Source organism: Ochotona princeps, chromosome 1 (assembly GCF_030435755.1).
Source record: "Ochotona princeps isolate mOchPri1 chromosome 1, mOchPri1.hap1, whole genome shotgun sequence".
Taxonomy (NCBI): Eukaryota; Metazoa; Chordata; class Mammalia; order Lagomorpha; family Ochotonidae; genus Ochotona; species Ochotona princeps.
The window spans coordinates 144,978,917-145,121,736 of NC_080832.1; positions in this window are offsets into that span (position 1 = coordinate 144,978,917).

The window sequence follows — 142,820 nt, forward strand, 5'->3', positions numbered from 1 at the left end:
CTAGGTGTCATATCCACTTTCAGACATATGTGCTGCCAGTGTACATGATTTCCATGGCAGCGGGAAATGGTTTGGGCACTGAACTTGTCTTTGGCCGTGGAGTTTTGATTCCTTTAGTGAGGAGCTCCATGTTCATTTTGTGTGGGTGCTCAAGCTGCTTGATTGCATCCCACTGGGCTCAATGGGCATGGGACCGGAAGTGACCCAACAGGGTTTCCTAGATAGCTGCCAGGACAGCTGATGGTATGTGAAGTTCATGAGGCTGGTGGAGTTGTTTTGGCAGTGGAAGAGCTGTGCTGCTGCTTCGGGCAGTTGCCATTCACCAACACACTCCCTTCCCTAGGTGTCATATCCACTTTCAGACATATGTGCTGCCAGGGCACTTGGTTTCCATGGCAGCGGGAAATGGCTTGGGGACTGAACTTTTCTTTTGCCGTGGAGTTTTGAGCGCCTTGAGTGAGGAGCTCCATGTTCGTTTTGTGTGGGTGCTGAAGCTGCTTGATTCCATCCCACTGGGCTCAATGGGCATGGGACCGGAAGTGACCCAACAGGGTTTCCTACATAGCTGCCAGGACAGCTGATGGTATGTGAAGTTCATGAGGCAAGTGGAGTTGTTTTGACAGTGGAATAGCTGTGCTACTGCTTCGGGCAGTTGCCATTCACCAGCACACTCCCTTCCCTAGGTGTCATATCCACTTTCAAACATATGTGCTGCCAGAGCATTTGGTTTGCTTGGCAGCGGGAAATGGCTTGGGCAACTTTTCTTTGGCCATGAAGTTTTGAGCGCCTTGAGTGAGGAGCTCCATGTTGGTTTTGTGTGGGTGCTCAAGCTGCTTGATTCCATCCCACTGGGCTCAATGGGCATGGGACCGGAAGTGACCCAACAGGGTTTCCTAGATAGCTGCCAGGACAGCTGATGTATGTGAAGTTCATGAGGCAGGTGGAGTTGTTTTGGCAGTGGAAGAGCTGTGCTGCTGCTTCGGGCAGTTGCCATTCACCACCAGACTCCCTTCCCTAGGTGTCATATCCACTTTCAGACATATGTGCTGCCAGAGCACTTGGTTTCCATGGCAGCGGGAAATGGTTTGGGCACTGAACTTGTCTTTGGCTGTGGAGTTTTGAGCGCCTTGAGTGAGGAGCTCCATGTTCGTTTTGTGTGGGTGCTCAAGCTGCTTGATTCCATCCCACTGGGCTCAATGGGCATGGGACCGGAAGTGACCCAACAAGGTTTTTTAGATAGCTGCCAGGACAGCTGATGGTATGTGAAGTTCATGAGGAAGGTGGAGTTGTATTGGCAGTGGAAGAGCTGTGCTGCTGCTTCGGGCAGTTGCCATTCACCAGCACACTCCCTTCCCTAGGTGTCATATCCACTTTCAGACATATGTGCTGCCAGAGCACTTGGTTTCCATGGCAGCGGGAAATGGCTTGGGCACTGAACTTGTCTTTGGCTGTGGAGTATTGAGCGTCTTGAGTGAGGAGCTCCATGTTCGTTTTGTGTGGTTGTTGAAGCTGCTTGATTCCATCCCACTGGGCTCAATGGGCATGGGACCGGAAGTGACCCAACAGGGTTTCCTAGATAGCTGCCAGGACAGCTGATGGTATGTGAAGTTCATGAGGCAGGTGGAGTTGTTTTGGCACTGGAAGAGCTGTGCTGCTGCTTCGGGCAGTTGCCATTCACCAGCACACTCCCTTCCCTAGGTGTCATATCCACTTTCAGACATATGTGCTGCCAGAGCACTTGGTTTCCATGGCAGCGGGAAATGGCTTGGGCACTGAACTTGTCTTTCGCCAAGTAGTTTTGAGCGCCTTGAGTGAGGAGCTCCATGTTCGTTTTGTGTGGGTGCTCAAGCTGCTTGATTCCATCCCACTGGGCTCAATGGGCATGGGACCGGAAGTGACCCAACAGGGTTTCCTAGATAGCTGCCAGGACAGCTGATGATATGTGAAGTTCATGAGGCAGGTGGAGTTGTTTTGGCACTGGAAGAGCTGTGCTGCTGCTTCGGGCAGTTACCATTCACCAGCACACTCCCTTCCCTAGGTGTCATATCCACTTTCAGACATATGTGCTGCCAGAGCACTTGGTTTCCATGGCAGCGGGAAATGGCTTGGGCACTGAACTTGTCTTTCGCCATGTAGTTTTGAGCGCCTTGAGTGAGGAGCTCCATGTTCGTTTTGTGTGGGTGATGAAGCTGCTTGATTAGATCCTCATGGGCTCAATGGGCATGGGACCGGAAGTGACCCAACAGGGTTTCCTAGATAGCTGCCAGGACAGCTGATGGTATGTGAAGTTCATGAGGCAGTTGGAGTTGTTTTGGCAGTGGAAGAGCTTTGCTGCTGCTTCGGGCAGTTGCCATTCACCAGCACACTCCCTTCCCTAGGTGTCATATCCACTTTCAGACATATGTGCTGCCAGAGCACTTGGTTTCCATGGCAGCGGGAAATGGCTTGGGCACTGAACTTGTCTTTGGCCGTGGAGTTTGGAGCGCCTTGAGTGAGGAGCTCCATGTTCGTTTTGTGTGGTTGCTGAAGCTGCTTGATTGCATCCCATGGGGCTCAATGGGCATGGGACCGGAAGTGACCCAACAGGGTTTCCTAGATAGCTGCCAGGACAGCTGATGGTATGTGAAGTTCATGAGGCAGGTGGAGTTGTTTTGCAGTGGAAGAGCTGTGCTGCTGCTTCGGGCAGTTGCCATTCACCAACACACTCCCTTCCCTAGCTGTCATATCTAATTTCAGACATATGTGCTGCCACAGCACTTGGTTTCCATGGCAGCGGGAAATGGCTTGGGCACTGAACTTGTCTTTCGCCATGTAGTTTTGAGCGTCTTGAGTGAGGAGCTCCATGTTCGTTTTGTGTGGGTGCTGAAGCTGCTTGATTCCATCCCACTGGGCTCAATGGGCATGGGACCGGAAGTGACCCAACAGGGTTTCCTAGATAGCTGCCAGGACAGTTGATGGCATGTGAAGTTAATGAGGCAGGTGGAGTTGTTTTGGCAGTGGAAGAGCTGTGCTGCTGCTTCGGGCAGTTGCCATTCACCAGCACAATCCCTTCCCTAGGTGTCATATCCACTTTCAGACATATGTGCTGCCAGAGCACTTGGTTTCCATGGCAGCGGGAAATGGCTTAGGCACTGAATTTGTCTTTGGCCGTGGAGTTTTGATTGCCTTGAGTGAGGAGCTCCATGTTAGTTTTGTGTGGGTGTTGAAGCTGCTTGATTCCATCCCACTGGGCTGAATGGGCATGGGACCGGAAATGACCCAACAGGGTTTCCTAGATAGCTGCCAGGACAGCTGATGGTATGTGAAGTTCATGAGGCATGCGGAGTTGTTTTGGCACTGGAAGAGCTGTGCTGCTGCTTCGGGCAGTTGCCATTCACCAACACACTCCCTTCCCTAGGTGTCATATCCACTTTCAGACATATGTGCTGCCAGAGCACTTGGTTTCCATGGCAGCGGGAAATGGCTTGGGCACTGAACTTATCTTTGGCCGTGGACTTTTGTGTGCCTTGAGTGAGGAGCTCCATGTTCGTTTTGTGTGGGTGCTCAATCTGCTTGATTGCATCCCACTGGGCTCAATGGGCATGGGACCGGAAGTGACCCAACAGGGTTTCCTAGATAGCTGCCAGGACAGCTGATGGTATGTGAAATTCATGAGGCAGAAGGTGTTGTTTTGGCAGTGGAAGAGCTGTGCTGCTGCTTCGGGCAGTTGCCATTCACCACCACACTCCCTTCCCTAGGTGTCATATCCACTTTCAGACATATGTGCTGCCAGAGCACTTGGTTTCCATGGCAGCGGGAAATGGTTTGGGCAGTGAACTTGTCTTTGGCTGTGGAGTTTTGAGCGCCTTGAGTGAGGAGCTCCATGTTCGTTTTGTGTGGGTGCTCAAGCTGCTTGATTCCATCCCACTGGGCTCAATGGGCATGGGACCGGAAGTGACCCAACAAGGTTTCTTAGATAGCTGCCAGGACAGCTGATGGTATGTGAAGTTCATGAGGAAGGTGGAGTTGTATTGGCAGTGGAAGAGCTGTGCTGCTGCTTCGGGCAGCTGCCATTCACCAGCACACTCCAGTCCCTAGGTGTCATATCCACTTTCAGGCATATGTGCTGCCAGAGCACTTGGTTTCCATGGCAGCGGGAAATGGCTTGGGCACTGAACTTGTCTTTGGTTGTGGAGTTTTTCGCGTCTTGAGTGAGGAGCTCCATGTTCGTTTTGTGTGGGTGCTCAAGCTGCTTGATTCCATCCCACTGGGTTCAATGGGCATGGGACCGGAAGTGACCCAACAGGGTTTCCTAGATAGCTGCCAGGACAGCTGATGGTATGTGAAGTTCATGAGGCAGGTGGAGTTGTTTTGGCACTGGAAGAGCTGTGCTGCTGCTTCGGGCAGTTGCCATTCACCAGCACACTCCTTGCCTAGGTGTCATATCCACTTTCAGACATATGTGTTGCCAGAGCACTTGGTTTCCATGGCAGAGGGAAATGGCTTGGGCACTGAACTTGTCTTTGGCTGTGCAGTTTGGAGCGCCTTGAGTGAGGAGCTCCATGTTCGTTTTGTGTGGGTGCTGAAGCTGCTTGATTCCATCCCACTGGGCTCAATGGGCATGGGACCGGAAGTGACCCAACAGGGTTTCCTAGATAGCTGCCAGGACAGCAGATGATATGTGAAGTTCATGAGGCAGGTGGAGTTGTTTTGGCAGTGGAAGAGCTGTGCTGCTGCTTCGGGCAGTTACCATTCACCAGCACACTCCCTTCCCTAGGTGTCATATCCACTTTCAGACATATGTGCTGCCAGAGCACTTGGTTTCCATGGCAGCGGGAAATGGCTTGGGCACTGAACTTGTCTTTCGCCATGTAGTTTTGAGCGCCTTGAGTGAGGAGCTCCATGTTCGTTTTGTGTGGGTGATGAAGCTGCTTGATTCCATCCCACTGGGCTCAATGGGCATGGGACCGGAAGTGACCCAACAGGGTTTCCTAGATAGCTGCCAGGACAGCTGATGGTATGTGAAGATCATGAGGCAGTTGGAGTTGTTTTGGCACTGGAAGAGCTGTGCTGCTGCTTCGGGCAGTTGCCATTCACCAGCACACTCCCTTCCCTAGGTGTCATATCCACTTTCAGACATATGTGCTGCCAGAGCACTTGGTTTCCATGGCAGCGGGAAATGGCTTGGGCACTGAACTTGTCTTTGGCCGTGGAGTTTGGAGCGCCTTGAGTGAGGAGCTCCATGTTCGTTTTGTGTGGTTGCTGAAGCTGCTTGATTGCATCCCACTGGGCTCAATGGGCATGGGACCGGTAGTGACCCAACAGGGTTTCCTAGATAGCTGCCAGGACAGCTGATGGTATGTGAAGTTCATGAGGCTGGTGGAGTTGTTTTGGCAGTGGAAGAGCTGTGCTGCTGCTTCGGGCAGTTGCCATTCACCAACACACTCCCTTCCCTAGGTGTCATATCCACTTTCAGACATATGTGCTGCCAGAGCACTTGGTTTCCATGGCAGCGGGAAATGGCTTGGGGACTGAACTTTTCTTTGGCCGTGGAGTTTTTCGCGCCTTGAGTGAGGAGCTCCATGTTAGTTTTGTGTGGGTGCTGAAGCTGCTTGATTCCATCCCACTGGGCTCAATGGGCATGGGACCGGAAGTGACGCAACAGGGTTTCCTACATAGCTGCCAGGACAGCTGATGGTATGTGAAGTTCATGAGGCAAGTGGAGTTGTTTTGGCACTGGAAGAGCTGTGCTACTGCTTCGGGCAGTTGCCATTCACCAGCACACTCCCTTCCCTAGGTGTCATATCCACTTTCAGACATATGTGCTGCCAGAGCACTTGGTTTGCTTGGCAGCGGGAAATCGCTTGGGCAACTTTTCTTTGGCCATGAGGTTTTGAGCGCCTTGAGTGAAGAGCTCCATGTTCGTTTTGTGTGGGTGCTCAAGCTGCTTGATTCCATCCCACTGGGCTCAATGGGCATGGGACCGGAAGTGACCCAACAGGGTTTCCTAGGTAGCTGCCAGGACAGCTGATGGTATGTGAAGTTCATGAGGCAGGTGGAGTTGTTTTGGCACTGGAAGAGCTGTGCTGCTGCTTCGGGCAGTTGCCATTCACTAGCACACTCCCTTCCCTAGGTGTCATATCCACATTCAGACATATGTGCTTAGAGTGCACATGATTTCGACAACAGTGGGAAATGGCTTGGGCACTGAACTTGTCTTTGGCTGTGGAGATTTGAGCGCCTTGAGTGAGGAGCTCCATGTTAGATCTGTGTGGGTGCTGAAGCTGCTTGATTCCATCCCACTGGGCTTAAAGGGCATGGGACCGGAAGTGACCCAACAGGGTTTCCTAGATAGCTGCCAGGACAGCTGATGGTATGTGAAGTTCATGAGGCAGGTGGAGTTGTTTTGGCACTGGAAGAGCTGTGCTGCTGCTTCGGGCAGTTGCCATTCACCAGCACAGTCCCTTCCCTAGGTGTCATATCCACTTTCAGACATATGTGCTGCCAGAGCACTTGGTTTCCATGGCAGCGGGAAATGGCTTGGGCACTGAACTTGTCTTTGGCCGTGGAGATTTGAGCGCCTTGAGTGAGGAGCTCCATGTTCGTTTTGTGTGGGTGCTGAAGCTGCTTGATTCCATCCCACTGGGCTCAATGGGCATGGGACCGGAAGTGACCCAACAGGGTTTCCTAGATAGCTGCCAGGACAGCTGATGGTATGTGAAGTTCATGAGGCAGGTGGAGTTGTTTTGGTACTGAAAGAGCTGTGCTACTGCTTCAGGCAGTTGCCATTCACCAGCACACTCCCTTCCCTAGGTGTCATATCCACTTTCAGACATATGTGTTGCCAGAGCACTTGGTTTCCAAGGCAGCGGGAAATGGCTTGGGCACTGAATTTGTCTTTGACTGTGGAGTTTTGAGCGCCTTGAGTGAGGAGCTCCATGTTGGTTTTGTGTGGGTGCTCAAGCTGCTTGATTCCATCCCACTGGGCTGAATGGGCATGGGACCGGTAGTGACCCAACAGGGTTTCCTAGATAGCTGCCAGGACAGCTGATGGTATGTGACGTTCATGAGGCAGGTGGAGTTGTTTTGGCACTGGAAGAGCTGTGCTGCTGCTTCGGGCAGTTGCCATTCACCACCAGACTCCCTTCCCTAGGTGTCATATCCACTTTCAGACATATGTGCTGCCAGAGCACTTGGTTTCCATGGCAGCGGGAAATGGCTTTTGCACTGAACTTGTCTTTGGCCGTGGAGTATTGAGCGCCTTGAGTGAGGAGCTCCATGTTCGTTTTGTGTGGGTGTTCAAGCTGCTTGATTCCATCCCACTGTGCTCAATGGGCATGGGACCGGAAGTGACCCAACAGGGTTTCCTAGATAGCTGCCAGGACAGCTGATGGTATGTGAAGTTCATGAGGCAGGTGGAGATGTTTTGGCACTGGAAGAGCTGTGCTGCTGCTTCTGGCAGTTGCCATTCACCAGCACACTCCCTTCCCTAGGTGTCATATCCACTTTCAGACATATGTGCTGCCAGAGCACTTGGTTTCCATGGCAGCGGGAAATGGCTTGGGCACTGAACTTGTCTTTGGTCGTGCAGTTTTGAGCGCCTTGAGTGAGGAGCTCCATGTTCGTTTTGTGTGGGTGCTCAAGCTGCTTGATTCCATCCCACTGGGCTTAATGGGCATGGGACCGGAAGTGACCCAACAGGGTTTCCTAGATAGCTGCCAGGACAGCTGATGGTATGTGAAGTTCATGAGGCAGGTGGAGTTGTTTTGGCACTGGAAGAGCTGTGCTGCTACTTCAGGCAGTTGCCATTCACCACCACACTCCTTTCCCTAGGTGTCATATCCACTTTCAGACATATGTGCTGCCAGTGTAGATGATTTCCATGGCAGCGGGAAATGGTTTGGGCACTGAACTTGTCTTTGGCTGTGGAGTTTGGAGCGCCTTGAGTGAGGAGCTCCATGTTCGTTTTGTGTGGGTGCTCAAGCTGCTTGATTCCATCCCACTGGGCTCAATGGGCATGGGACCGGAAGTGACCCAACAGGGTTTCCTAGATAGCTGTCAGGACAGCTGATGGTATGTGACGTTCATGAGGCAGGTGGAGTTGTTTTCCAGTGGAAGAGCTGTGCTGCTGCTTCGGGCAGTTGCCATTCACCAGCACACTCCCTTGCCTAGGTGTCATATCCACTTTCAGACATATGTGCTGCCAGAGCACTTGGTTTGCTTGGTAGCGGGAAATCGCTTGGGCAACTTGTCTTTGGCTGTGGAGATTTGAGCGCCTTGTGTGAGGAGCTCCATGTTCGTTTTGTGTGGGTGCTCAAGCTGCTTGATTCCATCCCACTGGGCTCCATGGGCATGGGACCGGAAGGGACCCAACAGGGTTTACTAGATAGCTGCCAGGAAAGCAGATGGTATGTGAAGTTCATGAGGCAGGTGGAGTTGTTTTGGCACTGGAATAGCTGTGCTGCTGCTTCAGGCAATTGCCATTCACCACCACACTCCTTTCCCTAGGTGTCATATCCACTTTCAGACATATGTGCTGCCAGTGTACATGATTTCCATGGCAGCGGGAAATGGTTTGGGCACTGAACTTGTCTTTGGCTGTGGAGTTTGGAGCGCCTTGAGTGAGGAGCTCCATGTTCGTTTTGTGTGGGTGCTCAAGCTGCTTGATTCCATCCCACTGGGCTCAATGGGCATGGGACCGGAAGTGACCCAACAGGGTTTCCTAGATAGCTGCCAGGACAGCTGATGGTATGTGACGTTCATGAGGCAGGTGGAGTTGTTTTCCAGTGGAAGAGCTGTGCTGCTGCTTCGGGCAGTTGCCATTCACCAGCACACTCCCTTCCCTAGGTGTCATATCCACTTTCAGACATATGTGCTGCCAGTGTACATGATTTCCATGGCAGCGGGAAATGGCTTGGGCACTGAACTTGTCTATCGCCATGTAGTTTTGAGCGCCTTGAGTGAGGAGCTCCATGTTCGTTTTGTGTGGGTGCTGAAGCTGCTTGATTCCATCCCACTGGCCTAATGGGCATGGGAACGGAAGTGACCCAACAGGGTTTCCTAGATAGCTGCCAGGACAGCTGATGGTATGTGAAGTTCATGAGGCAGGTGGAGTTGTTTTGGCACTGGAAGAGCTGTGCTGCTGCTTCAGGCAGTTGCCATTCACCACCAGACTCCCTTCCCTAGGTGTCATATCCACTTTCAAACATATGTGCTGCCAGAGCACTTGGTTTATATGGCAGCGGGAAATGGTTTGGGCACTGAACTTGTCTTTGGCTGTGGAGTTTTGAGCGCCTTGAGTGAGGAGCTCCATGTTCGTTTTGTGTGGGTGCTGAAGCTGCTTGATTCCATCCCACTGGGCTCAATGGGCATGGACCGGAAGTGACTCAACAGGGTTTCCTAGATAGCTGCCAGGACAGCTGATAGTATGTGAAGTTCATGAGGCAGGTGGAGTTTTTTGGCACTGGAAGAGCTGTGCTGCTGCTTCAGGCAGTTGCCATTCACCAGCACACTCCCTTCCCTAGGTGTCATATCCACTTTCAGACATATGTGCTACCAGAGCACTTGGTTTCCATGGCAGCGGGAAATGCTTGGGCACTGAACTTGATATCGCCATGTAGTTTTGAGCGCCTTGAGTGAGGAGCTCCATGCTGGTTTTGTGTGGGTGCTGAAGCTGCTTGATTCCATCCTACTGGGCTCCATGGGCATGGGACCGGAAGGGACCCAGCAGGGTTTCCTAGATAGCTGCCAGGAAAGCAGATGGTATGTGAAGTTCATGAGGCAGGTGGAGTTGTTGTGGCAGTGGTAGAGCTGTGCTGCTGCTTCAGGCAGTTGCCATTCACCAGCACACTCCCTTGCCTAGGTGTCATATCCACTTTCAGACATATGTGCTGCCAGAGCACTTGGTTTGCTTGGCAGCGGGAAATGGCTTGGGCATTGAATTTGTCTTTGGCAGTGGAGTTTTGAGCATCTTGAGTGAGGAGCTCCATGTTCGTTTTTTGTGTGGGTGCTGAAGCTGCTTGATTCCATCCTACTGGGCTCCATGGGCATGGGACCGGAAGGGACCCAGCAGGGTTTCCTAGATAGCTGCCAGGAAAGCAGATGGTATGTGAAGTTCATGAGGCAGGTGGAGTTGTATTGGCAGTGGAAGAGCTTTGCTGCTCCTTCAGGATGTTGCCATTCACCAACACACTCCCTTCCCTAGGTGTCATATCCACTTTCAGACATATGTGCTGCCAGAGCACTTGGTTTCCATGGCAGCGGGAAATGGCTTTTGCACTGAACTTGTCTTTCGACATGTAGTTTTGAGCGTCTTGAGTGAGGAGCTCCATGTTCGTTTTGTGTGGGTGCTGAAGCTGCTTGATTCCATCCCACTGGGCTCAATGGGCATGGGACCGGAAGTGACCCAACAGGGTTTCCTAGATAGCTGCCAGGACAGCTGATGGTATGTGAAGTTCATGAGGCAGTTGGAGTTGTTTTGGCAGTGGAAGAGCTTTGCTGCTGCTTCGGGCAGTTGCCATTCACCAACACAATCCCTTCCCTAGGTGTCATATCCACTTTCAGACATATGTGCTGCCAGAGCACTTGGTTTCCAGGGCAGAGGGAAATGGCTTGGGCACTGAACTTGTCTTTGGCTGTGAAGTTTTGGGCACCTTGAGTGAGGAGCTCCATGTTCGTTTTGTGTGGTTGCTGAAGCTGCTTGATTGCATCCCACTGGGCTCAATGGGCATGGGACCGTAAGTGACCCAACAGGGTTTCCTAGATAGCTGCCAGGACAGCTGATGGTATGTGAAGTTCATGAGGCTGGTGGAGTTGTTTTGGTAGTGGAAGAGCTGTGCTGCTGCTTCGGGCAGTTGCCATTCACCAGCACACTCCCTTCCCTAGGTGTCATATCCACTTTCAGACATATGTGCTGCCAGAGCACTTGGTTTTCATGGCAGCGGGAAATGGCTTTTGCACTGAACTTGTCTTTGGCCGTGGAGTTTTGAGCGCCTTGAGTGAGGAGCTCCATGTTCGTTTTGTGTGGGTGCTGAAGCTGCTTGATTCCATCCCACTGGGCTCAATGGGCATGGGACCGGAAGTGAGCCAACAGGGTTTCCTAGATAGCTGCCAGGACAGCTGATGGTATGTGAAGTTCATGAGGCAGGTGGAGTTGTTTTGGCAGTGGATGAGCTGTCCTGCTGCTTCGGGCAGTTGCCATTCACCAGCACACTCCCTTCCCTAGGTGTCATATCCACTTTCAGACATATGTGCTGCCAGTGTACATGATTTCCATGGCAGCGGGAAATGGTTTGGGCACTGAACTTGTCTTTGGCCGTGATGTTTTGATTCCTTTAGTGAGGAGCTCCATGTTCATTTTGTGTGGGTGCTCAAGCTGCTTGATTCCATCCCACTGGGCTCAATGGGCATGGGACCGGAAGTGATCCAACAGGGTTTCCTAGATAGCTGCCAGGACAGCTGATGGTATGTGAAGTTCATGAGGCTGGTGGAGTTGTTTTGGCAGTGGAAGAGCTGTGCTGCTGCTTCGGGCAGTTGCCATTCACCAACACACTCCCTTCCCTAGGTGTCATATCCACTTTCAGACATATGTGCTGCCAGGGCACTTGGTTTCCATGGCAGCGGGAAATGGCTTGGGGACTGAACTTTTCTTTGGCCGTGGAGTTTTGAGCGCCTTGAGTGAGGAGCTCCATGTTCGTTTTGTGTGGGTGCTGAAGCTGCTTGATTCCATCCCACTGGGCTCAATGGGCATGGGACCGGAAGTGACCCAACAGGGTTTCCTACATAGCTGCCAGAACAGCTGATGGTATGTGAAGTTCATGAGGCAAGTGGAGTTGTTTTGACAGTGGAATAGCTGTGCTACTGCTTCGGGCAGTTGCCATTCACCAGCACACTCCCTTCCCTAGGTGTCATATCCACTTTCAAACATATGTGCTGCCAGAGCATTTGGTTTGCTTGGCAGCGGGAAATGGCTTGGGCAACTTTTCTTTGGCCATGAAGTTTTGAGCGCCTTGAGTGAAGAGCTCCATGTTCGTTTTGTGTGGGTGCTGAAGCTGCTTGATTCCATCCCACTGGGCTCAATGGGCATGGGACCGGAAGTGACCCAACAGGGTTTCCTAGGTAGCTGCCAGGACAGCTGATGGTATGTGAAGTTCATGAGGCAGGTGGAGTTGTTTTGGCACTGGAAGAGCTGTGCTGCTGCTTCTGGCAGTTGCCATTCAATAGCACACTCCCTTCCCTAGGTGTCATATCCACATTCAGACATATGTGCTTAGAGTGCACATGATTTCGACAACAGTGGGAAATGGCTTAGGCACTGAACTTGTCTTTGGCTGTGGAGATTTGAGCGCCTTGAGTGAGGAGCTCCATGTTAGATCTGTGTGGGTGCTGAAGCTGCTTGATTCCATCCCACTGAGCTTAAAGGGCATGGGACCGGAAGTGACCCAACAGGGTTTCCTAGATAGCTGCCAGGACAGCTGATGGTATGTGAAGTTCATGAGGCAGGTGGAGATGTTTTTGCACTGGAAGAGCTGTGCTGCTGCTTCAGGCAGTTGCCATTCAGCACCAGACTCCCTTCCCTAGGTGTCATATCCACTTTCAGACATATGTGCTGCCAGAGCACTTGGTTTCCATGGCAGCGGGAAATGGCTTGGGCACTGAACTTGTCTTTGGCTGTGGAGTTTTGAGCGCCTTGAGTGAGGAGCTCCATGTTCGTTTTGTGTGGGTGCTGAAGCTGCTTGATTCCATCCCACTGGGCTCAATGGGCATGGGACCGGAAGTGACCCAACAGGGTTTCCTAGATAGCTGCCAGGACAGCTGATGTATGTGAAGTTCATGAGGCAGGTGGAGTTGTTTTGGTACTGAAAGAGCTGTGCTGCTGCTTCAGGCAGTTGCCATTCACCAGCACACTCCCTTCCCTAGGTGTCATATCCACTTTCAGACATATTTGTTGCCAGAGCACTTGGTTTCCATGGCAGCGGGAAATGGCTTGGGCACTGAACTTGTCTTTCGCCAACTAGTTTTGAGCGCCTTGAGTGAGGAGCTCCATGTTGGTTTTGTGTGGGTGCTCAAGCTGCTTGATTCCATCCCACTGGGCTCAATGGGCATGGGACCGGTAGTGACACCACAGGGTTTCCTAGATAGCTGCCAGGACAGCTGATGGTATGTGACGTTCATGAGGCAGGTGAAGTTGTTTTGGCACTGGAAGAGCTGTGCTGCTGCTTCAGGCAGTTGCCATTCACCACCAGACTCCCTTCCCTAGGTGTCATATCCACTTTCAGACATATGTGCTGCCAGAGCACTTGGTTTCCATGGCAGCGGGAAATGGCTTTTGCACTGAACTTGTCTTTGGCCGTGGAGTATTGAGCGCCTTGAGTGAGGAGCTCCATGTTAGTTTTGTGTGGGTGTTCAAGCTGCTTGATTCCATCCCACTGTGCTCAATGGGCATGGGACCGGAAGTGACCCAACAGGGTTTCCTAGATAGCTGCCAGGACAGCTGATGGTATGTGAAGTTCATGAGGCAGGTGGAGATGTTTTGGCAGTGGAAGAGCTGTGCTGCTGCTTCTGGCAGTTGCCATTCACCAGCACACTCCCTTCCCTAGGTGTCATATCCACTTTCAGACATATGTGCTGCCAGAGCACTTGGTTTCCATGGCAGCGGGAAATGGTTTGGGCACTGAACTTGTCTTTGGTCGTGCAGTTTTGAGCGCCTTGAGTGAGGAGCTCCATGTTCGTTTTGTGTGGGTGCTCAAGCTGCTTGATTCCATCCCACTGGGCTTAATGGGCATGGGACCGGAAGTGACCCAACAGGGTTTCCTAGATAGCTGCCAGGACAGCTGATGGTATGTGAAGTTCATGAGGCAGGTGGAGTTGTTTTGGCACTGGAATAGCTGTGCTGCTGCTTCAGGCAGTTGCCATTCACCACCACACTCCCTTCCCTAGGTGTCATATCCACTTTCAGACATATGTGCTGCCAGAGCACTTGGTTTCCATGGCAGCGGGAAATGGCTTGGGCACTGAACTTAAATTTAGCTGTGGAGTTTTTACGCCTTGAGTGAGGACCTCCATGTTAGATTTGTGTGGGTGCTGAAGCTGCTTGATTCCATCCCACTGGGCTCAATGGGCATGGGACCGGAAGTGACCCAACAGGGTTTCCTAGATAGCTGCCAGGACAGCTGATGGTATGTGAAGTTCATGAGGCAGGTGGAGTTGTTTTGGCACTGGAAGAGCTGTGCTGCAGCTTCAGGCAGTTGCCATTCACCACCACACCCCCTTCCCTAGGTGTCATATCCACTTTCAAACATATGTGCTGCCAGAGCACTTGGTTTCCATGGCAGCGGGAAATGGTTTGGGCACTGAACTTGTCTTTGGCCGTGGAGTTTTGAGCGCCTTGAGTGAGGAGCTCCATGTTGGTTTTGTGTGGGTGCTCAAGCTGCTTGATTCCATCCCACTGGGCTCAATGGGCATGGGACCGGAAGTGACCCAACAGGGTTTCCTAGATAGCTGCCAGGACAGCTGATGGTATGTGAAGTTCATGAGGCAGGTGGAGTTTTATTGGCACTGGAAGAGCTGTGCTGCTGCTTCAGGCAGTTGCCATTCACCAGCACACTCCCTTCCCTAGGTGTCATATCCACTTTCAGACATATGTGCTGCCAGAGCACTTGGTTTCCATGGCAGCGGGAAATGCTTGGGCACTGAACTTGTCTTTGGCTGTGGAGTTTTGAGCGCCTTGAGTGAGGAGCTCCATGCTGGTTTTGTGTGGGTGCTGAAGCTGCTTGATTCCATCCCACTGGGCTCAATGGTCATGGGACCGGAAGTGACCCAACAGGGTTTCCTAGATAGCTGCCAGGACAGCTGATGGTATGTGAAGTTCATGAGGCAGGTGGAGTTGTTTTGGCACTGGAAGAGCTGTGCTGCTGCTTCGGGCAGTTGCCATTCACCACCAGACTCCCTTCCCTAGGTGTCATATCCAGTTTCAGACATATGTGCTGCCAGAGTAGTTGGTTTCCATGGCAGCGGGAAATGGCTTGGGCACTGAACTTGTCTTTGGCCGTGGAGTATTAGGCACCTTGAGTGAGGAGCTCCATGTTCGTTTTGTGTGGGTGCTCAAGCTCCTTGATTCCATCCCACTGGGCTCCATGGGCATGGGACCGGAAGTGACCCAACAGGGTTTCCTAGATAGCTGCCAGGACAGCTGATGGTATGTGAAGTTCATGAGGCAGGTGGAGTTGTTTTGGCAGTGGAAGAGCTGTGCTGCTGCTTCAGGCAGTTGCCATTCACCACCACACTCCCTTCCCTAGGTGTCATATCCACTTTCAGACATATGTGCTGCCAGAGCACTTGGTTTCCATGGCAGCGGGAAATGCTTGGGCACTGAACTAGTCTATCGCCATGTAGTTTTGAGCGCCTTGAGTGAGGAGCTCCATGTTAGTTTTGTGTGGGTGCTCAAGCTGCTTGATTCCATCCCACTGGGCTCAATGGGCATGGGACCGGAAGTGACCCAACAGGGTTTCCTAGATAGCTGCCAGGACAGCTGATGGTATGTGAAGTTCATGAGGCAGGTGGAGTTGTTTTGGCACTGGAAGAGCTGTGCTGCTGCTTCGGGCAGTTGCCATTCACCACCAGACTCCCTTCCCTAGGTGTCATATCCAGTTTCAGACATATGTGCTGCCAGAGTAGTTGGTTTCCATGGCAGCGGGAAATGGCTTCGGCACTGAACTTGTCTTTGGCCGTGGAGTATTGAGCGCCTTGAGTGAGGAGCTCCATGTTCGTTTTGTGTGGGTGCTCAAGCTCCTTGATTCCATCCCACTGGGCTCAATGGTCATCGGACCGGAAGTGACCCAACAGGGTTTCCTAGATAGCTGCCAGGACAGCTGATGGTATGTGAAGTTCATGAGGCAGGTGGAGATGTTTTGGCACTGGAAGAGCTGTGCTGCTGCTTCAGGCAGTTGCCATTCACCAGCACACTCCCTTCCCTAGGTGTCATATCCAATTTCAGACATATGTGCTGCCAGAGCACTTGGTTTCCATGGGAGCGGGAAATGGGTTCGGCACTGAACTTGTCTTTGGTCGTGCAGTTTTGAGCGCCTTGAGTGAGGAGCTCCATGTTCGTTTTGTGTGGGTGCTGAAGCTGCTTGATTCCATCCCACTGGGCTCAATGGGCATGGGACCGGAAGTGACCCAACAGGGTTTCCTAGATAGCTGTCAGGACAGCTGATGGTATGTGACGTTCATGAGGCAGGTGGAGTTGTTTTGGCACTGGAAGAGCTGTGCTGCTGCTTCGGGCAGTTGCCATTCACCAGCACACTCCCTTGCCTAGGTGTCATATCCACTTTCAGACATATGTGCTGCCAGAGCACTTGGTTTGCTTGGCAGCGGGAAATCGCTTGGGCAACTTGTCTTTGGCTGTGGAGATTTGAGCGCCTTGTGTGAGGAGCTCCATGTTCGTTTTGTGTGGGTGCTCAAGCTGCTTGATTCCATCCCACTGGGCTCAATGGGCATGGGACCGGAAGTGACCCAACAGGGTTTCCTAGATAGCTGCCAGGACAGCTGATAGTATGTGAAGCTCATGAGGCAGGTGGAGTTGTTTTGGCAGTGGAAGAGCTGTGCTGCTGCTTTGGGCAGTTGCCATTCACCAGCACACTCCCTTCCCTAGGTGTCATATCCACTTTCAAACATATGTGCTGCGAGAGCACTTGGTTTATATGGCAGCGGGAAATGGTTTGGGCACTGAACTTGTCTTTGGCTGTGGAGTTTTGAGCGCCTTGAGTGAGGAGCTCCATGTTGGTTTTGTGTGGGTGCTCAAGCTGCTTGATTCCATCCACCTGGGCTCAATGGGCATGGGACCGGAAGTGACCCAACAGGGTTTCCTAGATAGCTGCCAGGACAGCTGATGGTATGTGAAGTTCATGAGGCAGGTGGAGTTGTTTTTGCAGTGGAAGAGCTGTGCTGCTGCTTCAGGCAGTTACCATTCACCAGCACACTCCCTTCCCTAGGTGTCATATCCACTTTCAGACATATGTGCTACCAGAGCACTTGGTTTCCATGGCAGCGGGAAATGCTTGGGCACTGAACTTGTCTATCGCCATGTAGTTTTGAGCGCCTTGAGTGAGGAGCTCCATGCTGGTTTTGTGTGGTTGTTGAAGCTGCTTGATTCCATCCCACTGGGCTCAATGGGCATGGGACCGGAAGTGACCCAACAGGGTTTCCTAGATAGCTGCCAGGACAGCTGATGGCATGTGAAGTTCATGAGGCAGGTGGAGTTGTTTTGGCAGTGGAAGAGCTGTGCTGCTGCTTCGGGCAGTTGACATTCACCACCAGACTCCCTTCCCTAGGTGTCATATCCACTTTCAGACATATGTGCTGCCAGAGCACTTGGTTTCCATGGCAGCGGGAAATGGCTTGGGCACTGAAATTGTCTTTAGCCGTGGAGTATTGAGCACCTTGAGTGAGGAGCTCCATGTTCGTTTTGTGTGGGTGCTCAAGCTCCTTGATTCCATCCCACTGGGCTCCATGGGCATGGGACCGGAAGAGACCCAACAGGGTTTCCTAGATAGCTGCCAGGACAGCTGATGGTATGTGAAGTTCATGAGGCAGGTGGAGTTGTTTTGGCACTGGAAGAGCTGTGCTGCTGCTTCGGGCAGTTGCCATTCACCAGCACACTCCCTTCCCTAGGTGTCATATCCACTTTCAGACATATGTGCTGCCAGAGCACTTGGTTTCCATGGCAGCAGGAAATGGCTTGGGCACTGAACTTGTCTTTGGCTGTGGAGATTTGAGCGCCTTGAGTGAGGAGCTCCATGTTCGTTTTGTGTGGGTGCTGAAGCTGCTTGATTCCATCCCACTGGGCTCAATGGGCATGGGACCGGAAGTGACCCAACAGGGTTTCCTAGATAGCTACCAGGACAGCTGATGGTATGTGAAGTTCATGAGGCAGGTGGAGTTGTTTTGGCAGTGGAAGAGTTGTGCTGCTGCTTCGGGCAGTTGCCATTCACCAACATACTCCCTTCCCTAGGTGTCATATCCACTTTCAGACATATGTGCTGCCAGAGCACTTGGTTTCCATGGCAGCGGGAAATGGCTTGGGCACTGAACTTGTCTTTCGCCATGTAATTTTGATTGCCTTGAGTGAGGAGCTCTATGTTCGTTTTGTGTGGATTCTGAAGCTGCTTGATTCCATCCCAGTGGGCTCAATGGGCATGGGACCGGAAGTGACCCAACAGGGTTTCCTAGATAGCTGCCAGGACAGCTGATGGTATGTGAAGTTCATGAGGCAGGTGGAGTTGTTTTGGCAGTGGAAGAGCTGTGCTGCTGCTCCGGGCAATTGCCATTCACCACCACACTCCCTTCACTAGGTGTCATATCCACTTTCAGACATATGTGCTGCCAGAGCACTTGGTTTCCATGGCAGCGGGAAATGGCTTGGGCACTGAACTTGTCTTTGGCCGTGGAGGTTTGAGCGCCTTGAGTGAGGAGCTCCATGTTCGTTTTGTGTGGGTTCTCAAGCTGCTTGATTCCATCCCTCTGGGCTCAATGGGCATGGGACCGGAAGTGACCCAACAGGGTTTCCTAGATAGCTGCCAGGACAGCTGATGGTATGTGAAGTTCATGAGGAAGGCGGAAGTATTTTGACACTGGAAGAGCTGTGCTGCTGTTTCGGACAGTTCCCATTCACCAGCAGACGCCCTTCCCTAGGTGTCATATCCACTTTCAGACATATGTGCTGCCAGAGCACTTGGTTTCCATGGCAGCAGGAAATGGCTTGGGCACTGAACTTGTCTTTCGCGAACTAGTTTTGAGCGCCTTGAGTGAGGAGCTCCATGTTAGTTTTGTGTGGGTGCTGAAGCTGCTTGATTCCATCCCACTGGGCTCAATGGGCATGGGACCGGAAGTGACCCAACAGGGTTTCCTAGATAGCTGCCAGGACAGCTGATGGTATGTGAAGTTCATGAGGCAGGTGGAGTTGTTTTGTCAGTGGAAGAGCTGTGCTGCTGCTTCGGGCAGTTGCCATTCACCACCACACTCCCTTCCCTAGGTGTCATATCCACTTTCAGACATATGTGCTCCCAGAGCACTTGGTTTCCATGGCAGCGGGAAATGGCTTGGGCACTGAACTTGTCTTTGGCCGTGGAGTTTGGAGCGCCTTGAGTGAGGAGCTCCATGTTCGTTTTGTGTGGTTGCTGAAGCTGCTTGATTGCATCCCACTTGGCTCAATGGGCATGGGACCGCAAGTGACCCAACAGGGTTTCCTAGATAGCTGCCAGGACAGCTGATGGTATGTGAAGTTCATGAGGCAGGTGGAGTTGTTTTGCAGTGGAAGAGCTGTGCTGCTGCTTCGGGCAGTTGCCATTCACCACCAGACTCCCTTCCCTAGGTGTCATATCCACTTTCAGACATATGTGCTGCCAGAGCACTTGGTTTCCATGGCAGCGGGAAATGGTTTGGGCACTGAACTTGTCTTTGGCTGTGGAGTTTTGAACGCCTTGAGTGAGGAGCTCCATGTTCGTTTTGTGTGGGTGCTCAAGCTGCTTGATTCCATCCCACTGGGCTCAATGGGCATGGGACCGGAAGTGACCCAACAAGGTTTCTTAGATAGCTGCCAGGACAGCTGATGGTATGTGAAGTTCATGAGGAAGGTGGAGTTGTATTGGCAGTGGAAGAGCTGTGCTGCTGCTTCGGGCAGTTGCCATTCACCACCACACTCCCGTCCCTAGGTGTCATATCCACTTTCAGACATATGTGCTGCCAGAGCACTTGGTTTTCATGGCAGCGGGAAATGGCTTGGGCACTGAACTTGTCTTTGATTGTGGAGTTTTTCGCGTCTTGAGTGAGGAGCTCCATGTTCGTTTTGTGTGGTTGTTGAAGCTGCTTGATTGCATCCCACTGGGCTCAATGGGCATGGGACCGGAAGTGACCCAACAGGGTTTCCTAGATAGCTGCCAGGACAGCTGATGGTATGTGAAGTTCATGAGGCAGGTGGAGTTGTTTTGGCACTGGAAGAGCTGTGCTGCTGCTTCGGGCAGTTGCCATTCACCAGCACACTCCCTTCCTAGGTGTCATATCCACTTTCAGACATATGTGCTGCCAGAGCACTTGGTTTCCATGGCAGCGGGAAATGGCTTGGGCACTGAACTTGTCTTTCGCCAAGTAGTTTTGAGCGCCTTGAGTGAGGAGCTCCATGTTCGTTTTGTGTGGGTGCTGAAGCTGCTTGATTCCATCCCACTTGGCTCAATGGGCATGGGACCGGAAGTGACCCAACAGGGTTTCCTAGATAGCTGCCAGGACAGTTGATGGCATGTGAAGTTAATGAGGCAGGTGGAGTTGTTTTGGCAGTGGAAGAGCTGTGCTGCTGCTTCGGGCAGTTGCCATTCACCAGCACAATCCCTTCCCTAGGTGTCATATCCACTTTCAGACATATGTGCTGCCAGAGCACTTGGTTTCCATGGCAGCGGGAAATGGCTTAGGCACTGAATTTGTCTTTGGCCGTGGAGTTTTGATTGCCTTGAGTGAGGAGCTCCATGTTAGTTTTGTGTGGGTGCTGAAGCTGCTTGATTCCATCCCACTGGGCTCAATGGGCATGGGACCGGAAGTGACCCAACAGGGTTTCCTAGATAGCTGCCAGGACAGCTGATGGTATGTGAAGTCATGAGGCATGCGGAGTTGTTTTGGCAGTTGAAGAGCTGTGCTGCTGCTTCGGGCAGTTGCCATTCACCAACACACTCCCTTCCCTAGTGTCATATCCACTTTCAGACATATGTGCTGCCAGAGCACTTGCTTTGCTTGGCAGCGGGAAATGGCTTGGGCACTGAACTTATCTTTGGCCGTGGACTTTTGTGTGCCTTGAGTGAGGAGCTCCATGTTCGTTTTGTGTGGGTGCTCAATCTGCTTGATTGCATCCCACTGGGCTCAATGGGCATGGGACCGGAAGTGACCCAACAGGGTTTCCTAGATAGCTGCCAGGACAGCTGATGGTATGTGAAATTCATGAGGCAGGTGGTGTTGTTTTGGCAGTGGAAGAGCTGTGCTGCTGCTTCGGGCAGTTGCCATTCACCACCAGACTCCCTTCCCTAGGTGTCATATCCACTTTCAGACATATGTGCTGCCAGAGCACTTGGTTTCCATGGCAGCGGGAAATGGTTTGGGCACTGAACTTGTCTTTGGCTGTGGAGTTTTGAGCGCCTTGAGTGAGGAGCTCCATGTTCGTTTTGTGTTGTTGCTCAAGCTGCTTGATTCCATCCCACTGGGCTCAATGGGCATGGGACCGGAAGTGACCCAACAGGGTTTCCTAGATAGCTGCCAGGACAGCTGATGGTATGTGAAATTCATGAGGCAGGTGGTGTTGTTTTGGCAGTGGAAGAGCTGTGCTGCTGCTTCGGGCAGTTGCCATTCACCACCAGACTCCCTTCCCTAGGTGTCATATCCACTTTCAGACATATGTGCTGCCAGAGCACTTGGTTTCCATGGCAGCGGGAAATGGTTTGGGCACTGAACTTGTCTTTGGTTGTGGAGTTTTACGCGTCTTGAGTGAGGAGCTCCATGTTCGTTTTGTGTGGTTGTTGAAGCTGCTTGATTGCATCCCACAGGGCTCAATGGGCATGGGACCGGAAGTGACCCAACAGGGTTTCCTAGATAGCTGCCAGGACAGCTGATGGTATGTGAAGTTCATGAGGCAGGTGGAGTTGTTCTGGCACTGGAAGAGCTGTGCTGCTGCTTCTGGCAGTTGCCATTCACCAGCACACTCCCTTCCCTAGGTGTCATATCCACTTTCAGACATATGTGCTGCCAGAGCACTTGGTTTCCATGGCAGCGGGAAATGGCTTGGGCACTGAACTTGTCTTTGGCCGTGGAGTTTTGAGCGCCTTGAGTGAGGAGCTCCATGTTCGTTTTGTGTGGGTGCTCAAGCTGCTTGATTCCATCCCACTGGGCTCAATGGGCATGGGACCGGAAGTGACCCAACAGGGTTTCCTAGATAGCTGCCAGGACAGCTGATGATATGTGAAGTTCATGAGGCAGGTGGAGTTGTTTTGGCAGTGGAAGAGCTGTGCTGCTGCTTCGGGCAGTTACCATTCACCAGCACACTCCCTTCCCTAGGTGTCATATCCACTTTCAGACATATGTGCTGCCAGAGCACTTGGTTTCCATGGCAGCGGGAAATGGCTTGGGCACTGAACTTGTCTTTGGCTGTGGAGTTTTGAGCGTCTTGAGTGAGGAGCTGCATGTTCGTTTTGTGTGGGTGATGAAGCTGCTTGATTAGATCCTCGTGGGCTCAATGGGCATGGGACCGGAAGTGACCCAACAGGGTTTCCTAGATAGCTGCCAGGACAGCTGATGGTATGTGAAGTTCATGAGGCAGTTGGAGTTGTTTTGGCAGTGGAAGAGCTTTGCTGCTGCTTCGGGCAGTTGCCATTCACCAGCACACTCCCTTCCCTAGGTGTCATATCCACTTTCAGACATATGTGCTGCCAGAGCACTTGGTTTCCATGGCAGCGGGAAATGGCTTGGGCACTGAACTTGTCTTTGGCCGTGGAGTTTGGAGCGCCTTGAGTGAGGAGCTCCATGTTCGTTTTGTGTGGTTGCTGAAGCTGCTTGATTGCATCCCACTTGGCTCAATGGGCATGGGACCGCAAGTGACCCAACAGGGTTTCCTAGATAGCTGCCAGGACAGCTGATGGTATGTGAAGTTCATGAGGCAGGTGGAGTTGTTTTGCAGTGGAAGAGCTGTGCTGCTGCTTCGGGCAGTTGCCATTCACCACCACACTCCCTTCCCTAGGTGTCATATCCACTTTCAGACATATGTGCTGCCAGAGCACTTGGTTTCCATGGCAGCGGGAAATGGTTTGGGCACTGAACTTGTCTTTGGCTGTGGAGTTTTGAGCGCCTTGAGTGAGGAGCTCCATGTTCGTTTTGTGTGGGTGCTCAAGCTGCTTGATTCCATCCCACTGGGCTCAATGGGCATGGGACCGGAAGTGACCCAACAAGGTTTCTTAGATAGCTGCCAGGACAGCTGATGGTATGTGAAGTTCATGAGGCAGGTGGAGTTGTTCTGGCACTGGAAGAGCTGTGCTGCTGCTTCGGGCAGTTGCCATTCACCAGCACACTCCCGTCCCTAGGTGTCATATCCACTTTCAGACATATGTGCTGCCAGAGCACTTGGTTTCCATGGCAGCGGGAAATGGCTTGGGCACTGAACTTGTCTTTGGTTGTGGAGTTTTACGCGTCTTGAGTGAGGAGCTCCATGTTCGTTTTGTGTGGTTGTTGAAGCTGCTTGATTGCATCCCACAGGGCTCAATGGGCATGGGACCGGAAGTGACCCAACAGGGTTTCCTAGATAGCTGCCAGGACAGCTGATGGTATGTGAAGTTCATGAGGCAGGTGGAGTTGTTCTGGCACTGGAAGAGCTGTGCTGCTGCTTCTGGCAGTTGCCATTCACCAGCACACTCCCTTCCCTAGGTGTCATATCCACTTTCAGACATATGTGCTGCCAGAGCACTTGGTTTCCATGGCAGCGGGAAATGGCTTGGGCACTGAACTTGTCTTTGGCCGTGGAGTTTTGAGCGCCTTGAGTGAGGAGCTCCATGTTCGTTTTGTGTGGGTGCTCAAGCTGCTTGATTCCATCCCACTGGGCTCAATGGGCATGGGACCGGAAGTGACCCAACAGGGTTTCCTAGATAGCTGCCAGGACAGCTGATGATATGTGAAGTTCATGAGGCAGGTGGAGTTGTTTTGGCAGTGGAAGAGCTGTGCTGCTGCTTCGGGCAGTTACCATTCACCAGCACACTCCCTTCCCTAGGTGTCATATCCACTTTCAGACATATGTGCTGCCAGAGCACTTGGTTTCCATGGCAGCGGGAAATGGCTTGGGCACTGAACTTGTCTTTGGCTGTGGAGTTTTGAGCGTCTTGAGTGAGGAGCTCCATGTTCGTTTTGTGTGGGTGATGAAGCTGCTTGATTAGATCCCACTGGGCTCAATGGGCATGGGACCGGAAGTGACCCAACAGGGTTTCCTAGATAGCTGCCAGGACAGCTGATGGTATGTGAAGTTCATGAGGCAGTTGGAGTTGTTTTGGCAGTGGAAGAACTTTGCTGCTGCTTCGGGCAGTTGCCATTCACCAGCACACTCCCTTCCCTAGGTGTCATATCCACTTTCAGACATATGTGCTGCCAGAGCACTTGGTTTCCATGGCAGCGGGAAATGGCTTGGGCACTGAACTTGTCTTTGGCCGTGGAGTTTGGAGCGCCTTGAGTGAGGAGCTCCATGTTCGTTTTGTGTGGTTGCTGAAGCTGCTTGATTGCATCCCACTTGGCTCAATGGGCATGGGACCGCAAGTGACCCAACAGGGTTTCCTAGATAGCTGCCAGGACAGCTGATGGTATGTGAAGTTCATGAGGCAGGTGGAGTTGTTTTGCAGTGGAAGAGCTGTGCTGCTGCTTCGGGCAGTTGCCATTCACCACCACACTCCCTTCCCTAGGTGTCATATCCACTTTCAGACATATGTGCTGCCAGAGCACTTGGTTTCCATGGCAGCGGGAAATGGTTTGGGCACTGAACTTGTCTTTGGCTGTGGAGTTTTGAGCGCCTTGAGTGAGGAGCTCCATGTTCGTTTTGTGTGGGTGCTCAAGCTGCTTGATTCCATCCCACTGGGCTCAATGGGCATGGGACCGGAAGTGACCCAACAAGGTTTCTTAGATAGCTGCCAGGACAGCTGATGGTATGTGAAGTTCATGAGGAAGGTGGAGTTGTATTGGCAGTGGAAGAGCTGTGCTGCTGCTTCGGGCAGTTGCCATTCACCAGCACACTCCCTTCCCTAGGTGTCATATCCACTTTCAGACATATGTGCTGCCAGAGCACTTGGTTTCCATGGCAGCGGGAAATGGCTTGGGCACTGAACTTGTCTTTGGTTGTGGAGTTTTTCGCGTCTTGAGTGAGGAGCTCCATGTTCGTTTTGTGTGGTTGTTGAAGCTGCTTGATTGCATCCCACTGGGCTCAATGGGCATGGGACCGGAAGTGACCCAACAGGGTTTCCTAGATAGCTGCCAGGACAGCTGATGGTATGTGAAGTTCATGAGGCAGGTGGAGTTGTTTTGGCACTGGAAGAGCTGTGCTGCTGCTTCGGGCAGTTGCCATTCACCAGCACACTCCCTTCCCTAGGTGTCATATCCACTTTCAGACATATGTGCTGCCAGAGCACTTGGTTTCCATGGCAGCGGGAAATGGCTTGGGCACTGAACTTGTCTTTCGCCAAGTAGTTTTGAGCGCCTTGAGTGAGGAGCTCCATGTTAGTTTTGTGTGGGTGTTCAAGCTGCTTGATTCCATCCCACTGTGCTCAATGGGCATGGGACCGGAAGTGACCCAAAAGGGTTTCCTAGATAGCTGCCAGGACAGCTGATGGTATGTGAAGTTCATGAGGCAGGTGGAGATGTTTTGGCACTGGAAGAGCTGTGCTGCTGCTTCTGGCAGTTGCCATTCACCAGCACACTCCCTTCCCTAGGTGTCATATCCACTTTCAGACATATGTGCTGCCAGAGCACTTGGTTTCCATGGCAGCGGGAAATGGTTTGGGCACTGAACTTGTCTTTGGTCGTGCAGTTTTGAGCGCCTTGAGTGAGGAGCTCCATGTTCGTTTTGTGTGGGTGCTCAAGCTGCTTGATTCCATCCCACTGGGCTTAATGGGCATGGGACCGGAAGTGACCCAACAGGGTTTCCTAGATAGCTGCCATGACAGCTGATGGTATGTGAAGTTCATGAGGCAGGTGGAGTTGTTTTGGCACTGGAAGAGCTGTGCTGCTGCTTCAGGCAGTTGCCATTCACCACCACACTCCTTTCCCTAGGTGTCATATCCACTTTCAGACATATGTGCTGCCAGTGTAGATGATTTCCATGGCAGCGGGAAATGGTTTGGGCACTGAACTTGTCTTTGGCTGTGGAGTTTGGAGCGCCTTGAGTGAGGAGCTCCATGTTCGTTTTGTGTGGGTGCTCAAGCTGCTTGATTCCATCCCACTGGGCTCAATGGGCATGGGACCGGAAGTGACCCAACAGGGTTTCCTAGATAGCTGTCAGGACAGCTGATGGTATGTGACGTTCATGAGGCAGGTGGAGTTGTTTTCCAGTGGAAGAGCTGTGCTGCTGCTTCGGGCAGTTGCCATTCACCACCACACTCCCTTCCCTAGGTGTCATATCCACTTTCAGACATATGTGCTGCCAGAGCACTTGGTTTGCTTGGTAGCGGGAAATCGCTTGGGCAACTTGTCTTTGGCTGTGGAGATTTGAGCGCCTTGAGTGAGGAGCTCCATGTTCGTTTTGTGTGGGTGCTCAAGCTGCTTGATTCCATCCCACTGGGCTCCATGGGCATGGGACCGGAAGGGACCCAACAGGGTTTACTAGATAGCTGCCAGGAAAGCAGATGGTATGTGAAGTTCATGAGGCAGGTGGAGTTGTTTTGGCACTGGAATAGCTGTGCTGCTGCTTCAGGCAATTGCCATTCACCACCACACTCCTTTCCCTAGGTGTCATATCCACTTTCAGACATATGTGCTGCCAGTGTAGATGATTTCCATGGCAGCGGGAAATGGTTTGGGCACTGAACTTGTCTTTGGCTGTGGAGTTTGGAGCGCCTTGAGTGAGGAGCTCCATGTTCGTTTTGTGTGGGTGCTCAAGCTGCTTGATTCCATCCCACTGGGCTCAATGGGCATGGGACCGGAAGTGACCCAACAGGGTTTCCTAGATAGCTGCCAGGACAGCTGATGGTATGTGACGTTCATGAGGCAGGTGGAGTTGTTTTCCAGTGGAAGAGCTGTGCTGCTGCTTCGGGCAGTTGCCATTCACCAGCACACTCCCTTCCCTAGGTGTCATATCCACTTTCAGACATATGTGCTGCCAGTGTACATGATTTCCATGGCAGCGGGAAATGGCTTGGGCACTGAACTTGTCTATCGCCATGTAGTTTTGAGCGCCTTGAGTGAGGAGCTCCATGTTCGTTTTGTGTGGGTGCTGAAGCTGCTTGATTCCATCCCACTGGGCTCAATGGGCATGGGACCGGAAGTGACCCAACAGGGTTTCCTAGATAGCTGCCAGGACAGCTGATGGTATGTGAAGTTCATGAGGCAGGTGGAGTTGTTTTGGCACTGGAAGAGCTGTGCTGCTGCTTCAGGCAGTTGCCATTCACCACCAGACTCCCTTCCCTAGGTGTCATATCCACTTTCAAACATATGTGCTGCCAGAGCACTTGGTTTATATGGCAGCGGGAAATGGTTTGGGCACCGAACTTGTCTTTGGCTGTGGAGTTCTGAGCGCCTTGAGTGAGGAGCTCCATGTTGGTTTTGTGTGGGTGCTCAAGCTGCTTGATTCCATCCCACTGGGCTCAATGGGCATGGGACCGGAAGTGACCCAACAGGGTTTCCTAGATAGCTGCCAGGACAGCTGATGGTATGTGAAGTTCATGAGGCAGGTGGAGTTTTTTGGCACTGGAAGAGCTGTGCTGCTGCTTCAGGCAGTTGCCATTCACCAGCACACTCCCTTCCCTAGGTGTCATATCCACTTTCAGACATATGTGCTACCAGAGCACTTGGTTTCCATGGCAGCGGGAAATGCTTGGGCACTGAACTTGATATCGCCATGTAGTTTTGAGCGCCTTGAGTGAGGAGCTCCATGCTGGTTTTGTGTGGGTGCTGAAGCTGCTTGATTCCATCCTACTGGGCTCCATGGGCATGGGACCGGAAGGGACCCAGCAGGGTTTCCTAGATAGCTGCCAGGAAAGCAGATCGTATGTGAAATTCATGAGGCAGGTGGAGTTGTTGTGGCAGTGGTAGAGCTGTGCTGCTGCTTCAGGCAGTTGCCATTCACCACCAGACTCCCTTGCCTAGGTGTCATATCCACTTTCAGACATATGTGCTGCCAGAGCACTTGGTTTGCTTGGCAGCGGGAAATGGCTTGGGCATTGAATTTGTCTTTGGCAGTGGAGTTTTGAGCATCTTGAGTGAGGAGCTCCATGTTCGTTTTTTGTGTGGGTGCTGAAGCTGCTTGATTCCATCCTACTGGGCTCCATGGGCATGGGAACGGAAGGGACCCAGCAGGGTTTCCTAGATAGCTGCCAGGAAAGCAGATGGTATGTGAAGTTCATGAGGCAGGTGGAGTTGTTGTGGCAGTGGAAGAGCTGTGCTGCTGCTTCGGGCAGTTGCCATTCACCAGCACACTCCCTTCCCTAGGTGTCATATCCACTTTCAGACATATGTGTTGCCAGAGCACTTGGTTTCCATGACAGCGGGAAATGGCTTGGGCACTGAACTTTTCTTTGGCCGTGAAATTTTGAGTGCCTTGAGTGAGGAGCTCCATGTTCGTTTTGTGTGGGTGCTGAAGCCGCTTGATTCCATCCCATGGTGCTCAATGGGCATGGGACCGGAAGTGACCCAACAGGGTTTCCTAGATAGCTGCCAGGACAGCTGATTGTATGTCAAGTTCATGAGGCAGGTGGAGTTGTTTTGGTACTGGAAGAGCTGTGCTGCTGCTTCGGGCAGTTGCCATTCACCAGCACACTCCCTTAACTAGGTGTCATATCCACTTTCAGACATATGTGCTGCCAGAGCACTTGGTTTCCATGGCAGCGGGAAATGGCTGCGCACTGAACTTGTCTTTCGCCATGTAGTTTTGAGCGCCTTGAGTGAGGAGCTCCATGTTCGTTTTGTGTGGGTGCTGAAGCTGCTTGATTCCATCCTCGTGGGCTCCATGGGCATGGGACCGGAAGGGACCAAAAAGGGTTTCCTAGATAGCTGCCAGGACAGCTGATGGTATGTGAAGTTCATGAGGCAGGTGGAGTTGTATTGGCAGTGGAAGAGCTTTGCTGCTCCTTCAGGATGTTGCCATTCACCAACACACTCCCTTCCCTAGGTGTCATATCCACTTTCAGACATATGTGCTGCCAGAGCACTTGGTTTCCATGGCAGCGGGAAATGGCTTGGGCACTGAACTTGTCTTTCGCCATGTAGTTTTGAGCGCCTTGAGTGAGGAGCTCCATGTTCGTTTTGTGTGGGTGCTGAAGCTGCTTGATTCCATCCCACTGGGCTCAATGGGCATGGGACCGGAAGTGACCCAACAGGGTTTCCTAGATAGCTGCCAGGACAGCTGATGGTATGTGAAGTTCATGAGGCAGTTGGAGTTGTTTTGGCAGTGGAAGAGCTTTGCTGCTGCTTCGGGCAGTTGCCATTCACCAACACAATCCCTTCCCTAGGTGTCATATCCACTTTCAGACATATGTGCTGCCAGAGCACTTGGTTTCCAGGGCAGAGGGAAATGGCTTGGGCACTGAACTTGTCTTTGGCTGTGAAGTTTTGGGCACCTTGAGTGAGGAGCTCCATGTTCGTTTTGTGTGGGTGCTGAAGCTGCTTGATTGCATCCCACTGGGCTCAATGGGCATGGGACCGTAAGTGACCCAACAGGGTTTCCTAGATAGCTGCCAGGACAGCTGATGGTATGTGAAGTTCATGAGGCTGGTGGAGTTGTTTTGGTAGTGGAAGAGCTGTGCTGCTGCTTCGGGCAGTTGCCATTCACCACCACACTCCCTTCCCTAGGTGTCATATCCACTTTCAGACATATGTGCTGCCAGAGCACTTGGTTTTCATGGCAGCGGGAAATGACTTCGGCACTGAACTTGTCTTTGGCCGTGGAGTTTTGAGCGCCTTGAGTGAGGAGCTCCATGTTCGTTTTGTGTGGGTGCTGAAGCTGCTTGATTCCATCCCACTGGGCTCAATGGGCATGGGACCGGAAGTGAGCCAACAGGGTTTCCTAGATAGCTGCCAGGACAGCTGATGGTATGTGAAGTTCATGAGGCAGGTGGAGTTGTTTTGGCAGTGGATGAGCTGTCCTGCTGCTTCGGGCAGTTGCCATTCACCAGCACACTCCCTTCCCTAGGTGTCATATCCACTTTCAGACATATGTGCTGCCAGTGTACATGATTTCCATGGCAGCGGGAAATGGTTTGGGCACTGAACTTGTCTTTGGCCGTGATGTTTTGATTCCTTGAGTGAGGAGCTCCATGTTCATTTTGTGTGGGTGCTCAAGCTGCTTGATTGCATCCCACTGGGCTCAATGGGCATGGGACCGGAAGTGACCCAACAGGGTTTGCTAGATAGCTGCCAGGACAGCTGATGGTATGTGAAGTTCATGAGGCTGGTGGAGTTGTTTTATTGGCACTGGAAGAGCTGTGCTGCTGCTTCGGGCAGTTGCCATTCACCAACACACTCCCTTCCCTAGGTGTCATATCCACTTTCAGACATATGTGCTGCCAGGGCACTTGGTTTCCATGGCAGCGGGAAATGGCTTGGGGACTGAACTTTTCTTTGGCCGTGAAGTTTTGAGCGCCTTGAGTGAGGAGCTCCATGTTCATTTTGTGTGGGTGCTGAAGCTGCTTGATTCCATCCCACTGGGCTCAATGGGCATGGGACCGGAAGTGACCCAACAGGGTTTCCTACATAGCTGCCAGGACAGCTGATGGTATGTGAAGTTCATGAGGCAAGTGGAGTTGTTTTGACAGTGGAATAGCTGTGCTACTGCTTCGGGCAGTTGCCATTCACCAGCACACTCCCTTCCCTAGGTGTCATATCCACTTTCAAACATATGTGCTGCCAGAGCATTTGGTTTGCTTGGCAGCGGGAAATGGCTTGGGCAACTTTTCTTTGGCCATGAAGTTTTGAGCGCCTTGAGTGAAGAGCTCCATGTTCGTTTTGTGTGGGTGCTGAAGCTGCTTGATTCCATCCCACTGGGCTCAATGGGCATGGGACCGGAAGTGACCCAACAGGGTTTCCTAGGTAGCTGCCAGGACAGCTGATGGTATGTGAAGTTCATGAGGCAGGTGGAGTTGTTTTGGCACTGGAAGAGCTGTGCTGCTGCTTCTGGCAGTTGCCATTCACTAGCACACTCCCTTCCCTAGGTGTCATATCCACATTCAGACATATGTGCTTAGAGTGCACATGATTTCGACAACAGTGGGAAATGGCTTGGGCACTGAACTTGTCTTTGGCTGTGGAGATTTGAGCGCCTTGAGTGAGGAGCTCCATGTTAGATCTGTGTGGGTGCTGAAGCTGCTTGATTCCATCCCACTGAGCTTAAAGGGCATGGGACCGGAAGTGACCCAACAGGGTTTCCTAGATAGCTGCCAGGACAGCTGATGGTATGTGAAGTTCATGAGGCAGGTGGAGATGTTTTTGCACTGGAAGAGCTGTGCTGCTGCTTCAGGCAGTTGCCATTCAGCACCAGACTCCCTTCCCTAGGTGTCATATCCACTTTCAGACATATGTGCTGCCAGAGCACTTGGTTTCCATGGCAGTGGGAAATGGCTTGGGCACTGAACTTGTCTTTCGCCATGAAGTTTTGAGCGCCTTGAGTGAGGAGCTCCATGTTCGTTTTGTGTGGGTGCTCAAGCTGCTTGATTCCATCCCACTGGGCTCAATGGGCATGGGACCGGAAGTGACCCAACAGGGTTTCCTAGATAGCTGCCAGGACAGCTGATGGTATGTGAAGTTCATGAGGCAGGTGGAGTTGTTTTGGCAGTGGAAGAGCTGTGCTGCTGCTTCGGGCAGTTGCCATTCACTAGCACACTCCCTTCCCTAGGTGTCATATCCACTTTCAGACATATGTGCTGCCAGAGCACTTGGTTTCCATGCCAGCGGGAAATGGCTTGGGCACTGAACTTGTCTTTGGCTGTGGAGATTTGAGCGCCTTGAGTGAGGAGCTCCATGTTCGTTTTGTGTGGGTGCTGAAGCTGCTTGATTCCATCCCACTGGGCTCAATGGGCATGGGACCGGAAGTGACCCAACAGGGTTTCCTAGATAGCTGCCAGGACAGCTGATGTATGTGAAGTTCATGAGGCAGGTGGAGTTGTTTTGGTACTGAAAGAGCTGTGCTACTGCTTCATTCAGTTGCCATTCACCAGCACACTCCCTTCCCTAGGTGTCATATCCACTTTCAGACATATGTGTTGCCAGAGCACTTGGTTTCCATGGCAGCTTGAAATGGCTTGGGCACTGAACTTGTCTTTCGCCAACTAGTTTTGAGCGCCTTGAGTGAGGAGCTCCATGTTGGTTTTGTGTGGGTGCTCAAGCTGCTTGATTCCATCCCACTGGGCTCAATGGGCATGGGACCGGTAGTGACCCAACAGGGTTTCCTAGATAGCTGCCAGGACAGCTGATGGTATGTGAAGTTCATGAGGCAGGTGGAGTTGTTTTGGCACTGGAAGAGCTGTGCTGCTGCTTCAGGCAGTTGCCATTCACCACCAGACTCCCTTCCCTAGGTGTCATATCCACTTTCAGACATATGTGCTGCCAGAGTAGTTGGTTTCCATGGCAGCGGGAAATGGCTTTTGCACTGAACTTGTCTTTGGCCGTGGAGTATTGAGCGCCTTGAGTGAGGAGCTCCATGTTAGTTTTGTGTGGGTGTTCAAGCTGCTTGATTCCATCCCACTGTGCTCAATGGGCATGGGACCGGAAGTGACCCAACAGGGTTTCCTAGATAGCTGCCAGGACAGCTGATGGTATGTGAAGTTCATGAGGCAGGTGGAGATGTTTTGGCAGTGGAAGAGCTGTGCTGCTGCTTCTGGCAGTTGCCATTCACCAGCACACTCCCTTCCCTAGGTGTCATATCCACTTTCAGACATATGTGCTGCCAGAGCACTTGGTTTCCATGGCAGCGGGAAATGGTTTGGGCACTGAACTTGTCTTTGGTCGTGCAGTTTTGAGCGCCTTGAGTGAGGAGCTCCATGTTCGTTTTGTGTGGGTGCTCAAGCTGCTTGATTCCATCCCACTGGGCTTAATGGGCATGGGACCGGAAGTGACCCAACAGGGTTTCCTAGATAGCTGCCAGGACAGCTGATGGTATGTGAAGTTCATGAGGCAGGTGGAGTTGTTTTGGCACTGGAATAGCTGTGCTGCTGCTTCAGGCAGTTGCCATTCACCACCACACTCCCTTCCTTAGGTGTCATATCCACTTTCAGACATATGTGCCTCAGTGTAGATGATTTCCATGGCAGCGGGAAATGGTTTGGGCACTGAACTTGTCTTTGGCTGTGGAGTTTGGAGCGCCTTGAGTGAGGAGCTCCATGTTCGTTTTGTGTGGGTGCTCAAGCTGCTTGATTCCATCCCACTGGGCTCAATGGGCATGGGACCGGAAGTGACCCAACAGGGTTTCCTAGATAGCTGCCAGGACAGCTGATGGTATGTGACGTTCATGAGGCAGGTGGAGTTGTTTTCCAGTGGAAGAGCTGTGCTGCTGCTTCGGGCAGTTGCCATTCACCAGCACACTCCCTTCCCTAGGTGTCATATCCACTTTCAGACATATGTGCTGCCAGTGTACATGATTTCCATGGCAGAGGGAAATGGCTTGGGCACTGAACTTGTCTATCGCCATGTAGTTTTGAGCGCCTTGAGTGAGGAGCTCCATGTTCGTTTTGTGTGGGTGCTGAAGCTGCTTGATTCCATCCCACTGGGCTCAATGGGCATGGGACCGGAAGTGACCCAACAGGGTTTCCTAGATAGCTGCCAGGACAGCTGATGGTATGTGAAGTTCATGAGGCAGGTGGAGTTGTTTTGGCACTGGAAGAGCTGTGCTGCAGCTTCAGGCAGTTGCCATTCACCACCAGACTCCCTTCCCTAGGTGTCATATCCACTTTCAAACATATGTGTTGCCAGAGCACTTGGTTTATATGGCAGCGGGAAATGGTTTGGGCACTGAACTTGTCTTTGGCCGTGGAGTTTTGAGCGCCTTGAGTGAGGAGCTCCATGTTGGTTTTGTGTGGGTGCTCAAGCTGCTTGATTCCATCCCACTGGGCTCAATGGGCATGGGACCGGAAGTGACCCAACAGGGTTTCCTAGATAGCTGCCAGGACAGCTGATGGTATGTGAAGTTCATGAGGCAGGTGGAGTTTTATTGGCACTGGAAGAGCTGTGCTGCTGCTTCAGGCAGTTGCCATTCACCAGCACACTCCCTTCCCTAGGTGTCATATCCACTTTCAGACATATGTGCTGCCAGAGCACTTGGTTTCCATGGCAGCGGGAAATGCTAGGGCACTGAACTTGTCTTTGGCTGTGGAGTTTTGAGCGCCTTGAGTGAGGAGCTCCATGCTGGTTTTGTGTGGGTGCTGAAGCTGCTTGATTCCATCCCACTGGGCTCAATGGGCATGGGACCGGAAGTGACCCAACAGGGTTTCCTAGATAGCTGCCAGGACAGCTGATGGTATGTGAAGTTCATGAGGCAGGTGGAGTTGTTTTGGCAGTGGAAGAGCTGTGCTGCTGCTTCGGGCAGTTGCCATTCACCACCAGACTCCCTTCCCTAGGTGTCATATCCAGTTTCAGACATATGTGCTGCCAGAGTAGTTGGTTTCCATGGCAGCGGGAAATGGCTTGGGCACTGAACTTGTCTTTGGCCGTGGAGTATTGAGCACCTTGAGTGAGGAGCTCCATGTTCGTTTTGTGTGGGTGCTCAAGCTCCTTGATTCCATCCCACTGGGCTCAATGGGCATGGGACCTGAAGTGACCCAACAGGGTTTCCTAGATAGCTGCCAGGACAGCTGATGGTATGTGAAGTTCATGAGGCAGGTGGAGTTGTTTTGGCACTGGAAGAGCTGTGCTGCAGCTTCGGGCAGTTGCCATTCACCAGCACACTCCCTTCCCTAGGTGTCATATCCACTTTCAGACATATGTGCTGCCAGAGCACTTGGTTTCCATGGCAGCGGGAAATGCTTGGGCACTGAACTAGTCTATCGCCATGTAGTTTTGAGCGCCTTGAGTGAGGAGCTCCATGTTAGTTTTGTGTGGGTGCTCAAGCTGCTTGATTCCATCCCACTGGGCTCAATGGGCATGGGACTGGAAGTGACCCAACAGGGTTTCCTAGATAGCTGCCAGGACAGCTGATGGTATGTGAAGTTCATGAGGCAGGTGGAGTTGTTTTGGCACTGGAAGAGCTGTGCTGCTGCTTCGGGCAGTTGCCATTCACCACCAGACTCCCTTCCCTAGGTGTCATATCCAGTTTCAGACATATGTGCTGCCAGAGTAGCTGGTTTCCATGGCAGCGGGAAATGGCTTGGGCACTGAACTTGTCTTTGGCCGTGGAGTATTGAGCGCCTTGAGTGAGGAGCTCCATGTTCGTTTTGTGTGGGTGCTCAAGCTCCTTGATTCCATCCCACTGGGCTCAATGGTCATCGGACCGGAAGTGACCCAACAGGGTTTCCTAGATAGCTGCCAGGACAGCTGATGGTATGTGAAGTTCATGAGGCAGGTGGAGATGTTTTGGCACTGGAAGAGCTGTGCTGCTGCTTCAGGCAGTTGCCATTCACCAGCACACTCCCTTCCCTAGGTGTCATATCCACTTTCAGACATATGTGCTGCCAGAGCACTTGGTTTCCATGGGAGCGGGAAATGGCTTCGGCACTGAACTTGTCTTTGGTCGTGCAGTTTTGAGCGCCTTGAGTGAGGAGCTCCATGTTCGTTTTGTGTGGGTGCTGAAGCTGCTTGATTCCATCCCACTGGGCTCAATGGGCATGGGACCGGAAGTGACCCAACAGGGTTTCCTAGATAGCTGTCAGGACAGCTGATGGTATGTGACGTTCATGAGGCAGGTGGAGTTGTTTTCCAGTGGAAGAGCTGTGCTGCTGCTTCGGGCAGTTGCCATTCACCAGCACACTCCCTTGCCTAGGTGTCATATCCACTTTCAGACATATGTGCTGCCAGAGCACTTGGTTTCCATGGCAGCGGGAAATCGCTTGGGCAACTTGTCTTTGGCTGTGGAGATTTGAGCGCCTTGAGTGAGGAGTTCCATGATCGTTTTTTGTGGGTGCTCAAGCTGCTTGATTCCATCCCACTGGGCTCCATGGACATGGGACCGGAAGGGACCCAGCAGGGTTTACTAGATAGCTGCCAGGAAAGCAGATTGTATGTGAAGTTCATGAGGCAGGTGGAGTTGTTTTGGCACTGGAAGAGCTGTGCTGCTGCTGCAGTTGCCATTCACCAGCACACTCCCTTGCCTAGGTGTCATATCCACTTTCAGACATATGTGCTGCCAGAGCACTTGGTTTGCATGGCAGCGGGAAATGGCTTGGGCATTGAATTTGTCTTTGGATGTGGAGTTTTGAGCATCTTGAGTGAGGAGCTCCATGTTCGTTTTTTGTGTGGGTCCTGAAGCTGCTTGATTCCCTCCTACTGGGCTCCATGGGCATGGGACCGGAAGGGACCCAGCAGGGTTTCCTAGATAGCTGCCAGGAAAGCAGATGGTATGTGAAGTTCATGAGGCAGGTGGAGTTGTTGTGGCACTGGAAGAGCTGTGCTGCTGCTTCGGGCAGTTGCCATTCACCAGCACACTCCCTTCCCTAGGTGTCATATCCACTTTCAGACATATGTATTGCCAGAGCACTTGGTTTCCATGACAGCGGGAAATGGCTTGGGCACTGAACTTTTCTTTGGCCGTAAAATTTTGAGTGCCTTGAGTGAGGAGCTCCATGTTCGTTTTGTGTGGGTGCTCAAGCTGCTTGATTCCATCCCACTGGGCTGAATGGGCATGGGACCGGAAGTGACCCAACAGGGTTTCCTAGATAGCTGCCAGGACAGCAGATGGTATGTGAAGTTCATGTTGCAGGTGGAGTTGTTTTGGCACAGGAAGAGCTGTGCTGCTGCTTGGGGCAGTTGCCATTCACCAACACACTCCCTTCCCTAGGTGTCATATCCACTTTCAGACATATGTGCTGCCAGAGCACTTGGTTTCCATGGCAGCGGGAAATGGCTTGGGCACTGAACTTGTCTTTGGCTGTGGAGTTTTGAGCGCCTTGAGTGAGGAGCTGCATGTTCGTTTTGTGTGGGTGTTCAAGCTACTTGATTCCATCCCACTGCGCTCAATGGGCATGGGACCGGAAGTGACCCATCAGGGTTTCCTAGATAGCTGCCAGGACAGCTGATGGTATGTGACGTTCATGAGGCAGGTGGAGTTGTTTTCCAGTGGAAGAGCTGTGCTGCTGCTTCGGGCAGTTGCCATTCACCACCACACTCCCTTCCCTAGGTGTCATATCCTCTTTCAGACATATGTGCTGCCAGTGTACATGATTTCCATGGCAGAGGGAAATGGTTTGGGCACTGAACTTGTCTTTAGCTGTGGAGATTTGAGCGCCTTGAGTGAGGAGCTCCATGTTCGTTTTGTGTGGGTGCTCAAGCTGCTTGATTCCATCCCACTGGGCTCAATGGGCATGGGACCTGAAGTGACCCAACAGGGTTTCCTAGATAGCTGCCAGGACAGCTGATGGTATGTGAAGTTCATGAGGCAGGTGGAGTTGTTTTGGCAGTGGAAGAGCTGTGCTGCTGCTTCGGGCAGTTGCCATTCACCAACACACTCCCTTCCCTAGGTGTCATATCCACTTTCAGACATATGTGCTGCCAGAGCACTTGGTTTATATGGCAGCGGGAAATGGCTTCAGTACTGAACTTGTCTTTGGCTGAGGAGATTTGAGCGCCTTGAGTGAGGAGCTCCATGTTCGTTTTGTGTGGGTGTTCAAGCTCCTTGATTCCATCCCACTGGGCTCAATGGGAATGGGACCGGAAGTGACCCAACAGGGTTTCCTAGATAGCTGCCAAGACAGCTGATGGTATGTGACGTTCATGAGGCAGGTGGAGTTGTTTTGGCACTGGAAGAGCTGTGCTGCTGCTCCGGGCAATTGCCATTCACCACCACACTCCCGTCCCTAGGTGTCATATCCACTTTCAGACATATGTGCTGCCAGTGTACATGATTTCCATGGCAGCGGGAAATGGTTTGGGCACAGAACTTTTCTGTGGCCGTTAAGTTTTGAGTGCCTTGAGTGAGGAGCTCCATGTTAGTTTTGTGTTGGTGCTCAAGCTGCTTGATTCCATCCCACTGGGCTCAATGGGCATGGGACCGGAAGTGACCCAACAGGGTTTCCTAGATAGCTGCCAGGACAGCTGATGGTATGTGAAGTTCATGAGGCAGGTGGAGTTGTTTTTGCAGTGGAAGAGCTGTGCTGCTGCTTCGGGCAGTTGCCATTCACCAGCACACTCCCTTCCCTAGGTGTCATATCCACTTTCAGACATATGTGCTGCCAGAGCACTTGGTTTCCATGGCAGCGGGAAATGGCTTGGGCACTGAACTTGTCTTTGGCTGTGGAGGTTTGAGCGCCTTGAGTGAGGAGCTCCATGTTCATTTTGTGTGGGTGCTCAAGCTGCTTGATTCCATCCCACTGGGCTCAATGGGCATGGGACCGGAAGTGACCCAACAGTGTTTCCTAGATAGCTGCCAAGACAGCTGATCGTATGTGAAGTTCATGAGGCAGGTGGAGTTGTTTTTGCACTGGAAGAGCTGTGCTGCAGCTTCGGGCAGTTGCCATTCACCACCACACTCCCGTCCCTAGGTGTCATATCCACTTTCAGACATATGTGCTGCCAGAGCACTTGGTTTCCATGGCAGCGGGAAATGGCTTCGGCAGTGAACTTGTCTTTGGCCGTGGAGTTTTGATCGCCTTGAGTGAGGAATTCCATGTTAGTTTTGTGTTTGTGTTCAAGCTGCTTGATTCCATCCCACTGGGCTCAATGGGCATGGGACCGGAAGTGACCCAACAGGGTTTCCTAGATAGCTGCCAGGACAGCTGATGGTATGTGACGTTCATGAGTCAAGTGGAGTTGTTTTGGCAGTGGAAGAGCTGTGCTGCTGCTTCGGGCAGTTGCCATTCACCACCAGACTCCCTTGCCTAGGTGTCATATCCACTTTCAGACATATGTGCTGCCAGAGCACTTGGTTTCCATGGCAGCGGGAAATGGCATGGGCACTGAACTTGTCTTTGGTTGTGGAGTTTTGAGCGCCTTCAGTGAGGAGCTCCATGTTAGTTTTGTGTGGGTGTTCAAGCTGCTTGATTCCATCCCCCTGGGCTCAATGGGCTTGGGACCGGAAGTGACCCAACAGGGTTTCCTAGATAGCTGCCAGGACAGCTGATGGTATGTGACGTTCATGAGGCAGGTGGAGTTGTTTTCCAGTGGAAGAGCTGTGCTGCTGCTTCGGGCAGTTGCCATTCACCAACACACTCCCTTCCCTAGGTGTCATATCCACTTTCAGACATATGTGCTGCCAGAGCACTTGGTTTATATGGCAGCGGGAAATGGCTTCAGTACTGAACTTGTCTTTGGCTGTGGAGATTTGAGCGCCTTGAGTGAGGAGCTCCATGTTTGTTTTGTGTGGGTGCTCAAGCTGCTTGATTCCATCCCACTGGGCTCAATGGGCATGGGACCGGAAGTGACCCAACAGGGTTTCCTAGATAGCTGCCAGGACAGTTGATGGTGTGTAAAGTTCATGAGGCAGGTGGAGTTGTTTTGGTAGTGGAAGAGCTGTGCTGCTGCTTCGGGCAGTTGCCATTCACCAGCACACTCCCTTCCCTAGGTGTCATATCTACTTTCAGACATATGTGCTGAGAGTGCACATGATTTCCATGGCAGCGGGAAATGGCTTGGGCACTGAACTTGTCTTTGGCTGTGGAGGTTTGAGCGCCTTGAATGAGGAGCTCCATGTTCATTTTGTGTGGGTGCTGAAGCTGCTTGATTCCATCCCACTGGGCTCAATGGGCATGGGACCGGAAGTGACCCAACAGGGTTTCCTAGATAGCTGCCAAGACAGCTGATGGTATGTGAAGTTCATGAGGCAGGTGGAGTTGTTTTCCAGTGGAAGAGCTGTGCTGCAGCTTCGGGCAGTTGCCATTCACCAACACACTCCCTTCCCTAGGTGTCATATCCACTTTCAGACATATGTGCTGAGAGTGCACATGATTTCCATGGCAGCGGGAAATGGCTTCGGCACTGAACTTGTCTTTGGCTGTGGAGTATTGAGCGCCTTGAGTGAGGAGCTCCATGTTCGTTTTGTGTGGGTGCTCAAGCTGCTTGATTCCATCCCACTGGGCTCAATGGGCATGGGACCGGAAGTGACCCAACAGGGTTTCCTAGATAGCTGCCAGGACAGCTGATGGTATGTGACGTTCATGAGGCAGGTGGAGTTGTTTTCCAGTGGAAGAGCTGTGCTGCTGCTTCGGGCAGTTGCCATTCACCAGCACACTCCTTTCCCTAGGTGTCATATCCACTTTCAGACATATGTGCTGCCAGAGCACTTGGTTTCCATGGCAGCGGGAAATGGTTTGGGCAATGAACTTTTCTTTGGCCGTGAAGTTTTGAGCGCCTTGAGTGAGGAGCTCCATGTTCGTTTTGTGTGGGTGCTCAAGCTGCTTGATTCCATCCCACTGGGCTCAATGGGCATGGGACCGGAAGTGACCCAACAGGGTTTCCTAGATAGCTGCCAGGACAGCTGATGGTATGTGAAGTTCATGAGGCAGGTGGAGTTGTTGTGGCAGTGGAAGAGCTGTGCTGCTGCTTCGGGCAGTTGCCATTCACCAGCACACTCCCTTCCCTAGGTGTCATATCCACTTTCAGACATATGTGCTGCCAGAGCACTTGGTTTCCATGGCAGCGGGAAATGGCTTGGGCACTGAACTTGTCTTTGGCTGTGGAGGTTTGAGCGCCTTGAGTGAGGAGCTCCATGTTGGTTTTGTGTGGGTGCTGAAGCTGCATGATTCCATTACAGTGGGCTCAATGGGCATGGGACCGGAAGTGAGCCAACAGGGTTTCCTAGATAGCTGCCAAGACAGCTGATGGTATGTGAAGTTCATGAAGCAAGTGGAGTTGTTTTGGCATTGGAAGAGCTGTGCTGCAGCTTCGGGCAGTTGCCATTCACCAGCACACTCCCTTCCCTAGGTGTCATATCCACTTTCAGACATATGTGCTGCCAGAGCACTTGGTTTCCATGGCAGCGGGAAATGGCTTGGGCACTGAACTTGTCTTTGGTTGTGGAGTTTTGAGCACCTTGAGTGAGGAATTCCATGTTAGTTTTGTGTGGGTGCTGAAGCTGCTTGATTCCATCCCACTGGGCTCAATGGGCATGGGACCGGAATTTTCCCAACAGGGTTTCCTAGATACCTGCCACGACAGCTGATGGTATATGAAGTTCATGAGGCAGGTGGAGTTGTTTTGGCAGTGGAAGAGCTGTGCTGCTGCTTCGGGCAGTTGCCATTCACCAACACACTCCCTTCCCTAGGTGTCATATCCACTTTCAGACATATGTGCTGCCAGAGCACTTGGTTTCCATGGCAGCGGGAAATGGCTTGGGCAGTGAACTTGTCTTTGGCTGTGGAGATTTGAGCGCCTTGAGTGAGGAGCTCCATGTTCGTTTTGTGTGGGTGCTCAAGCTGCTTGATTCCATCCCACTGGGCTCCATGGGCATGGGACCGGAAGTGACCCAACAGGGTTTCCTAGATAGCTGCCAGGACAGCTGATGGTATGTGAAGTTCATGAGGCAGGTGGAGTTGTTTTGGCAGTGGAAGAGCTGTGCTGCTGCTTTGGGCAGTTGCCATTCACCAACACACTCCCTTCCCTAGGTGTCATATCCACTTTCAGACATATGTGCTGCCAGAGCACTTGGTTTCCATGGCAGCGGGAAATGGCTTCGGCACTGAACTTGTCTTTGGCTGTGGAGGTTTGAGCGCCTTGAGTGAGGAGCTCCATGTTCGTTTTGTGTGGGTGCTCAAGCTGCTTGATTCCATCCCACTGGGCTCAATGGGCATGGGACCGGAAGTGACCCAACAGGGTTTCCTAGATAGCTGCCAAGACAGCTGATGGTATGTGAAGTTCATGAGGCAGGTGGAGTTGTTTTGGCAGTGGAAGAGCTGTGCTGCTGCTTTGGGCAGTTGCCATTCACCACCACACTCCCTTCCCTAGGTGTCATATCCACTTTCAGACATATGTGCTGCCAGAGCACTTGGTTTCCATGGCAGCGGAAAATGGCTTCGGCACTGAACTTGTCTTTGGCTGTGGAGTTTTGATCGCCTTGAGTGAGGAATTTCATGTTAGTTTTGTGTTTGTGTTCAAGCTGCTTGATTCCATCCCACTGGGCTCAATGGGCATGGGACCGGAAGTGACCCAACAGGGTTTCCTAGATAGCTGCCAGGACAGCTGATGGTATGTGACGTTCATGAGTCAAGTGGAGTTGTTTTGGCAGTGGAAGAGCTGTGCTGCTGCTTCGGGCAGTTGCCATTCACCACCAGACTCCCTTGCCTAGGTGTCATATCCACTTTCAGACATATGTGCTGCCAGAGCACTTGGTTTCCATGGCAGCGGGAAATGGCATGGGCACTGAACCTGTCTTTGGTTGTGGAGTTTTGAGCGCCTTCAGTGAGGAGCTCCATGTTAGTTTTGTGTGGGTGTTCAAGCTGCTTGATTCCATCCCCCTGGGCTCAATGGGCATGGGACCGGAAGTGACCCAACAGGGTTTCCTAGATAGCTGCCAGGACAGCTGATGGTATGTGACGTTCATGAGGCAGGTGGAGTTGTTTTCCAGTGGAAGAGCTGTGCTGCTGCTTCGGGCAGTTGCCATTCACCAACACACTCCCTTCCCTAGGTGTCATATCCACTTTCAGACATATGTGCTGCCAGAGCACTTGGTTTATATGGCAGCGGGAAATGGCTTCAGTACTGAACTTGTCTTTGGCTGTGGAGATTTGAGCGCCTTGAGTGAGGAGCTCCATGTTTGTTTTGTGTGGGTGCTCAAGCTGCTTGATTCCATCCCACTGGGCTCAATGGGCATGGGACCGGAAGTGACCCAACAGGGTTTCCTAGATAGCTGCCAGGACAGCTGATGGTATGTGAAGTTCATGAGGCAGATGGAGTTGTTTTTGCACTGGAAGAGCTGTGCTGGTGCTTTAGGCAGTTGCCATTCACCAGCACACTCCCTTCCCTAGGTGTCATATCCACTTTCAGACATATGTGCTGCCAGAGCACTTGGTTTCCATGGCAGCGGGAAATGGCTTGGGCACTGAACTTGAATTTAGCTGTGGAGTTTTTACGCCTTGAGTGAGGAGCTCCATGTTCATTTTGTGTGGGTGCTGAAGCTGCTTGATTCCATCCCACTGGGCTCAATGGGCATGGGACCGGAAGTGACCCAACAGGGTTTCCTAGATAGCTGCCAGGACATCTGATGGTATGTGAAGTTCATGAGGCAGGTGGAGTTGTTTTGGCAGTGGAAGAGCTGTGCTGCTGCTTCGGGCAATTGCCATTCACCAGCACACTCCCTTCCCTAGGTGTCATATCCACTTTCAGACATATGTGCTGTCAGAGCACTTGGTTTCCATGACAGCGGGAAATGGTTTGGGCACTGAACTTGTCTTTGGCCTTGAAGTTTGGAGCGCCTTGAGTGAGGAGCTCCATCTTAGTATTGTGTGGGTGCTCAAGCTGCTTGATTCCATCCCACTGAGCTCAATGGGCATGGGACCAGAAGTGACCCAACAGGGTTTCCTAGATGGCTGCCAGGACAGCTGATGGTATGTGAAGTTCATGAGGCAGGTGGAGTTGTTTTGGCACTGGAAGAGCTGTGCTGCTGCTTCGGGCAGTTGTCATTCACCAGCACACTCCCTTCCCTAGGTGTCATATCCACTTTCAGACATATGTGCTGCCAGAGCACTTGGTTTCCATGGCAGCGGGAAATGGCTTGGGCACTGAACTTGTCTTTGGCGTGAACTTTGGAGCGCCTTGAGTGAGGAGCTCCATGTTAGTTTTGTGTGGGTGCTGAAGCTGCTTGATTTCATCCCACTGGGCTCAATGGGCATGGGACCGGAAGTGACCCAACAGGGTTTCCTAGATAGCTGCCAAAACAGCTGATGGTATGTGAAGTTCATGAGGCCTGTGGAGTTCTTTTTGCACTGGAAGAGCTGTGCTGCTGCTTCAGGCAGCTGCCATTCACCAACAAACTCCCTTCCCTAGGTGTCATATCCACTTTCAGACACATGCGCTGCCAGAGCACTTGGTTTCCATGGCAGCGGGAAATGGCTTGGGCAATGAACTTGTCTTTGGCTGTGGAGTTTTTAACGCCTTGAGTGAGGAGCTCCATGTTCGTTTTGTGTGGGTGGTTAAGATGCTTGATCTGGGCTCAATGGGCATGGGACCGGAAGTGACCCAACAGGGTTTCCTAGATAGCTGCCAGGACAGCTGATGGTATGTGAAGTTTATGAGGCAGGTGGAGTTCTTTATCACTGGAAGAGCTGTGCTGCTTCGGGCAGTTGCCATTCACCAGCACACTCCCTTCCCTAGGTGTCATATCCACTTTCAGACATATGTGATGCCAGAGCACTTGGTTTCCTTGGCAGCGGGAAATGGCTTCGGCACTGAACTTGTCTTTGGCCATGGAGTTTTGAGCGCCTTGAGTGAGGAGCTCCATGTTCGTTTTGTGTGGGTGCTGAAGCTGCTTGATTCCATCCCACTGGGCTCAATGGGCATGGGACCGGAAGTGACCCAACAGGGTTTCCTAGATAGCTGAGAGGACAGCTGATGGTATGTGAAGTTCATGAGGCAGGTGGAGTTGTTTTGGCACTGGAAGAGCTGTGCTGCTGCTTCGGGCAGTTGCCATTCACCACCACACTCCCTTCCCTAGGTGTCATATCCACTTTCAGACATATGTGCTGCCAGAGCACTTGGTTTCCATGGCAGTGGGAAATGGCTTGGGCACTGAACTTGTCGTTCGCCGTGAAGTTTTGAGCGCCTTGAGTGTGGAGCTCCATGTTCGTTTTGTGTGGGTGCTGAAGCTGCTTGATTCCATCCCACTGGGCTCAATGGGCATGGGACCGGAAGTGACCCAACAGGTTTTCCTAGATAGCTGCCAGGACAGCTGATGGTATGTCAAGTTCATGAGGCCTGTGGTGTTGTTTTGGCACTGGAAGAGCTGTGCTGCTGCTTCAGGCAGCTGCCATTCACCAACAAACTCCCTTCCCTAGGTGTCATATCCACTTTCAGACACATGCGCTGCCAGAGCACTTGGTTTCCATGGCAGCGGGAAATGGCTTGGGCACTGAACTTGTCTTTGGCTGTGGAGTTTTGAGCGCCTTGAGTGAGGAGCTCCATGTTCGTTTTGTGTGGGTGGTTAAGATGCTTGATCTGGGCTCAATGGGCATGGGACCGGAAGTGACCCAACAGGGTTTCCAAGATAGCTGCCAAGACAGCTGATGGTATGTGAAGTTCATGAGGCAGGTGGAGTTTTTTTTGCACTGGAAGAGCTGTGGTGCTGCTTCGGGCAGTTGCCATCTACCAGCACACTCCCTTCCCTAGGTGTCATATCCACTTTCAGACATATGTGCTGCCAGAGCACTTGGTTTCCATGACAGTTGGAAATGGCTTGGGCACGGAACTTGTCTTTTGCCGTGGAAGTTTGGAGCGCCTTGAGTGAGGAGCTCCATGTTAGTTTTGTGTGGGTGCTCAAGCTGCTTGGTTTCATTCCACAGGGCTCAATGGTCATGGGACCGGAAGTGACCCAACAGGGTTTCCTAAATAGCTGCCAGGACAGCTGATGGTATGTGAAGTTCATGAGGCAGATGAAGTTGTTTTGGCACTGGAAGAGCTGTGGTGGTGCTTCGGGCAGTTGCCATTCACCAGCACACTCCCTTCCCTAGGTGTCATATCCACTTTCAGACATATGTGCTGCCAGAGCACTTGATTTCCATGGCAGCGGGAAATGGCTTGGGCACTGAACTTGTTTTTGGCCGTGAAGTTTTGAGCGCATTGAGTGAGGAGCTCCATGTTCGTTTTGTGTGGGTGCTGAAGCTGCTTGATTCCATCCCACTGGGCTCAATGGGCATGGGACCGGAAGTGACCCAACAGGGTTTCCTAGATGGCTGCCAGGACAGCTGATGGTATGTGAAGTTCATGAGGCAGGTGGAGTTGTTTTTGCACTGGAAGAGCTGTGCTGCTCCTTCAGGCAGCTGCCATTCACCAACAAACTCCCTTCCCTAGGTGTCATATCCACTTTCAGACACATGCGCTGCCAGAGCACTTGGTTTCCATGGCAGCAGGAAATGGCTTGGGCACTGAACTTGTCTTTGGCTGTGGAGTTTTGAGCGCCTTGAGTGAGGAGCTCCATGTTAGTTTTCTGTAGATGGTCAAGCTGCTTGATCTGGGCTGAATGGGCATGGGACCGGAAGTGACCCAAAAGGGTTTCCAAGATAGCTGCCAAGACAGCTGATGGTATGTGAAGTTTATGAGGCAGGTGGAGTTCTTTGGCACTGGAAGAGCTGTGCTGCTGCTTCGGGCAGTTGCCATTCACCAGCACACTCCCTTCCCTAGGTGTCATATCCACTTTCAGACATATGTGATGCCAGAGCACTTGGTTTCCTTGGCAGCGGGAAATGGCTTCGGCACTGAACTTGTCTTTTGCTGTGGAGTTTTGAGCGCCTTGAGTGAGGAGCTCCATGTTCGTTTTGTGTGGGTGCTGAAGCTGCTTGATTCCATCCCACTGTGCTCAATGGGCATGGGACCGGAAGTGACCCAACAGGGTTTCCTAGATAGCTGAGAGGACAGCTGATGGTATGTGAAGTTCATGAGGCAGGTGGAGTTGTTTTGGCACTGGAAGAGCTGTGCTGCTGCTTCGGGCAGTTGCCATTCACCACCACACTCCCTTCCCTAGGTGTCATATCCACTTTCAGACATATGTGCTGCCAGAGCACTTGGTTTCCATGGCAGTGGGAAATGGCTTGGGCACTGAACTTGTCGTTGGCCGTGAAGTTTTGAGCGCCTTGAGTGAGGAGCTCCATGTTAGTTTTGTGTGGGTGCTCAAGGTGCTTGATTCCATCCCACTGGGCTCAAAGGGCAAGGGACCGGAAGTGACCCAACAGGGTTTCCTAGATAGCTGCCAGGACAGCTGATGGTATGTCAAGTTCATGAGGCCTGTGGTGTTGTTTTGGCACTGGAAGAGCTGTGCTGCTGCTTCAGGCAGCTGCCATTCACCAACAAACTCCCTTCCCTATGTGTCATATCCACTTTCAGACACATGCGCTGCCAGAGCACTTGGTTTCCATGGCAGCGGGAAATCGCTTGGGCACTGAACTTGTCTTTGGCTGTGGAGTTTTGAGCGCCTTGAGTGAGGAGCTCCATGTTCGTTTTGTGTGGGTGGTTAAGATGCTTGATCTGGGCTCAATGGGCATGGGACCGGAAGTGACCCAACAGGGTTTCCTAGATAGCTGCCAAGACAGCTGATGGTATGTGAAGTTCATGAGGCAGGTGGAGTTGTTTTGGCACTGGAAGAGCTGTGCTGCTGCTTCGGGCAGTTGCCATTCACCAGCACACTCCCTTCCCTAGGTGTCATATCCACTTTCAGACATATGTGCTGCCAGAGCACTTGGTTTCCATGGCAGCGGGAAATGGCTTGGGCACTGAACTTAAATTTAGCTGTGGAGTTTTTACGCCTTGAGTGAGGACCTCCATGTTAGATTTGTGTGGGTGCTGAAGCTGCTTGATTCCATCCCACTGAGCTCAATGGGCATGGGACCGGAAGTGACCAAACAGGGTTTCCTAGATAGCTGACAGGACAGCTGATGGTATGTGAAGTTCATGAGGCAGGTGGAGTTGTTTTTGCACTGGAAGAGCTGTGCTGCTGCTTCAGGCAGCTGCCATTCACCAACAAACTCCCTTCCCTAGGTGTCATATCCACTTTCAGACACATGCGCTGCCAGAGCACTTGGTTTCCATGGCAGCAGGAAATGGCTTGGGCACTGAACTTGTCTTTGGCTGTGGAGTTTTGAGCGCCTTGAGTGAGGAGCTCCATGTTAGTTTTCTGTAGATGGTCAAGCTGCTTCATCTGGGCTCAACGGGCATGGGACCGGAAGTGACCCAACAGGGTTTCCAAGATAGCTGCCAAGACAGCTGATGGTATGTGAAGTTTATGAGGCAGGTGGAGTTCTTTGGCACTGGAAGAGCTGTGGTGCTGCTTCGGGCAGTTGCCATTCACCAGCACACTCCCTTCCCTAGGTGTCATATCCACTTTCAGACATATGTGATGCCAGAGCACTTGGTTTCCTTGGCAGCGTTAAATGGCTTGCGAACTGAACTTGTCTTTTGCTGTGGAGTTTTGAGCGCCTTGAGTGAGGAGCTCCATGTTCGTTTTGTGTGGGTGCTGAAGCTGCTTGATTCCATCCCCCTGTGCTCAATGGCTAAGGGACCGGAAGTGAACCAACAGGGTTTCCTAGATAGCTGTCAGGACAGCTGATGGTATGTGAAGTTCATGAGGCCTGTGGAGTTGTTTTTGCACTGGAAGAGCTGTGCTGCTGCTTCAGGCAGCTGCCATTCACCAACAAACTCCCTTCCCTAGGTGTCATATCCACTTTCAGACACATGCGCTGCCAGAGCACTTGGTTTCCATGGCAGCGGGAAATGGCTTGGGCACTTAACTTGTCTTTGGCTGTGGACTTTTGAGCGCCTTGAGTGAGGAGCTCCATTTTAGATTTGTGTGGGTGGTCAAGCTGCTTGATCTGGGCTCAATAGGCATGGGACCGGAAGTGACCCAACAGGGTTTCCTAGATAGCTGCCAGGACATCTGATGGTATGTGAAGTTCATGAGGCAGGTGGAGTTGTTTTGGCACTGGAAGAGCTGTGCTGCTGCTTCGGGCAGTTGCCATTCACCACCACACTCCCTTCCCTAGGTGTCATATCCACTTTCAGACATATGTGCTGCCAGAGCACTTGGTTTCCATGGCAGCGGGAAATGGCTTGGGCACTGAACTTGAATTTAGCTGTGGAGTTTTGAGCGCCTTGAGTGAGCAGCTGCATGTTCGTTTTGTGTGGGTGCTCAAGCTGCTTGATTCCATCCCACTGAGCTCAATGGGCATGGGACCAGAAGTGACCCAACAGGGTTTCCTAGATGGCTGCCAGGACAGCTGATGGTATGTGAAGTTCATGAGGCAGGTGGAGTTGTTTTGGCACTGGAAGAGCTGTGCTGCTGCTTCGGCCAGTTGCCATTCACCAGCACACTCCCTTCCCTAGGTGTCATATCCACTTTCAGACATATGTGCTGCCAGAGCACTTGGTTTCCATGGCAGCGGGAAATGGCTTGGGCACTGAATTCGTCTTTGGCCGTGGAGTTTTGATCGCCTTCAGTGAGGACCTCCATGTTAGATTTGTGTGGGTACTGAAGCTGCTTGATTCCATCACACAGGCCTCATTGGGCATGGGACCGGAAGTGATGCAACAGGGTTTCCTAGATAGCTGCCAGGACAGCTGATGGTATGTGAAGTTCATGAGGCAGGTGGAGTTGTTTTGGCAGTGGAAGAGCTGTGCTGCTGCTTCGGGCAGTTGCCATTCACCACCACACTCCCTTCCCTAGGTGTCATATCCACTTTCAGACATATGTGCTGCCAGAGCACTTGGTTTCCATGGCAGTGGGAAATGGCTTGGGCACTGAACTTGTCTTTGGCCGTGGAGTTTTGAGCACCTTCAGTGAGGACCTCCATGTTAGATTTGTGTGGGTGCTGAAGCTGCTTGATTTCATCCCACTGGGCTCAATGGGCATGGGACCGTAAGTGACCCAACAGGGTTTCCTAGATAGCTGCCAGGACAGCTGATGGTATGTGAAGTTCATGAGGCAGGTGGAGTTGTTTTGGCACTGGAAGAGCTGTGCTGCTGCTTCGGGCAGTTGTCATTCACCAGCACACTCCCTTCCCTAGGTGTCATATCCACTTTCAGACATATGTGCTGCCAGAGCACTTGGTTTCCATGGCAGCGGGAAATGGCTTGGGCACTGAACTTGTCTTTGGCGTGAACTTTGGAGCGCCTTGAGTGAGGAGCTCCATGTTAGTTTTGTGTGGGTGCTCAAGCTGCTTGATTTCATTCCACTGGGCTCAATGGGCATGGGACCGGAAGTGACCCAACAGGGTTTCCTAGATAGCTGCCAGGACAGCTGATGGTATGTGAAGTTCATGAGGCCTTTGGAGTTTTTTTTGCACTGGAAGAGCTGTGCTGCTGCTTCAGGCAGCTGCCATTCACCAACAAACTCCCTTCCCTAGGTGTCATATCCTCTTTCAGACACATGCGCTGCCAGAGCACTTGGTTTCCATGGCAGCGGGAAATGACTTGGGCACTGAACTTGTCTTTGGCCGTGGAGTTTTTAGCGCCTTGAGTGAGGAGCTCCATGTTCGTTTTGTGTGGGTGGTTAAGATGCTTGATCTGGGCTCAATGGGCTTGGGACCGGAAGTGACCCAACAGGGTTTCCTAGATAGCTGCCAGGACAGCTGATGGTATGTGAAGTTTATGAGGCAGGTGGAGTTCTTTATCACTGGAAGAGCTGTGCTGCTTCAGGCAGTTGCCATTCACCAGCACACTCCCTTCCCTAGGTGTCATATCCACTTTCAGACATATGTGATGCCAGAGCACTTGGTTTCCTTGGCAGCGTTAAATGGCTTGCGAACTGAACTTGTCTTTTGCTGTGGAGTTTTGAGCGCCTTGAGTGAGGAGCTCCATGTTCGTTTTGTGTGGGTGCTGAAGCTGCTTGATTCCATCCCCCTGTGCTCAATGGCTAAGGGACCGGAAGTGAACCAACAGGGTTTCCTAGATAGCTGTCAGGACAGCTGATGGTATGTGAAGTTCATGAGGCCTGTGGAGTTGTTTTTGCACTGGAAGAGCTGTGCTGCTGCTTCAGGCAGCTGCCATTCACCAACAAACTCCCTTCCCTAGGTGTCATATCCACTTTCAGACACATGCGCTGCCAGAGCACTTGGTTTCCATGGCAGCGGGAAATGGCTTGGGCACTGAACTTGTCTTTGGCTGTGGACTTTTGAGCGCATTGAGTGAGGAGCTCCATTTTAGATTTGTGTCGGTGGTCAAGCTGCTTGATCTGGGCTCAATAGGCATGGGACCGGAAGTGACCCAACAGGGTTTCCTAGATAGCTGCCAGGACATCTGATGGTATGTGAAGTTCATGAGGCAGGTGGAGTTGTTTTGGCACTGGAAGAGCTGTGCTGCTGCTTCGGGCAGTTGCCATTCACCACCACACTCCCTTCCCTAGGTGTCATATCCACTTTCAGACATATGTGCTGCCAGAGCACTTGGTTTCCATGGCAGTGGGAAATGGCTTGGGCACTGAACTTGTCTTTGGCCGTGGAGTTTTGAGCACCTTCAGTGAGGACCTCCATGTTAGATTTGTGTGGGTGCTGAAGCTGCTTGATTTCATCCCACTGGGCTCAATGGGCATGGGACCGTAAGTGACCCAACAGGGTTTCCTAGATAGCTGCCAGGACAGCTGATGGTATGTGAAGTTCATGAGGCAGGTGGAGTTGTTTTGGCACTGGAAGAGCTGTGCTGCTGCTTCGGGCAGTTGTCATTCACCAGCACACTCCCTTCCCTAGGTGTCATATCCACTTTCAGACATATGTGCTGCCAGAGCACTTGGTTTCCATGGCAGCGGGAAATGGCTTGGGCACTGAACTTGTCTTTGGCGTGACCTTTGGTGCGCCTTGAGTGAGGAGCTCCATGTTAGTTTTGTGTGTGTGCTCAAGCTGCTTGATTCCATCCCACTGGGCTCAATGGGCATGGGACCGGAAGTGACCCAACAGGGTTTCCTAGATAGCTGCCAAAACAGCTGATGGTATGTGAAGTTCATGAGGCCTTTGGAGTTCTTTTTGCACTGGAAGAGCTGTGCTGCTGCTTCAGGCAGCTGCCATTCACCAACAAACTCCCTTCCCTAGGTGTCATATCCTCTTTCAGACACATGCGCTGCCAGAGCACTTGGTTTCCATGGCAGCGGGAAATGGCTTGGGCACTGAACTTGTCTTTGGCTGTGGAGTTTTTAGCGCCTTGAGTGAGGAGCTCCATGTTCGTTTTGTGTGGGTGGTTAAGATGCTTGATCTGGGCTCAATGGGCATGGGACCGGAAGTGACCCAACAGGGTTTCCTAGATAGCTGCCAGGACAGCTGATGGTATGTGAAGTTTATGAGGCAGGTGGAGTTCTTTATCACTGGAAGAGCTGTGCTGCTTCAGGCAGTTGCCATTCACCAGCACACTCCCTTCCCTAGGTGTCATATCCACTTTCAGACATATGTGATGCCAGAGCACTTGGTTTCCTTGGCAGCGGGAAATGGCTTGGGCACTGAACTTGTCTTTGGCTGTGGAGTTTTGAGCGCCTTGAGTGAGGAGCTCCATGTTCGTTTTGTGTGGGTGGTTAAGATGCTTGATCTGGGCTCAATGGGCATGGGACCGGAAGTGACCCAACAGGGTTTCCAAGATAGCTGCCAAGACAGCTGATGGTATGTGAAGTTCATGAGGCAGGTGGAGTTTTTTTTGCACTGGAAGAGCTGTGGTGCTGCTTTGGGCACTTGATATCTACCAGCACACTCCCTTCCCTAGGTGTCATATCCACTTTCAGACATATGTGCTGCCAGAGCACTTGGTTTCCATGGCAGTTGGAAATGGCTTGGGCACGGAACTTGTCTTTGCCCGTGGAAGTTTGGAGCGCCTTGAGTGAGGAGCTCCATGTTAGTTTTGTGTGGGTGCTCAAGCTGCTTGATTTCATTCCACTGGGCTCAATGGTCATGGGACCGGAAGTGACCCAACAGGGTTTCCTAAATAGCTGCCAGGACAGCTGATGGTATGTGAAGTTCATGAGGCAGATGGAGTTGTTTTGGCACTGGAAGAGCTGTGGTGGTGCTTCGGGCAGTTGCCATTCACCAGCACACTCCCTTCCCTAGGTGTCATATCCACTTTCAGACATATGTGCTGCCAGAGCACTTGATTTCCATGGCAGCGGGAAATGGCTTGGGCACTGAACTTGTTTTTGGCCGTGAAGTTTTGAGCGCATTGAGTGAGGAGCTCCATGTTAGTATTGTGTGGGTGCTGAAGCTGCTTGATTCCATCCCACTGGGCTCAATGGGCATGGGACCGGAAGTGACCCAACAGGGTTTCCTAGATAGCTGCCAGGACAGCTGATGGTATGTGAAGTTCATGAGGCAGGTGGAGTTGTTTTGGCACTGGAAGAGCTGTGCTGCTGCTTCGGGCAGTTGCCATTCACCACCACACTCCCTTCCCAAGGTGTCATATCCACTTTCAGACATATGTGCTGCCAGAGCACTTGGTTTCCATGGCAGCGGGAAATGGCTTGGGCACTGAACTTAAATTTAGCTGTGGAGTTTTTACGCCTTGAGTGAGGACCTCCATGTTAGATTTGTGTGGGTGCTGAAGCTGCTTGATTCCATCCCACTGGGCTCAATGGGCATGGGACCGGAAGTGACCCAACAGGGTTTCCTAGATAGCTGACAGGACAGCTGATGGTATGTGAAGTTCATGAAGCAGGTGGAGTTGTTTTTGCACTGGAAGAGCTGTGCTGCTCCTTCAGGCAGCTGCCATTCACCAACAAACTCCCTTCCCTAGGTGTCATATCCACTTTCAGACACATGCGCTGCCAGAGCACTTGGTTTCCATGGCAGCAGGAAATGGCTTGGGCACTGAACTTGTCTTTGGCTGTGGAGTTTTGAGCGCCTTGAGTGAGGAGCTCCATGTTAGTTTTCTGTAGATGGTCCAGCTGCTTGATCTGGGCTCAATGGGCATGGGACCGGAAGTGACCCAACAGGGTTTCCAAGATAGCTGCCAGGACAGCTGATGGTATGTGAAGTTTATGAGGCAGGTGGAGTTCTTTGGCACTGGAAGAGCTGTGCTGCTGCTTCTGGCAGTTGCCATTCACCAGCACACTCCCTTCCCTAGGTGTCATATCCACTTTCAGACATATGTGATGCCAGAGCACTTGGTTTCCTTGGCAGCGGGAAATGGCTTCGGCACTGAACTTGTCTTTTGCTGTGGAGTTTTGAGCGCCTTGAGTGAGGAGCTCCATGTTCGTTTTGTGTGGGTGCTGAAGCTGCTTGATTCCATCCCCCTGTGCTCAATGGCTATGGGACCGGAAGTGACCCAACAGGGTTTCCTAGATAGCTGCCAGGACAGCTGATGGTATGTGAAGTTCATGAGGCAGGTGGAGTTGTTTTGGCACTGGAAGAGCTGTGCTGCTGCTTCGGGCAGTTGCCATTCACCAACACACTCCCTTCCCTAGGTGTCATATCCACTTTCAGACATATGTGCTGCCAGAGCACTTGGTTTCCATGGCAGCGGGAAATGGCTTGGGCACTGAACTTGTCTTTGGCGTGACCTTTGGTGCGCCTTGAGTGAGGAGCTCCATGTTAGTTTTGTGTGTGTGCTCAAGCTGCTTGATTCCATCCCACTGGGCTCAATGGGCATGGGACCGGAAGTGACCCAACAGGGTTTCCTAGATAGCTGCCAAAACAGCTGATGGTATGTGAAGTTCATGAGGCCTGTGGAGTTCTTTTTGCAGTGGAAGAGCTGTGCTGCTGCTTCAGGCAGCTGCCATTCACCAACAAACTCCCTTCCCTATGTGTCATATCCACTTTCAGACACATGCGCTGCCAGAGCACTTGGTTTCCATGGCAGCGGGAAATGGCTTGGGCACTGAACTTGTCTTTGGCTGTGGAGTTTTTAGCGCCTTGAGTGAGGAGCTCCATGTTCGTTTTGTGTGGGTGGTTAAGATGCTTGATCTGGGCTCAATGGGCATGGGACCGGAAGTGACCCAAAAGGGTTTCCAAGATAGCTGTCAAGTCAGCTGATGGTATGTGAAGTTTATGAGGCAGGTGGAGTTCTTTATCACTGGAAGAGCTGTGCTGCTTCGGGCAGTTGCCATTCACCAGCACACTCCCTTCCCTAGGTGTCATATCCACTTTCAGACATATGTGCTGCCAGAGCACTTGGTTTCCATGGCAGCGGGAAATGGCTTCGGCACTGAACTTGTCTTTGGCCATGGAGTTTTGAGCGCCTTGAGTGAGGAGCTCCATGTTAGTTTTGTGTGGGTGCTGAAGCTGCTTGATTCCATCCCACTGGGCTCAATGGGCATGGGACCGGAAGTGACCCAACAGGGTTTCCTAGATAGCTGAGAGGACAGCTGATGGTATGTGAAGTTCATGAGGCAGGTGGAGTTGTTTTGGCACTGGAAGAGCTGTGCTGCTGCTTCGGGCAGTTGCCATTCACCAGCACACTCCCTTCCCTAGGTGTCATATCCACTTTCAGACATATGTGCTGCCAGAGCACTTGGTTTCCATGGCAGTGGGAAATGGCTTGGGCACTGAACTTGTCGTTGGCCGTGAAGTTTTTAGCGCCTTGAGTGAGGAGCTCCATGTTCGTTTTGTGTGGGTGCTGAAGCTGCTTGATTCCATCCCACTGGGCTCAATGGGCATGGGACCGGAAGTGACCCAACAGGGTTTCCTAGATAGCTGCCAGGACAGCTGATGGTATGTCAAGTTCATGAGGCCTGTGGTGTTGTTTTGGCACTGGAAGAGCTGTGCTGCTGCTTCAGGCAGCTGCCATTCACCAACAAACTCCCTTCCCTATGTGTCATATCCACTTTCAGACACATGCGCTGCCAGAGCACTTGGTTTCCATGGCAGCGGGAAATGGCTTGGGCACTGAACTTGTCTTTGGCTGTGGAGTTTTTAGCGCCTTGAGTGAGGAGCTCCATGTTCGTTTTGTGTGGGTGGTTAAGATGCTTGATCTGTGCTCAATGGGCATGGGACCGGAAGTGACCCAACAGGGTTTCCTAGATAGCTGAGAGGACAGCTGATGGTATGTGAAGTTCATGAGGCAGGTGGAGTTGTTTTGGCAGTGGAAGAGCTGTGCTGCTGCTTCGGGCAGTTGCCATTCACCACCACACTCCCTTCCCTAGGTGTCATATCCACTTTCAGACATATGTGCTGCCAGAGCACTTGGTTTCCATGGCAGCGGGAAATGGCTTGGGCACTGAACTTAAATTTAGCTGTGGAGTTTTTACGCCTTGAGTGAGGACCTCCATGTTAGATTTGTGTGGGTGCTGAAGCTGCTTGATTCCATCCCACTGAGCTCAATGGGCATGGGACCGGAAGTGACCCAACTGGGTTTCCTAGATAGCTGACAGGACAGCTGATGGTATGTGAAGTTCATGAGGCCTTTGGAGTTGTTTTTGCACTGGAAGAGCTGTGCTGCTCCTTCAGGCAGCTGCCATTCACCAACAAACTCCCTTCCCTAGGTGTCATATCCACTTTCAGACACATGCGCTGCCAGAGCACTTGGTTTCCATGGCAGCAGGAAATGGCTTGGGCACTGAACTTGTCTTTGGCTGTGGAGTTTTGATCGCCTTGAGTGAGGAGCTCCATGTTAGTTTTCTGTAGATGGTCAAGCTGCTTGATCTGGGCTCAATGGGCATGGGACCGGAAGTGACCCAACAGGGTTTCCAAGATAGCTGCCAGGACAGCTGATGGTATGTGAAGTTTATGAGGCAGGTGGAGTTCTTTGGCACTGGAAGAGCTGTGCTGCTGCTTCGGGCAGTTGCCATTCACCAGCACACTCCCTTCCCTAGGTGTCATATCCACTTTCAGACATATGTGATGCCAGAGCACTTGGTTTCCTTGGCAGCGGGAAATGGCTTGCGAACTGAACTTGTCTTTTGCTGTGGAGTTTTGAGCGCCTTGAGTGAGGAGCTCCATGTTCGTTTTGTGTGGGTGCTGAAGCTGCTTGATTCCATCCCCCTGTGCTCAATGGCTAAGGGACCGGAAGTGAACCAACAGGGTTTCCTAGATAGCTGCCAGGACAGCTGATGGTATGTGAAGTTCATGAGGCCTGTGGAGTTGTTTTTGCACTGGAAGAGCTGTGCTGCTGCTTCAGGCAGCTGCCATTCACCAACAAACTCCCTTCCCTAGGTGTCATATCCACTTTCAGACACATGCGCTGCCAGAGCACTTGGTTTCCATGGCAGCGGGAAATGGCTTGGGCACTTAACTTGTCTTTGGCTGTGGACTTTGAGCGCCTTGAGTGAGGAGCTCCATGTTAGATTTGTGTGGGTGCTGAAGCTGCTTGATTCCATCCCACTGGGCTCAATGGGCATGGGACCAGAAGTGACCCAACAGGGTTTCCTAGATAGCTGCCAGGACAGCTGATGGTATGTGAAGTTCATGAGGCAGATGGAGTTGTTTTTGCACTGGAAGAGCTGTGCTGGTGCTTTAGGCAGTTGCCATTCACCAGCACACTCCCTTCCCTAGGTGTCATATCCACTTTCAGACATATGTGCTGCCAGAGCACTTGGTTTCCATGGCAGCGGGAAATGGTTTGGGCACTGAGCTTGTCTTTGGCCGTGAAGTTTGGAGCGCCTTGAGTGAGGAGCTCCATTTAGTATTGTGTGGGTGCTGAAGCTGCTTAATTCCATCCCACTGTGCTCAATGTCATGGGACCGGAAGTGACCCAACAGGGTTACCAAGATGGCTGCCAGGACAGCTGATGGTATGTGAAGTTCATGAGGCAGGTGGAGTTGTTTTGGCACTGGAAGAGCTGTGCTGCGGCTTCAGGCAGTTACCATTCAGGTGGAGTTGTTTTGGCACTGGAAGAGCTGTGCTGCTGCTTCGAGCAGCTGCCATTCACCAACAAACTCCCTTCCCTAGGTGTCATATCCACTTTCAGACACATGCGCTGCCAGAGCACTTGGTTTCCATGGCAGCGGGAAATGGCTTGGGCACTTAACTTGTCTTTGGCTGTGGAGTTTTGAGCGCCTTGAGTGAGGAGCTCCATTTTAGATTTGTGTGGGTGGTCAAGCTGCTTGATCTGGACTCAATGGGCATGGGACCGGAAGTGACCCAACAGGGTTTCCAAGATAGCTGCCAGGACAGCTGATGGTATGTGAAGTTCATGAGGCAGGTGGAGTTGTTTTGGCTCTGGAAGAGCTGTGCTGCTGCTTCGGGCAGTTGCCATTCACCACCACACTCCCTTCCCTATGTGTGATATCCACTTTCAGACATATGTGCTGCCAGAGCACTTGGTTTCCATGGCAGCGGGAAATGGCTTGGGCACTGAACTTGAATTTAGCTGTGAAGTTTTGAGCGCCTTGAGTGAGGAGCTCCATGTTAGATTTGTGTGGGTGCTGAAGCTGCTTGATTCCATCCCACTGGGCTCAATGGGCATGGGACCGGAAGTGACCCTACAGGTTTTCCTAGATAGCTGCCAGGACATCTGATGATATGTAAAGTTCATGAGGCAGGTGGAGTTGTTTTTGCACTGGAAGAGCTGTGCTGCACGTTGCCGGAGTCCAGCTCCAGCCTGGGTTTCGGAACTCGGGAAGGGTGCGTGGACGAGGCGCAGAAAGAAAGAGACGGACCACTAAAATTCCATGATGATAGTGGACACGGCAATAAAGCCGTCTGCTTTATTTATACAGAATCAGTTAAACTCTGGCTCAGACTTTCCACGTCATGGTCAAGTGGGTGTTTCTAAGGACAACCATGCCATCTGCTTTATCCAAAAACAATAGGAATTCCTGCTACAATTCTTATCCTACAACCTAATCTTGTATTACAAAGAAAAGGAGAACCTAAAGATTAAGGAAAGGATGAAACCCTAAACACAGGTCCCTTGATTCCAAGTTCACATTGTGTAAAAAGCCAGTCTCACAATAATGAAAATGCCTGGAGAGATTAGAATTCTTCCACTGAGCTGGCATAGTAGGCACGGGAAATGTCCAAGTGAAAAGCACACGGAGACCATGGTGGTGGTAGAAGTGCTGGGAGCTGTCTGCTCCAAAGCCTCCTTATTACATATTATCTCCTCTTCCCCCCAAGTCCATTAACAGGACAATAGGATGTCAATGAGTCTGCAAAGGCCAGGTGCTACTGCCTTAGGCCTGATTCCTGAGTGCTCAGCTAAAGCAATGTAAATCAGCTCCACAGCCCACAACATATTCCCCCTTCTGTATTAAAGCAGACTTGAATGTGCCTGTCTTAGGTTGTGGACTCTCAGGTTTGACAGCCTTACCCGTCATGGGGAATCTCCGTAGCATGACGGAGTCCCTGTCTTAGGTCGGTCCGTTCCTGTGTCCATCTTACCCATCACTGGCTGCCTTTCAACGCGTTGTCTGCTGCAGCTGGCAAACCTGTTCCAGGGCTAGGAGTGATATCAATTGAGTAGCAATGAGCAAACACCAGTTCCCGGGCTTGGGAAAACAAAGCACTTCACAGGTGAAACATACATAAAAGGCACAATGGGAGACAAGAGGCCATGAACTTAGGAGTAACTTAGCTCAGTAGCAATGAGCAGACAGCAGTTCCCAGGCTTGGGAAAACATTTTGCACTTGCACAGATGATACACCAGAAATGCATACAATACAACAGAAATGCATACGATGGGGTACAGGAGGCTTAGACAAAATCTAACAATATCTGCTATTTCTTTTCCAATAAATCAACCCACAGTCACAGCATAAGCATGCCCACCCGCTCATGTTCATCAGTAAAGTCCTGTTGTTCCATAACTCTGGCAGTCTGTTCTGCGACCTTGTTACTGGCTATGATGGTTGCCATTATGCCAAAGTCTCTTTTATTCTTATTCAGTCCCAACAGGCACAGGCAGGATTCAGGGCAGCTGCAGGATAACAGCAGAATCGCAATTGCCATTCCAGCATGCTGTCAGGGTGCACAGGAATTTGGTGTCATTCACTTCAGAAGCGTCTCCTGTACAGTCAAGGGGTCCTTCCACATAACATAACCCTTCTGCTTCTGGTATCCAAGCAAAGAAAGGTGGAGCTGCATCCAGGTGACTGTAGACATCCGCTGGGCCCTGCCTCAATGGGAAGTTCCTTGTGGCCCTGCCTCATTGGAACAATGTCCTCACATCCTTGTGTCTCCCACATCCACTGCATGGACCCCAACATAGCACGGAGGATGACTGGGCCGGAGAACAATACGAAAAGGAGAATAATTAGTGCAATTCCTAGATTTATACAAAATGAAAACTGTAGCAGTATCATACCATAGTTCAGGCAAATTTACAGCTAACATTACATATGAGGACCTTCTTAAGACACCAAAAGTATCAGGCATCAAGTAACAATTAACAATGCACTAGTACAAATTACAGTGTATACAGAACCATCTCAGGGAAGCTGGAAGGAGCTTAAGGCTCCATCTTGTAAGGGAGGAATGTTACTTATCAACAGTCCTTTTGGAAGTGGCTTGAGTTCTGTGCAGAGATGTCTTCCGTGGTAGAAGGTAGTCAGCAGATGTACGCATGACGTGTCCTCATGGCAGGTGTTGATCTTCAGACTCAGCCTTTAAAACAGTTCCAGGTGGAAGTGTCTGTCGATCCCAGCAAGCGTAGCATGGAGGCTAGAGAAGCTCTTTCCGTTGTTATGGCCACAGGGAGGCAAGAAGGAGAGATAGCACCCTGGTACCTAGCTTGCTATTCTTCCTCTGGGCCTCTGGGAAAGTGGGCTGTAGAGGCAATCCTTGGGATTTCAGGTCCCTAAGTTAGCCACACCTATATAAACTCTGGAGATCTAACTGTATATTCTGAGAGGCCCTTTGGAGTTTTTGGAGAGGAAGTATAAGAGAAGTGAAGGAAAAGTTAAAATAATTAAAAATAATTATATAGATCACTCTCAGTAACAATATCAGGTGAAAACCATCAAAAAACAGCCTTAGAAAATATTTGCCCAAAGGTCCAATGTTTGCTATAAATTTAAAATAAAGGCACATACCCAAGTAACACATTGAAAAAGGCAATGAGAGTATAACATGAGAAACCTGGCCATAAGTGAACTTAAGCAAAGGCATATGGCTGACTAAAAAACATTTTCAATGATAGTCTGAGATTTAAATTAAGTGAGCCAAAAAACAATATTAGCTTAGCACAATAAAGTAGCTTCAATAATAATCTAGGAGCTTTAGACATTTAAAATTATAAATTGGTTAGAATTACCCTATTGTTTGTAGTAAAATAAGTTTGCATGGTTATTCAGATGGTTTACAAATATAGAATAGAAAATGGATTATAATAAAGATTTTACCAAGATGGCTTAGGAAACATATATCAAACAAGTATATCTGTTCTTTAAATAATTTTTGTTACAAAACCTTTAAGAGTTAGTTAAAAGTATAGTATTTCCCAAATAGCAAATGCAGTAATGTATAACAGCAATTAAAAATTGTTCTGTAATAACTAGCTAGGAAAAATGGCATAAAACTAAGATCTATCATGTACCCATTTCTCATCTGATCTCAAGGAACATTGAAGACAAACAATAAAACAAACACACGCACATATATACATTCTCCCTCTTTTTTTTTTTTTTTTGAAAACTATAGAGGATTATAAGAGTAAAATTTCAAACAATTTTAACAAAAAGACGTACAGCAAGACAGACATACGTGGCCACCACACTCACTCAATTTTAAATAGCGAATGAGCCATGACTTCTCATATCCTGACTCAAGAAGTTGTGTTGCATCCAGTCCTCAAGTCCCAGATAAGTACTCAAGACAAGCAAATTTGGATGATGAGGTACCTGTATATAGGCAGAGGTCAGTGCAAATCCTGCGAGCTAGGAAGCCAGGACTGGCAGTGGGGCCATGTTAATCATCACGGTGGCCTCCCCAGACTACCGAGTCAGGCTCTAGAACTCAGGATGGCTACTACCTTCTGACTGAGGCCTTCAAAATGTTACAAAGTGCACAAGAGATCATGTCAGATAAATTTAGGATTAACTAAGGCGCCTTTATAAACCAAGCTTGGTGATAGCAGTACCCATTAGAAAATTACTAAGTAAAAGTCAACAATGATAATTCAGTCTAAACTGAAACCCTGAGAGAAAAAAAAATTGGTCATTACTGAAGACCTTGATTTTAGTTATCTGAGCAATTTAAATTAGCCTAAGAGATAAGCAGTCAACAGCTTAGACATATTTATAAAACCGTAAATATTTATCCTTTTCTGGTTTTTTTGTTGTTAAGCATTACCTGTCCTGGAACTCTTGGAAATACAGAAATTTGAATTAACTTCTGTAAAAAAAATTGTTTTATAGTAGTATATTGATATGACAAAATTTTGCCCCACTTGGCATCTGGCAGTATCTTTAATACAATCCAAATGCTTACTCAGTTGCATCTATTAAATAAAACTTTTGAATTTTTAAAATGCATATCAAGGATGTCAAGATCTATAACACCTAGTTGAAATAGAATCTTTATATAACACAATATAGATTAGATGTAATTATTGGCATTAAGTGATCTCTTTAAATACCTATAAAATAAGTACATAACTTTTATCAATCTTAAGCAATGTGAGCATACTGAAAAGCAGAAAACACAAAGATTACTTCAATATAGAATCTTATCATATTCTGAGACGTTTCAGCAAAGTCAGGTCTGGAGTTCACTGGAGCTAACTAGAAAAATTTAATCATTAATTATATAAAAACAATTAAGAAGATGTTATAATATTTGGGTTTAAAACTTTGTTGTTATGACAGAGGATCAGATTTTAATTCCATGTATCAATGATGAATATGTTAGAAAATGCTGCAAACAGTATTTTAAAGACTATAGATCTAAATTAAAAACTAGCAGATATAAGCACGGGTACATCCCATACCTGGAAAAAAAATTTAACAGTGAATTAAATGTTACTTTTATATTCAGTTACAGTTCATATTTGGCGTAAATGTTACACTTTCAAAGCAACGCCTTAAACAATACCTTAAGAGTTATATTCGTAAGATTCAAAATTCAATATAAAAGCTTAATAGAGTTAGAAAAGAGATGTTAATTATGAAAAAACATTGTTTATGAAGTACAAGAGGCTAGGTGTTCTTCTGGGGACCCAATTTAGTTTATCTCCCATCACTCTGCTCTTGGCTAAAAAAGGTTGGAGGAATGCTTGATAAAGGGGAAAAAAAACAATACCTGCTGAAGAGAAAAGAATTTAACCCTGAAGTTGCTGGGCAGGAGGAGGAACTTCTGTAGAAGATGCTTGCTGTGAAATGGCAGGGGGGTGGAAATGTAAATTGGATAAGATCTAGAGCCCTAGTCAGCAAGTCCAAGCTCTGTGGAAAAAGAAAGCATTCCCTCCTCCAAAAGTTACGAGGAGACCATGTCCTTCCCATTGGCCTGTAAGGACGTTTTCAAAATCTATGATTAAAAAAGTTGTTTTGTGTTTCCAGATGAACCTTTGAATCATTGTTTCCAGGTCTGTGAAGAATGTTTTGGGCAATTTGATTGGGATTGCGTTGAATGTATAGCTAGAACCATTCTCAAGAACAGGAAGTTAGCAGGGGGAATCACAGTTCCGGACCTCTGGACATACTATAGGGCAGTGGTTATCAAAACAGCCTGGTACTGGCACAAAAATAGAGAAGAAGATCAATGGAGCAGAATAGAAACACCAGATGGGAACCCACAGAAATACAGCCAAATAATCTTTGACAAAAAGACAAACGACAACCCAGGCAAATGGGAAGGTCTGTTCAATAAATGCTGTTGGGACAACTGGTTGATAGCCTGCAGAAACAAAAAGATAGACCCACATCTCTCACCATATACTAAGATCAAATCCAAATGGATAAAAGATTTAAACCTACATCCAGAAACCTTCAAACTTTTGGAAGAAAATGTTGGAAACACACTGGAACACTTAGGGGTAGGCCCTCACTTCCTAAAAAAGACTCCAGATGCAGTAGAAATCAAGACCAAAATAAACAATTGGGACCTCATCAAACTAAGAAGCTTCTGTACAGCTAGAGAAACAATCAACAAAGTAAAAAGGCAACCCACAGAATGGGAGAAGATCTTTGCACACGACTTAGGTGATAGAGGGCTGATCTCCAGAATATACAAAGAGCTACAAAACAACCAAAATGTCAAAACAAACAAGCCACTCAAGAAATGGGCACGGGAAATGGGCAAACACTTCACAAAGGAACAAACCCAAATGGCAAATAAACATATGAAAAAATGCTCAAGTTCCCTGGCAATAAGGGAAATCCAAATTAAAACATCAATGAGGTACCACCTAACGCCAGTAAGACTGGCCCACATGAATAAAAGCACCAACAACACTTGTTGGCGAGGTTGCGGGGAAAAGGGAACCCTACTCCACTGCTGGTGGGGCTGCAGGCTGGTACAGCCTCTATGGAAATCAGTATGGAGAACATTCAAACAACTCAAATACAACATACCATATGACCCGGCAATAGCACTCCTAGGAATATATCCAGAACACTTGTTTTATGAGAAACCAACATGCACTCCTATGCTCATAGCAGCACAATCAGTAATTGCAAAGACATGGAAGCAACCAAAATGCCCATCAACAGAGGATTGGATAAGAAAGCTATGGTTCATCTACTCCATGGAATACTACTCAGCTATTAAACAAAACAAAATGCAGTTCTTTGTGGCCAAATGGGCCAAACTGGAAACCATAATGCTAAGGGAAATGAGCCAATCCCAAAAGGTTAAATACCACATGTTTGCCTTAATTTAAGATGACACGATGTTATGTATAACAAGTTATGTTATGAATGTTATATGTTGTGTATAAACCTGAATTGAAATGTCAATGAGGTGGTCACAGAAGGTGGATAAGAAATCGCATTTACTTTTACCATATTGGTTACTCGTTACTATGTCAATTAATTCCATGGTGATGTAAATTTTTGCTGATGGTATGTTGGAGCTTTTAATTGATCGGGATGATAGTCTGCTGGCTCTGTCTTCAGACCAGAGAGTGTATACCTAAGAAGCCGTTGAACTTATCTAGACAATAAGATGCTGGACTCTATGTTTGGTATATGCTTGCAATGGGGGAATCTCAACTGAACTTGAACTGTGGTTATGCAACAAGGTGGAGGAATCCACCATGGTGGGAGGGTTTGGGGAGGGGTGGGGAGAATCCCAGTACCTATGAAACTGTGTCACATAATACAATGTAATTAATGAATTTAAAATTAAAAAAAAAAAAAAAATTCAAAAAAAAAAAAAAAAAAGTTGTTTTGTTATATGACCATCTGTAAAGACTAAAGAAGCAGGTTAAAGAAACAAAAAAGGTTAAAAACAAAGGAGTTAAGAAACAAATCTTTTGAAATATAACCAAATGACTTTTAACAAAATGTAAGAGAGGATTTTCAGCTAACTAGTTTGAAATTGAATCTACCAGGGTTAAGAGTGCTATTTGTCTTATCTCAACCTTGGATATTAAAAAAAGTAAGCTGTTTAGAGCTATAAGGAATAATTATTTACATCTTTGCCAAAAAAGCTCCTTATTCTTATGACATCTCTTTGTAATTAAGGTGGAGCTCAAAGCACAATAAGAAGTAATAATTTTTTATACATGAAAAGAGATGGAGCCACTCTAATGACCTTGTTGCCACAAGCATCCAGTTGGGGTATGAACAGTAGGTAGTATAATTAATTGCCAATGAAAATACCAACTTTTAATTAGCATATCCACAATCAATATCAGGTTTTAGTCTGTTACTCTTCTACAGGCACAGCTTGGGTTAAGATAATGCTGTCTTTTAAACCTCTGATTGTTCAAGGCCCAAGACTGGCCCCGCCACGAGTTTCCTGACCACAGGCGCTGGCCATTATGATCAATTTTAGATTTGCATTTACATACTTTTGCCCAATGATCCTTAGCAGCATAGGTGCCACATTTTTGAGCTAAAAGAGATGCTGTTCGGCATTGCTTTGGAAGGTGGCTGGGTTTCCTACAATTATGACATTTAAATCTATTTTGCTTTAGTCTATTTTGCTTTAACCCATTGCTTAAGGTAGCACTCAACATTTTAGTTTTGTACCTTTCAGAGACAATATCCATACATGACCCTATTACTTGGGGGGCCCAGGACTGGGCCCTCCCGCTTCCCTGCTTCTGAGCCTGTACAGACTGATTGCTCAATTTAGATCGACTGCGAGGCAATAGAACTGTTCCATTCTTGTGGAATTTAGACTGACAAGCCTTCTGCCAATGAAATCCCTTCTCACACCGTGGACAGACAGTGCGAGGAATATTTAAATTGGGGCTAGCAATGTCCCTATAAGTTTCTTCCTGTTTGAAATTTTGAGATGAGTTTCTGGCAGGACAACTGTGGCTAAAATGCCCTACTCCACCACAAGAATAGTAATTCTTTCTTTTTTTACGTCTTTGATTGCCTCTTATGTTCTTTAAAATCTGAATCGCAGTTTGACCTTGAAGAGCTGCAGCAATAGTTAACCCTTGAACGTAAGATGGAGTTACCTCGGCACAAGCTCGAACATAGTCTGACAACTTTCCTTTCCTTCTCACTGGCTGAATTAAGGTTTGGCAAGTTGGAGTAGCATTTTCAAAAGCTAACTGTTTAACTATAAGATCTGTAGCTGTACTGTTAATTACTGTCCGGCTCACCGCTTCTGTGAGTCGAGCTACAAAATCTTCAAAAGGCTCCTCAGCTTTCTGTTTAACATTTATAAAACCTGAAGACTTTTGATCTGGAGGTGGCAGGCGTTTCCATGCTCCCAATGCCAGGGAGGAGATAAGCTGTAGAGTCTCCTTAGGCAGAGTAAGTTGTTCTGAAATGCCAAGATGAGTGCCCTGTCCTAAAAGCATGTCTAAGGTAAAAGAAGGTTTGCCACGCCTCACAGGTCCCTGAGACTTTACTTCTGCCTTAGCCAATTCCTCATACTCCATTTTCCACACAAGGAAGTCTCCTCCTGTGAGGCAAGCCTTGGCAGTCTGAAACCAATCATACGGAGTCATCCACTTTGCTCCTAAGCTCTCCACCATTGCCATAGTGTACGGGGAGTTTGGCCCGTAGTCTGAGACAGCATGCTTTAGTTCTTTAATAAGCTTATAAGGCAACGGTTCCCATTCAGGTTCATCCCATTCGTAAATCACAGGAAAACAGAAAAAATCGCCTTCCTTATGAGCTTGCTGCATTGCTCCTTTAAAACCAATCTTTGCTATATCTAGTCTATCTGGAAACGGCTTGGAATGCTTAGCCGAATACCTTGAAGGCTTGTGATTAACAGCAGGAGACCTTTTATTATGTAATTCAGCCATTTGCCCCTTTTCACAATCTCTAACTCCTGGTCTAAATATTTCTGGTTTAAAAAAATCTTCCTCATCTGTTAAACCTTCCTGGTCAGTTTTACAATATTTTACATTATCTTCAGGACAGACACTTTCTATTGAGCCATAACTAAGGCCTAAGCCTCCCTTCTCAGGATCAATAAGGGGAGTGTGTTCTCTCCGCTGAGCTGAAGGTGCGGGATAAGGCTCGAGTCCCACATCTAATGCCTGCCTTAAAGCATTCCAGATGGCATATGCAGAGGATGGCATGCCCACTCTTCCATTACTCCGATACCACCTTTTCATATCATTCCCTACCTGATCCCATGTGTGTAAGTCTAAAGTGCCCTGCTCAATAAACCATGGGCTAACTTTTTGCACAAACTGCAAAAATTCTAATAGTTGCTTTCTACTAACTTTAATGCTCTTCCTATGTAAGGTATGTTTAATAATATCAGCATATAAACTTCTTTCACTAGAATCACTCTGGCCCATGTTTACAGCACAGAGGGTACACGAATTCTCAATATAAGTTCTGACTATTCACCCCTCCTAACCTGACCTTCTGTCAGGGGGTCTGCAGTGCCCTGGGTGAAGTCCTGTCCACGCCGCAAAGAGAAAGAAAAAGACCTACCTTCGTCGAGTCACTCACGTTGGGCGCCACTTGCCGGAGTCCAGCTCCAGCCTGGGTTTCGGAACTCGGGAAGGGTGCGTGGACGAGGCGCAGAAAGAAAGAGACGGACCACTAGGATTCCATGATGATAGTGGACACGGCAATAAAGCCGTCTGCTTTATTTATACAGAATCAGTTAAACTCTGGCTCAGACTTTCCACGTCATGGTCAAGTGGGTGTTTCTAAGGACAACCATGCCATCTGCTTTATCCAAAAACAATAGGAATTCCTGCTACAATTCTTATCCTACAACCTAATCTTGTATTACAAAGAAAAGGAGAACCTAAAGATTAAGGAAAGGATGAAACCCTAAACACAGGTCCCTTGATTCCAAGTTCACATTGTGTAAAAAGCCAGTCTCACAATAATGAAAATGCCTGGACAGATTAGAATTCTTCCACTGAGCTGGCATAGTAGGCACGGGGAATGTCCAAGTGAAAAGCACACGGAGACCATGGTGGTGGTAGAAGTGCTGGGAGCTGTCTGCTCCAAAGCCTCCTTATTACATATTATCTCCTCTTCCCCCCAAGTCCATTAACAGGACAATAGGATGTCAATGAGTCTGCAAAGGCCAGGTGCTACTGCCTTAGGCCTGATTCCTGAGTGCTCAGCTAAAGCAATGTAAATCAGCTCCACAGCCCACAACAGCACGTTTTGCCAGTTGCCATTCACCAACACACTCCCTTCCCTAGGTGTCATATCCACTTTCAGACATATGTGCTGCCAGAGCACTTGGTTTCCATCGCAGCGGGAAATGGCTTGGCCACTGAACTTGTCTTTGGCAGTGACGTTTGGAGCACCTTGAGTGAGCAGCTCCATGTTAGTTTTGTGTGGGTGCTCAAGCTGCTTGATTCCATCCCCCTGTGCTCAATGTGCATGGGACCGGAAGTGACCCAACAGGGTTTCCTAGATAGCTGCCAGGACAGCTGATGGTATGTGAAGTTCATGATGGAAGTGGAGTTGTTTTTGTACTGGAAGAGCTGTGCTGCTGCTTCAGGCAGCTGCCATTCACCAACAAATTCCCTTCCCTAGGTGTCATATCCACTTTCAGACACATGCGCTTTCAGAGCACTTGGTTTCCATGGCAGTGGGAAATGGCTTGGGCACTGAACTTGTCTTTGGCTGTGGAGTTTTGAGCGCCTTGAGTGAGGAGCTCCATGTTAGTTTTGTTTGTGGACAAGCTGCTTGATCTGGGCTCAATGGGCATGGGACCGGAAGTGATCCAACAGGGTTTCCTAGATAGCTGCCAGGACAGCTGATGGTATATGAAGTTCATGAGGCAGGTGGAGTTGTTTTGGCACTGGAAGAGCTGTGCTGCTGCTTCAGGCAGCTGCCATTCACCAACAAACTCCCTTCCCTAGGTGTCATATCCACTTTCAGACATATGTGCTGCCAGAGCACTTGGTTTCCATGGCAGCGGGAAATGGCTTGGGCACTGAACTTGAATTTAGCTGTGGAGTTTTTACGCCTTGAGTGAGGAGCTCCATGTTCGTTTTGTGTGGGTGCTGAAGCTGCTTGATTCCATCCCACTGGGCTCAATGGGCATGGGACCGGAAGTGACCCAACAGGGTTTCCTAGATAGCTGCCAGGACAGCTGATGGTATGTGAAGTTCATGAGGCAGGTGGAGTTGTTTTGGCAGTGGAAGAGCTGTGCTGCTGCTTCGGGCAATTGCCATTAACCAACACACTCCCTTCCCTAGGTGTCATATCCACTTTCAGACATATGTGCTGCCAGAGCACTTGGTTTCCATGGCAGCGGGAAATGGCTTGGGCACTAAATTTGTCTTTGGCCGTGGAGTTTTGAGCGCCTTGAGTGAGGAGCTCCATGTTCGTTTTGTGTGGGTGGTCAAGCTGCTTGATCTGGGCTCAATGGGCATGGGACCGGAAGTGACCCAACAGGGTTTCCAAGATAGCTGCCAAGACAGCTGATGGTATGTGAAGTTTATGAGGCAGGTGGAGTTCTTTGGCACTGGAAGAGCTGTGCTGCTGCTTCGGGCAGTTGCCATTCACCAGCACACTCCCTTTCCTAGGTGTCATATCCACTTTCAGACATATGTGATGCCACAGCACTTGGTTTCCTTGGCAGCGGGAAATGGCTTGCGCACTAAACTTGTCTTTTGCTGTGGAGTTTTGAGCGCCTTGAGTGAGGAGCTGCATGTTCGTTTTGTGTGGGTGCTGAAGCTGCTTGATTCCATCCCACTGGTCTCAATGGGCATGGGACCGGAAGTGACCCAACAAGGTTTCCTAGATAGCTGCCAGGACAGCTGATGGTATGTGAAGTTCATGATGCAGGTGGAGTTGTTTTGGCACTGGAAGAGCTGTGCTGCGGCTTCAGGCAGTTGCCATTCAGGTGGAGTTGTTTTGGCACTGGAAGAGCTGTGCTGCTGCTTCGGGCAGCTGCCATTCACCAACAAACTCCCTTCCCTAGGTGTCATATCCACTTTCAGACACATGCGCTGCCAGAGTACTTGGTTTCCATGTCAGCGGGAAATGGCTTGGGCACTTAACTTGCCTTTGGCTGTGGAGTTTTGAGCGCCTTGAGTGAGGAGCTCCATTTTAGATTTGTGTGGGTGGTCAAGCTGCTTGATCTGGACTCAATGGGCATGGGACCGGAAGTGAGCCAACAGGGTTTCCAAGATAGCTGCCAAGACAGCTGATGGTGTGTGAAGTTCATGAGGAAGGTGGAGTTGTTTTGGCACTGGAAGAGCTGTGCTGCTGCTTCGGGCAGTTGCCATTCACCAGCACACTCCCTTCCCTAGGTGTCATATCCACTTTCAGACATATGTGCTGCCAGAGCACTTGGTTTCCATGGCAGCGGGAAATGGCTTGGGCACTGAACTTGAATTTAGCTGTGGAGTTTTTACGCCTTGAGTGAGGAGCTCCATGTTAGATTTGTGTGGGTGCTGAAGCTGCTTGATTCCATCCCACTGGGCTCAATGAGCATGGGACCGGAAGTGAGCCAACAGGGTTTCCTAGATAGCTGCCATTACAGCTGATGGTATGTGAAGTTCATGAGGCAGGTGGAGTTGTTTTGGCAGTGGAAGAGCTGTCCTGCAGGTTTTGCCAGTTGCCATTCACCAACACACTCCCTTCCCTAGGTGTCATATCCACTTTCAGACATATGTGCTGCCAGAGCTCTTGGTTTCCATGGCAGCGGGAAATGTCTTGGGCACTGAACTTGTCTTGGCTGTGGAGTTTTGAGCGCCTTGAGTGAGGAGCTGCATGTTAGTTTTGTGTGGGTGCTGAAGCTGCTTGATTTCATCCCACTGGGCTCAATGGGCATGGGACCGGAAGTGACCCAACAGGGTTTCCTAGATAGCTGCCAGGACAGCTGATGGTATGTGAAGTTCATGAGGCCGGTGGAGTTGTTTTGGCACTGGAAGAGCTGTGCTGCTGCTTCGGGCAGTTGCCGTTCACCACCACACTCCCTTCCCTAGGTGTCATATCCACTTTCAGACATATGTGCTGCCAGAGCACTTGGTTTCCATGGCAGCGGGAAATGGCTTGGCCACTGAACTTGTCTTTGGCAGTGAAGTTTGGAGCGCCTTGAGTGAGCAGCTCCATGTTAGTTTTGTGTGGGTGCTGAAGCTGCTTCATTCCATCCCACTGGGCTCAATGGGCATGGGACCGGAAGTGAGCCAACAGGGTTTCCTAGATAGCTGCCAGGACAGCTGATGGTATGTGAAGTTCATGATGCAGGTGGAGTTGTTTTTGTACTGGAAGAGCTGTGCTGCTGCTTCAGGCAGCTGCCATTCACCAACAAATTCCCTTCCCTAGGTGTCATATCCACTTTCAGACATATGTGTTGCCAGAGCACTTGGTATCCATGGCAGTGCGAAATGGCTTGGGCACTGAACTTGTCTTTGGCTGTGGAGTTTTGAGCGCCTTGAGTGAGGAGCTGCATGTTCGTTTTGTGTGGGTGCTGAAGCTGCTTGATTCCATCCCATTGGGCTCAATGGGCATGGGACCGGAAGTGACCCAACAGGGTTTCCTAGATAGCTGCCAGGACAGCTGATGGTATGTGAAGTTCATGAGGCAGGTGGAGTTGTTTTGGCAGTGGAAGAGCTGTGCTGCTGCTTCGGGCAGTTGCCATTCACCACCACACTCCCTTCCCTAGGTGTCATATCTACTTTCAGACATATGTGATGCCAGAGCACTTGGTTTCCATAACAGCGGGAAATGGCTTGGGCACTGAATTTGTCTTTGGCTGTGAAGTTTGGAGCGCCTTGAGTGAGGAGCTCCATGTTCGTTTTGTGTGGGTGCTGAAGCTGCTTGATTTCATCCCCCTGGGCTCAATGGGCATGGGACCGGAAGTGACCCTACAGGGTTTCCTAGATAGCTGACAGGACAGCTGATGGTATGTGAAGTTCATGAGGCAGTTGGAGTTGTTTTGGCACTGGAAGAGCTGTGCTGTGCTTCGGGCAGTTGCCATTCACCAGCACACTCCCTTCCCTAGGTGTCATATCCACTTTCAGACATATGTGCTGCCAGAGCTCTTGGTTTCCATGGCAGCGGGAAATGGCTTGGGCACTGAACTTGTCTTTGACCGTGAAGTTTGGATCGCATTGAGTGAGGAGCTCCATGATAGTTTTGTGTGGGTGTTGAAGCTGCTTGATTCCATCCCACTGGGCTCAATGGGCATGGGACCGGAAGTCACCCAACAGGGTGTCCAACATACCTGCCAGGATAGCTGATGGTATGTGAAGTTCATGAGGCTGGTCGAGTTGTTTTGGCACTGGAAGAGCTGTGCTGCTGCTTCAGGCAGTTGCCATTCACTACCAGACTCCCTTTCCTAGGTGTCATATCCACTTTCAGACACATGCGCTGCCAGAGTACTTGGTTTCCATGGCAGCGGGAAATGACTTGGGCACTGAACTTGTCTTTGGCTGTGGAATTTGGAGTGCCTTGAGTGAGGAGCTCCATGTTCTTTTTGTGTGGGTGCTCAAGCTGCTTGATCTCGGCTCACTGTGCATGGGACCGGAAGTGACCCAACAGGGTTTCCAACATACCTGCCAGGACAGCTGATGGTGTGTGAAGTTCATGAGGCAGGTGGAGTTGTTTTGGCAGTGGATGAGCTGTGCTGCTGCTTCAGGCAGTTGCCATTCACCACCACACTCCCTTCCCTAGGTGTCACATCCACTCTCAGACATATGTGCTGCCAGAGCACTTGGTTTCCATGGCAGCGGGAAATGGCTTGGGCACTGAACTTGTCTTTGGCCGTGGAATTTGGAGCGCCTTCAGTGAGGAGCTCCATGTTCGTTTTTTGTGGGTGCTCAAGCTGCTTGATTCCATCCCACTGGGCTCAATGGGCATGGGACCAGAGGTGACCCAACAGGGTTTCCTAGATAGCTGCCAGGACAGCTGATGGTATGTGAAGTTCATGAGGCAGGTGGAGTGGTTTTGGCACAGGAAGAGCTGTGCTGCTGCTTCAGGCAGTTGCCATTCACCACCACACTCCCTTCCCTAGGTGTCATTTCCACTTTCAGACATATGTGCTGCCAGAGCACTTGGTTTCCACGGCAGCGGGAAATGGCTTGGGCACTGAACTTGTCTTAGGCTGTGGAGTTTTGAGCGCCTTGAGTGAGGAGCTCCATGTTCGTTTTGTGTGGGTGCTGAAGCTGCTTGATTCCATCCCACTGGGCTCAATGGGCATGGGACGGGAAGTGACGCAACAGGGTTTCCTAGATAGCTGCTAGGACAGCTGATGGTATATGAAGTTCATGAGGCAGGTGGAGTTGTTTTGGCACTGGAAGAACTGTGCTGCAGGTTTTGGCAGTTGCCATTCACCACCACACTCCCTTCCCTAGGTGTCATATCCACTTTCAGACATGTGCTGCCAGAGCACTTGGTTTCCATGGCAGCGGGAAAATGGCTTGGCACTGAACTTGTCTTTGGCCGTGAAGTTTGGAGCGCCTTGAGTGAGGAGCTCCATGTTCTTTTTGTGTGGGTGCTCAAGCTGCTTGATTTCATCCCACTGGGCTCAATGGGCATGGGACCGGAAGTGACCCAACAGGGTTTCCTAGATAGCTGCCAGGACAGCTGATGGTATGTGAAGTTCATGAGGCAGTTGGAGTTGTTTTGGCAGTGGAAGAGCTGTGCTGCTGCTTCGGGCAGTTGCCATTCACCAGCACACTCCCTTCCCTAGGTGTCATATCCACTTTCAGACATATGTGGTGCCAGAGCACTTGATTTCCATGGCAGCGGGAAATGGCTTGGGCACTGAACTTGTCTTTGGCTGTGGAGTTTGGAGCGCCTTGAGTGAGGAGCTCCATGTTAGTTTTGTGTGGGTGCTGAAGCTGCTTGATTCCATCGCAATGGGCTCAATGGGCATGGGACCAGAAGTGACCCAACAGGGTTTCCTAGATAGCTGCCAGGACAGCTGATGGTATGTGAAGTTCATGAGGCAGGTGGAGTTGTTTTGGCAGTGGAAGAGCTGTGCTGCTGCTTCGGGCAGTTGCCATTCACCACCACACTCCCTTCCCTAGGTGTCATATCCACTTTCAGACATATGTGCTGCCAGAGCACTTGGATCCATGGCAGCGGGAAATGGCTTGGGCACTGAACTTGTCTTTGGCTGTGGAGTTTTGAGCGCCTTGAGTGAGAAGCTCCATGTTCATTTTGTGTGCTTGTTCAAGCTGCTTGATTTCATCCCACTGGGCTCAATGGGCATGGGACCGGAAGTGACCCAACAAGGTGTTCAAAATACCTGCCAGGACAGCTGATGGTATATGAAGTTCATGAGGCAGGTGGAGTTGTTTTGGCACTGGAAGAGCTGTGCTGCAGGTTTTGGCAGTTGCCATTCACCAACACACTCCCTTCCCTAGGTGTCATATCCACTTTCAGACATATGTGCTGCCAGAGCACTTGGTTTCCATGGCAGCGGGAAATGGCTTGGGCACTGAACTTGCCTTTGGCTGTAGGCTTTTGTGCGCCTTGAGTGAGGAGCTCCATGTTCGTTTTGTGTGGGTGCTCAACCTGCTTGATTTCATCCCACTGGGCTCAATGGGCATGGGACCGGAAGTGACCCAAAAGGGTTTTCCAGATAGCTGCCAGGACAGCTGATGATATGTGAAGTTCATGAGGCAGGTGGAGTTGTTTTGGCGGTGGAAGAGCTGTGCTGCTGCTTCGGGCAGTTGCCATTCACCAGCACACTCCCTTCCCTAGGTGTCTTATCCACTTTCAGACATATGTGCTGCCAGAGCACTTGGTTTCCATGGCAGCTGGAAATGGCTTCGGCACTGAACTTGTCTTTGGCTGTGGAGTTTTGAGCGCCTTGAGTGAGGAGCTCCATGTTCGTTTTGTGTGGGTGCTCAAGCTGCTTGATTCCATCCCACTGGTCTCAATGGGCATGGGACCGGAAGTGACCCAACAGGGTTTCCTAGATAGCTGCCAGGACAGCTGATGGTATGTGAAGTTCATGAGGCGGGTGGAGTTGTTTTGGCACTGGAAAAGCTGTGCTGCAGGTTTTGGCAGTTGCCATTCACCAACACACTCCCTTGCCTAGGTGTCATATCCACTTTCAGACATATGTGCTGCCAGAGCACTTGGTTTCCATGGCAGCGGGAAATGGGTTGGGCACTGAACTTGTCTTTGGCCGTGAAGTTTGGAGCGCCTTGAGTGAGGAGCTCCATGTTCTTTTTGTGTGGGTGCTGACGCTGCTTGATTTCATCCCACTGGGCTCAATGGGCATGGGACCGGAAGTGACCCAACAGGGTTTCCTAGATAGCTGCCAGGACAGCTGATGGTATGTGAAGTTCATGAGGCAGTTGGAGTTGTTTTGGCACTGGAAGAGCTGTGCTGCTGCTTCGGGCAGTTGCCATTCACCAGCACACTCCCTTCCCTAGGTGTCATATCTACTTTCAGACATATGTGATGCCAGAGCACTTGGTTTCCATGGCAGCGGGAAATGGCTTGGGCACTGAACTTGTCTTTGGCTGTGGAGTTTGGAGCGCCTTGAGTGAGGAGCTCCATGTTCGTTTTGTGTGGGTGCTGAAGCTGCTTGATTCCATCCCACTGGGCTCAATGGGCATGGGACCAGAAGTGACCCAACAGGGTTTCCTAGATAACTGCCAGGACAGCTGATGGTATGTGAAGTTCATGAGGCAGGTGGAGTTGTTTTGGCAGTGGAAGAGCTGTGCTGCTTCTTCGGGCAGTTGCCTTTCACCAGCACACTCCCTTCCATAGCTGTCATATCCACTTTCAGACATATGTGGTGCCAGAGCTCTGGGTTTCCATGGCAGCGGGAAATGGCTTGGGCAGTGAACTTGTCTTTGGCCGTGAAGTTTGGATCGCCTTGAGTGAGGAGCTCCATGTTCGTTTTGTGTGCGTGCTCAAGCTGCTTGATTTCATCCCACTGGGCTCAATGGGCATGGGACCGGAAGTGACCAAACAGGGTTTCCTAGATAGCTGCCAGGACAGGTGATGGTATGTGAAGTTCATGAGGCAGGTGGAGTTGTTTTGGCAGTGGAAGAGCTGTGCTGCTGCTTCGGGCAGTTGCCATTCACCACCACACTCCCTTCCCTAGGTGTCATATCCACTTTCAGACATAAGTGCTGCCAGAGCACTTGGATCCATGGCAGCGGGAAATGGCTTGGGCACTGAACTTGTCTTTGGCCGTGAAGTTTGGATCGCCTTGAGTGAGAAGCTCCATGTTCATTTTGTGTGCGTGCTCAAGCTGCTTGATTTCATCCCACTGGGCTCAATGGGCATGGGACCGGAAGTGACCCAACAGGGTTTTCTAGATCGCTGCCAGGACAGCTGATGGTATGTGAAGTTCATGAGGCAGGTGGAGTTGTTTTGGCAGTGGAAGAGCTGTGCTGCAGGTTTTGGCAGTTGCCATTCACCAGCACACTCCCTTCCCTAGGTGTCATATCCACTTTCAGACATATGTGCTGCCAGAGCACTTGGTTTCCATGGCAGCGGGAAATGGGTTGGGCACTGAACTTGTCTTTGGCTGTGGAGTTTTGAGCGCCTTGAGTGAGGAGCTCCATGTTAGTTTTGTGTGAGTGCTCAAGCTGCTTGATCTGGGCACAATGGGCATGGGACCGGAAGAGACCCAATAGGGTTTCCAAGATAGCTGCCAAGACAGCTGATGGTATGTGAAGTTCATGAGGCAGGTGGAGTTGTTTTGGCAGTGGAAGAGCTGTGCTGCTGCTTCGGACAGTTGATATTCACCAGCACACTCCCTTCCCTAGGTGTCATATCCACTTTCAGACATATGTACTTCCAGAGCACTTTGTTTTCATGGCAGCGGGAAATGGCTTGGGCACTGAACTTGTCTTTGGCTGTGGAGTTTTGAGCGCCTTCAGTGAGGACCTCCCTGTTAGATTTGTGTGGGTGCTGAAGCTGCTTGATTCCATCCCACTGGGCTCAATGGGCATGGGACCTGAAGTGACCCAAAAGGGTTTCCTAGATAGCTGCCAGGACAGCGGATGGTATGTGAAGTTGATGAGGCAGGTGGAGTTGTTTTGCCAGTGGAAGAGCTGTGCTGCTGCTTCGGGCAGTTGCCATTCACCAACACACTCCCTTCCCTAGGTGTCATATCCACTTTCAGACATGTGCTGCCAGAGCACTTGGTTTCCATGGCAGCGGGAAATGGCTTGGGCACTGAACTTGTCTTTGGCTGTGGAGATTTTGTGCCTTGAGTGAGGAGCTCCATGTTCGTTTTGTGTGGGTGCTGAAGCTGCTTGATTCCATCCCTCTGGGCTCAATGGGCATGGGACCGGAAGTGACCCAACAGGGTTTCCTAGATAGCGGCCAAGACAGCTGATGGTATGTGAAGTTCATGAGGCAGGTGGAGTTGTTCTGGCAGTGGAAGAGCTGTGCTGCTGCTTCGGGCAGTTGCCATTCACCAGCACACTCCCTTCCCTAGGTGTCATATCCACTTTCAGACATATGTGCTGACAGAGCACTTGGATCCATGGCAGCGGGAAATGGCTTGGGCACTGAACTTCTCTTTCGCCATGTAGTTTTGAGCGCCTTGAGTGAGGAGCTCCATGTTCGTTTTGTGTGGGTGCTGAAGCTGCTTGATTCCATCCCTCTGGGCTCAATGGCATGGGACCGGAAGTGACCCAACAGGGTTTCCTAGATAGCTGCCAAGACAGCTGATGGTATGTGAAGTTCATGAGGCAGGTGGAGTTGTTTTTGCAGTGGAAGAGCTATGCTGCTGCTTCGGGCAGTTGCCATTCACCACCACACTCCCTTCCCTAGGTGTCATATCCACTTTCAGACATATGTGCTGCCAGAGCACGTGGTTTCCATGGCAGCGGGAAATGGCTTGGGCACTGAACTTGTCTTTGGCCATGTAGTTTTGAGCGCCTTGAGTGAGGAGCTCCATGTTGGTTTCGTGTGGGTGCTGAAGCTGCTTGATTCCATCCCACTGGGCTCAATGTGCATGGGACCGGAAGTGACCCAACAGGGTTTCCTAGATAGCTGCCAGGACAGCTGATGGTATGTGAAGGTCATGAGGCAGGTGGAGCTGTTTTTGCACTGGAAGAGCTGTGCTGCTGCTTCGGGCAGTTGCCATTCACCACCACACTCCCTTCCCTAGGTGTCATATCCACTTTCAGACATATGTGCTGCCAGAGCACTTGGTTTCCATGGCAGCGGGAAATGGCTTGGGCACTGAACTTGTCTTTCGCCAAGTAGTTTTGAGCGCCTTGAGTGAGGAGCTGTATGTTAATTTTGTGTTTGTGCTGAAGCTGCTTGTTTCTATCCCACTGGGCTCAATGGGCATGGGACCGGAAGTGACCCAACAGGGTTTCCTAGAGAGCTTCCAGGACAGCTGATGGTATGTGAAGTTCATGAGGAAGGCGGAGTTGTTTTGGCACTGGAAGAGCTGTGCTGCTGCAGGTTTTGGCAGTTGCCATTCACCAACACACTCCCTTCCCTAGGTGTCATATCCACTTTCAGACATATGTGCTGCCAGAGCACTTGGTTTCCATGGCAGCGGGAAATTGTTTCGGCAATAACTTGTCTTTCGCTGTGGAGTTTTGAGCGCCTTGAGTGAGGAGCTCCATGTTCGTTTTGTGTGGGTGCTCAAGCTGCTTGATTCCATCCCACTGGGCTCAATGGGCATGGGACCGGAAGTGACCCAACAGGGTTTCCTAGATAGCTGCCAGGACAGCTGATGGTATGTGAAGTTCATGAGGCAGGTGGAGTTGTTTTGGCACTGGAAGAGCTGTGCTGCTGCTTTGGGCAGTTGCCATTCACCACCACACTCCCTACCCTAGGTGTCATATCCACTTTCAGACATATGTGCTGCCAGAGCAATTGGTTTCCATGGCAGCGTGAAATGGCTTGGGCACTGAACTTGTCTTTGGCTGTGGAGTTTTGAGCGCCTTGAGTGAGGAGCTCCATGTTCGTTTTGTGTGGGTGCTCAAGCTGCTTGATTCCATCCCACTGGGCTCAATGGGCATGGGACCGGAAGTGACCCTACAGGGTTTCCTAGAGAGCTGCCAGGACAGCTGATGGTATGTGAAGTTCATGAGGCAGGTGGAGTTGTTTTCCAGTGGAAGAGCTGTGCTGCTGCTTCGGGCAGTTGCCATTCACCACCACACTCCCTTCCCTAGGTGTCATATCCACTTTCAGACATATGTGCTGCCAGAGCACTTGGTTTCCTTCAGCGGGAAATGGGTTGGGCACTGAACTTGTCTTTGGCCGTGGAGTTTTGAGCGCCTTGAGTGAGGAGCTCCATGTTCGTTTTGTGTGGATGCTCAAGCTGCTTGATTCCATCCCACTGGGCTCAATGGGCATGGGACCGGAAGTGACCCAACAGGGTTTCCTAGATAGCTGCCAGGACAGCTGATGGTATGTGAAGTTCATGAGGCAGGTGGAGTTGTTTTGGCACTGGAAGAGCTGTGCTGCTGCTTCGGACAGTTCCCATTCACCAACACACTCCCTTCCCTAGGTGTCATATCCACTTTCAGACATATGTGCTGCCAGAGCACTTGGTTTCCATGGCAGCGGGAAATGGCTTGGGCACTGAACTTGTCTTTGGCCGTGGAGTTTTGAGCGCCTTGAGTGAGGAGCTCCATGTTCTTTTTGTGTGGGTGCTGAAGCTGCTTGATTCCATCCCACTGGGCTCAATGGGCATGGGACCGGAAGTGACCCTACAGGGTTTCCTAGATAGCTGCCAGGACAGCTGATGGTATGTGAAGTTCATGAGGCAGGCGGAGTTGTTTTTGCAGTGGAAGAGCTGTGCTGCTGCTTCGGGCATTTGCCATTCACCAACACACTCCCTTCCCTAGGTGTCATATCCACTTTCAGACATATGTGCTGCCAGAGCACTTGGTTTCCATGGCAGCGGGAAATGGCTTGGGCACTGAACTTGTCTTTGGCCGTGGAGTTTTGAGCGCCTTGAGTGAGGAGCTCCATGTTAGTTTTGTGTGGGTGCTGAAGCTGCTTGATTCCATCCTCCTGGGCTCAATGGGCATGGGACCGGAAGTGACCCAACAGGGTTTCCTAGATAGCTGCCAGGACAGCTGATGGTATGTGAAGTTCATGAGGCAGGTGGAGTTGTTTTGGCACTGGAAGAGCTGTGCTGCTGCTTCGGGCAGTTGCCATTCACCACCACACTCCCTTCCCTAGGTGTCATAACCACTTTCAGACATATGTGCTGCCAGAGCACTTGGTTTCCATGGCAGCGGAAAATGGCTTGGGCACTGAACTTGTCTTTGGCCGTGGAGTTTTGAGCGTCTTGAGTGAGGAGCTCCATGTTCGTTTTGTGTGGGTGCTCAAGCTGCTTGATTCCATCCCACTGGGCTCAATGGGCATGGGACCGGAAGTGACCCAACAGGGTTTCCTAGATAGCTGCCAGGACAGCTGATGGTATGTGAAGTTCATGAGGCAGGTGGAGTTGTTTTGACAGTGGAAGAGCTGTGCTGCTGCTTCGGGCAGTTGCCATTCACCACCACACTCCCTTCCCTAGGTGTCATATCCACTTTCAGACATATGTGCTGCCAGAGCACTTGGTTTCCTTCAGCGAGAAATGGCTTGGGCACTGAACTTGTCTTTGGCCGTGGAGTTTTGAGCGCCTTGAGTGAGGAGCTCCATGTTCGTTTTGTGTGGGTGCTGAAGCTGCTTGATTCCATCCCACTGGGCTCAATGGGCATGGGACCGGAAGTGACCCAACAGGGTTTCCTAGATAGCTGCCAGGACAGCTGATGGTATGTGAAGTTCATGAGGCAGGTGGAGTTGTTTTGGCACTGGAAGAGCTGTACTGCTGCTTCGGACAGTTCCCATTCACCAACACACTCCCTTCCCTAGGTGTCATATCCACTTTCAGACATATGTGCTGCCAGAGCACTTGGTTTCCATGGCAGCGGGAAATGGCTTGGGCACTGAACTTGTCTTTGGCTGTGGAGTTTTGAGCGCCTTGAGTGAGGAGCTCCATGTTCGTTTTGTGTGGGTGCTGAAGCTGCTTGATTCCATCCCACTGGGCTCAATGGGCATGGGACCGGAAGTGACCCAACAGGGTTTCCTAGAGAGCTGCCAGGACAGCTGATGGTATGTGAAGTTCATGAGGCAAGTGGAGTTGTTTTGGCACTGGAAGAGCTGTGCTGCTGCTTTGGGCAGTTGCCATTCACCACCACACTCCCTTCCCTAGGTGTCATATCCACTTTCAGACATATGTGCTGCCAGAGCACTTGGGTTCCATGGCAGCAGGAAATGTCTTGGGCACTGAACTTGTCTTTGGCTGTGGAGTGTTGAGCGCCTTGAGTGAGGAGCTCTATGTTAGTTTTGTGTGGGTGCTGAAGCTGCTTGATTCCATCCCACTGGGCTCAATGGGCATGGGACCGGAAGTGACCCAACAGGGTTTCCTAGATAGCTGCCAGGACAGCTGATGGTATGTGAAGTTCATGAGGCAGGTGGAGTTGTTTTGGCACTGGAAGAGCTGTGCTGCTGCTTTGGGCAGTTGCCATTCACCACCACACTCCCTACCCTAGGTGTCATATCCACTTTCAGACATATGTGCTGCCAGAGCACTTGGTTTCCATGGCAGCGGGAAATGGGTTGGGCAATGAACTTGTCTTTGGCTGTGGAGTATTGAGCGCCTTGAGTGAGGAGCTCCATGTTCGTTTTGTGTGTGTGTTGAAGCTGCTTGATTCCATCCCCCTGGGCTCAATGGGCATGGGACCGGAAGTGACCCAACAGGGTTTCCTAGAGAGCTGCCAGGACAGCTGATATTATGTGAAGTTCATGAGGCAGGTGGAGTTGTTTTGGCACTGGAAGAGCTGTGCTGCTGCTTCGGACCGTTCCCATTCACCAACACACTCCCTTCCCTAGGTGTCATATCCACTTTCAGACATATGTGCTGCCAGAGCACTTGGTTTCCATGGCAGCGTGAAATGGCTTGGGCACTGAACTTGTCTTTGGCTGTGGCGTTTTGAGCGCCTTGAGTGAGGTGCTGCATGTTCGTTTTGTGTGGGTGCTCAAGCTGCTTGATTCCATCCCACTGGGCTCAATGGGCATGGGACCGGAAGTGACCCAACAGGGTTTCCTAGATAGCTGCCAGGACAGCTGATGGTATGTGAAGTTCATGAGGCAGGTGGAGTTGTTTTTGCACTGGAAGAGCTGTGCTGCTGCTTCGGGAAGTTGCGATTCACCACCTCCCTCCCTTAGCTAGGTGTCATATCCACTTTTAGACATATGTGCTGCCAGAGCACTTGGTTTGCATGGCAGCGGGAAATGGCTTGGGCACTGAACTTGTCTTTGGCTGTGGAGTTTTGAGCGCCTTGAGTGAGGAGCTCCATGTTCGTTTTGTGTGGGTGCTCAAGCTGCTTGATTCCATCCCACTGAGCTCTATGGGCATGGGACCGGAAGTGCCACAACAGGGTTTCCTAGATAGCTGCCAGGACAGCTGATGGTATGTGAAGTTCATGAGGCAGGTGGAGTTGTTTTGGCAGTGGAAGAGCTGTGCTGCTGCTTCGGGCAATTGCCATTCACCAGCACACTCCCTTGCCTAGGTGTCATATCCACTTTCAGACATATGTACTGCCAGAGCACTTGGTTTCCATGGCAGCGGGAAATGGCTTGGACACTGAACTTGTCTTTGGCCATGTAGTTTTGAGTGCCTTGAGTGAGGAGCTCCATGTTCGTTTTGTGTGGGTGCTCAAGCTGCTTGATTCCATCCCCCTGGGCTCAATGGGCATGGGACCGGAAGTGACCCAACAGGGTTTCCTAGATAGCTGCAAGGACAGCTGATGGTATGTGAAGTTCATGAGGCAGGTGGAGTTGTTTTGGCACTGGAAGAGCTGTGCTGCTGCTTCGGACAGTTCCCATTCTCCACGAGACTCCCTTCCCTAGGTGTCATATCCACTTTCAGACATATGTGCTGCCAGAGCACTTGGTTTCCATGGCAGCGGGAAATGCGTTGGGCACTGAACTTGTCTTTGGCTGTGGAGTTTTGTGTGCCTTGAGTGAGGAGCTCCATGTTCATTTTGTGTGGGTGCTCAAGCTGCTTGATTCCATCCCTCTGGGCTCAATGGGCATGGGACCGGAAGTGACCCAACAGGGTTTCCTAGATAGCTGCCAGGAAAGCTGATGGTATGTGAAGTTCATGAGGCAGGTGGAGTTGTTTTGGCAGTGGAAGAGCTGTGCTGCTGCTTTGGGCAGTTGCCATTCACCAACACACTCCCTTCCTTAGGTGTCATATCCACTTTCAGACATATGTGCTGCCAGAGCACTTGGTTTCCATGGCAGCGGGAAATGGCTTGGGCACTGAACTTGTCTTTGGCCGTGGAGTTTTGAGCGCCTTGAGTGAGGAGCTCCATGTTCGTTTTGTGTGGGTGCTGAAGCTGCTTGATTCCATCCCACTGGGCTCAATGGGCATGGGACCGGAAGTGACCCAACAGGGTTTCCTAGATAGCTGCCAGGACAGCTGATGGTATGTAAAGTTCATGAGGAAGGCGGAGTTGTTTTTGCAGTGAAAGAGCTGTGCTGTTGCTTCGGGCAGTTGCCATTCACCAACACACTCCCTTCCCTAGGTGTCATATCCACTTTCAGACATATGTGCTGCCAGAGCACTTGGTTTCCATGGCAGCAGTAAATTGTTTCTGCACTAACTTGTCTTTCGCTGTGGAGTTTTGAGCGCCTTGAGTGAGGAGCTCCATGTTCGTTTTGTGTGGGTGCTGAAGCTTCTTGATTCCATCCCACTGGGCTCAATGGGCATGGGACCGGAAGTGACCCAACAGGGTTTCCTAGATAGCTGCCAGGACAGTTGATGGTATGTGAAGTTCATGAGGCAGGTGGAGTTGTTTTGGCACTGGAAGAGCTGTGCTGCTGCTTTGGGCAGTTGCCATTCACCAACACACTCCCTTCCCTAGGTGTCATATCCACTTTCAGACATATGTGCTGCCAGAGCAATTGGTTTCCATGGCAGCGTGAAATGGCTTGGGCACTGAACTTCTCTTTACCTGTGGAGTTTTGTGCGCCTTGAGTGAGGAGCTCCATGTTCGTTTTGTGTGGGTGCTGAAGCTGCTTGATTCCATCCCACTGGGCTCAATGGGCATGGGACCGGAAGTGACCCAACAGGGTTTCCTAGAGAGCTGCCAGGACAGCTGATGGTATGTGAAGTTCATGAGGCAGGCGGAGTTGTTTTTGCAGTGGAAGAGCTGTGCTGCTGCTTCGGGCAGTTGCCATTCACCAGCACACTCCCTTCCCTAGGTGTCATATCCACTTTCAGACATATGTGCTGACAGAGCACTTGGATCCATGGCAGCGGGAAATGGCTTGGGCACTGAACTTCTCTTTCGCCATGTAGTTTTGAGCGCCTTGAGTGAGGAGCTCCATGTTCGTTTTGTGTGGGTGCTGAAGCTGCTTGATTTCATCCCACTGGGCTCAATGGCATGGGACCGGAAGTGACGCAACAGGGTTTCCTAGATAGCTGCCAAGACAGCTGATGGTATGTGAAGTTCATGAGGCAGGTGGAGTTATTTTGGCAGTGGAAGAGCTGTGCTGTTGCTTTTGGCAGTTGCCATTCACCAGCACACTCCCTTCCCTAGGTGTCATATCCACTTTCAGACATATGTGCTGCCAGAGCACTTGGTTTCCATGGCAGCGGGAAATGGCTTGGGCACTGAACTTGTCTTTGGCCATGGAGTTTTGAGCGCCTTGAGTGAGGAGCTCCATGTTCGTTTTGTGTGGGTGCTGAAGCTGCTTGATTCCATCCCACTGGGCTCAATGGGCATGGGACCGGAAGTGACCCAACAGGGTTTCCTAGATAGCTGCCAGGACAGCTGATGGTATGTGAAGTTCATGAGGCAGGTGGAGTTGTTTTGGCACTGGAAGAGCTGTGCTGCTGCTTCGGACAGTTCCCATTCACCAACACACTCCCTTCCCTAGGTGTCATATCCACTTTCAGACATATGTGCTGCCAGAGCACTTGGTTTCCATGGCAGCGGGAAATGGCTTGGGCACTGAACTTGTCTTTGGCCGTGGAGTTTTGAGCGCCTTGAGTGAGGAGCTCCATGTTCTTTTTGTGTGGGTGCTGAAGCTGCTTGATTCCATCCCACTGGGCTCAATGGGCATGGGACCGGAAGTGACCCTACAGGGTTTCCTAGATAGCTGCCAGGACAGCTGATGGTATGTGAAGTTCATGAGGCAGGCGGAGTTGTTTTTGCAGTGGAAGAGCTGTGCTGCTGCTTCGGGCATTTGCCATTCACCAACACACTCCCTTCCCTAGGTGTCATATCCACTTTCAGACATATGTGCTGCCAGAGCACTTGGTTTCCATGGCAGCGGGAAATGGCTTGGGCACTGAACTTGTCTTTGGCCGTGGAGTTTTGAGCGCCTTGAGTGAGGAGCTCCATGTTCGTTTTGTGTGGGTGGTGAAGCTGCTTGATTCCATCCTCCTGGGCTCAATGGGCATGGGACCGGAAGTGACCCAACAGGGTTTCCTAGATAGCTGACAGGACAGCTGATGGTATGTGAAGTTCATGAGGCAGGTGGAGTTGTTTTGGCACTGGAAGAGCTGTGCTGCTGCTTCGGGCAGTTGCCATTCACCACCACACTCCCTTCCCTAGGTGTCATAACCACTTTCAGACATATGTGCTGCCAGAGCACTTGGTTTCCATGGCAGCGGAAAATGGCTTGGGCACTGAACTTGTCTTTGGCCGTGGAGTTTTGAGCGTCTTGAGTGAGGAGCTCCATGTTCGTTTTGTGTGGGTGCTCAAGCTGCTTGATTCCATCCCACTGGGCTCAATGGGCATGGGACCGGAAGTGACCCAACAGGGTTTCCTAGATAGCTGCCAGGACAGCTGATGGTATGTGAAGTTCATGAGGCAGGTGGAGTTGTTTTGACAGTGGAAGAGCTGTGCTGCTGCTTCGGGCAGTTGCCATTCACCACCACACTCCCTTCCCTAGGTGTCATATCCACTTTCAGACATATGTGCTGCCAGAGCACTTGGTTTCCTTCAGCGAGAAATGGCTTGGGCACTGAACTTGTCTTTGGCCGTGGAGTTTTGAGCGCCTTGAGTGAGGAGCTCCATGTTCGTTTTGTGTGGATGCTCAAGCTGCTTGATTCCATCCCACTGGGCTCAATGGGCATGGGACCGGAAGTGACCCAACAGGGTTTCCTAGATAGCTGCCAGGACAGCTGATGGTATGTGAAGTTCATGAGGCAGGTGGAGTTGTTTTGGCACTGGAAGAGCTGTACTGCTGCTTCGGACAGTTCCCATTCACCAACACACTCCCTTCCCTAGGTGTCATATCCACTTTCAGACATATGTGCTGCCAGAGCACTTGGTTTCCATGGCAGCGGGAAATGGCTTGGGCACTGAACTTGTCTTTGGCTGTGGAGTTTTGAGCGCCTTGAGTGAGGAGCTCCATGTTCGTTTTGTGTGGGTGCTGAAGCTGCTTGATTCCATCCCACTGGGCTCAATGGGCATGGGACCGGAAGTGACCCAACAGGGTTTCCTAGAGAGCTGCCAGGACAGCTGATGGTATGTGAAGTTCATGAGGCAAGTGGAGTTGTTTTGGCACTGGAAGAGCTGTGCTGCTGCTTTGGGCAGTTGCCATTCACCACCACACTCCCTTCCCTAGGTGTCATATCCACTTTCAGACATATGTGCTGCCAGAGCACTTGGGTTCCATGGCAGCAGGAAATGTCTTGGGCACTGAACTTGTCTTTGGCTGTGGAGTGTTGAGCGCCTTGAGTGAGGAGCTCTATGTTAGTTTTGTGTGGGTGCTGAAGCTGCTTGATTCCATCCCACTGGGCTCAATGGGCATGGGACCGGAAGTGACCCAACAGGGTTTCCTAGATAGCTGCCAGGACAGCTGATGGTATGTGAAGTTCATGAGGCAGGTGGAGTTGTTTTGGCACTGGAAGAGCTGTGCTGCTGCTTCGGACCGTTCCCATTCACCAACACACTCCCTTCCCTAGGTGTCATATCCACTTTCAGACATATGTGCTGCCAGAGCACTTGGTTTCCATGGCAGCGTGAAATGGCTTGGGCACTGAACTTGTCTTTGGCTGTGGCGTTTTGAGCGCCTTGAGTGAGGTGCTGCATGTTCGTTTTGTGTGGGTGCTCAAGCTGCTTGATTCCATCCCACTGGGCTCAATGGGCATGGGACCGGAAGTGACCCAACAGGGTTTCCTAGATAGCTGCCAGGACAGCTGATGGTATGTGAAGTTCATGAGGCAGGTGGAGTTGTTTTTGCACTGGAAGAGCTGTGCTGCTGCTTCGGGAAGTTGCGATTCACCACCTCCCTCCCTTAGCTAGGTGTCATATCCACTTTTAGACATATGTGCTGCCAGAGCACTTGGTTTGCATGGCAGCGGGAAATGGCTTGGGCACTGAACTTGTCTTTGGCTGTGGAGTTTTGAGCGCCTTGAGTGAGGAGCTCCATGTTCGTTTTGTGTGGGTGCTCAAGCTGCTTGATTCCATCCCACTGAGCTCTATGGGCATGGGACCGGAAGTGCCACAACAGGGTTTCCTAGATAGCTGCCAGGACAGCTGATGGTATGTGAAGTTCATGAGGCAGGTGGAGTTGTTTTGGCAGTGGAAGAGCTGTGCTGCTGCTTCGGGCAATTGCCATTCACCAGCACACTCCCTTGCCTAGGTGTCATATCCACTTTCAGACATATGTACTGCCAGAGCACTTGGTTTCCATGGCAGCGGGAAATGGCTTGGACACTGAACTTGTCTTTGGCCATGTAGTTTTGAGTGCCTTGAGTGAGGAGCTCCATGTTCGTTTTGTGTGGGTGCTCAAGCTGCTTGATTCCATCCCCCTGGGCTCAATGGGCATGGGACCGGAAGTGACCCAACAGGGTTTCCTAGATAGCTGCAAGGACAGCTGATGGTATGTGAAGTTCATGAGGCAGGTGGAGTTGTTTTGGCACTGGAAGAGCTGTGCTGCTGCTTCGGACAGTTCCCATTCTCCACGAGACTCCCTTCCCTAGGTGTCATATCCACTTTCAGACATATGTGCTGCCAGAGCACTTGGTTTCCATGGCAGCGGGAAATGCGTTGGGCACTGAACTTGTCTTTGGCTGTGGAGTTTTGTGTGCCTTGAGTGAGGAGCTCCATGTTCATTTTGTGTGGGTGCTCAAGCTGCTTGATTCCATCCCTCTGGGCTCAATGGGCATGGGACCGGAAGTGACCCAACAGGGTTTCCTAGATAGCTGCCAGGAAAGCTGATGGTATGTGAAGTTCATGAGGCAGGTGGAGTTGTTTTGGCAGTGGAAGAGCTGTGCTGCTGCTTTGGGCAGTTGCCATTCACCAACACACTCCCTTCCTTAGGTGTCATATCCACTTTCAGACATATGTGCTGCCAGAGCACTTGGTTTCCATGGCAGCGGGAAATGGCTTGGGCACTGAACTTGTCTTTGGCCGTGGAGTTTTGAGCGCCTTGAGTGAGGAGCTCCATGTTCGTTTTGTGTGGGTGCTGAAGCTGCTTGATTCCATCCCACTGGGCTCAATGGGCATGGGACCGGAAGTGACCCAACAGGGTTTCCTAGATAGCTGCCAGGACAGCTGATGGTATGTAAAGTTCATGAGGAAGGCGGAGTTGTTTTTGCAGTGAAAGAGCTGTGCTGTTGCTTCGGGCAGTTGCCATTCACCAACACACTCCCTTCCCTAGGTGTCATATCCACTTTCAGACATATGTGCTGCCAGAGCACTTGGTTTCCATGGCAGCGGTAAATTGTTTCTGCACTAACTTGTCTTTCGCTGTGGAGTTTTGAGCGCCTTGAGTGAGGAGCTCCATGTTCGTTTTGTGTGGGTGCTGAAGCTTCTTGATTCCATCCCACTGGGCTCAATGGGCATGGGACCGGAAGTGACCCAACAGGGTTTCCTAGATAGCTGCCAGGACAGTTGATGGTATGTGAAGTTCATGAGGCAGGTGGAGTTGTTTTGGCACTGGAAGAGCTGTGCTGCTGCTTTGGGCAGTTGCCATTCACCACCACACTCCCTTCCCTAGGTGTCATATCCACTTTCAGACATATGTGCTGCCAGAGCAATTGGTTTCCATGGCAGCGGGAAATGGCTTGGGCACTGAACTTCTCTTTACCTGTGGAGTTTTGTGCGCCTTGAGTGAGGAGCTCCATGTTCGTTTTGTGTGGGTGCTGAAGCTGCTTGATTCCATCCCACTGGGCTCAATGGGCATGGGACCGGAAGTGACCCAACAGGGTTTCCTAGAGAGCTGCCAGGACAGCTGATGGTATGTGAAGTTCATGAGGCAGGCGGAGTTGTTTTTGCAGTGGAAGAGCTGTGCTGCTGCTTCGGGCAGTTGCCATTCACCAGCACACTCCCTTCCCTAGGTGTCATATCCACTTTCAGACATATGTGCTGACAGAGCACTTGGATCCATGGCAGCGGGAAATGGCTTGGGCACTGAACTTCTCTTTCGCCATGTAGTTTTGAGCGCCTTGAGTGAGGAGCTCCATGTTCGTTTTGTGTGGGTGCTGAAGCTGCTTGATTTCATCCCACTGGGCTCAATGGCATGGGACCGGAAGTGACGCAACAGGGTTTCCTAGATAGCTGCCAAGACAGCTGATGGTATGTGAAGTTCATGAGGCAGGTGGAGTTATTTTGGCAGTGGAAGAGCTGTGCTGTTGCTTTTGACAGTTGCCATTCACCAGCACACTCCCTTCCCTAGGTGTCATATCCACTTTCAGACATATGTGCTGCCAGAGCACTTGGTTTCCATGGCAGCGGGAAATGGCTTGGGCACTGAACTTGTCTTTGGCCATGGAGTTTTGAGCGCCTTGAGTGAGGAGCTCCATGTTCGTTTTGTGTGGGTGCTGAAGCTGCTTGATTCCATCCCACTGGGCTCAATGGGCATGGGACCGGAAGTGACCCAACAGGGTTTCCTAGATAGCTGCCAGGACAGCTGATGGTATGTGAAGTTCATGAGGCAGGTGGAGTTGTTTTGGCAGTGGAAGAGCTGTGCTGCTGCTTCGGGCAGTTGCCATTCACCAACACACTCCCTTCCCTAGGTGTCATATCCACTTTCAGACATATGTGCTGCCAGAGCACTTGGTTTCCATGGCAGCGGGAACTGCCTTGGGCACTGAACTTGTCTTTGGCTGTGGAGTTTTGAGCAACTTGAGTGAGGAGCTCCATGTTCGTTTTGTGTGGGTGCTGAAGCTGCTTGATTCCATCCCACTGGGCTCAATGGGCATGGGACCGGAAGTGACCCAACAGGGTTTCATAGATAGCTGCCAGGACAGCTGATGGTATGTGAAGGTCATGAGGCAGGCTGAATTGTTTTTGCACTGGAAGAGCTGTGCTGCTGCTTCGGGCATTTGCCATTCACCACCACACTCCCTTCCCTAGGTGTCATATCCACTTTCAGACATATGTGCTGCCAGAGCACTTGGTTTCCATGGCAGCGGGAAATGGCTTGGGCACTGAACTTGTCTTTGGCTGTGGAGTTTTGAGCGCATTGAGTGAGGAGCTCCATGTTCTTTTTGTGTGGGTGCTGAAGCTGCTTGATTCCATCCCACTGAGCTCAATGGGCATGGGACCGGAAGTGACCCTACAGGGTTTCCTAGAGAGCTGCCAGGACAGCTGATGGTATGTGAAGTTCATGAGGCAGGCGGAGTTGTTTTTGCAGTGGAAGAATTGTGCTGCTGCTTCGGGCAGTTGCCATTCACCAACACACTCCCTTCCCTAGGTGTCATATCCACTTTCAGACATATGTGCTGCCAGAGCACTTGGTTTCCATGGCAGCGGGAAATGGCTTGGGCACTGAACTTGTCTTTCGCCAAGTAGTTTTGAGCGCCTTGAGTGAGGAGCTCCATGTTCATTTTGTGTGGGTGCTCAAGCTGCTTGATTCCATCAGACTGGGCTCAATGGGCCTGGGACCAGAAGTGACCCAAAAGGGTTTCCTAGATAGCTGCCAGGACAGCTGATGGTATGTGAAGTTCATGAGGCAGGTGGAGTTGTTTTGGCACTGGAAGAGCTGTGCTGCTGCTTCGGGCAGTTGCCATTCACCACCACACTCCCTTCCCTAGGTGTCATAACCACTTTCAGACATATGTGCTGCCAGAGCACTTGGTTTCCATGGCAGCGGGAAATGGCTTGGGCACTGAACTTGTCTTTGGCCGTGCTGTTTTGAGCGTCTTGAGTGAGGAGCTCCATGTTCGTTTTGTGTGGGTGCTGAAGCTGCTTGATTCCATCCCCCTGGGCTCAATGGGCATGGGACCGGAAGTGACCCAACAGGGTTTCCTAGATAGCTGCCAGGACAGCTGATGGTATGTGAAGTTCATGAGGCAGGTGGAGTTGTTTTGGCAGTGGAAGAGCTGTGCTGCTGCTTTGGGCAGTTGCCATTCACCAGCACACTCCCTTGCCTAGGTGTCATATCCACTTTCAGAGATATGTGCTGCCAGAGCACTTGGTTTCCATGGCAGCGGGAAATGGGTTGGGCACTGAACTTGTCTTTGGCTGTGGAGTTTTGAGCGCCTTGTTGAGGAGCTCCATGTTCGTTTTGTGTGTGTGCTGAAGCTGCTTGATTCCATCCCACTGGGCTCAATGGGCATGGGACCGGAAGTGACCCAACAGGGTTTCCTAGAGAGCTGCCAGGACAGCTGATGGTATGTGAAGTTCATGAGGCAGGTGGAGTTGTTTTGGCACTGGAAGAGCTGTGCTGCTGCTTCGGGAAGTTGCCATTCACCACCTCCCTCCCTTAGCTAGGTGTCATATCCACTTTTAGACATATGTGCTGCCAGAGCACTTGGTTTGCATGGCAGCGGGAAATGGCTTGGGCACTGAACTTGTCTTTGGCCGTGGAATTTTCAGCGCCTTGAGTGAGGAGCTCCATGTTAGTTTTGTGTGGGTGCTGAAGCTGCTTGATTCCATCCCACTGGGCTCAATGGGCATGGGACCGGAAGTGACCCAACAGGGTTTCCTAGATAGCTGCCAGGACAGCTGATGGTATGTGAAGTTCATGAGGCAGGTGGAGTTGTTTTGGCAGTGGAAGAGCTGTGCTGCAGCTTCGGGCAGTTGCCATTCACCACCACACTCCCTTCCCTAGGTGTCATATCCACTTTCAGACATATGTGCTGCCAGAGCACTTGGTTTCCATGGCAGCGGGAAATGGCTTGGGCACTGAACTTGTCTTTGGCTGTGGAGTTTTGAGCGCCTTGAGTGAGGAGCTCCATGTTCGTTTTGTGTGGGTGGTCAAGCTGCTTGATTCCATCCCACTGAGCTCAATGGGCATGGGACCGGAAGTCACCCCACAGGGTTTCCTAGATAGCTGCCAGGACAGCTGATGGTATGTGAAGTTCATGAGGCAGGTGGAGTTGTTTTGGCAGTGGAAGAGCTGTGCTGCTGCTTTGGGCAGTTGCCATTCACCAGCACACTCCCTTCCCTAGGTGTCATATCCACTTTCAGACATATGTGCTGCCAGAGCACTTGGTTTCCATGGCAGCGGGAAATGGCTTGGGCACTGAACTTGTCTTTGGCCATGTAGTTTTGAGTGCCTTGAGTGAGGAGCTCCATGTTCGTTTTGTGTGGGTGCTGAAGCTGCTTGATTCCATCCCTCTGGGCTCAATGGGCATGGGACCGGAAGTGACCCAACAGGGTTTCCTAGATAGCTGCCAGGACAGCTGATGGTATGTGAAGTTCATGAGGCAGGTGGAGTTGTTTTGGCAGTGGAAGAGCTGTGCTGCTGCTTCGGGCAGTTGCCATTCACCACCACACTCCCTTCCCTAGGTGTCATATCCACTTTCAGAGATATGTGCTGCCAGAGCACTTGGTTTCCATTGCAGCGGGAAATGGCTTGTTCACTGAACTTGTCTTTGGCCGTGGAGATTTGAGCGCCTTGAGTGTGGAGCTCCATGTTCGTTTTGTGTGGGTGCTCAAGCTGCTTGATTCCATCCCCCTGGGCTCAATGGGCATGGGACTGGAAGTGACCAAACAGGGTTTCCTAGATAGCTGCCAGGACAGCTGATGGTATGTGAAGTTCATGAGGCAGGTGGAGTTGTTTTGGCAGTGGAAGAGCTGTGCTGCTGCTTCGGACAGTTCCCATTCACCAGCACATTCCCTTCCCTAGGTGTCATATCCACTTTCAGACATATGTGCTGCCAGAGCACTTGGTTTCCATGGCAGCGGGAAATGGCTTGGGCACTGAACTTGTCTTTGGCCGTGGAGTTTTGAGCGCCTTGAGTGAGGAGCTCCATGTTCGTTTTGTGTGGGTGCTGAAGCTGCTTGATTCCATCCCACTGGGCTCAATGGGCATGGGACCGGAAGTGACCCAACAGGGTTTCCTAGATAGCTGCCAGGACAGCTGATGGTATGTGAAGTTCATGAGGCAGGTGGAGTTGTTTTGGCAGTGGAAGAGCTGTGCTGCTGCTTCGGGCAGTTGCCATTCACCAACACACTCCCTTCCCTAGGTGTCATATCCACTTTCAGACATATGTGCTGCCAGAGCACTTGATTTCCTTCAGCGGGAAATGGCTTGGGCACTGAACTTGTCTTTCGCGAACTAGTTTTGAGCGCCTTGAGTGAGGAGCTCCATGTTAGTTTTGTGTGCGTGCTGAAGCTGCTTGATTCCATCCCCCTGGGCTCAATGGGCATGGGACCCGAAGTGACCCAACAGGGTTTCCTAGATAGCTGCCAGGACAGCTGATGGTATGTGAAGTTCATGAGGCAGGTGGAGTTGTTTTGGCACTGGAAGAGCTGTGCTGCTGCTTTGGGCAGTTGCCATTCACCAGCACACTCCCTTCCCTAGGTGTCATATCCACTTTCAGACATATGTGCTGCCAGAGCAATTGGTTTCCATGGCAGCGCGAAATGGCTTCGGCACTGAACTTCTCTTTACCTGTGGAGTTTTGTGCGCCTTGAGTGAGGAGCTCCATGTTCGTTTTGTGTGGGTGCTGAAGCTGCTTGATTCCATCCCACTGGGCTCAATGGGCATGGGACCAGAAGTGACCCAACAGGGTTTCCTAGAGAGCTGCCAGGACAGCTGATGGTATGTGAAGTTCATGAGGCAGGCGGAGTTGTTTTGGCAGTGAAAGAGCTGTGCTGCTGCTTCGGGCAGTTGCCATTCACCAGCACACTCCCTTCCCTAGGTGTCATATCCACTTTCAGACATATGTGCTGCCAGAGCACTTGGTTTCCATGGCAGCGGGAAATTGTTTCGGCACTAACTTGTCTTTCGCTGTGGAGTTTTGAGCGGCTTGAGTGAGGAGCTCCATGTTCGTTTTGTGTGGGTGCTCAAGCTGCTTGATTCCATCCCCCTGGGCTCAATGGGCATGGGACCGGAAGTGACCCAACAGGGTTTCCTAGATAGCTGCCAGGACAGCTGATGGTATGTGAAGTTCATGAGGCAGGTGGAGTTGTTTTGGCACTGGAAGAGCTGTGCTGCTGCTTTGGGCAGTTTCCATTCAGCACCACACTCCCTTCCCTAGGTGTCATATCCACTTTCAGACATATGTGCTGCCAGAGCAATTGGTTTCCATGGCAGCGTGAAATGGCTTGGGCACTGAACTGTCTTTACCTGTTGAGTTTTGTGCGCCTTGAGTGAGGAGCTCAATGTTAGTTTTGTGTGGGTGCTGAAGCTGCTTGATTCCATCCCTCTGGGCTCAATGGGCATGGGACCGGAAGTGACCCCACAGGGTTTCCTAGATAGCTGCCAGGACAGCTGATGGTATGTGAAGTTCATGAGGCAGGTGGAGTTGTTTTGGCAGTGGAAGAGCTGTGCTGCTGCTTCGGGCAGTTGCCATTCACCACCACACTCCCTTCCCTAGGTGTCATATCCACTTTCAGAGATATGTGCTGCCAGAGCACTTGGTTTCCATTGCAGCAGGAAATGGCTTGGGCACTGAACTTGTCTTTGGCCGTGGAGTTTTGAGCGCCTTGAGTGTGGAGCTCCATGTTCGTTTTGTGTGGGTGCTCAAGCTGCTTGATTCCATCCCCCTGGGCTCAATGGGCATGGGACTGGAAGTGACCCAACAGGGTTTCCTAGATAGCTGCCAGGACAGCTGATGGTATGTGAAGTTCATGAGGCAGGTGGAGTTGTTTTGGCAGTGGAAGAGCTGTGCTGCTGCTTCGGGCAGTTCCCATTCACCAGCACACTCCCTTCCCTAGGTGTCATATCCACTTTCAGACATATGTGCTGCCAGAGCACTTGGTTTCCATGGCAGCGGGAAATGGCTTGGGCACTGAACTTGTCTTTGGCTGTGGAGTTTTGAGCGCCTTGAGTGAGGAGCTCCATGTTCGTTTTGTGTGGGTGCTGAAGCTGCTTGATTCCATCCCACTGGGCTCAATGGGCATGGGACCGGAAGTGACCCAACAGGGTTTCCTAGATAGCTGCCAGGACAGCTGATGGTATGTGAAGTTCATGAGGCAGGTGGAGTTGTTTTGGCAGTGGAAGAGCTGTGCTGCTGCTTCGGGCAGTTGCCATTCACCAACACACTCCCTTCCCTAGGTGTCATATCCACTTTCAGACATATGTGCTGCCAGAGCACTTGGTTTCCTACATCGGGAAATGGCTTGGGCACTGAACTTGTCTTTCGCGAACTAGTTTTGAGCGCCTTGAGTGAGGAGCTCCATGTTCGTTTTGTGTGGGTGCTGAAGCTGCTTGATTCCATCCCCCTGGGCTCAATGGGCATGGGACCCGAAGTGACCCAACAGGGTTTCCTAGATAGCTGCCAGGACAGCTGATGGTATGTGAAGTTCATGAGGCAGGTGGAGTTGTTTTGGCACTGGAAGAGCTGTGCTGCTGCTTCGGGCAGTTGCCATTCACCAGCACACTCCCTTCCCTAGGTGTCATATCCACTTTCAGACATATGTGCTGCCAGAGCACTTGGTTTCCATGGCAGCGGGAAATGGCTTGGGCACTGAACTTGTCTTTGGCCATGTAGTTTTGAGCGCCTTGAGTGAGGAGCTCCATGTTCGTTTTGTGTGGGTGCTCAAGCTGCTTGATTCCATCCCCCTGGGCTCAATGGGCATGGGAAAGGAAGTGACCCAACAGGGTTTCCTAGAGAGCTGCCAGGACAGCTGATGGTATGTGAAGTTCATGAGGCAGGTGGAGTTGTTTTGGCAGTGGAAGAGCTGTGCTGCTGCTTCGGACAGTTCCCATTCTCCACGAGACTCCCTTCCCTAGGTGTCATATCCACTTTCAGACATATGTGCTGCCAGAGCACTTGGTTTCCATGGCAGCGGGAAATGGCTTGGGCACTGAACTTGTCTTTGGCTGTGGAGTTTTGTGTGCCTTGAGTGAGGAGCTCCATGTTCATTTTGTGTGGGTGCTCAAGCTGCTTGATTCCATCCCCCTGGGCTCAATGGGCATGGGACCGGAAGTGACCCAACAGGGTTTCCTAGATAGCTGCCAGGACAGCTGATGGTATGTGAAGTTCATGAGCCAGGTGGAGTTGTTTTGGCACTGGAAGAGCTGTGCTGCTGCTTTGGGCAGTTTCCATTCACCACCACACTCCCTTCCCTAGGTGTCATATCCACTTTCAGACATATGTGCTGCCAGAGCAATTGGTTTCCATGGCAGCGTGAAATGGCTTGGGCACTGAACTTCTCTTTACCTGTGGAGTTTTGTGCGCCTTGAGTGAGGAGCTCTATGTTAGTTTTGTGTGGGTGCTGAAGCTGCTTGATTCCATCCCTCTGGGCTCAATGTTCATGGGACCGGAAGTGACCCAACAGGGTTTCCTAGATAGCTGCCATAACAGCTGATGGTATGTGAAGTTCATGAGGCAGGTGGAGTTGTTTTGGCAGTGGAAGAGCTGTGCTGCTGCTTCGGGCAGTTTCCATTCACCACCACACTCCCTTCCCTAGGTGTCATATCCACTTTCAGAGATATGTGCTGCCAGAGCACTTGGTTTCCATTGCAGCGGGAAATGGCTTGGGCACTGAACTTGTCTTTGGCCGTGGAGTTTTGAGCGCCTTGAGTGTGGAGCTCCATGTTCGTTTTGTGTGGGTGCTCAAGCTGCTTGATTCCATCCCCCTGGGCTCAATGGGCATGGGACTGGAAGTGACCCAACAGGGTTTCCTAGATAGCTGCCAGGACAGCTGATGGTATGTGAAGTTCATGAGGCAGGTGGAGTTGTTTTGGCAGTGGAAGAGCTGTGCTGCTGCTTCGGACAGTTCCCATTCACCAGCACACTCCCTTCCCTAGGTGTCATATCCACTTTCAGACATATGTGCTGCCAGAGCACTTGGTTTCCATGGCAGCGGGAAATGGCTTGGGCACTGAACTTGTCTTTGGCTGTGGAGTTTTGAGCGCCTTGAGTGAGGAGCTCCATGTTCGTTTTGTGTGGGTGCTGAAGCTGCTTGATTCCATCCCACTGGGCTCAATGGGCATGGGACCGGAAGTGACCCAACAGGGTTTCCTAGATAGCTGCCAGGACAGCTGATGGTATGTGAAGTTCATGAGCCAGGTGGAGTTGTTTTGGCAGTGGAAGAGCTGTGCTGCTGCTTCGGGCAGTTGCCATTCACCAACACACTCCCTTCCCTAGGTGTCATATCCACTTTCAGACATATGTGCTGCCAGAGCACTTGGTTTCCTTCAGCGGGAAATGGCTTGGGCACTGAACTTGTCTTTCGCGAACTAGTTTTGAGCGCCTTGAGTGAGGAGCTCCATGTTAGTTTTGTGTGGGTGCTGAAGCTGCTTGATTCCATCCCCCTGGGCTCAATGGGCATGGGACCCGAAGTGACCCAACAGGGTTTCCTAGATAGCTGCCAGGACAGCTGATGGTATGTGAAGTTCATGAGGCAGGTGGAGTTGTTTTGGCAGTGGAAGAGCTGTGCTGCTGCTTCGGGCAGTTGCCATTCACCAGCACACTCCCTTCCCTAGGTGTCATATCCACTTTCAGACATATGTGCTGCCAGAGCACTTGGTTTCCATGGCAGCGGGAAATGGCTTGGGCACTGAACTTGTCTTTGGCCATGTAGTTTTGAGCGCCTTGAGTGAGGAGCTCCATGTTCGTTTTGTGTGGGTGCTCAAGCTGCTTGATTCCATCCCCCTGGGCTCAATGGGCATGGGAAAGGAAGTGACCCAACAGGGTTTCCTAGATAGCTGCAAGGACAGCTGATGGTATGTGAAGTTCATGAGGCAGTTGCAGGTTTTTTGGCACTGGAAGAGCTGTGCTGCTGCTTCGGGCAGTTGCCATTCACCACCACACTCCCTTCCCTAGGTGTCATATTTACTTTCAGACATATGTGCTGCCAGAGCACTTGGTTTCCATGGCAGCGATAAATGGCTTGGGCACTGAACTTGTCTTTGGCCTTGGAGTTTTTAGTGCCTTGAGTGAGGAGCTCCATGTTCGTTTTGTGTGGGTGCTGAAGCTGCTTGATTCCATCCCACTGGGCTCAATGGGCATGGGACCGGAAGTGACCCAACAGGGTTTCCTAGAGAGCTGCCAGGACAGCTGATGGTATGTAAAGTTCATGAGGAAGGCGGAGTTGTTTTTGCAGTGAAAGAGCTGTGCTGTTGCTTCGGGCAGTTGCCATTCACCAACACACTCCCTTCCCTAGGTGTCATATCCACTTTCAGACATATGTGCTGCCAGAGCACTTGGTTTCCATGGCTGCGGGAAATTGTTTCGGCACTAACTTGTCTTTCGCTGTGGAGTTTTGAGCGCCTTGAGTGAGGAGCTCCATGTTCGTTTTGTGTGGGTGCTCAAGCTGCTTGATTCCATCCCACTGGGCTCAATGGGCATGGGACCGGAAGTGACCCAACAGGGTTTCCTAGATAGCTGCCAGGACAGCTGATGGTATGTGAAGTTCATGAGGCAGGTGGAGTTGTTTTGGCACTGGAAGAGCTGTGCTGCTGCTTTGGGCAGTTTCCATTCACCACCACACTCCCTTCCCTAGGTGTCATATCCACTTTCAGACATATGTGCTGCCAGAGCAATTGGTTTCCATGGCAGCGTGAAATGGCTTGGGCACTGAACTTGTCTTTACCTGTGGAGTTTTGTGCGCCTTGAGTGAGGAGCTCTATGTTAGTTTTGTGTGGATACGGAAGCTGCTTGATTCCATCCCACTGGGCTCAATGGGCATGGGACCGGAAGTGACCCAACAGGGTTTCCTAGATAACTGCCAGGACAGCTGATGGTATGTGAAGTTCATGAGGCAGGTGGAGTTGTTTTTGCAGTGGAAGAGCTGTGCTGCTGCTTCGGGCAGTTGCCATTCACCACCACACTCCCTTCCCTAGGTGTCATATCCACTTTCAGAGATATGTGCTGCCAGAGCACTTGGTTTCCATTGCAGTGGGAAATGGCTTGGGCACTGAACTTGTCTTTGGCCGTGGAGTTTTGAGCGCCTTGAGTGTGGAGCTCCATGTTCGTTTTGTGTGGGTGCTCAAGCTGCTTGATTCCATCCCCCTGGGCTCAATGGGCATGGGACTGGAAGTGACCAAACAGGGTTTCCTAGATAGCTGCCAGGACAGCTGATGGTATGTGAAGTTCATGAGGCAGGTGGAGTTGTTTTGGCAGTGGAAGAGCTGTGCTGCTGCTTCGGACAGTTCCCATTCACCAGCACACTCCCTTCCCTAGGTGTCATATCCACTTTCAGACATATGTGCTGCCAGAGCACTTGGTTTCCATGGCAGCGGGAAATGGCTTGGGCACTGAACTTGTCTTTGGCCGTGGAGTTTTGAGCGCCTTGAGTGAGGAGCTCCATGTTCGTTTTGTGTGGGTGCTGAAGCTGCTTGATTCCATCCCACTGGGCTCAATGGGCATGGGACCGGAAGTGACCCAACAGGGTTTCCTAGAGAGCTGCCAGGACAGCTGATGGTATGTAAAGTTCATGAGGAAGGCGGAGTTGTTTTTGCAGTGAAAGAGCTGTGCTGTTGCTTCTGGCAGTTGCCATTCACCAACACACTCCCTTCCCTAGGTGTCATATCCACTTTCAGACATATGTGCTGCCAGAGCACTTGGTTTCCATGGCAGCGGGAAATTGTTTCGGCACTAACTTGTCTTTCGCTGTGGAGTTTTGAGCGCCTTGAGTGAGGAGCTCCATGTTCGTTTTGTGTGGGTGCTCAAGCTGCTTGATTCCATCCCACTGGGCTCAATGGGCATGGGACCGGAAGTGACCCAACAGGGTTTCCTAGATAGCTGCCAGGACAGCTGATGGTATGTGAAGTTCATGAGGCAGGTGGAGTTGTTTTGGCACTGGAAGAGCTGTGCTGCTGCTTTGGGCAGTTTCCATTCACCACCACACTCCCTTCCCTAGGTGTCATATCCACTTTCAGACATATGTGCTGCCAGAGCAATTGGTTTCCATGGCAGCGTGAAATGGCTTGGGCACTGAACTTGTCTTTACCTGTGGAGTTTTGTGCGCCTTGAGTGAGGAGCTCTATGTTAGTTTTGTGTGGATACGGAAGCTGCTTGATTCCATCCCACTGGGCTCAATGGGAATGGGACCGGAAGTGACCCAACAGGGTTTCCTAGATAGCTGCCAGGACAGCTGATGGTATGTGAAGTTCATGAGGCAGGTGGAGTTGTTTTGGCAGTGGAAGAGCTGTGCTGCTGCTTCGGGCAGTTGCCATTCACCAACACACTCCCTTCCCTAGGTGTCATATCCACTTTCAGACATATGTGCTGCCAGAGCACTTGGTTTCCTTGGCAGCGGGAAATGGCTTGGGCACTGAACTTGCCTTTGGCCGTGGAGTTTTGAGCGCCTTGAGTGTGGAGCTCCATGTTCGTTTTGTGTGGGTGCTCAAGCTGCTTGATTCCATCCCCCTGGGCTCAATGGGCATGGGACTGGAAGTGACCAAACAGGGTTTCCTAGATAGCTGCCAGGACAGCTGATGGTATGTGAAGTTCATGAGGCAGGTGGAGTTGTTTTGGCAGTGGAAGAGCTGTGCTGCTGCTTCGGACAGTTCCCATTCACCACCAGACTCCCTTCCCTAGGTGTCATATCCACTTTCAGACATATGTGCTGCCAGAGCACTTGGTTTCCATGGCAGCGGAAAATGGCTTGGGCACTGAACTTGTCTTTGGCCGTGGAGTTTTGAGCGCCTTGAGTGAGGAGCTCCATGTTCGTTTTGTGTGGGTGCTCAAGCTGCTTGATTCCATCCCACTGGGCTCAATGGGCATGGGACCAGACGTGACCCCACAGGGTTTCCTAGATAGCTGCCAGGACAGCTGATGGTATGTGAAGTTCATGAGGCAGGTGGAGTTGTTTTGGCACTGGAAGAGCTGTGCTGCTGCTTTGGGCAGTTGCCATTCACCAACACACTCCCTTCCCTAGGTGTCATATCCTCTTTCAGACATATGTGCTGCCAGAGCACTTGGTTTCCATGGCAGCGGGAAATGGCTTGGGCACTGAACTTGTCTTTGGCTGTGGAGTTTTGAGCGCCTTGAGTGAGGAGCTCCATGTTAGTTTTGTGTGGGTGCTCAAGCTGCTTGATTGCATCCCACTGGGCTCAATGGGCATGGGACCGGAAGTGACCCAACAGGGTTTCCTAGATAGCTGCCAGGACAGCTGATGGTATGTGAAGTTCATGAGGCAGGTGGAGTTGTTTTTGCAGTGGAAGAGCTGTGCTGCTGCTTCGGACAGTTCCCATTCACCACCACACTCCCTTCCCTAGGTGTCATATCCACTTTCAGACATATGTGCTACCAGATCACTTGGTTTCCATGGCAGCGGGAAATGGCTTGGGCACTGAACTTGTCTTTGGCTGTGGAGTTTTTCGCGCCTTGAGTGAGGAGCTTCATGTTCATTTTTTGTATGTGCTGAAGCTGCTTGGTTCCATCCCACTGGGCTCAATGTTCATGGGACCGGAAGTGACCCAACAGGGTTTCCTAGATAGCTGTCAGGACAGCTGATGGTATGTGAAGTTCATGAGGCAGGTGGAGTTGTTTTTGCAGTTGAAGAGCTGTGCTGCTGCTTTGGGCAGTTGCCATTCACCACCACACTCCCTTCCCTAGGTGTCATATCTACTTTCAGACATATGTGCTGCCAGAGCACTTGGTTTCCATGGCAGCGGGAAATGGCTTGGGCACTGAACTTGTCTTTGGCTGTGGAGTTTTGAGCGCCTTGAGTGAGGAGCTCCATGTTCGTTTTGTGTGGGTGCTGAAGCTGCTTGATTCCATCCCTCTGGGCTCAATGGGCATGGGACCGGAAGTGACCCAACAGGGTTTCCTAGATAGCTGCCAAGACAGCTGATGGTATGTGAAGTTCATGAGTCAGGTGGAGTTGTTTTGGCACTGGAAGAGCTGTGGTGCTGCTTTGGGCAGTTCCCATTCACCAGCACACTCCCTTCCCTAGGTGTCATATCCACTTTCAGACATATGTGCTGCCAGAGCACTTGGTTTCCATGGCAGCGGGAAATGGCTTGGGCACTGAACTTGTCTTTCGCGAAGTAGTTTTGAGCGCCTTGAGTGAGGAGCTCCATGTTCGTTTTGTGTGGGTGCTCAAGCTGCTTGATTCCATCCCACTGGGCTCAATGGGCATGGGACCGGAAGTGACCCAACATGGTTTCCTAGATAGCTGCCAGGACAGCTGCTGGTATGTGAAGTTCATGAGGCAGATGGAGTTGTTTTGGCACTGGAAGAGCTGTGCTGCTGCTTCGGGCAGTGGCCATTCACCACCACACTCCCTTCCCTAGGTGTCATATCCACTTTCAGACATATGTGCTGCCAGAGCACTTGGTTTCCATGGCAGCGGGAAATGTCTTGGGCACTGAACTTGTCTTTCGCCAAGTAGTTTTGAGCGCCTTGAGTGAGGAGCTCTATGTTAGTTTTGTGTGGGTGCTGAAGCTGCTTGATTCCATCCCACTGGGCTCAATGGGCATGGGACCGGAAGTGACCCAACAGGGTTTCCTAGATAGCTGCCAGGACAGCTGATGGTATGTGAAGTTCATGAGGCTGGTCGAGTTGTTTTGGAAATGGAAGAGCTGTGCTGATGCTTTGGGCAGTTGCCATTCACCACCACACTCCCTTCCCTAGGTGTCATATCTACTTTCAGACATATGTGCTGCCAGAACACTTGGTTTCCATGGCAGCGGGAAATGGCTTGGGCACTAAACTTGTCTTTGGCCGTGGAGTTTTGAGCGCCTTGAGTGAGGAGCTCCATGTTCGTTTTGTGTATGTGCTGAAGCTGCTTGATTCCATCCCACTGGGCTCAATGGGCATGGGACCGGAAGTGACCCAACAGGGTTTTCTAGATAGCTGCCAGGACAGCTGATGGTATGTGAAGTTCATGAGGCAGGTGGAGTTGTTTTGGCACTGGAAGAACTGTGCTGCTGCTTCGGCCAGTTGCCATTCACCACCACACTCCCTTCCCTAGGTGTCATATCCACTTTCAGACATATGTGCTGCCAGAGCACTTGGTTTCCATGGCAGCTGGAAATGGCTTGGGCACTGAACTTGTCTTTGGCTGTGGAGTTTTGAGCGCCTTGAGTGAGGAGCTCCATGTTCGTTTTGTGTGGGTGCTCAAGCTGCTTGATTCCATCCCACTGGGCTCAATGGGCATGGGACCGGAAGTGACCCCACAGGGTTTCCAAGATAGCTGCCAGGACAGCTGATGGTATGTGAAGTTCATGAGGCAAGTGGAGTTGTTTTTGCAGTGGAAGAGCTGTGCTGCTGCTTCGGACAGTTGCCATTCACCAGCACACTCCCTTCCCTAGGTGTCATATCCACTTTCAGACATATGTGCTGCCAGAGCACTTGGTTTCCATGGCAGCGGGAAATGGCTTCGGCACTGAACTTGTCTTTGGCTGTGGAGTTTTGAGCGCCTTGAGTGAGGAGCTCCATGTTCGTTTTGTGTGGATGCTGAAGCTGCTTGATTCCATGCCACTGGGCTCAATGGGCATGGGAAAGGAAGTGAGCCAACAGGGTTTCCTAGATAGCTGCCAGGACAGCTGATGGTATGTGAAGTTCATGAGGCAGGTGGAGTTGTTTTGGCACTGGAAGTGCTGTGCTGCTGCTTTGGGCAGTTCCCATTCACCAGCACACTCCCTTCCCTAGGTGTCATATCCACTTTCAGACATATGTGCTGACAGAGCACTTGGTTTCCATGGCAGCGGGAAATGGCTTGGGCACTGAACTTGTCTTTGGCTGTGGAGTTTTGAGCGCGTTGAGTGAGGAGCTCCATGTTCGTTTTGTGTGGGTTCTCAAGCTGCTTGATTCCATCCCACTGGGCTCTATGGGCATGGGACCCGAAGTGACCCAACAGGGTTTCCTAGATAGCTGCCAGGACAGCTGATGGTATGGGAAGTTCATGAGGCAGGTGGAGTTGTTTTGGCACTGGAAGAGCTGTGCTGCTGCTTCGGGCAGTTGCCATTCACCAACACACTCCCTTCCCTAGGTGTCAGATCCACTTTCAGACATATGTGCTGCCAGAGCACTTGGTTTCCATGGCAGCGGGAAATGGCTTGGGCACTGAACTTGTCTTTCGCCAAGTAGTTTTGAGCGCCTTGAGTGAGGAGCTCCATGTTCGTTTTGTGTGGGTGCTGAAGCTGCTTGATTCCATCCCACTGGGCTCAATGGGCATGGGACTGCAAGTGACCCAACAGGGTTTCCTAGATAGCTGCCAGGACAGCTGATAGTATGTGAAGCTCATGAGGCAGGTGGAGTTGTTTTTGCAGTGGAAGAGCTGTGCTGCTGCTTCGGGAAGTTCCCATTCACCAACACACTCCCTTCCCTAGGTGTCATATCCACTTTCAGACATATGTGCTGCCAGAGCACTTGGTTTCCATGGCAGCGGGAAATGGCTTGGGCACTGAACTTGTCTGTGGCTGTGGAGTTTTGAGCGCCTTGAGTGAGGAGCTCCATGTTCGTTTTGTGTGGGTGCTCAAGCTGCTTGATTCCATCCCACTGGGCTCAATGGGCATGGGACCGGAAGTGACCCAACAGGGTTTCCTAGATAGCTGCCAGGACAGCTGATGGTATGTGAAGTTCATGAGGCAGGTGGAGTTGTTTTGGCAGTGGAAGAGCTGTGCTGCTGCTTCGGGCAGTTGCCATTCACCACCACACTCCCTTCCCTAGGTGTCATATCCACTTTCAGACATATGTGCTGCCAGAGCACTTGGTTTATATGGCAGCGGGAAATGGCTTGGGCACTGAACTTGTCTTTGGCCGTGGAGTTTTGAGCGCCTTGAGTGAGGAGCTCCATGTTCGTTTTGTGTGGGTGCTGAAGCTGCTTGATTCCATCCCCCTGTGCTCAATGGGCATGGGACCGGAAGTGACCCAACAGGGTTTCCTAGATAGCTGTCAGGACAGCTGATAGTATGTGAAGTTCATGAGGCAGGCGGAATTATTTTGGACTGGAAGAGCTGTGCTGCTCTTTCGGACAGTTCCAATTCACCAGCACACTCCCTTCCCTAGGTGTCATATCCACTTTCAGACATATGTGCTGCCAGAGCACTTGGTTTCCATGGCAGCGGGAAATGGCTTGGGCACTGAACTTGTCTTTCGCGAACTAGTTTTGAGCGCCTTGAGTGAGGAGCTCCATGTTCGTTTTGTGTGGGTGCTGAAGCTGCTTGATTCCATCCCACTGGGCTCAATGGGCATGGGACCGGAAGTGACCCTACAGGGTTTCCTAGATAGCTGCCAGGACAGCTGATGGTATGTGAAGTTCATGAGGCAGGTGGAGTTGTTTTTGCAGTGGAAGAGCTGTGCTGCTGTTTCGGACAGTTCCCATTCACCACCACACTCCTTTGCCTAGGTGTCATATGCACTTTCAGGCATATGTGCTGCCAGAGCACTTGGTTTCCATGGCAGCGGGAAATGGCTTGGGCACTGAACTTGTCTTTGGCTGTGGAGTTTTGAGCGCCTTGAGTGAGGAGCTCCATGTTCGTTTTGTGTGGGTGCTGAAGCTGCTTGATTCCATCCCAATGGGCTCAATGGGCATGGGACCGGAAGTGACCCAACAGGGTATCCTAGATAGCTGCCAGGACAGCTGATGGTATGTGAAGTTCATGAGGCAGGTGGAGTTGTTTTGGCACTGGAAGAGCTGTGCTGCTGCTTCTGGCAGTTGCCATTCACCAACACACTCCCTTGTCTAGGTGTCATATCCACTTTCAGACATATGTGCTGCCAGAGCACTTGGTTTCCATGGCAGCGGGAAATGGCTTGGGCACTGAACTTGTCTTTGGCCGTGGAGTTTTGAGCGCCTTGAGTGAGGAGCTCCATGTTCGTTTTGTGTGGGTGCTGAAGCTGCTTGTTTCCATCCCACTGGGCTCAATGGGCATGGGACCGGAAGTGACCCAACAGGGTTTCCTAGATAGCTGCCAAGACAGCTGATGGTATGTGAAGTTCATGAGGCAGGTGGAGTTGTTTTTGCAGTGGAAGAGCTGTGCTGCTGCTTCGGGCAGTTGCCATTCACCAGCACACTCCCTTCCCTAGGTGTCATATCCACTTTCAGACATATGTGCTTCCAGAGCACTTGGTTTCCATGGCAGCGGGAAATGGCTTGGGCACTGAACTTGTCGTTCGCCGACTAGTTTTGATCCTTGAGTGAGGAGCTCCATGTTCGTTTTGTGTGGGTGCTGAAGCTGCTTGATTCCATCCCACTGGGCTCAATGGGCATGGGACCGGAAGTGACCCAACAGGGTTTCCTAGATAGCTGCCATGACAGCTGATGGTATGTGAAGTTCATGAGGCAGGTGGAGTTGTTTTGGCACTGGAAGAGCTGTGCTGCTGTTTCGGACAGTTGCCATTCACCAACACACTCCCTTGTCTAGGTGTCATATCCACTTTCAGACATATGTGCTGCCAGAGCACTTGGTTTCCATGGCAGCGGGAAATGGCTTGTTCACTGAACTTGCCTTTGGCCGTGGAGTTTTGAGCGCCTTGAATGAGGAGCTCCATGTTCATTTTGTGTGGGTGCTGAAGCTGCTTGATTCCATCCCACTGGGCTCAATGGGCATGGGACCGGAAGTGACCCAACAGGGTTTCCTAGATAGCTGCCAGGACAGCTGATGGTATGTGAAGTTCATGAGGCAGGTGGAGTTGTTTTGGCACTGGAAGAGCTGTGCTGCTGCTTCGGGCAGTTGCCATTCACCACCACACTCCCTTCCCTAGGTGTCATATCCACTTTCAGACATACGTGCTGCCAGAGCACTTGGTTTCCATGGCAGCGGGAAATGGCTTGGGAACTGAACTTGTCTTTCGCCAACTAGTTTTGATCCTTGAGTGAGGAGCTCCATGTTCGTTTTGTGTGGGTGCTCAAGCTGCTTGATTCCATCCCACTGGGCTCAATGGGCATGGGACCGGAAGTGACCCAACAGGGTTTCCTAGATAGCTGCCAGGACAGCAGATGGTATGTGAAGTTCATGAGGCAGGTGGAGTTGTTTTGGCACTGGAAGAGCTGTGCTGCTGCTTCGGGCAGTTGCCATTCACCAACACACTCCCTTCCCTAGGTGTCATATCCACTTTCAGACATATGTGCTGCCAGAGCACTTGGTTTCCATGGCGGCGGGAAATGGCTTGGGCACTGAACTTGTCTTTGGCCGTGGAGTTTTGAGCGCCTTGAGTGAGGAGCTCCATGTTCGTTTTGTGTATGTGCTGAAGCTGCTTGATTCCATCCCACTGGGCTCAATGGGCATGGGACCGGAAGTGACCCAACAGGGTTTCCTAGATAGCTGCCAGGACAGCTGATGGTATGTGAAGTTCATGAGGCAGGTGGAGTTGTTTTGGCGGTGGAAGAGCTGTGCTGCTGCTTGGGGCAGTTGCCATTCACCAACACAATCCCTTCCCTAGGTGTCATATCCACTTTCAGACATATGTGCTGCCAGAGCACTTGGTTTCCATGGCAGCGGGAAATGGCTTGGGCACTGAACTTGTCTTTGGCTGTGGAGTTTTGAGCGCCTTGAGTGAGGAGCTCCATGTTCGTTTTGTGTGGGTGCTCAAGCTGCTTGATTCCATCCCACTGGGCTCAATGGGCATGGGACTGGAAGTGACCCAACAGGGTTTCCTAGATAGCTGCCAGGACAGCTGATGGTATGTGAAGTTCATGAGCATGTGGAGTTGTTTTGGCACTGGAAGAGCTGTGCTGCTGCTTCGGGCAGTTGCCATTCAGCAGCACACTCCCTTCCCTAGGTGTCATATCCACTTTCAGACATATGTGCTGCCAGAGCACTTGGTTTCCATGGCAGCGGGAAATGGCTTGGGAACTGAACTTGTCTTTCGCCAACTAGTTTTGATCCTTGAGTGAGGAGCTCCATGTTCGTTTTGTGTGGGTGCTGAAGCTGCTTGATTCCATCCCACTGGGCTCAATGGGCATGGGACCGGAAGTGACCCAACAGGGTTTCCTAGATAGCTGCCAGGACAGCTGATGGTATGTGAAGTTCATGAGGCAGGTGGAGTTGTTTTGGCACTGGAAGAGCTGTGCTGCTGCTTCGGGCAGTTGCCATTCACCACCACACTCCCTTCCCTAGGTGTCATATCCACTTTCAGACATATGTGCTGCCAGAGCACTTGGTTTCCATGGCGGCGGGAAATGGCTTGGGCACTGAACTTGTCTTTGGCCGTGGAGTTTTGAGCGGGTTGAGTGAGGAGCTCCATGTTCGTTTTGTGTATGTGCTGAAGCTGCTTGATTCCATCCCACTCTGCTCAATGGGCATGGGACCGGAAGTGACCCAACAGGGTTTCCTAGATAGCTGCCAGGACAACTGATGGTATGTGAAGTTCATGAGGCAGGTGAGGTTGTTTTGGCGGTGGATGAGCTGTGCTGCTGCTTCGGGCAGTTGCCATTCACCAACACACTCCCTTCCCTAGGTGTCATATCCACTTTCAGACATATGTGCTGCCAGAGCACTTGGTTTCCATGGCAGCGGGAAATGGCTTGGGCACTGAACTTGTCTTTCGCCAACTAGTTTTGATCCTTGAGTGAGGATCTCCATGTTCGTTTTGTGTATGTGCTGAAGCTGCTTGATTCCATCCCACTGGGCTCAATGGGCATGGGACCGGAAGTGACCCAACAGGGTTTCCTAGATAGCTGCCAGGACAGCTGATGGTATGTGAAGTTCATGAGGCAGGTGGAGTTGTTTTGGCACTGGAAGAGCTGTGCTGCTGCTTCTGGCAGTTGCCATTCACCAGCACACTCCCTTCCCTAGGTGTCATATCCACTTTCAGACATACGTGCTGCCAGAGCACTTGGTTTCCATGGCAGCGGGAAATGGCTTGGGCACTGAACTTGTCTTTGGCCGTGGAGTTTTGAGCGCCTTGAGTGAGGAGCTCCATGTTCGTTTTGTGTGGGTGCTGAAGCTGCTTGATTCCATCCCACTGGGCTCAATGGGCATGGGACCGGAAGTGACCCAACAGGGTTTCCTAGATAGCTGCCAGGACAGCTGATGGTATGTGAAGTTCATGAGGCAGGTGGAGTTGTTTTGGCAGTGGAAGAGCTGTGCTGCTGCTTCGGGCAGTTGCCATTCACCACCACACTCCCGTCCCTAGGTGTCATATCCACTTTCAGACATATGTGCTGCCAGAGCACTTGGTTTCCATGGCAGCGGGAAATGGCTTGGGCACTGAACTTGTCTTTGGCTGTGGAGTTTTGAGCGCCTTGAGTGAGGAGCTCCATGTTCGTTTTGTGTGAGTGCTCAAGCTGCTTGATTCCATCCCACTGGGCTCAATGGGCATGGGACCGGAAGTGAGCCAACAGGGTTTCCTAGATAGCTGCCAGGACAGCTGATGGTATGTGAAGTTCATGAGCATGTGGAGTTGTTTTGGCACTGGAAGAGCTGTGCTGCTGCTTCGGGCAGTTGCCATTCACCACCACACTCCCTTCCCTAGGTGTCATATCCACTTTCAGACATACGTGCTGCCAGAGCACTTGGTTTCCATGGCAGCGGGAAATGGCTTGGGCACTGAACTTGTCTTTCGCCAACTAGTTTTGATCCTTGAGTGAGGATCTCCATGTTCGTTTTGTGTGGATGCTGAAGCTGCTTGATTCCATCCCACTGGGCTCAATGGGCATGGGACCGGAAGTGACCCAACAGGGTTTCCTAGATAGCTGCCAGGACAGCAGATGGTATGTGAAGTTTATGAGGCAGGTGGAGTTGTTTTGGCACTGGAAGAGCTGTGCTGCTGCTTCGGGCATTTGCCATTCACCAACACACTCCCTTCCCTAGGTGTCATATCCACTTTCAGACATACGTGCTGCCAGAGCACTTGGTTTCCATGGCAGCGGGAAATGGCTTGGGCACTGAACTTGTCTTTGGCCGTGGAGTTTTGAGCGCCTTGAGTGAGGAGCTCCATGTTCGTTTTGTGTGAGTGCTCAAGCTGCTTGATTCCATCCCACTGGGCTCAATGAGCATGGGACCGGAAGTGACCCAACAGGGTTTCCTAGATAGCTGCCAGGACAGCTGATGGTATGTGAAGTTCATGAGGCAGGTGGAGTTGTTTTGGCGGTGGAAGAGCTGTGCTGCTGCTTCGGGCAGTTGCCATTCACCAACACAATCCCTTCCCTAGGTGTCATATCCACTTTCAGACATATGTGCTGCCAGAGTACTTGGTTTCCATGGCAGCGGGAAATGGCTTGGGCACTGAACTTGTCTTTGGCTGTGGAGTTTTGAGCGCCTTGAGTGAGGAGCTCCATGTTCGTTTTGTGTGGGTGCTCAAGCTGCTTGATTCCATCCCACTGGGCTCAATGGGCATGGGACTGGAAGTGACCCAACAGGGTTTCCTAGATAGCTGCCAGGACAGCTGATGGTATGTGAAGTTCATGAGCATGTGGAGTTGTTTTGGCACTGGAAGAGCTGTGCTGCTGCTTCGGGCAGTTGCCATTCAGCAGCACACTCCCTTCCCTAGGTGTCATATCCACTTTCAGACATATGTGCTGCCAGAGCACTTGGTTTCCATGGCAGCGGGAAATGGCTTGGGAACTGAACTTGTCTTTCGCCAACTAGTTTTGATCCTTGAGTGAGGAGCTCCATGTTCGTTTTGTGTGGGTGCTCAAGCTGCTTGATTCCATCCCACTGAGCTCAATGGGCATGGGACCGGAAGTGACCCAAAAGGGTTTCCTAGATAGCTGCCAGGACAGCAGATGGTATGTGAAGTTCATGAGGCAGGTGGAGTTGTTTTGGCACTGGAAGAGCTGTGCTGCTGCTTGGGGCAGTTGCCATTCACCAACACACTCCCTTCCCTAGGTGTCATATCCACTTTCAGACATATGTGCTGCCAGAGCACTTGGTTTCCATGGCGGCGGGAAATGGCTTGGGCACTGAACTTGTCTGTGGCTCTGGAGTTTTGAGCGCCTTGAGTGAGGAGCTCTATGTTCGTTTTGTGTGGGTGCTGAAGCTGCTTGATTCCATCCCACTGGGCTCAATGGGCATGGGACCGGAAGTGACCCAACAGGGTTTCCTAGATAGCTGCCAGGACAGCTGATGGTATGTGAAGTTCATGAGGCAGGTGGAGTTGTTTTGGCACTGGAAGAGCTGTGCTGCTGCTTCGGGCAGTTGCCATTCACCAACACACTCCCTTCCCTAGGTGTCATATCCACTTTCAGACATATGTGCTGCCAGAGCACTTGGTTTCCATGGCAGCGAGAAATGGCTTGGGCACTGAACTTGTCTTTGGCCGTGGAGTTTTGAGCGCCTTGAGTGAGGAGCTCCATGTTCGTTTTGTGTGAGTGCTCAAGCTGCTTGATTCCATCCCACTGGGCTCAATGGGCATGGGACCGGAAGTGACCCAACAGGGTTTCCTAGATAGCTGCCAGGACAGCTGATGGTATGTGAAGTTCATGAGCATGTGGAGTTGTTTTGGCACTGGAAGAGCTGTGCTGCTGCTTCGGGCAGTTGCCATTCACCACCACACTCCCTTCCCTAGGTGTCATATCCACTTTCAGACATACGTGCTGCCAGAGCACTTGGTTTCCATGGCAGCGGGAAATGGCTTGGGCACTGAACTTGTCTTTCGCCAACTAGTTTTGATCCTTGAGTGAGGATCTCCATGTTCGTTTTGTGTGGATGCTGAAGCTGCTTGATTCCATCCCACTGGGCTCAATGGGCATGGGACCGGAAGTGACCCAACAGGGTTTCCTAGATAGCTGCCAGGACAGCAGATGGTATGTGAAGTTTATGAGGCAGGTGGAGTTGTTTTGGCACTGGAAGAGCTGTGCTGCTGCTTCGGGCATTTGCCATTCACCAACACACTCCCTTCCCTAGGTGTCATATCCACTTTCAGACATACGTGCTGCCAGAGCACTTGGTTTCCATGGCAGCGGGAAATGGCTTGGGCACTGAACTTGTCTTTGGCCGTGGAGTTTTGAGCGCCTTGAGTGAGGAGCTCCATGTTCGTTTTGTGTGAGTGCTCAAGCTGCTTGATTCCATCCCACTGGGCTCAATGAGCATGGGACCGGAAGTGACCCAACAGGGTTTCCTAGATAGCTGCCAGGACAGCTGATGGTATGTGAAGTTCATGAGGCAGGTGGAGTTGTTTTGGCGGTGGAAGAGCTGTGCTGCTGCTTCGGGCAGTTGCCATTCACCAACACAATCCCTTCCCTAGGTGTCATATCCACTTTCAGACATATGTGCTGCCAGAGTACTTGGTTTCCATGGCAGCGGGAAATGGCTTGGGCACTGAACTTGTCTTTGGCTGTGGAGTTTTGAGCGCCTTGAGTGAGGAGCTCCATGTTCGTTTTGTGTGGGTGCTCAAGCTGCTTGATTCCATCCCACTGGGCTCAATGGGCATGGGACTGGAAGTGACCCAACAGGGTTTCCTAGATAGCTGCCAGGACAGCTGATGGTATGTGAAGTTCATGAGCATGTGGAGTTGTTTTGGCACTGGAAGAGCTGTGCTGCTGCTTCGGGCAGTTGCCATTCAGCAGCACACTCCCTTCCCTAGGTGTCATATCCACTTTCAGACATATGTGCTGCCAGAGCACTTGGTTTCCATGGCAGCGGGAAATGGCTTGGGAACTGAACTTGTCTTTCGCCAACTAGTTTTGATCCTTGAGTGAGGAGCTCCATGTTCGTTTTGTGTGGGTGCTCAAGCTGCTTGATTCCATCCCACTGAGCTCAATGGGCATGGGACCGGAAGTGACCCAAAAGGGTTTCCTAGATAGCTGCCAGGACAGCAGATGGTATGTGAAGTTCATGAGGCAGGTGGAGTTGTTTTGGCACTGGAAGAGCTGTGCTGCTGCTTGGGGCAGTTGCCATTCACCAACACACTCCCTTCCCTAGGTGTCATATCCACTTTCAGACATATGTGCTGCCAGAGCACTTGGTTTCCATGGCGGCGGGAAATGGCTTGGGCACTGAACTTGTCTGTGGCTCTGGAGTTTTGAGCGCCTTGAGTGAGGAGCTCTATGTTCGTTTTGTGTGGGTGCTGAAGCTGCTTGATTCCATCCCACTGGGCTCAATGGGCATGGGACCGGAAGTGACCCAACAGGGTTTCCTAGATAGCTGCCAGGACAGCTGATGGTATGTGAAGTTCATGAGGCAGGTGGAGTTGTTTTGGCACTGGAAGAGCTGTGCTGCTGCTTCGGGCAGTTGCCATTCACCAACACACTCCCTTCCCTAGGTGTCATATCCACTTTCAGACATATGTGCTGCCAGAGCACTTGGTTTCCATGGCAGCGAGAAATGGCTTGGGCACTGAACTTGTCTTTGGCCGTGGAGTTTTGAGCGCGTTGAGTGAGGAGCTCCACGTTCGTTTTGTGTATGTGCTGAAGCTGCTTGATTCCATCCCACTGGGCTCAATGGGCATGGGACCGGAAGTGACCCAACAGGGTTTCCTAGATAGCTGCCAGGACAGCTGATGGTATGTGAAGTTCATGAGGCAGGTGGAGTTGTTTTGGCGGTGGAAGAGCTGTGCTGCTGCTTCGGGCAGTTGCCATTCACCAACACACTCCCTTCCCTAGGTGTCATATCCACTTTCAGACATATGTGCTGCCAGAGCACTTGGTTTCCATGGCAGCGGGAAATGGCTTGGGCACTGAACTTGTCTTTCGCCAACTAGTTTTGATCCTTGAGTGAGGATCTCCATGTTCGTTTTGTGTATGTGCTGAAGCTGCTTGATTCCATCCCACTGGGCTCAATGGGCATGGGACCGGAAGTGACCCAACAGGGTTTCCTAGATAGCTGCCAGGACAGCTGATGGTATGTGAAGTTCATGAGGCAGGTGGAGTTGTTTTGGCACTGGAAGAGCTGTGCTGCTGCTTCGGGCAGTTGCCATTCACCAGCACACTCCCTTCCCTAGGTGTCATATCCACTTTCAGACATACGTGCTGCCAGAGCACTTGGTTTCCATGGCAGCGGGAAATGGCTTGGGCACTGAACTTGTCTTTGGCCGTGGAGTTTTGAGCGCCTTGAGTGAGGAGCTCCATGTTCGTTTTGTGTGGGTGCTGAAGCTGCTTGATTCCATCCCACTGGGCTCAATGGGCATGGGACCGGAAGTGACCCAACAGGGTTTCCTAGATACCTGCCAGGACAGCTGATGGTATGTGAAGTTCATGAGGCAGGTGGAGTTGTTTTTGCACTGGAAGTGCTGTGCTGCTGCTTTGGGCAGTTGCCATTCACCAACACACTCCCGTCCCTAGGTGTCATATCCACTTTCAGACATATGTGCTGCCAGAGCACTTGGTTTCCATGGCAGCGGGAAATGGCTTGGGCACTGAACTTCTCTTTGGCCGTGGAGTTTTGAGCGCCTTGAGTGAGGAGCTCCATGTTCGTTTTGTGTGGGTGCTCAAGCTGCTTGATTCCATCCCACTGGGCTCAATGGGCATGGGACCCGAAGTGACCCAACAGGGTTTCCTAGACAGCTGCCAGGACAGCTGATGGTATGTGAAGTTCATGAGGCAGGTGGAGTTGTTTTGGCGGAGGAAGAGCTGTGCTGCTGCTTCGGGCAGTTGCCATTCACCAACACACTCCCTTCCCTAGGTGTCATATCCACTTTCAGACATATGTGCTGCCAGAGCACTTGGTTTCCATGGCAGCGGGAAATGGCTTGGGCACTGAACTTGTCTTTGGCTGTGGAGTTTTGAGCGCCTTGAATGAGGAGCTCCATGTTCGTTTTGTGTGAGTGCTCAAGCTGCTTGATTCCATCCCACTGGGCTCAATGGGCATGGGACTGGAAGTGACCCAACAGGGTTTCCTAGATAGCTGCCAGGACAGCTGATGGTATGTGAAGTTCATGAGCATGTGGAGTTGTTTTGGCACTGGAAGAGCTGTGCTGCTGCTTCGGGCAGTTGCCATTCAGCAGCACACTCCCTTCCCTAGGTGTCATATCCACTTTCAGACATACGTGATGCCAGAGCACTTGGTTTCCATGGCAGCGGGAAATGGCTTGGGCACTGAACTTGTCTTTGGCTGTGGAGTTTTGAGCGCCTTGAGTGAGGAGCTCCATGTTCGTTTTGTGTGAGTGCTCAAGCTGCTTGATTCCATCCCACTGGGCTCAATGGGCATGGGACCGGAAGTGACCCAACAGGGTTTCCTAGATAGCTGCCAGGACAGCTGATGGTATGTGAAGTTCATGAGGCAGTTGGAGTTGTTTTGGCACTGGAAGAGCTGTGCTGCTGCTTGGGGCAGTTGCCATTCACCAACACACTCCCTTCCCTAGGTGTCATATCCACTTTCAGACATATGTGCTGCCAGAGCACTTGGTTTCCATGGCAGCGGGAAATGGCTTGGGCACTGAACTTGTCTTTCGCCAACTAGTTTTGATCCTTGAGTGAGGATCTCCATGTTCGTTTTGTGTGGATGCTGAAGCTGCTTGATTCCATCCCACTGGGCTCAATGGGCATGGGACCGGAATTGACCCAACAGGGTTTCCTAGATAGCTGCCAGGACAGCTGATGGTATGTGAAGTTCATGAGGCAGGTGGAGTTGTTTTGGCACTGGAAGAGCTGTGCTGCTGCTTCGGGCAGTTGCCATTCACCAACACACTCCCTTCCCTAGGTGTCATATCCACTTTCAGACATATGTGCTGCCAGAGCACTTGGTTTCCATGGCAGCGGGAAATGGCTTGGGCACTGAACTTGTCTTTGGCTCTGGAGATTTGAGCGCCTTGAGTGAGGAGCTCCATGCTAGATTTGTGTGGGTGCTCCAGCTGCTTGCTTCCATCCCACTGGGCTCAATGGGCATGGGACCGGAAGTGACCCAACAGGGTTTCCTAGATAGCTGCCAGGACAGCTGATGGTATGTGAAGTTCATGAGGCAGGTGGAGTTGTTTTGGCACTGGAAGAGCTGTGCTGATGCTTCGGGCAGTTGCCATTCACCAGCACACTCCCTTCCCTAGGTGTCATATCCACTTTCAGACATATGTGCTGCCAGAGCACTTGGTTTCCATGGCAGCGGGAAATGGCTTGGGCACTGAACTTGTCTTTGGCTGTGGAGTTTTGAGCGCCTTGAGTGAGGAGCTCCATGTTCGTTTTGTGTGGGTGCTGAAGCTGCTTGATTCCATCCCCCTGGGCTCAATGGGCATGGGACCGGAAGTGACCCAACAGGGTTTCCTAGATAGCTGCCAGGACAGCTGATGGTATGTGAAGTTCATGAGGCAGGTGGAGTTGTTTTGGCGGTGGAAGAGCTGTGCTGCTGCTTGGGGCAGTTGCCATTCACCAACACACTCCCTTCCCTAGGTGTCATATCCACTTTCAGACATATGTGCTGCCAGAGCACTTGGTTTCCATGGCAGCGGGAAATGGCTTGGGCACTGAACTTGTCTTTGGCTGTGGAGTTTTGAGCGCCTTGAGTGAGGAGCTCCATGTTAGTTTTGTGTGGGTGCTGAAGCTGCTTGATTCCATCCCCCTGTGCTCAATGGGCATGGGATCGGAAGTGACCCAACAGGGTTTCCTAGATAGCTGCCAGGACAGCTGATGGTATGTGAAGTTCATGAGGCAGGTGGAGTTGTTTTGCCGGTAGAAGTGCTGTGCTGCTGCTTCGGGCAGTTGCCATTCACCACCACACTCCCTTCCCTAGGTGTCATATCCACTTTCAGACATATGTGCTGCCAGAGCACTTGGTTTCCATGGCAGCGGGAAATGGCTTGGGCACTGAACTTGTCTTTGTCCGTTGAGTTTTGAGCGCCTTGAGTGAGGAGCTCCATGTTCGTTTTGTGTGGGTGCTCAAGCTGCTTGATTCCATCCCACTGGGCTCAATGGGCATGGGACCGGAAGTGACCCAACAGGGTTTCCTAGATAGCTGCCAGGACAGCTGATGGTATGTGAAGTTCATGAGGCAGGTGGAGTTGTTTTGGCACTGGAAGAGCTGTGCTGCTGCTTCGGGCAGTTGCCATTCACCACCACACTCCCTTCCCTAGGTGTCATATCCACTTTCAGACATATGTGCTGCCAGAGCACTTGGTTTCCATGGCAGCGGGAAATGGCTTGGGCACTGAACTTGTCTTTGGCTCTGGAGATTAGAGCGCCTTGAGTGAGGAGCTCCATGTTCGTTTTGTGTGGGTGCTCAAGCTGCTTGATTCCATCCCACTGGGCTCAATGGGCATGGGACCGGAAGTGACCCAACAGGGTTTCCTAGATAGCTGCCAGGACAGCAGATGGTATGTGAAGTTCATGTTGCAGGTGGAGTTGTTTTGGCACTGGAAGAGCTGTGCTGCTGCTTGGGGCAGTTGCCATTCACCAACACACTCCCTTCCCTAGGTGTCATATCCACTTTCAGACATATGTGCTGCCAGAGCACTTGGTTTCCATGGCAGCGGGAAATGGCTTGGGCACTGAACTTGTCTTTGGCTGTGGAGTTTTGAGCGCCTTGAGTGAGGAGCTCCATGTTCGTTTTGTGTGGGTGCTCAAGCTGCTTGATTCCATCCCACTGGGCTCAATGGGCATGGGACCGGAAGTGACCCAACAGGGTTTCCTAGATAGCTGCCAGGACAGCTGATGGTATGTGAAGTTCATGAGGCAGGTGGAATTGTTTTGGCGGTGGAAGAGCTGTGCTGCTGCTTCGGGCAGTTGCCATTCACCAACACACTCCCTTCCCTAGGTGTCATATCCACTTTCAGACATATGTGCTGCCAGAGCACTTGGTTTCCATGGCAGCGGGAAATGGCTTGGGCACTGAACTTGTCTTTGGCCGTGGAGTTTTGAGCGCCTTGAGTGAGGAGCTCCATGTTCGTTTTGTGTGGGTGCTGAAGCTGCTTGATTCCATCCCCCTGGGCTCAATGGGCATGGGACCGGAAGTGACCCAACAGGGTTTCCTAGATAGCTGCCAGGACAGCTGATGGTATGTGCAGTTCATGAGGCAGGTGGAGTTGTTTTGGCGGTGGAAGAGCTGTGCTGCTGCTTCGGGCAGTTGCCATTCACCAACACACTCCCTTCCCTAGGGGTCATATCCACTTTCAGACATATGTGCTGCCAGAGCACTTGGTTTCCATGGCAGCGGGAAATGGCTTGGGCACTGAACTTGTCTTTGGCCGTGGAGTTTTGAGCGCCTTGAGTGAGGAGCTCCATGTTCGTTTTCTGTGGGTGCTCAAGCTGCTTGATTCCATCCCACTGGGCTCAATGGGCATGGGACCGGAAGTGACCCAACAGGGTTTCCTAGATAGCTGCCAGGACAGCTGATGGTATGTGAAGTTCATGAGGCAGGTGGAGTTGTTTTGGCAGTGGAAGAGCTGTGCTGCAGCTTCGGGCAGTTGCCATTCACCAGCACACTCCCTTCCCTAGGTGTCATATCCACTTTCAGACATATATGCTGCCAGAGCACTTGGTTTCCATGGCAGCGGGAAATGGCTTGGGCACTGAACTTGTCTTTGGCTGTGGAGTTTTGAGCGCCTTGAGTGAGGAGCTCCATGTTCGTTTTGTGTGGGTGCTCAAGCTGCTTGATTCCATCCCACTGGGCTCAATGGGCATGGGACCGGAAGTGACCCAACAGGGTTTCCTAGATAGCTGCCAGGACAGCTGATGGTATGTGAAGTTCATGAGGCAGGTGGAGTTGTTTTGGCACTGCAAGAGCTGTGCTGCTGCTTGGGGCAGTTGCCATTCACCAGCACACTCCCTACCCTAGGTGTCATATCCACTTTCAGACATATGTGCTGCCAGAGCACTTGGTTTCCATGGCAGCGGGAAATGGCTTGGGCACTGAACTTGTCTTTGGCCATGGAGTTTTGAGCGCCTTGAGTGAGGAACTCCATGTTCGTTTTGTGTGGGTGCTGAAGCTGCTTGATTCCATCCCCCTGGGCTCAATGGGCATGGGACCGGAAGTGACCCAACAGGGTTTCCTAGATAGCTGCCAGGACAGCTGATGGTATGTGAAGTTCATGAGGCAGGTGGAGTTGTTTTGGCGGTGGAAGTGCTGTGCTGCTGCTTCGGGCAGTTGCCATTCACCAGCACACTCCCTTCCGTAGGTGTCATATCCACTTTCAGACATATGTGCTGCCAGAGCACTTGGTTTCCATGGCAGCGGGAAATGGCTTGGGCACTGGACTTGTCTTTGGCCGTGGAGTTTTGAGCGCCTTGAGTGAGGAGCTCCATGTTCGTTTTGTGTGGGTGCTGAAGCTGCTTGATTCCATCCCACTGGGCTCAATGGGCATGGGACCGGAAGTGACCCAACAGGGTTTCCTAGACAGCTGCCAGGACAGCTGATGGTATGTGAAGTTCATGAGTCAGGTGGAGTTGTTTTGGCACTGGAAGAGCTGTGCTGCTGCTTCGGGCAGTTGCCATTCACCACCACACTCCCTTCCCTAGGTGTCATATCCACTTTCAGACATATGTGCTGCCAGAGCACTTGGTTTCCATGGCAGCGGGAAATGGCTTGGGCACTGAACTTGTCTTTGGCTGTGGAGATTTGAGCGCCTTGAGTGAGGAGCTCCATGTTCGTTTTGTGTGGGTGCTGAAGCTGCTTGATTCCATCCCACTGGGCTCAATGGGCATGGGACCGGAAGTGACCCAACAGGGTTTCCTAGATAGCTGCCAGGACAGCAGATGGTATGTGAAGTTCATGTTGCAGGTGGAGTTGTTTTGGCACAGGAAGAGCTGTGCTGCTGCTTGGGGCAGTTGCCATTCACCAACACACTCCCTTCCCTAGGTGTCATATCCACTTTCAGACATATGTGCTGCCAGAGCACTTGGTTTCCATGGCAGCGGGAAATGGCTTGGGCACTGAACTTGTCTTTGGCTGTGGAGTTTTGAGCGCCTTGAGTGAGGAGCTCCATGTTCGTTTTGTGTGGGTGCTGAAGCTGCTTGATTCCATCCCCCTGGGCTCAATGGGCATGGGATCGGAAGTGACCCACCAGGGTTTCCTAGATAGCTGCCAGGACAGCTGATGGTATGTGAAGTTCATGAGGCAGGTGGAGTTGTTTTGGCGGTGGAAGAGCTGTGCTGCTGCTTGGGGCAGTTGCCATTCACCAGCACACTCCCTACCCTAGGGGTCATATCCACTTTCAGACATATGTGCTGCCAGAGCACTTGGTTTCCATGGCAGCGGGAAATGGCTTGGGCACTGAAATTGTCTTTGGCCATGGAGTTTTGAGCGCCTTGAGTGAGGAGCTCCATGTTCGTTTTGTGTGGGTGCTGAAGCTGCTTGATTCCATCCCACTGGGCTCAATGGGCATGGGACAGGAAGTGTCCCAACAGGGTTTCCTAGATAGCTGCCAGGACAGCAGATGGTATGTGAAGTTCATGTTGCAGGTGGAGTTGTTTTGGCACTGGAAGAGCTGTGCTGCTGCTTCGGGCAGTTGCCATTCACCAGCAACCTCCCTTCCCTAGGGGTCATATCCACTTTCAGACATATGTGCTGCCAGAGCACTTGGTTTCCATGGCAGCGGGAAATGGCTTGGGCACTGAACTTGTCTTTCGCCAACTAGTTTTGATCCTTTAGTGAGGATCTCCATGTTCGTTTTGTGTGGATGCTGAAGCTGCTTGATTCCATCCCCGTGGGCTCAATGGGCATGGGACCGGAATTGACCCAACAGGGTTTCCTAGATAGCTGCCAGGACAGCTGATGGTATGTGAAGTTCATGAGGCAGGTGGAGTTGTTTTGGCACTGGAAGAGCTGTGCTGCTGCTTCGGGCAGTTGCCATTCACCACCACACTCCCTTGTCTAGGTGTCATATCCACTTTCAGACATATGTGCTGCCAGAGCACTTGGTTTCCATGGCAGCGGGAAATGGCTTGGGCACTGAACTTGTCTTTGGCTCTGGAGATTTTAGCGCCTTGAGTGAGGAGCTCCATGTTCGTTTTGTGTGGGTGCTGAAGCTGCTTGATTCCATCCCACTGGGCTCAATGGGCATGGGACCGGAAGTGACCCAACAGGGTTTCCTAGATAGCTGCCAGGACAGCTGATGGTATGGGAAGTTCATGAGGCAGGTGGAGTTGTTTTGGCACTGGAAGAGCTGTGCTGATGCTTGGGGCAGTTGCCATTCACCAACACACTCCCTTCCCTAGGTGTCATATCCACTTTCAGACATATGTGCTGCCAGAGCACTTGGTTTCCATGGCAGCGGGAAATGGCTTGGGCACTGAACTTGTCTTTGGCTGTGGAGTTTTGAGCGCCTTGAGTGAGGAGCTCCATGTTCGTTTTGTGTGGGTGCTGAAGCTGCTTGATTCCATCCCACTGGGCTCAATGGGCATGGGACCGGAAGTGACCCAACAGGGTTTCCTAGATAGCTGCCAGGACAGCTGATGGTATGTGAAGTTCATGAGGCAGTTGGAGTTGTTTTGGCACTGGAAGAGCTGTGCTGCTGCTTGGGGCAGTTGCCATTCACCACCACACTCCCTTCCCTAGGTGTCATATCCACTTTCAGACATATGTGCTGCCAGAGCACTTGGTTTCCATGGCAGCGGGAAATGGCTTGGGCACTGAACTTGTCTTTGGCCGTGGAGTTTTGAGCGCCTTGAGTGAGGAGCTCCATGTTCGTTTTGTGTGGGTGCTGAAGCTGCTTGATTCCATCCCACTGGGCTCAATGGGCATGGGACCGGAAGTGACCCAACAGGGTTTCCTAGATAGCTGCCAGGACACCTGATGGTATGTGAAGTTCATGAGGCAGGTGGAGTTGTTTTGGCGGTGGAAGTGCTGTGCTGCTGCTACGGGCAGTTGCCATTCACCACCACACTCCCTTCCCTAGGTGTCATATCCACTTTCAGACATATGTGCTGCCAGAGCACTTGGTTTCCATGGCAGCGGGAAATGGCTTGGGCACTGGACTTGTCTTTGGCCGTGGAGTTTTGAGCGCCTTGAGTGAGGAGCTCCATGTTCGTTTTGTGTGGGTGCTCAAGCTGCTTGATTCCATCCCACTGGGCTCAATGGGCATGGGACCGGAAGTGACCCAACAGGGTTTCCTAGACAGCTGCCAGGACAGCTGATGGTATGTGAAGTTCATGTTGCAGGTGGAGTTGTTTTGGCACTGGAAGAGCTGTGCTGCTGCTTCGGGCAGTTGCCATTCACCACCACACTCCCTTCCCTAGGTGTCATATCCACTTTCAGACATATGTGCTGCCAGAGCACTTGGTTTCCATGGCAGCGGGAAATGGCTTGGGCACTGAACTTGTCTTTGGCTCTGGAGATTTGAGCGCCTTGAGTGAGGAGCTCCATGTTCGTTTTGTGTGGGTGCTCAAGCTGCTTGATTCCATCCCACTGGGCTGAATGGGCATGGGACCGGAAGTGACCCAACAGGGTTTCCTAGATAGCTGCCAGGACAGCAGATGGTATGTGAAGTTCATGTTGCAGGTGGAGTTGTTTTGGCACAGGAAGAGCTGTGCTGCTGCTTGGGGCAGTTGCCATTCACCAACACACTCCCTTCCCTAGGTGTCATATCCACTTTCAGACATATGTGCTGCCAGAGCACTTGGTTTCCATGGCAGCGGGAAATGGCTTGGGCACTGAACTTGTCTTTGGCTGTGGAGTTTTGAGCGCCTTGAGTGAGGAGCTCCATGTTCGTTTTGTGTGGGTGCTGAAGCTGCTTGATTCCATCCCCCTGGGCTCAATGGGCATGGGATCGGAAGTGACCCACCAGGGTTTCCTAGATAGCTGCCAGGACAGCTGATGGTATGTGAAGTTCATGAGGCAGGTGGAGTTGTTTTGGCGGTGGAAGAGCTGTGCTGCTGCTTGGGGCAGTTGCCATTCACCAGCACACTCCCTACCCTAGGGGTCATATCCACTTTCAGACATATGTGCTGCCAGAGCACTTGGTTTCCATGGCAGCGGGAAATGGCTTGGGCACTGAAATTGTCTTTGGCCATGGAGTTTTGAACGCCTTGAGTGAGGAGCTCCATGTTCGTTTTGTGTGGGTGCTGAAGCTGCTTGATTCCATCCCACTGGGCTCAATGGGCATGGGACAGGAAGTGTCCCAACAGGGTTTCCTAGATAGCTGCCAGGACAGCAGATGGTATGTGAAGTTCATGTTGCAGGTGGAGTTGTTTTGGCACTGGAAGAGCTGTGCTGCTGCTTCGGGCAGTTGCCATTCACCAGCAACCTCCCTTCCCTAGGGGTCATATCCACTTTCAGACATATGTGCTGCCAGAGCACTTGGTTTCCATGGCAGCGGGAAATGGCTTGGGCACTGAACTTGTCTTTCGCCAACTAGTTTTGATCCTTGAGTGAGGATCTCCATGTTCGTTTTGTGTGGATGCTGAAGCTGCTTGATTCCATCCCCGTGGGCTCAATGGGCATGGGACCGGAATTGACCCAACAGGGTTTCCTAGATAGCTGCCAGGACAGCTGATGGTATGTGCAGTTCATGAGGCAGGTGGAGTTGTTTTGGCGGTGGAAGAGCTGTGCTGCTGCTTCGGGCAGTTGCCATTCACCACCACACTCCCTTGTCTAGGTGTCATATCCACTTTCAGACATATGTGCTGCCAGAGCACTTGGTTTCCATGGCAGCGGGAAATGGCTTGGGCACTGAACTTGTCTTTGGCTCTGGAGATTTTAGCGCCTTGAGTGAGGAGCTCCATGTTCGTTTTGTGTGGGTGCTCAAGCTGCTTGATTCCATCCCACTGGGCTCAATGGGCATGGGACCGGAAGTGACCCAACAGGGTTTCCTAGATACCTGCCAGGACAGCTGATGGTATGGGAAGTTCATGAGGCAGGTGGAGTTGTTTTGGCACTGGAAGAGCTGTGCTGATGCTTGGGGCAGTTGCCATTCACCAACACACTCCCTTCCCTAGGTGTCATATCCACTTTCAGACATATGTGCTGCCAGAGCACTTGGTTTCCATGGCAGCGGGAAATGGCTTGGGCACTGAACTTGTCTTTGGCTGTGGAGTTTTGAGCGCCTTGAGTGAGGAGCTCCATGTTCGTTTTGTGTGGGTGCTGAAGCTGCTTGATTCCATCCCCCTGGGCTCAATGGGCATGGGACCGGAAGTGACCCAACAGGGTTTCCTAGATAGCTGCCAGGACAGCTGATGGTATGTGAAGTTCATGAGGCAGGTGGAGTTGTTTTGACGGTGGAAGAGCTGTGCTGCTGCTTCAGGCAGTTGCCATTCACCACCACACTCCCTTCCCTAGGTGTCATATCCACTTTCAGACATATGTGCTGCCAGAGCACTTGGTTTCCATGGCAGCGGGAAATGGCTTGGGCACTGAACTTGTCTTTGGCTCTGGAGATTTGAGCGCCTTGAGTGAGGAGCTCCATGTTCGTTTTGTGTGGGTGCTGAAGCTGCTTGATTCCAACCCACTGGGCTCAATGGGCATGGGACCGGAAGTGACCCAACAGGGTTTCCTAGATAGCTGCCACGACAGCTGATGGTATGTGAAGTTCTTGAGGCAGGTGGAGTTGTTTTGGCACTGGAAGAGCTGTGCTGCTGCTTCGGGCAGTTACCATTCACCAACACACTCCCTTCCCTAGGTGTCATATCCACTTTCAGACATATGTGCTGCCAGAGCACTTGGTTTCCATGGCAGCGGGAAATGGCTTGGGCACTGAACTTGTCTTTGGCCGTGGAGTTTTGAGCGCCTTGAGTGAGGAGCTCCATGTTCGTTTTGTGTGGGTGCTGAAGCTGCTTGATTCCATCCCCCTGGGCTCAATGGGCATGGGACCGGAAGTGACCCAACAGGGTTTCCTAGATAGCTGCCAGGACAGCTGATGGTATGTGAAGTTCATGAGGCAGGTGGAGTTGTTTTGGCGGTGGAAGAGCTGTGCTGCTGCTTCGGGCAGTTGCCATTCACCACCACACTCCCTTCCCTAGGTGTCATATCCACTTTCAGACATATGTGCTGCCAGAGCACTTGGTTTCCATGGCAGCGGGAAATGGCTTGGGCACTGAACTTGTCCTTGGTTGTGGGCTTTTGAGCGCCTTGGGTGAGGAGCTTCATGTTAATTTTGTGTGGGTGCTCAAGCTGCTTGATTCCATCCCACTGGGCTCAATGGGCATAGGACCGGAAGTGACCCAACAGGGTTTCCTAGATAGCTGCCAGGACAGCTGATGGTATGTGAAGTTCATGAGTCAGGTGGAGTTGTTTTGGCAGTGGAAGAGCTGTGCTGCTGCTTCGGGCAGTTGCCATTCACCAGCACACTCCCTTCCCTAGGTGTCATATCCACTTTCAGACATATGTGCTGCCAGAGCACTTGGTTTCCATGGCAGCGGGAAATGGCTTGGGCACTGAACTTGTCTTTGGCCGTGGAGTTTAGAGCGCCTTGAATGAGGAGCTCCATGTTAGTTTTGTGTGGGTGCTGAAGCTGCTTGATTCCATCCACTGGGCTCAATGGGCATGGGACCGGAAGTGAGCCAACAGGGTTTCCTAGATAGCTGCCAGGACAGCTGATGGTATGTGAAGTTCATGAGGCAGGTGGAGTTGTTTTGGCAGTGGAAAAGCTGTGCTGCTGCTTCGGGCAGTTGCCATTCACCAGCACACTCCCTTCCCTAGGTGTCATATCCACTTTCAGACATATGTGCTGCCAGAGCACTTGGTTTCCATGGCAGCGGGAAATGGCTTGGGCACTGAACTTGTCTTTGGCCATGGAGTTTTGAGCGCCTTGAGTGAGGAGCTTCATGTTCGTTTTGTGTGGGTGCTGAAGCTGCTTGATTCCATCCCACTGGGCTCAATGGGCATGGGACCGGAAGTGAGCCAACAGGGTTTCCTAGATAGCTGCCAGGACAGCTGATGGTATGTGAAGTTCATGAGGCAGGTGGAGTTGTTTTGGCACTGGCAGAGCTGTGCTGCTGCTTTGGGCAGTTGCCATTCACCACCACACTCCCTTCCCTAGGTGTCATATCCACTTTCAGACATATGTGCTGCCAGAGCACTTGGTTTCCATGGCAGCGGGGAATGGCTTGGGCACTGAACTTGTCTTTTGCCGTGGAGTTTTGAGCGCCTTCAGTGAGGAGCTCCATGTTCTTTTTGTGTGGGTGCTGAAGCTGCTTGATTCCATCCCACTGGGCTCAATGGGCATGGGACCGAAAATGACCCAACAGGGTTTGCTAGATAGCTGCCAGGACAGCTGATGGTATGTGAAGTTCATGAGGCAGGTGGAGTTGTTTTGGCAGTGGAAGAGCTGTGCTGCTGCTTCGGGCAGTTGCCATTCACCACCACACAGAGTTCCCTAGGTTTCATGTTCTCTTTCAGACATATGTGCTGCCAGAGCACTTGGTTTCCATGGCAGCGGGAAATGGCTTGGGCACTGAACTTGTCCTTGGTTGTGGGCTTTTGAGCGCCTTGGGTGAGGAGCTTCATGTTAATTTTGTGTGGTTGCTCAAGCTGCTTGATTCCATCCCACTGGGCTCAATGGGCATAGGACCGGAAGTGACCCAACAGGGTCTCTATATAGCTGCCAGGACAGCTGATGGTATGTGAAGTTCATGAGGCAGGTGGAGTTGTTTTGGCAGTGGAAGAGCTGTGCTGCTGCTTCGGGCAGTTGCCATTCACCACCACACTCCCTTCCCTAGGTGTCATATCCACTTTCAGACATATGTGCTGCCAGAGCACTTGGTTTCCATGGCAGCGGGAAATGGCTTGGGCACTGAACTTTTCTTTGGCCGTGCAGTTTTGAGCGCCTTGAGTGAGGAGCTCCATGTTCGTTTTGTGTGGGTGCTGAAGCTGCTTGATTCCATCGCCCTGGACTCAATGGGCATGGGACCGGAAGTGACCCAACAGGGTTTCCTAGATAGCTGCCAGGACAGCTGATGGTATGTGAAGTTCATGAGGCTGGTGGAGTTGTTTTGGCAGTGGAAGAGCTGTGCTGCTGCTTTGGGCAGTTGCCATTCACCAGCACACTCCCTTCCCTAGGTGTCATATCCACTTTCAGACATATGTGCTTCCAGAGTTCTTATTTTCCATGGCAGTGGGAAATGGCTTGGGCACTGAACTTGTCTTTGGCCATGAAGTTTTGAGCTCCTTGAGTGAGGAACTCCATGTTCGTTTTGTGTGGGTGCTCAAGGTGCTTGATTCCATCCCACTGGGCTCAATGGGCATGAGATCGGAAGTGACCCAACAGGGTTTCCTAGATAGCTGCCAGGACAGCTGATGGTATGTGAAGTTCATGAGGCAGGTGGAGTTGTTTTGGCACTGGAAAAGCTGTGCTGTTGCTTCAGGCAGTTGCCATTCACCAGCACACTCCCTTCCCTAGGTGTCAGATCCACTTTCAGACATATGTGCTGTCAGATTTCTTAGTTTCCATGGCAGCGGGAAATGGCTTGGGCACTGAACTTGTCTTTGGCCGTGAAGTTTTGAGCGCCTTGAGTGAGGAGCTCCATGTTCGTTTTGTGTGGGTGCTGAAGCTGCTTGATTCCATCCCACTGGGCTCAATGGGCATGGGACCGGAAGTGACCCAACAGGGTTTCCTAGATAGCTGCCAGGACAGCTGATGATATGTGAAGTTCATGAGGCTGGGGGAGTTGTTTTGGCAGTGGAAGAGCTGTGCTGCTGCTTCGGGCAGTTGCCATTCACCAGCACACTCCCTTCCCTAGGTGTCATATCCACTTTCAGACATATGTGCTGTCAGGTTTCTTAGTTTCCATGGCAGCTGGAAATGGCTTGGGCACTGAATTTGTCTTTGGCCGTGAAGTTTTGAGCGCCTTGAGTGAGGAGCTCCATGTTCGTTTTGTGTGGGTGTGAAGCTGCTTGATTCCATCCCACTGGGCTCAATGGGCATGGGACCGGAAGTGACCCAACAGGGTTTCCTAGATAGCTGCCAGGACAGCTGATGTTATGTGAAGTTCATGAGGCTGATGGAGTTGTTTTGGCAGTGGAAGAGCTGTGCTGCTGCTTCGGGCAGTTGCCATTCACCAGCATACTCCCTTCCCTAGGTGTCATATCCACTTTCAGACATATGTGCTGCCAGAGCACTTGGTTTCCATGGCAGCGGGAAATGGCTTGGGCACTGAACTTGTCTTTGGCCGTGGAGTTTTTAATCCCTAGAGTGAGGAGCTCCATGTTAGATTTGTGTGGGTGCTGAAGCTGCTTGATTCCATCCCCCTGGGCTCAATGGGCATGGGACCGGAAGTGACCCAACAGGGTTTCCTAGATAGCTGCCAGGACAGCTGATGGTATGTGAAGTTCATGAGGCAGGTGGAGTTTTTTTGGCAGTGGAAGAGCTGTGCTGCTGCTTCGGGCAATTGCCATTCACCAGCACACTCCCTTCCCTAGGTGTCATATCCACTTTCAGACATATGTGCTGCCAGAGCACTTGGTTTCCATGGCAGCGGGAAATGGCTTGGGCACTGAACTTGTCTTTGGCCGTGAAGTTTTGAGCGCCTTGACTGAGGAGCTCCATGTTCGTTTTGTGTGGGTGCTCAAGCTGCTTGATTCCATCCCTCTGGGCTCAATGGGCATGGGAGCGGAAGTGATCCAACAAGGTTTCCTAGATAGCGGCCAGGACAGCTGATGGTATGTGAAGTTCATGAGGCAGGTGGAGTTGTTTTGGCAGTGGAAGAGCTGTGCTGCTGCTTCGGGCAGTTGCCATTCACCAGCACACTCCCTTCCCTAGGTGTCATATCCACTTTCAGACATATGTGCTGCCAGAGCACTTGGTTTCCATGGCAGTCGGAAATGGCTTGCGCACTGAACTTGTCTTTGGCCGTGGAGTTTTGAGCGCCTTGAGTGAGGAGCTCCATGTTCGTTTTGTGTGGGTGCTCAAGCTGCTTGATTCCATCCCACTGGGCTCAATGGGCATGGGACCGGAAGTGACCCAACAGGGTTTCCTAGATAGCTGCCAGGACAGCTGATGGTATGTGAAGTTCATGAGGCAGGTGGAGTTGTTTTGGCAGTGGAAGAGCTGTGCTGCTGCTTCGGGCAGTTGCCATTCACCACCACACTCCCTTCCCTAGGTGTCATATCCACTTTCAGACATATGTGCTGCCAGAGCACTTGGTTTAAATGGCAGCGGGAAATGGCTTGGGCACTGGAATTTTCTTTGGCCGTGAAGTTTTGAGCGCCTTGAGTGAGGAGCTCCATGTTGGTTTTGTGTGGGTGCTGAAGCTGGTTGATTCCATCCCACTGGGCTCAATGGGCATGGGACCGGAAGTGACCTAACAGGGTTTCCTAGATAGCTGCCAGGACAGCTGATGGTATGTGAAGTTCATGAGGCAGGTGGAGTTGTTTTGGCACTGGAAGAGCTGTGCTGCTGCTTCGGTCAGTTGCCGTTCACCAGCACACTCCCTTCCCTAGGTGTCATATGCACTTTCAGACATATGTGCTGCCAGAGCACTTGGTTTCCATGGCAGCGGGAAATGGCTTGGGCACTGAACTTGTCTTTGGCCGTGCAGTTTTGAGCGCCTTGAGTGAGGAGCTCCATGTTGGTTTGGTGTGGGTGCTCATGCTGCTTGATTCCATCCCTCTGGGCTCAATGGGCATAGGACCGGAAGTGACCCAACAGGGTTTCCTAGATAGCTGCCAGGACAGCTGATGGTATGTGAAGTTCATGAGGCAGGTGGAGTTGTTTTGGCAGTGGAAGAGCTGTGCTGCTGCTTCAGGCAGTTGCCGTTCACCACCACACTCCCTTCCCTAGGTGTCATATCCACTTTCAGACATATGTGCTGCCAGAGCACTTGGTTTCCATGGCAGTGGGAAATGGCTTGGGCACTGAACTTGTCTTTGGCCGTGGAGTTTTGAGCGCCTTGAGTGAGGAGCTCCATGTTCGTTTTGTGTGGGTGCTGAAGCTGCTTGATTCCATCATCCTGGGCTCAATGGGCATGGGACCGGAAGTGACCCAACAGGGTTTCCTAGATAGCTGCCAGGACAGCTGATGGTATGTGAAGTTCATGAGGCAGGTGGAGTTGTTTTGGCAGTGGAAGAGCTGTGCTCTTGCTTCAGGCAGTTGCTATTCACCAGCACACTCCCTTCCCTAGGTGTAATATCCACTTTCAGACATATGTGCTGCCAGAGCACTTGGTTTCCATGGCAGCGGGAAATGGCTTGGGCACTGAAATTTTCTTTGGCCATGCAGTTTTGAGCGCCTTGAGTGATCAGCTCCATGTTCGTTTTGTGTGGGTGCTCAAGCTGCTTGATTCCATCCTCCTGGGCTCAATGGGCATGAGATCGGAAGTGACCCAACAGGGTTTCCTAGAGAGCTGCCAGCACAGCTGATGGTATGCGAAGTTCATGAGGCAGGTGGAGTTGTTTTGGCAGTGGAAGAGCTGTGCTACTGCTTCGGGCAGTTGCCATTCACCACCAGACTCCCTTCCCTAGGTGTCATATCCACTTTCAGACATATGTGCTGCCAGAGCACTTGGTTTCCATGGCAGCGGGAAATGGCTTGGGCACTGAACTTGTATTTTGCTATTCGGTTTTGAGCGCCTTGAGTGAGGAGCTCCATGTTCGTTTTGTGTGGGTGCTGAAGCTGCTTGATTCCATCATCCTGGGCTCAATGGGCATGGGACCGGAAGTGACCCAACAGGGTTTCCTAGATAGCTGCCAGGACAGCTGATGGTATGTGAAGTTCATGAGGCAGGTGGAGTTGTTTTGGCAGTGGAAGAGCTGTGCTGCTGCTTCGGGCAGTTGCCATTCACCAGCACACTCCCTTCCCTAGGTGTCATATCCACTTTCAGACATATGTGCTGTCAGATTTCTTAGTTTCCATGGCAGTGGGAAATGGCTTGGGCACTGAACTTGTCTTTGGCCGTGAAGTTTTGAGCGCCTTGAGTGAGGAGCTCCATGTTAGATTTGTGTGGGTGCTGAAGCTGCTTGGTTCCATCCCCCTGGGCTCAATGGGCATGGGACCGGAAGTGACCCAACAGGGTTTCCTAGATAGCTGCCAGGACAGCTGATGGTATGTGAAGTTCATGAGGCAGATGGAGTTGTTTTGGCAGTGGAAGAGCTGTGCTGTTGCTTCAGGCAGTTGCCATTCACCAGCACACTCCCTTCCCTAGGTGTCATATCCACTTTCAGACATATGTGCTGCCAGAGTACTTGGTTTCCATGGCAGTCGGAAATGGCTTGCGCACTGAACTTGTCTTTGGCCGTGGAGTTTTGAGCGCCTTGAGTGAGGAGCTCCATGTTCGTTTTGTGTGGGTGCTCAAGCTGCTTGATTCCATCCCACTGGGCTCAATGGGCATGGGACCGGAAGTGACCCAACAGGGTTTCCTATATAGCTGCCAGGACAGCTGATGGTATGAGAAGTTCATGAGGCAGGTGGAGTTGTTTTGGCACTGGAAGAGCTGTGCTGCTGCTTCGGGCAGTTGCCATTCACCAGCACACTCCCTTCCCTAGGTGTCATATCCACTTTCAGACATATGTGCTGCCAGAGCACTTGGTTTAAATGGCAGCGGGAAATGGCTTGGGCACTGGAATTTTCTTTGGCCGTGAAGTTTTGAGCGCCTTGAGTGAGGAGCTCCATGTTGGTTTTGTGTGGGTGCTGAAGCTGCTTGATTCCATCCCACTGGGCTCAATGGGCATGGGACCGGAAGTGACCCAACAGGGTTTCCTAGATAGCTGCCAGGACAGCTGATGGTATGTGAAGTTCATGAGGCAGGTGGAGTTGTTTTGGCAGTGGAAGAGCTGTGCTGCTGCTTCGGTCAGTTGCCGTTCACCAGCACACTCCCTTCCCTAGGTGTCATATGCACTTTCAGACATATGTGCTGCCAGAGCACTTGGTTTCCATGGCAGCGGGAAATGGCTTGGGCACTGAACTTGTCTTTGGCCGTGGAGTTTTGAGCGCCTTGAGTGAGGAGCTCCATGTTGGTTTGGTGTTGGTGCTCATGCTGCTTGATTCCATCCCACTGGGCTCAATGGGCATGGGACCGGAAGTGACCCAACAGGGTTTCCTAGATAGCTGCCAGGACAGCTGATGGTATGTGAAGTTCATGAGGCAGGTGGAGTTGTTTTGGCAGTGGAAGAGCTGTGCTGCTGCTTCAGGCAGTTGCCGTTCACCACCACACTCCCTTCCCTAGGTGTCATATCCACTTTCAGACATATGTGCTGCCAGAGCACTTGGTTTCCATGGCGGCGGGAAATGGCTTGGGCACTGAACTTGTCTTTGGCCGTGGAGTTTTGAGCGCCTTGAGTGAGGAGCTCCATGTTCGTTTTGTGTGGGTGCTCAAGCTGCTTGATTCCATCCCACTGGGCTCAATGGGCATGGGACCGGAAGTGACCCAACAGGGTTTCCTAGATAGCTGCCAGGACAGCTGATGGTATGTGAAGTTCATGAGGCAGGTGGAGTTGTTTTGGCAGTGGAAGAGCTGTGCTCTTGCTTCGGGCAGTTGCCATTCACCAACACACTCCCTTCCCTAGGTGTCATATCCACTTTCAGACATACGTGCTGCCAGAGCACTTGGTTTCCATGGCAGCGGGAAATGGCTTGGGCACTGAACTTGTCTTTGGCAGTGGAGTTTTGAGCACCTTGAGTGAGAAGCTCCATGTTCGTTTTGTGTGGGTGCTCAAGCTGCTTGATTCCATCCTCCTGGGCTCAATGGGCATGAGATCGGAAGTGACCCAACAGGGTTTCCTAGAGAGCTGCCAGCACAGCTGATGGTATGCGAAGTTCATGAGGCAGGTGGAGTTGTTTTGGCAGTGGAAGAGCTGTGCTACTGCTTCGGGCAGTTGCCATTCACCACCACACTCCCTTCCCTAGGTGTCATATCCACTTTCAGACATATGTGCTGCCAGAGCACTTGGTTTCCATGGCGGCGGGAAATGGCTTGGGCACTGAACTTGTCTTTGGCCGTGGAGTTTTGAGCGCCTTGAGTGAAGAGCTCCATGTTCTTTTTGTGTATGTGCTGAAGTTGCTTGATTCCATCATCCTGGGCTCAATGGGCATTGGGACCGGAAGTGACCCAACAGGGTTTCCTAGATAGCTGCCAGGACAGCTGATGGTATGTGAAGTTCATGAGGCAGGTGGAGTTGTTTTGGCAGTGGAAGAGCTGTGCTGCTGCTTCGGGCAGTTGCCATTCACCAGCACACTCCCTTCCCTAGGTGTCATATCCACTTTCAGACATATGTGCTGCCAGAGCACTTGGTTTCCATGGCAGCGGGAAATGGCTTGGGCACTGAACTTGTCGTTCGCCAACTAGTTTTGATCCTTGAGTGAGGAGCTCCATGTTCGTTTTGTGTGGGTGCTGAAGCTGCTTGATTCCATCCCACTGGGCTCAATGGGCATGGGACCGGAAGTGACCCAACAGGGTTTCCTAGATAGCTGCCATGACAGCAGATGGTATGTGAAGTTCATGAGGCAGGTGGAGTTGTTTTGGCACTGGAAGAGCTGTGCTGCTGTTTCGGACAGTTGCCATTCACCAACACACTCCCTTCCCTAGGTGTCATATCCACTTTCAGACATATGTGCTGCCAGAGCACTTGGTTTCCATGGCAGCCGGAAATGGCTTGGGCACTGAACTTGTCTTTGGCCATGTACTTTTGAGCGCCTTGAGTGAGGAGCTCCATGTTCGTTTTGTGTGGGTGCTGAAGCTGCTTGATTCCATCCCACTGGGCTCAATGGGCATGGGACCAGAAGTGACCCAACAGGGTTTCCTAGATAGCTGCCAGGACAGCTGATGGTATGTGAAGTTAATGAGGCAGGTGGAGTTGTTTGGGCACTGGGAGAGCTGTGCTGCTGCTTCGGGCAGTTGCCATTCACCACCACACTCCCTTCCCTAGGTATCATATCCACTTTCAGACATATGTGCTGCCAGAGCCCTTGGTTTCCATGGCAGCGGGAAATGGCTTGGGCACTGAACTTGTCTTTCGCCATGTAATTTTGAGCGCCTTGAGTGAGGAGCTCCATGTTAGATTTGTTTGGGTGCTCAAGCTGTTTGAATCCATCCCAATGGGCTCAATGGGCATGGGACCGGAAGTGACCCAACAGTGTTTCCTAGATAGCTGCCAGCACAGCTGATGGTATGTGAACTCATGAGGCAGGTGGAGTTGTTTTGGCACTGGAAGAGCTGTGCTGCTGCTTCGGGCAGTTGCCATTCACCACCACACTCCCTTCCCTAGGTGTCATATCCACTTTCAGACATATGTGCTGCCAGAGCACTTGGTTTCCATGGCAGCGGGAAATGGCTTGGGCACTGAACTTGTCTTTGGACGTGAAGTTTTGAGCGCCTTGAGTGAGGAGCTCCATGTTAGATTTGTGTGGGTGCTGAAGCTGCTTGATTCCATCCCACTGGGCTCAATGGGCATGGGACCAGGAGTGACCCAACAGGGTTTCCTAGATAGCTGCCAGGACAGCTGATGGTATGTGAAGTTCATGAGGCAGGTGGAGTTGTTTTGGCAGTGGAAGAGCTGTGCTGCTGCTTCGGGCAGTTGCCATTCACCAGCAAACTCCCTTCCCTAGGTGTCATATCCACTTTGAGACTTTTGTGCTGCCAGAGCACTTGGTTTCCATGGCAGCGGGAAATGGCTTGGGCACTGAACTTGTATTTTGCTATTCGGTTTTGAGCGCCTTGAGTGAGGAGCTCCATGTTCGTTTTGTGTGGGTGCTGAAGCTGCTTGATTCCATCCCACTGGGCTCAATGGGCATGGGACCAGAAGTGACCCAACAGGGTTTCCTAGATAGCTGCCAGGACAGCTGATGGTATGTAAAGTTCATGAGGCAGGTGTAGTTGTTTTGGCACTGGAAGAGCTGTGCTGCTGCTTCGGGCAGTTGACATTCACCAACACACTCCCTTCCCTAGGTGTCATATCCACTTTCAGACATATGTGCTGCCAGAGCACTTGGTTTCCATGGCAGCGGGAAATGGCTTGGGCACTGAACTTGTCTTTCGCTTTGGCTTTTGAGCGCCTTGAGAGAACAGCTCCATGTTCGTTTTGTGTGGGTGCTGAAGCTGTTTGATTTCATCCCACTGGGCTGAATGGGCATGGGACCGGAAGTGACCCAACAGGGTTTCCTAGATAGCTGCCAGGACAGCTGATGGTATGTGAAGTTCATGATGCAGGTGGAGTTGTTTTGGCACTGGAAGAGCTGTGCTGCTGCTTTGGCCAGTTGCCATTCACCACCACACTCCCTTCCCTAGGTGTCATATCCACTTTCAGACATATGTGCTGCCAGAACACTTGGTTTCCATGGCAGCGGGAAATGGCTTGGGCACTGAACTTGTCTTTCGCCATGTAGTTTTGAGTGCCTTGAGTGAGGAGCTCCATGTTAGAATTGTGTGGGTGCTGAAGCTGCTTGATTCCATCCCACTGGGCTCAATGGGCATGGGACCAGAAGTGACCCAACAGGGTTTCCTAGATAGCTGCCAGGACAGCTGATGGTATGTGAAGTTCATGAGGCAGGTGGAGTTGTTTTGGCAGTGGAAGAGCTGTGCTGCTGCTTCGGGCAGTTGCCATTCACCAGCACACTCCCTTCTCTAGGTGTCATATCCACTTTCAGACATATGTGCTGCCAGAGCACTTGGTTTCCATGGCAGCGGGAAATGGCTTGGGTACTGAACTTGTCTTTGGATGTGAAATTTTGAGCGCCCTGAGTGAGGAGCTCCATGTTCATTTTGTGTTGTTGCTCAAGCTGCTTGATTCCATCCCACTGGGCTCAATGGGCATGGGACCGGAAGTGACCCAACAGGGTTTCCTAGATAGCTGCCAGTACAGCTGATGGTATGTGAAGTTCATGAGGCAGGTGGAGTTGTTTTGGCACTGGAAGAGCTGTGCTGCTGCTTCGGGCAGTTGCCATTCACCAGCAAACTCCCTTCCCTAGGTGTCATATCCACTTTGAGACTTTTGTGCTGCCAGAGCACTTGGTTTCCATGGCAGCGGGAAATGGCTTGGGCACTGAACTTGTATTTTGCTATTCGGTTTTGAGCGCCTTGAGTGAGGAGCTCCATGTTCGTTTTGTGTGGGTGCTGAAGCTGCTTGATTCCATCCCACTGGTCTCAATGGGCATGGGACCAGAAGTGACCCAACAGGGTTTCCTAGATAGCTGCCAGGACAGCTGATGGTATGTAAAGTTCATGAGGCAGGTGGAGTTGTTTTGGCACTGGAAGAGCTGTGCTGCTGCTTCGGGCAGTTGACATTCACCAACACACTCCCTTCCCTAGGTGTCATATCCACTTTCAGACATATGTGCTGCCAGAGCACTTGGTTTCCATGGCAGCGGGAAATGGCTTGGGCACTGATCTTGTCTTTCGCTTTGGCTTTTGAGCGCCTTGAGAGAACAGCTCCATGTTCGTTTTGTGTGGGTGCTGAAGCTGTTTGATTTCATCCCACTGGGCTGAATGGGCATGGGACCGGAAGTGACCCAACAGGGTTTCCTAGATAGCTGCCAGGACAGCTGATGGTATGTGAAGTTCATGATGCAGGTGGAGTTGTTTTGGCACTGGAAGAGCTGTGCTGCTGCTTTGGCCAGTTGCCATTCACCACCACACTCCCTTCCCTAGGTGTCATATCCACTTTCAGACATATGTGCTGCCAGAACACTTGGTTTCCATGGCAGCGGGAAATGGCTTGGGCACTGAACTTGTCTTTCGCAATGTAGTTTTGAGTGCCTTGAGTGAGGAGCTCCATGTTGGTTTTGTGTGGGTGCTCAAGCTGCTTGATTCCATCCCCCTGGGCTCAATGGGCATGGGACCGGAAGTGACCCAACAGTGTTTCCTAGATAGCTGCCAGCACAGCTGATGGTATGTGAAGTTCATGATGCATGTGGAGTTGTTTTGGCAGTGGAAGAGCTGTGCTGCTGCTTTGGGCAGTTGCCATTCACCACCACACTCCCTTCCCTAGGTGTCATATCCACTTCAGACATATGTGCTGCCAGAACACTTGGTTTCCATGGCAGCGGGAAATGGCTTGAGCACTGAACTTGTCTTTCACCATGTAATTTTTAGCGCCTTGAGTGAGGAGCTCCATGTTTGATTTGTGTGGCTGCTCAAGCTGCTTGAATCCAACCTAATGGGTTCAATGGGCATGGGACCGGAAGTGACCCAACAGTGTTTCCTAGATAGCTGCCAGGACAGCTGATGGTATGTGAATTCATGAGGCAGGTGGAGTTGTTTTGGCAGTGGAAGAGCTGTGCTGCTGCTTTGGGCAGTTGCCATTCACCAGCACACTCCCTTCCCTAGGTGTCATATACACATTCAGACATATGTGCTGCCAGAGCGCTTGATTTCCATGGCAGCGGGAAATGGTTTGGGCACTGAACTTGTCTTTCGCCATGTAGTTTTTAGCGCCTTAAGTGAGGAGCTCCATGTTAGATTTGTGTGGATGCTCAAGCTGCTTGATTCCATCCCACTGGGCTCAATGGGCATGGGACCGGAAGTGACCCAACAGGGTTTCCTAGATAGCTGCCAGGACAGCTGATGGTATGTGAAGTTCATGAGGCAGGTGGAGTTGTTTTGGCAGTGGAAGAGCTGTGCTGCTGCTTCAGGCAGTTGCCGTTCACCACCACACTCCCTTCCCTAGGTGTCATATCCACTTTCAGACATATGTGCTGCCAGAGCACTTGGTTTCCATGGCAGCGGGAAATGGCTTGGGCACTGAACTTGTCTTTGGCCGTGGAGTTTTGAGCGCCTTGAGTGAGGAGCTCCATGTTCGTTTTGTGTGGGTGCTGAAGCTGCTTGATTCCATCCCACTGGGCTCAATGGGCATGGGACTGGAAGTGACCCAACAGGGTTTCCTAGATAGCTGCCAGGACAGCTGATGGTATGTGAAGTTCATGAGGCAGGTGGAGTTGTTTTGGCAGTGGAAGAGCTGTGCTCTTGCTTCAGGCAGTTGCTATTCACCAGCACACTCCCTTCCCTAGGTGTAATATCCACTTTCAGACATATGTGCTGCCAGAGCACTTGGTTTCCATGGCAGCGGGAAATGGCTTGGGAACTGAAATTTTCTTTGGCCATGCAGTTTTGAGCGCGTTGAGTGAGGAGCTCCATGTTCGTTTTGTGTGGGTGCTCAAGCTGCTTGATTCCATCCTCCTGGGCTCAATGGGCATGAGATCGGAAGTGACCCAACAGGGTTTCCTAGAGAGCTGCCAGCACAGCTGATGGTATGCGAAGTTCATGAGGCAGGTGGAGTTGTTTTGGCAGTGGAAGAGCTGTGCTACTGCTTCGGGCAGTTGCCATTCACCACCACACTCCCTTCCCTAGGTGTCATATCCACTTTCAGACATATGTGCTGCCAGAGCACTTGGTTTCCATGGCAGCGGGAAATGGCTTGGGCACTGAACTTGTCTTTGGCCGTGGAGGGTTGAGCGCCTTGAGTGAGGAGCTCCATGTTCGTTTTGTGTGGGTGCTGAAGCTGCTTGATTCCATCATCCTGGGCTCAATGGGCATGGGACCGGAAGTGACCCAACAGGGTTTCCTAGATAGCTGCCAGGACAGCTGATGGTATGTGAAGTTCATGAGGCAGGTGGAGTTGTTTTGGCACTGGAAGAGCTGTGCTGCTGCTTCAGGCAGTTGCCATTCACCAGCACACTCCCTTCCCTAGGTGTCATATCCACTTTCAGACATATGTGCTGTCAGATTTCTTAGTTTCCATGGCAGTGGGAAATGGCTTGGGCACTGAACTTGTCTTTGGCCGTGAAGTTTTGAGCGCCTTGAGTGAGGAGCTCCATGTTAGATTTGTGTGGGTGCTGAAGCTGCTTGGTTCCATCCCCCTGGGCTCAATGGGCATGGGACCTGAAGTGAGCCAACAGGGTTTCCTAGATAGCTGCCAGGACAGCTGATGGTATGTAAAGTTCATGAGGCAGGTGTAGTTGTTTTAGCACTGGAAGAGCTGTGCTGCTGCTTCGGGCAGTTGACATTCACCAACACACTCCCTTCCCTAGGTGTCATATCCACTTTCAGACATATGTGCTGCCAGAGCACTTGGTTTCCATGGCAGCGGGAAATGGCTTGGGCACTGATCTTGTCTTTCGCTTTGGCTTTTGAGCGCCTTGAGAGAACAGCTCCATGTTCGTTTTGTGTGGGTGCTGAAGCTGTTTGATTTCATCCCACTGGGCTCAATGGGCATGGGACCGGAAGTGACCCAACAGGGTTTCCTAGATAGCTGCCAGGACAGCTGATGGTATGTGAAGTTCATGATGCAGGTGGAGTTGTTTTGGCACTGGAAGAGCTGTGCTGCTGCTTTGGCCAGTTGCCATTCACCACCACACTCCCTTCCCTAGGTGTCATATCCACTTTCAGACATATGTGCTGCCAGAACACTTGGTTTCCATGGCAGCGGGAAATGGCTTGGGCACTGAACTTGTCTTTCGCCATGTAGTTTTGAGTGCCTTGAGTGAGGAGCTCCATGTTAGATTTGTGTGGGTGCTGAAGCTGCTTGATTCCATCCCACTGGGCTCAATGGGCATGGGACCAGAAGTGACCCAACAGGGTTTCCTAGATAGCTGCCAGGACAGCTGATGGTATGTGAAGTTCATGAGGCAGGTGGAGTTGTTTTGGCAGTGGAAGAGCTGTGCTGCTGCTTCGGGCAGTTGCCATTCACCAGCACACTCCCTTCTCTAGGTGTCATATCCACTTTCAGACATATGTGCTGCCAGAGCACTTGGTTTCCATGGCAGCGGGAAATGGCTTGGGCACTGATCTTGTCTTTCGCTTTGGCTTTTGAGCGCCTTGAGAGAACAGCTCCATGTTCGTTTTGTGTGGGTGCTGAAGCTGTTTGATTTCATCCCACTGGGCTGAATGGGCATGGGACCGGAAGTGACCCAACAGGGTTTCCTAGATAGCTGCCAGTACAGCTGATATTATGTGAAGTTCATGAGGCAGGTGGAGTTGTTTTGGCACTGGAAGAGCTGTGCTGCTGCTTTGGCCAGTTGCCATTCACCAGCAAACTCCCTTCCCTAGGTGTCATATCCACTTTGAGACTTTTGTGCTGCCAGAGCACTTGGTTTCCATGGCAGCGGGAAATGGCTTGGGCACTGAACTTGTATTTTGCTATTCGGTTTTGAGCGCCTTGAGTGAGGAGCTCCATGTTCGTTTTGTGTGGGTGCTGAAGCTGCTTGATTCCATCCCACTGGTCTCAATGGGCATGGGACCAGAAGTGACCCAACAGGGTTTCCTAGATAGCTGCCAGGACAGCTGATGGTATGTAAAGTTCATGAGGCAGGTGGAGTTGTTTTGGCACTGGAAGAGCTGTGCTGCTGCTTCAGGCAGTTGACATTCACCAACACACTCCCTTCCCTAGGTGTCATATCCACTTTCAGACATATGTGCTGCCAGAGCACTTGGTTTCCATGGCAGCGGGAAATGGCTTGGGCACTGATCTTGTCTTTCGCTTTGGCTTTTGAGCGCCTTGAGAGAACAGCTCCATGTTCGTTTTGTGTGGGTGCTGAAGCTGTTTGATTTCATCCCACTGGGCTGAATGGGCATGGGACCGGAAGTGACCCAACAGGGTTTCCTAGATAGCTGCCAGGACAGCTGATGGTATGTGAAGTTCATGATGCAGGTGGAGTTGTTTTGGCACTGGAAGAGCTGTGCTGCTGCTTTGGCCAGTTGCCATTCACCAGCAAACTCCCTTCCCTAGGTGTCATATCCACTTTGAGACTTTTGTGCTGCCAGAACACTTGGTTTCCATGGCAGCGGGAAATGGCTTGGGCACTGAACTTGTCTTTCGCCATGTAGTTTTGAGTGCCTTGAGTGAGGAGCTCCATGTTGGTTTTGTGTGGGTGCTCAAGCTGCTTGATTCCATCCCCCTGGGCTCAATGGGCATGGGACCGGAAGTGACCCAACAGTGTTTGCTAGATAGCTGCCAGCACAGCTGATGGTATGTGAAGTTCATGATGCAGGTGGAGTTGTTTTGGCAGTGGAAGAGCTGTGCTGCTGCTTTGGGCAGTTGCCATTCACCACCACACTCCCTTCCCTAGGTGTCATATCCACTTCAGACATATGTGCTGCCAGAACACTTGGTTTCCATGGCAGCGGGAAATGGCTTGAGCACTGAACTTGTCTTTCACCATGTAATTTTTAGCGCCTTGAGTGAGGAGCTCCATGTTTGATTTGTGTGGCTGCTCAAGCGGCTTGAATCCAACCTAATGGGTTCAATGGGCATGGGACCGGAAGTGACCCAACAGTGTTTCCTAGATAGCTGCCAGGACAGCTGATGGTATGTGAATTCATGAGGCAGGTGTAGTTGTTTTGGCACTGGAAGAGCTGTGCTGCTGCTTCGGGCAGTTGACATTCACCAACACACTCCCTTCCCTAGGTGTCATATCCACTTTCAGACATATGTGCTGCCAGAGCACTTGGTTTCCATGGCAGCGGGAAATGGCTTGGGCACTGAACTTGTCTTTCGCTTTGGCTTTTGAGCGCCTTGAGAGAACAGCTCCATGTTCGTTTTGTGTGGGTGCTGAAGCTGTTTGATTTCATCCCACTGGGCTGAATGGGCATGGGACCAGAAGTGACCCAACAGGGTTTCCTAGATAGCTGCCAGGACAGCTGATGGTATGTGAAGTTCATGATGCAGGTGGAGTTGTTTTGGCACTGGAAGAGCTGTGCTGCTGCTTTGGCCAGTTGCCATTCACCACCACACTCCCTTCCCTAGGTGTCATATCCACTTTCAGACATATGTGCTGCCAGAACACTTGGTTTCCATGGCAGCGGGAAATGGCTTGGGCACTGAACTTGTCTTTCGCCATGTAGTTTTGAGTGCCTTGAGTGAGGAGCTCCATGTTGGTTTTGTGTGGGTGCTCAAGCTGCTTGATTCCATCCCCCTGGGCTCAATGGGCATGGGACCGGAAGTGACCCAACAGTGTTTCCTAGATAGCTGCCAGCACAGCTGATGGTATGTGAAGTTCATGATGCAGGTGGAGTTGTTTTGGCAGTGGAAGAGCTGTGCTGCTGCTTTGGGCAGTTGCCATTCACCACCACACTCCCTTCCCTAGGTGTCATATCCACTTCAGACATATGTGCTGCCAGAACACTTGGTTTCCATGGCAGCGGGAAATGGCTTGAGCACTGAACTTGTCTTTCACCATGTAATTTTTAGCGCCTTGAGTGAGGAGCTCCATGTTTGATTTGTGTGGCTGCTCAAGCTGCTTGAATCCAACCTAATGGGTTCAATGGGCATGGGACCGGAAGTGACCCAACAGTGTTTCCTAGATAGCTGCCAGGACAGCTGATGGTATGTGAATTCATGAGGCAGGTGTAGTTGTTTTGGCACTGGAAGAGCTGTGCTGCTGCTTCGGGCAGTTGACATTCACCAACACACTCCCTTCCCTAGGTGTCATATCCACTTTCAGACATATGTGCTGCCAGAGCACTTGGTTTCCATGGCAGCGGGAAATGGCTTGGGCACTGAACTTGTCTTTCGCTTTGGCTTTTGAGCGCCTTGAGAGAACAGCTCCATGTTCGTTTTGTGTGGGTGCTGAAGCTGTTTGATTTCATCCCACTGGGCTGAATGGGCATGGGACCAGAAGTGACCCAACAGGGTTTCCTAGATAGCTGCCAGGACTGCTGATGGTATGTGAAGTTCATGATGCAGGTGGAGTTGTTTTGGCACTGGAAGAGCTGTGCTGCTGCTTTGGCCAGTTGCCATTCACCACCACACTCCCTTCCCTAGGTGTCATATCCACTTTCAGACATATGTGCTGCCAGAACACTTGGTTTCCATGGCAGCGGGAAATGGCTTGGGCACTGAACTTGTCTTTCGCCATGTAGTTTTGAGTGCCTTGAGTGAGGAGCTCCATGTTAGATTTGTGTGGGTGCTGAAGCTGCTTGATTCCATCCCACTGGGCTCAATGGGCATGGGACCAGAAGTGACCCAACAGGGTTTCCTAGATAGCTGCCAGGACAGCTGATGGTATGTGAAGTTCATGAGGCAGGTGGAGTTGTTTTGGCAGTGGAAGAGCTGTGCTGCTGCTTCGGGCAGTTGCCATTCACCAGCACACTCCCTTCT